Raw genomic sequence first — 106,521 nt, 5'->3', positions numbered from 1 at the left:
CTAGAGAGTACCTGAAATGTCTCATAACGAGGTAAAGTGCCAAACTTCTCAATCAAAAGTGCTGTACTTGAGTTCTGGTGGTTTTGGTGTTTGCTAAAGAAAATCAATGGTTTCCAATGCCCAATGATGTTCAAGCACCTTTCCTACTGCCATACTGGATGCATCCACTGTCAGGACATCCGTTCTTAGGTGGACCAGCAATACAGCATTAGCCAGGGCTTCCTTGGCATTCTCAAATGCTGCTGATAATTCTTCATCTTAAGTGGCATCCCCTTGCCTTGCCTGACACCAGGAATTAGAGGGGGTGCATGATGCGAGCCTCTGATAGTAGAAACCGGTGATAAAAGTTCACCATTCCAACGAACCCCTGGAGGCCTTTAACGTACTGAATTTAGCAAATGCCTGGATTGCCTAAACCTTTGCCAGTAGTGGTATTGCTCAGTGTTTGTCAACTCTATGGCCCAGAAAGTCCATGGTTGCTAACCTGAATTGACTCTTGACCAGGTTGATGGTCAGCCCAAACTCATTCAAAGGAGTGAAAAGCTCATCAGGGTCTCCATCCACCAGTGGCCTTGGGTACCATGTGGAGCAGAGAGACCCAGGAACTATCAAACTGTTGTACAATACCCATGTCCTCCATCCTTCCTAGCTCTTCTTTGGCCAGACGAAGTTTACCTGGAGGGAGCCTGTGAGCTCAGGCATGCAGCAGTGGCCCTTCAGTTGGTATTTGGTGCTTCACCCCATGTTTTGGCATCGCTGAGGTGAATTGCAGCATAAATTTTGTGGGGAATTCCACCACCAACCTGCCAAATCCGTTCTCTGAAAGAGTCCAAATGCAGGGATGGCAACTTGGCCTCACCTAGGGCGAAGGTCTGGAAAATGTTGGTATGAATGAGGCTTTGTCCCTCTAGATCAAACAGCAGGATATGTGCTCTGAGTAAATCAGCTCCCAGTAGCGGTTGTGCGACCGCGGCTAATGCAAACATCCATGTGAACTTAGTATTGCTGAACTGAAGCAGGATCCTACAGGTGTCAAATGTTTGGATCGTACTGCAGTTTGCGGCTTTGAATGATACCAAGGGTTTTCTATTACTTGTGTCATGCCCCGAAGTGGGAGCACGCTGATCCAGCCCCTGTATCCACCAAGAAATGCCGGCCAGAATGTTTATCATAGACATACAAAAGGCTATCTCGATGTGCCGCAGCCATTAGCAATGGCTGGCCCTGGCATTTCCCTGAAATGCACAGGGAGGTTGGCAACAGCAAGCTTCTGCGCACCATCATTAATGGTAGAAACACCAATGGGTGCTATCTTCGTCTTGTTGTTTGTCGGCTGACTGGCAGTCTGACAAAAGATTTGATCAACTCTGCTGCCAGTCTAATGTTGGAGTTGCACGGTCTTGCTGCTGTGAGCGGGATCTGGCGACTTGTCTTACAGATGTTATGCTTTCTTGCTTAGCCTGCCATAGAATGTCAGCACAGGCCATGACTCTCTGTGGGTCACTGAAATCCTCAATGGCCAGCAACATGTGGATATCTTCTGGCAACTGCTCCAAGAAAGCCTACTTGAACTTGAGGCAGGGCCTATGCCCTTCCTCTAGTGCTAGCATTTCATTCATGAGCACAGAAGAGGTCCTGTCTTCCAAGCATTGCAAATGAAGTAAACAGGCCGCTTGCTCACATCATGAGAGGCCAAAGGTATGGATGAGCAGACTCTTGAGCGCCATCTACTTGCCCTCCTCCAGAGATTGCTGCAGAAAATCAGAAACTCAGTATGCCATCTCTTGATCCACGGCACTGACGACATAGTAGTATCTGCTTCATCTGGAATTGGGCTTCTATTAGGTTAAACCATACAGGTGGTTATGAAGTCCAAAACATTGGCAGTTTCAGAACCACACCATGTATTGAAGACTTTATTTAAAATTTTATAACATGAATACAATAGAGAATTACATTTAAAGAAAAATTTAAAAAATTAAAATAGTATGATTACAATATTACATCAGAAAACTACACAAAATACCCCCCCCCGTTAATTGTAACACAATATTAGTAATCTAACTTAAAATTAGTCCAACCCTCCCCTCCCCCCCAAAATAAAGAGTGAAGAGTTAATAAAATTAACAATATTATATATGCCACACCATGTATTGAAGAAAAAATTCCATGTGGGGGTCCAAATATTGCTTGGACTGTCAGGGTCACCAATGTAGCAAAGTTTTCTATATTGAACTACTATAGGCATCAGTGTATGCATTGTCAAGTTGACATATACACTGGGAAGACAATGTACACACTGTGAAGTCTAGTGCAAGACTGACACCTCCAGGATTGCATGCTGGGCAATACAGCACTGCTTCTGTCACATGTACAGGAAGTGATGTCATCAGCCCAGATAAAAACTTGTGTTGGATGCAAGTCAATTTCCCACTTTTTCCACAGCATATCTGCTATTTTGGGAGCCGGTTCGTTTGCTGGTAAGTGGGTTGCCACAAGAGCACTTTATTCATAGTTTTTTTCTAAGTAATGAATAATGGGTCTTGCCATAAAAATCATCAGTGTCTCATGTTATACAGCATGTGCTTTTGCATTATTAAAATGAAATTTAATGAAGATTATATAAATTCTGTAAAATTCAAGGGTAACACAGAATCTTCCTTAAACTTCACCTTGAAAATTTTGTGTTCATAATGAATTTTACAGAATTTCTTTCCTTCTCCATCAATTCTTCTAACTTTTACAAGTTGTGCAGTTCATTCGTAAATATTACTTAGTGGCATTTTGTGGTTTATATTAAAAGTTTTTTTTAAATTAAATGTTCTATTGAATTATGAATTCTACTAAGAATATTACCAGAAAACTAAGACATTAAAATTTTGTTCGTAAAACAACAAATACCATAAAAATTAATTGACATGAGTAAAATCATACATCTGTGATACTAACTAAACAATTCCTAATGAGGAAATAATCATTTTCACTGAATCTAGTTCGGTTTTCTGCTTTTTAGCAAAACGAAATATTGAAATCCAGGTCATACCAATTACACACTTTTACTTTGGTGTTTTACACTTTAATGAACAATGTGTCATCAAACAAAGGAATTATTAAGACATGTTTACACATTGGTACTCTGTAACAAAGAAATATCAAGCTAAAGCTGCTAATACAATAAGTTTCCAATTATCCAAAATGCTTGGGAATTGACCTATATCGGTTATTCGGATAAATGAGAAATTTATTTAAGCGGACCAGTAGCATCAGTAGAACCCGTTTCTGTGGTTAAACAACAACAAATAACAACAGAAAATTTTTCAAGCATGAAATAATATTTAATTCTTACCCAAAAACGTGATCTCTGCTTACAAAATGCAGCAGCAAACACCAGAATTTCTGTGCAACAGCTTTTTTTCCCCAATGTTTCCTCCAGTGTCATCTGCCTCTCATTAATAATGGTTTTTGGCTTTGGAGTCCATCTTTGATTCTATACACTGACATAATTTCTTGTTCTGCTATGAATGGATGCTGCTTTAGTCCTTCAATAAGTTGAACACACATGTTCACATTTGTCTATAGGCACTTTTTCTGCAGTGTCAACTTTTAAGTCCTCTTCAGTGCTACCTTCAGACCTTTGTCATTGCAGCAATATCTTTGAACAGTATACGAGAGCTCCATCATAGCCCCACTTGAGCATTTTTTTCAACTTGTCTCAACTTTAAAAAAAATTTCAGATAATTTCAATAAATTGGTTTTTGCATCATCGGAAATTTACTGTATAGTCCAACTGTTCTTTCTTTGGCTTGGCTTCGCGGACGAAGATTTATGGAGGGGGTAAAAAGTCCACGTCAGCTGCAGGCTCGTTTGTGGCTGACAAGTCCGATGCGGGACAGGCAGACACGGTTGCAGCGGTTGCATGGGAAAATTGGTTGGTTGGGGTTGGGTGTTGGGTTTTTCCTCCTTTGCCTTTTGTCAGTGAGGTGGGCTCTGCGGTCTTCTTCAAAGGAGGTTGCTGCCTGCCAAACTGCGAGGCGCCAAGATGCACGGTTTGAGGCGATATCAGCCCACTGGCGGTGGTCAATGTGGCAGGCACCAAGAGATTTCTTTAGGCAGTCCTTGTACCTTTTCTTTGGTACAGTCCAACTGTACAGTCCAACTGTACATGAAAGACAAATGCAAAGACTATTAGAAAATAATATCAGTTGATCAAATTTCACTAAGCATCATTTTCAACATTTAAAGAATTTGCATAGATTCATTACCCATATTAATTTGTAACTTTTATTTTGTTTGAGGTTATTCTTGTACCTATGAATAAAACATAACCAGTGCATTTTAAATTGCTGTTGTCTTATGAATAAAGATACTACAAAGCCAAGGCAAACACCATAGATGACTGTGAAGCTTCACTACCCAATGAACTGAACATCTATGCCCGATTTGAGAAGGAAGTATCCCTGAAAAGGCTGAGGACCCTGTGATTTTCCGAGGACGACATCAGAACATCATTCAAGAGGGTGAACACTCGCAAGTCATCAGGCCCTGATGGCATACCTGGCAAGGAACCAAAAATCTGTGTCAACTAACTAGTTGGAGTGTTCATAGACATTTTTCACCTCTCATTGCTGCACTGCAGTCGGAACTTGTGTTGGGAAGAGTATTTGGTTTGGTGAGTTCACAGAAAGATGAGTCTGGACATAAGTGTTACAATCATATATAACTTTAATTAACACTCAGGAAACAAATAGGTGAAAATTAAACGATACTTGATCAGTATTTCACTTAAGTGATTATATAGACATTCACCTCTGACTTTGGTTGGACTCCAACAATGGTAAACCTATACTTGACCCACTCACACTCAACAAACAGGGACACCTGGTTCCCTATACCAATGGGTGGTGGCTCTCTGAGAGTACTGACCTATTGCAGTACTAACAGCTCAGCTTCAGTGCCGTGCGCACCTTACCTGCAACACTTCCAGCCATGACCACAAAAGCAACCTGGCTTGGAGTGATGTCTAGGGCTTGGACTACAAGGCAGAGAGAAAGAATGTGATGTGTGTTGGTGTTATAAACAGTGCTGATTTGTGGTTCTAGCCAATAATGACCTTAGGTGATTTAAATTAGCCAATGGCAAGGTGTGTACTAATGGGTGACTGGAGTCCAACCTTGATTAATAGGTGATATGACTTTCAAATAAGTTTCAGATTGGGGGGACACATGACCACCCACAATACGCATACTCCAGACAGGGAGGCCATGTTTCCTCCACACACAATAGAGGTTCTCACCTGTTTCAAAAGGCCATCAATAATTCCAATGTTGAAGAAAAGCAGAGTGAGCTGCCACAACAACTATGGCCCAGTAGCACTAACATCTACTGCAGTGGTTTTCAAACTTTTTCTTTCCACTCACATCCCACTTCAAGTAATCCCTATGCCATAGGTGTTCTGTGATTAGTAAGGGATTACTTGAGGTGGGATGTGAGTGGGGGGAAAAAGTGGGAAGAGGTTGAAAATGGCCGTGAACACTCTGCCTAGTTGATTGGCACAGACCCAATTGTTACTGAGATATTTTGCTTGATAAAAATTGTCATTGACCCATTTATTTGGAGTTATGAAAGTATGCACATAACAAGTCAATTAGGGATGATCAAAACAGTATTTTTCAAACATTTTCTTTCCATTCCCATACCACCTTAAGTAATCCCTTACTAATCAGAGAGCACCTATGGTGTAAGGATTACTTAAGGTGATATGGGAGTGGAAAGAAAAAGTTTGAAAACCACTGATCTACTGTGATGAAATGGTTTGAGAGGTTGGTCATGGCCAGAATTAACATGTACCATAGTAAAGGACTGGACTCACTGCAGTTTGCCTTCTGGGAGTCACAATAACTCCCAGCAGATGCAATATCTCACACTCTCTACTCAGCTCTGAATCACCTAAAAAAACAGCAACTCTTCATCAACTGCAGGTCAGCCTTCAACACCTCAGTGCTGGGCAATAAGCTTCAAATCCTGTACCTCTGCAACTTCCACTGCAACTGGATCCTTGACTTTCTCATTGAAGACCACAGTCAGTACGAATTAGAAATGTTTGCTCCTCACAGACGATCAATACAGGTGCATCTCAAGGATGCGTGCTGTAAAACAAGATCAAACTGGATTTATTAAGAAAAGACAAACAGCGGATAATGTCTGTAAGTATATTAATTTAATTCATGCAGTTCAAGGAAATAAGATACCAACAGTGGCTGTTCCTTCAGACACAGAAAAAGCCTTTGACAGGGTAGAATGGAATTATTTATTCAAAGTATTACAGAGGTTCAACCTACCAGAAAAATATATTAATTGGATAAAAGCATTATACAATGGACCATTGGCGAAGGTGACAGTAAATGGATATGGATATGTGTCGAACCAATTTAAATTAAGTAGGTCAATTAGGCAGGGATGTCCACTATCTCCCTCACTGTTCGCTTTACCAATAGAACCATTGGCAGAACTGATATGAACAGAAAATAAAATAAAAAGGATAAAAATAAAGGAGGAGTATAAAATCAGTTTATTTGGAGATGACATCATAGTATACTTAACAGAACCAGAAATATAAATAAAAGAACTACATAAGAAATTGAAGGAATATGGAGAAATAGTGGGGTACAAGATCAACACAAATAAAAGTGAAGTGATGCCAATGAATAATGCGGATTATACAGAGTTTAAAAAAGAATCACAATTTAAATGGCAAACACAAGCAATCCAATACCTAGGTATTAAATTAGATAATAATTTAAGACACCTATACAAATTAAAAGATCAGCCATTAATGAAGAAATTACAGGAAGACTTGGAACATTGGGAAGAATTGCCACTAACATTGATAGGGAAGGTAAATTGCATTAAAATGAATGTCTTCCCAAGGATACAATACCTATTTCAATTGTTACCAATTCCCTTAACAGAGAAATTCTTCAATTAACTAAAGAGAATAATAAGGAAATTCTTACGGAAAGGGGGGGGGGAGGGAACCGAGGATAGCGTTAGATAAATTAACAGAGTGGTACAAACAAGGTGGTTTGCAGTTACCAAACTTTAAAAATTATTATAGAGCAGCCCAGTTAAGGTATCTATCAGATTTTTATCAAACAAGGGGAAAACCAGATTGGATCAAGATAGAGCTAGATAAAATAGGGGAGAAGGTACCAGAACATTTACTTTATAAGTTGGATGAAAAACTGGTGCAATATAGAAGTTCATCAGAACTGCACCATTCACTCAACATATGGAAGAAGATTCATGTAGAAAGGAAAATAAAACAAATTACCAATTACCAAAATTATTATTGATGCAAAATCAACTAATCCCTTTCACAATAAATATCCTTTCCTTTAGAAAATGGGAGAGAAAAGGAATTAAAAGAATCAAAAATTGTTTTTTTTGGGAAATATATTAACATTTGAACAAATGGAATAACTCATGGTACAATGTTTGCATACTATCAACTGAAAACCTACTTAAAGGACAAATTGGGAAGCAGACTGAGATTACCAGAAGGAAGCAGCTTTGATTACAGAAACAATTATAATAAAAAGATTTATAACAAACATGTACATCAAGCTGCAAGAGAAGGAAAATTATGAAATAAGCTATAAACCCAAACAAAAGTGGGAAAAAGATTTAAACAAAGATAAAAAATGAAATATGGGAAAAGTTATGCTCTGGAACTATGAAGAATATAATAAATACGAGGTTACACATGATACAATACAATTGGTTACATAGGTTATATTTCACGCCCCAAAAGTTAAATAAATGGGATCCAACATTATCAGATAGATGTTTTTTGCTGTAAGAAGGAAATGGGAATAACAGTACATGCAATTTGGGCATGTGAGAAAGTGAAAAAGTTTTGGGAAGATCTAAATCAGGTATTAATTAAAATCACAAAAAGCAACATACCAAAAAATCCAGAGATCTTTCTTCTAAGAATTAGGCCTCAAACTGGACGAAGCGCAAAAAAGATTTATTATGATAGCCTTAGTTGTAGCAAAAAAATGTATAATGTCAACTTGGAAATCAGAAAAGAGCCTGAGAGTACAGCAATGGTACATGGAAATGAATAAATGTATTCCATTGGAAAAAATAACATACAATTTAAAAAATAAAGTCACATTATTTGAACAAATTTGGAATCATACATGGAACACAACAGGGAGGGCTTGCCTCGGACCTCCACCCCCTAAAATAATAAGACAAAATGAATTAATCCAGTGTGTAAAAGTAGATGACACAATTTTTTTGTTTATTTTCATTGTGTGATGACATTGTTTAATGGTTTTATTGTATTGTTTATGTTGAACATTTAATTGGTTTGGAGGGGAGTGGGAAGGGGGGAGGGAAGGTAGGGGGAAAAAAGTGAGAAAATGCCACTGTATATTTAAGAGGGGAATGTTTGTATGTATTTTGATTGATACGGTTCACAGTGTGAAAAATTAAAAAAAAATTTTAAAAAAAGGATGCGTGCTTAGGCACACTGCTCTACTCACTCTATACCTGTGATTGTGTGGCTAGGCACAATTACAATGTTATCTACAAATCTGCCAATGACACCATGGTTCTTGGCAGAATTACAGATGGCAATGAGGAAGCGTACAGGAGGGAAATATATCAACTAGTTGAGTGGTGTCACACCAACAATCTTGCACTCGGTGTTAGCAAACCAAGAGATGATGGTGGACTTCAGGAGGAAATCAGGAGTACACCAACCAGACCTCATTGAAGGGTGAGCAGTGGAGAGGGTCAAGAACTTCAAATATTTGGTGTCAAGATCTCTGACGATCTGTCTTGGAGCCTCCATGTCGATGCAATCACAAAGAAGGCTTGCCAGCTGTAAAATTTTGTGAGGAATTTGAGGAGATTTAGTATGTCATCAAAGACTTGAAAATTTCTGGCTGTTTGCATCACTGTCTAGTATGGAAGTGCCAACGCTCAGGACAAGAAAAACTCCCAAGGGTTGTTAGCTTGGCTTGCGGCATCATGGGCACCAGGCTTCACTCCATTGAGGACATCTACAAGAGGTGGCATCTTAAGAAAGCAGCCTCTATCCTCACAGACCCCCCTCTACCCAGGACATGCCTCTTCACTCTGCTACCATCAGGAAGAAGGTACAGGAGCCTGAAGATGAAGACTCAGTGACACAAGGACACCTTCTTCCCTGCTGCCACCAGATTCCTGAATGAACAATGAGCCACAGACACTGCCTACATTTTTTTTGTACTATTTTTATTTATTTTGTAAGGTGGTTTATATAAATGTTTGCACTGTGACGCTGGTATAAAACAACACAATTCTTGATCTGTTCATGACAATAAATTCTGATTCTGAATAACAACATATTACACATTGATATAGATACCTGGACCAAATATTTCTAATCTCTGAGTATTTTACATTGTGATTGAATGTGAGTCAAGGTCCGTGAACTAATCTCCCTCAAATATAACTATTTCCTACATCTATTATTTGAGAATGACACACCCCTTAATATTTGAATCAATATTTGAACATGTTTATTACTCACATTGCACACATGGCAATATTTCTTTGATGTCTGATAATCACAAGGTATTACAGAACAAAAAAAAATTCAAAGAACTGGTTTTACCGTTGTAGCTGGGGGATGCGTCTCAGCACAACTTTGATGAATTGTGTTTTTTTTATACATAATAAAAATTAAATTATCTCTTTTTATTTATTTCAGCATTTACTCTCTAGTTCTCAGTCTAATCTAAAAAGAATTCATCTGGACCAACTCAGTGTAATTACTGTGTCACACACACTAATTATATTTGTACAACGATTTCTTTTTCCTTCATTGCTCAAATTACATGTTGTTTTACTTTACACAAAAGGATACTGTCTGATTAAAATTTAAAAATTTTTGAATAAAGTACATGTTGGTTGATATCTAAAAGACATATGCTTGAAAATTAAATCACAAATGATAAAAGTAGAAAGTGTTAAACACTCTATGAAGTAATACAGTAAAACCTTCAGGGCAGAGGATAATAGAGTATCATAGTTTTCCATGTTTGGTGATGTGATTAATCTTTAATTGCTAAAATTCATCAAATTTCTCTGTAGGTCAGAGGTCATGTTATTCAATGTTAACATCATGCATTATAATCAAAATGAGTCTGATGTTATTTTCATGCAAGAAGCATTCGGAACAAGGTAGATGAATTAGCTGTGGAAATTGAGATAAACAAATAGGATTTGATTGGGATTACAGAAACATGGCTGCAGGGTGGGCAAGCCTGGGAACTTAACATTCCCGGGGTATACGATATTTAGGAGGTATCGGCAAGAAAGAAAAGGGGGTGGGGTAGTATTGATGGTGAGAGAAGGGACCGACACGATTGACAATTAACTCAGAAGATGCGGAATCTATATGGGTAGAACTGAGGAATAGCAAGGGGAGGAAAACGTTAGTTATAGGCCTCCAAATAGTAGTGTAGAGGTGAGGGAAGGCATTAAAAGAGAAATTAGAAAAGCGTGTAATAAGGGAACAGCTGTCATCATGGGAGACTTTAATTTGCATATAGATTGGACTAATCAAATTGGTAAAAATACAGAGGAGGAGGAATTCCTTGAATGTTTACGGGACGGTTATCTAGACCAATATGTCGAGGAACCAACTCGGGAGCAGGCCATTTTAGATTGGGTATTATGCAATGATAAGGGGCTAATCAGCAATCTTGTTGTGCGAGGCCTTTTGGGTAGGAGCGATCACAATATGATCGAATTCTCACTCGACATGGAGAGTGATGAAATTAAAACCGAGACTAAGGTCCTGAATTTAAATAAAGGGAATTATGATGGTATGAGATGGGAGTTGAGTAAGATTGATTGGGTGGTGTTTATGGGGGAGTTGACTGTGGATAGACAATGGAAAGCATTCACAGATCTAATGGAGAAATTGCAAAAATCGTTTATAATGGTTTGGCATATAAATAAACCAAAAAAGGTGACTCAACCGTGGATAACAAGGGAAATTAGAGACAGCATTGGGTCCAAAGAGAGAGCATATCAATTGGCCAAAAAAAGTACCGCAACCGAAGACTGGGAGCAGTTCAAGATACAGCAAAGGAGGACAAAGGGATTAATCAAGAGAGCAAAAATAAATTACAAAAGTAAGCTTGCGGCAAATATAAAAACCGACTGCAAAAGCTTTTATAAATATGTCAAGAGGAAAAGATTGGTGAAATCCAGAGTAGGTCCTTTGCAGTCGGAATCAGGGGAATATATAAAGGGGAATAAGGAAATGGCAGACCAATTAAATTCTTACTTTAGTTCTGTTTTTACAAGAGAGGATACAAATAACCTCCCAAGGATGTTGGGAAACATAGAGACTAATGCAAGGGAGGAACTGAAAGAAATCAGTATCTCTAAGGACATGGTCTTGGGGAAATTGATGGGATTGAAGGCAGATAAATCCCAAGGGCCTGATAATCTCCATCCTAGGGTACTCAAGGAAGTGGCCATTCAGATAGCAGATGCTTTAAGAATTATTTTCCAGAACTCGATAGACTCAGGATCAGTACCCATGGATTGGAGGGTAGCTAATGTTACCCCACTATTTAAAAAGGGGGGGTAGAGAAAAAGCGGGGAATTATCGGCCGGTGAGCCTTACATCAGTAGTGGGCAAAATGATGGAATCCATTATTAAGGATGTAATAGCGGAGCATATGACTAGCAGAGAAGAGATCAGACGGAGTCAACATGGATTTACAAAAGGTAAATCGTGCTTGACAAATCTATTGGAATTCTTTGAGATGGTGACAGGTAAAATAGATGGGGGAGAGCCAATGGATGTGGGGTACCTGGACTTCCAAAAGGCCTTCGATAAGGTCCTGCATAAACGACTGGCTTACAAAATCAAGGCTCATGGGATTGGGGGAAAAGTATTGATGTGGATTGAGAACTGGCTGGCAGGTAGAAGACAGAGAGTTGGGATAAATGGCTCGTTTTCTGAGTGGCAGGCGGTGACCAGTGGGGTACCACAGGGATCTGTACTGGGACCCCAGCTGTTTACAATTTACATTAATGATCTGGATGAGGGGATTGGATGTAATATCTCCAAATTTGCAGATGACACTAAGCTAGGAGGGGTTGTGTGCATGGAAGAGGGGGTCAGGAAGCTCCAGTGTGATTTGGATAAATTGAGAGACTGGGCAGATACATGGCAAATGCACTACAATGTGGATAAATGTGAGGTTATCCACTTTGGTAATACAAACCGGAGGGCAGATTACTATTTGAATGGCAATAGATTAAGAGATGGGGAAGTGCAGAGAGACCTAGGGGTACTTGTACATCAGTCTCTGAAGGCGAGCATACAGGTACAGCAGGCGGTTAAAAAGGCAAATGGTAGGTTGGCCTTCATATCAAGAGGGTTTTGAGTATAGGAACAAGGATACCTTACTGCAGCTGTACAGAGCCTTGGTGAGACCACACCTGCAGTATTGTGTGCAGTTTTGGTCACCTTATCTAAGGAAGGATGTTCTTGCAATGGAGGGAGTGCAGAGGCAATTCACCAGGCTGATACCTGGAATGGCAGGAATGACTTATGAGGAAAGATTGCGCAAATTGGGATTGTACTCCTTGGAGTTTAGAAGATTGAGAGGGGATCTCATAGAGACATATAAGATTCTGGCAGGACTGGACAGAATGGATGCAGATGGGATGTTTCCAATGATGGGAAAATCCAGAACCCGGGGCCATGGTTTGAGGATAATAGGCAAACCATTTAGGACCGAGATGAGGAGGAATTTCTTTACCCAGAGGGTGGTGAATCTGTGGAATTCATTGCCACAGAGGGCAGTAGAGGGAGGTTCATTAAATATATTTAAGAGGGAATTAGATATATTTCTTCAGTATAAGGGTATTAAAGGTTACGGAGAGAAGGCGGAGACGGGGTACTGAACTTTAAGATTAGCCATGATCTCGTTGAATGGCGGAGCAGGCTCGAAGGGTCGAATTACCTACTCCTGCTCCTATGTTTCTATGTTTCTATGTAGGGGAAAAAAATTCTGGAAACTATTATACTTGTATTCTCAAATCATTTCAAAGAGATGATTGCCACTGGGTCTGCAATTACAACACTTCCTAACAACAATTCCATAGTAATTGCATTTACATGTACATCGAATCCACGCTGCTGAAGATCCAACTGCGCTGGGTGGGTCACGTCTCCAAAATGGAGGACCATCGACTTCCCAAGATCCTGTTATATGGCGAGCTCTCCACTGGCCACTGAGACAGAGGTGCACCAAAGAAGACGTACAAGGACTGTTTAAAGAAATCTCTTGGTACCTGCCACATTGACCACCGCCAGTTGGCTGATATCGCCTCCAACCATGCCTCTTGGCGCCTCACAGTTTGGCGGGCAGCAACCTCCTTTGAAGAAGACCGCAGAGCCCACCTCACTGACAAAAGACAAAGGAGGAAAAACCCAACACCCAACGCCAACCAACCAATTTTCCCTTGCAACCGTGCCTGCCTGTCCCGCATCGGACTTGTCAGTCACCAACGAGCCTGCAGCAGACGTGGACAAACCCCTCCATAAATCTTCGTCCGCGAAGCCAAGCCAAAGAAAAAAAGAAAGAAAAAGAACATTTACTACTTACAATTGTTGACTACAAATCTGTTCAAAGGTTATTGCAAATGATCTTTAGTCTGATAGACTAAATACTGTATCTACAAATTTTGGCACATGGTAAAATGCCAATTTGTACTGAATAAATGATGCAAGATTATACTTAAATGTGAGTTTGTCATTTCAGACTTTAGAAAAGTGAGAAACTGAGAGGTAAAGTATCAGGATTTTGAAGATGGTAAAAAAAATTCTAATTTAAATTACATTAAATTTATTTGCATTGCTTTATTACTGCTGAAAACAGGTGTACAATGCAACAATACATGTTTTTGTGTAAAAACGTACAATGAAAATTCAGCGACAAATCTTAGGAAATAGAAAGTACCCCAACTCATAATAACTCATCAGATTCCCCTTCCTGTTTGTTCATTACACCATATCTCCTTTCATTTTCACTTCAAATATAATTATCTGTGTAGCTCTGATAAGGAACTACCATAAATGATTCACAAAACTTTGTGAAACACATCCCCTTTGGAGGGAGTGTGCCAGAAAACACACAGCCCACACCCAGCCATCTCAAAGAAAACCTGCTTGTTGTCATAAGCAGAGTTCAAGTTGTGTGAACTTGCAACCGGAAGAGAGTATCACATTTCTGCAAACTAAATTCTATTTTCTCTTTTGTCTATATTTCACTGTAATATTTACCATGACAATCTGCAGGAAATTCACCCTAATCCCACTACACCCCTCCTCAAACCCTTCTCTTCATGTGGGAAGTTTTGTCCTCCAGATTATTTCAGCTATGGAGGATGTAGAAGACCTTCCGCTGGTGGGAAAAGAGATGGCAAGCTTTATGGCTGATGCACCACACTTTATCTGGCTTTCTACATCATAAACTCAGATACTAATTGAAAGAGACATTTTCACAAATGGTATCTTTGCATGCTGGAGCTAAAAGTTCCAGTTTACTGACGGAGGAGATTGTATCAATGACCTGCTTTGTGAGATTCAGTTGCTGATCTGCTGGCCCAAGAGACCTTTGATAATCTACTCGTGAGTTCTGTGTGTACAGGGGAGCCTTCAGAGGGTTTCACATAATGTTGTAGAGCAGTATTTCTCAACCTGTGATACACAGACCAATTGTGGTCCTTGGATATTTTGTAGGTGTTACATACTGACACTACAAACACAAATATTACTGAGGTGATAAACAAATAACACATATAACAAAGCTGTAAATTTGATGATAAACAAAACAGTAATTCTCAAAATGTTCCCACCAAAACAAAAGTCACATTGGTGGTCTGATTGGGGTGAAGACAAATATTACTGATATAAAAGCAACAATTATATAATGAACTGAACAGTCTGTTTATTTTTTTTGTGGTGTATTGTGATATGATTATGACTAATGTGTAAAATAAGCCAATGTATGACCATTTATTAGCTCAAATTAACATGCTCTCATATGCTTGGAAGTAGACATTGTTGGGAGAGTGGGAAGAATTTTTAACTTTTGACTAATTACCATGTCTTACTGTTACAAGATCAAACCAGCAACCACAAAGAATCCATGTCACACAGGGGTAAAGATGAACAATTACTTTATTAACAAAACAAATCACCTTCAAACTTTAATTCAAAATCCTCCTTTTATAACAATGCCCACTGGTTACTTTGCAAATTTCTATAACAGTGTAAAACTAATAAATTCCCCAGTCTAAATATAACATATGTAATTAAAGTCTAAGTTATATTTCCAACCAGCCCACAGAAAAACTTAGACACAAAACACACAAGACTCACAAAACTTCGATCTCAACCGAAGCAAAGATCATAAACAAAATTCAGTTTGTTTGGTAAACTGAAGCCAAAAGATCTTTGAGAGAGAGAGCACAAAATTCAAAGTTGTCTTGTGTTGCTTGCAGAGAGAGGAACCACTGGCTTGGTCCAGATCCTTCTGGCTACCTTCGGAATGTTCATCCCTTTTAAAATGCCCAACATTCTAAACTGCCTCCCAGACAATGGCATTGCTTGGGCCTCCTTCCACTTCACAGCCACACCCAGTGGTGGTTTGTCTTCCAAGTCCAGAAATTTCTAGATCATCTTCTGCACATGCCCAGTCCGTCTCCCACTCTCTCAGCAGTCCACATTCACCTTGGCTCTCTAAGGCAAACTGTCACTTTTTAACATAAAACCACACAACACATAGGCCAATACACAACATAGAACTCTGTAACACTTACCAATTTACCTATCTCTGGAGACAAACTTTTGACAGATATCTTCTACAATAGCTATATTCTCCTTTTACTTGATCTATCTGTCTCCATCTCAGGAGAAAAACTCTTGACAGACATCTTCTACAACAGCAGCTGCACTATTTTCCTATTTACCAAGGAGCTGACTGTGAACTTTAAGAGGGGAAAACCTGATGTGTACAATCCACACATCATTGGGGGAATCAGAGGTGGAGAGACTGAGCAAATTTAAATTCCTGGGAGTCACTATCTCAGAGGTTCTTTCCTCGACCCAAAACAAGAATGTAATTGTGAAAAAAGCACATCAGCTCTTCTACTTTCTTAGGAGTTTGTGGAGGTTTGGTGTGACTTCAAAAATTTTGGCAAACTTCTACAGATGTGTAGTAGAAAGTGTGTTCACTGGCTCCATCATGGCCTGGTATGGAGGCACCAATACTTCTGAGTGGAAAACCCTGCAAAAATAGGAGACACCATCTAGAAACTCTGTATGGAATGATGCCGTCAGAGAGCAGCACCAATCATAAAGAATCTACACCACTCAGGATATGCTCTGTTAGAACGCTACAACACAGAAAACAAGCTGTTCACCCCTTCTAGTCTGTGCTGACCATCATCTCCCTCATCCCACTGGCCTGCTCCCATACCATAACCCTCCAGTCTTCTCACATTCATGTACTTACCCAATTTACTCTTAAAATGCACAATGGAGCCTGCATTCACCACATCAGATGGCAGCTCATTCCACACTCCTACCACACACTGAGTGAAAAACTTCCCCCTAGTGTTCCCTCTAAACCTCTACCACTTCATTTTAAAACTATGTCCTCTCATATTTATCTCCCCAATACAGTACAAGTGGAAAAAGCCTATTTGCATTCATTCTGTCTAAACCTCTCATAATCTTGAAAACCCCGATCAAATTTCCCCTCATTCTTCTTCAGTCCAAGGAATGAAGTCCTAACCTGTCCAATATTTCCCTGTAACTCAACCCCTGAAGACCCAGCAACATTCTATTAAATCTTCTCTGCACTCTTTCAAACTTATTGATATCCTTCCTATAGTTTGGTGCCCAGAACTGTAAACAATATTCAAAATTTGGCCTTACCAATGTCTTAAACAGCTTCAACATAACATCCCAACTCCTATACTCAATACTTTGATTTAGAAAGGCTAAGATGCCAAAAGCTTTCTTTACAACCCTGTCCACATGCAACACCACCTTCAGGAAACAATATATCTACACTCCTAGATCCCTTTGCTCCTCTGCACTCCTAAGGTACCTTATCATTTACTGTATATCCCTTACCTTGGTTTGCCCTTCCAAAATGCATTACCTCACACTTGTTCTGCATTAAACTCCATCTGCCACTTTCTGGCCCATTCTCCTAGCTGGTCCTGATCCCTCTGCAAGCTTTGATAACTTTCCTCGCTGTCAACAATGCCTCCTATCTTTGTATCATCAACAAACTTGCTGATTCGATTCACAACATTGTCATCCAGATCATTGATGAATACAACAAACAACAATGCTCACAATATGGATCCCTGAGGCACACCACTGGTCACAGGCCTCCAATCCAAGAAGTAATCATCCACTGCCACCCTCTGTCTTATCCTATGCAGCCAATTTTGAATCCAGTTTACCACCTCTCCTTGAATACCTAGTGCCACAACTTTCTGAACTAACCTCCCATGTAGGACCTTATCAAAGGCTTTACAAAAATTCATATAGACAAACATCCACAGCCTTTCCTTCATCCACCTTCCTAGTAACCTCCAAAAAAAACTCCACTAGATTTGTTAAACATGACCTAACCTGCCTATAGCCGCACTGATTATCCTTAATCAGCCATGACTGTCCAAATACCTATATGTCCTGTATCTCAGAATTCCTACTCCTTTTTTAAGCAACAGGACAACTTGAGCTACCCTTCAATCCAGTGGCCCCTCACCTGTGGCTAAGGGCAGCCAGGGCCCCTGAAATTTCTAGTCTCCCTCAAGATCCGAGGGAATATCATATCTGACCCAGGTGATTTATCTACCTTTATTCACCGTCAGGCAGCAAGAACCTCTTTCTTCTTAATCTATCTCCTTTAAAGATATTGTTTGTTTACGTTTCTTTCTTTGTTACAATTTTCTCTTTTGTAAACCTATCTTTTAAGTACTTTTTTTTTGTACTACTGCTATGTAGATATTCTGCCTGGCCCACAGGAAAAAGAATCTCAGGGTTGTATGAGATGTCATGCATGTACTCTGACAATAAATCTGAACTTTGAACATGGCATGAAACTGTATAGTGAAACTCTGATAAGACCTTCAGGTGAACAAATTATACAGGCATTGGATCTGAGGTCTGTATCTGAGAATGACATGTGAGCTGCCTTCAGGAGAGTGAATTTGAGGAAAGCATCCGGTGTGGATGGAGTACACAGTGGAGTATTAAAACTCTGTGCTGACCAACTTACCAATGTATTCACAGGTATCTTCAATATCTCACTCCGGCAAAGCATAGTACCCACCTGTTTCAAACAGGCAGAAATCAGACCGGTGCCCAAGAAGAGTGTGGTAATCTGCCTAAATGATTATCGGCCAGTAGCACTGACATCAACAGTAATTAAGTGTTTTGAAAGGCTGGCGTTGAAGCATATCAGCCTCTGTCTGAGCAGGAACATGGATCCATTCCAATTCACCTATCGTAGTAGCAGATCTACAGTGGATGCCATCTCACTAACCCTACATAAAACCCTGGAACACTTGGACAGCAAAGTGGCATACATCAGGAGGCTCTTTATCAACTACAATTTGGGATTTAACCATCATCCCCTCAAATCTTATCAGCAAACTCCAAGACCTAGGTCTCAACATACCACTGTCTAATTGGATCCTTGGTTTCCTCACCTCCAGACCACAATCAGTGAGATTTGGTAAGAACATTGCTCCACAATCTCCATCATTGTGGGAGCACCACAGGGATACATTCTTATCCCCTTACTCTACTCACTTTACACCTATGACTATGTGGCTTGGTACACCATCTACAAATTTGGTGATGAATGATACCATCGTAGTGGATTGTATAAAAAGAAGTGGAAGATTAGGAGGAAGATTGAAAACCTGGCTGATCAACATCACATAATAACCTCACACTCAATGTCACAAAAAACAAGGAGCTGATTGTGGACTTCAGGAAGGGAAAAGCAGATATGTACGATCCAGTGATCATTGGTGGATCAGAGGTGGAGAGGGTGAGCAAATTTAAGTTTTTGGGAGTCACTATCTTGGAGAAATTTTCCTGGATCTAACTCACTAAAGACTTCATGAAGAAAGCACATCAGTGCCTCAACTTCCTCAGGAGTTTGCAGAGGTTTGGCATGACATCAGAAACCCTGGCAAATTTCTACAGATGTGTGGTGGAAAGTGTCATGACCAGCTGGATCATGGTCTGGTATGGGAACATCAATACCCGAGTGTAAAGCCCTGCAAAAGATAGTGGACATAGCCTAGGACATCACAGGCAAAACCCTTCCTTCAATTGAGAACATCTATAGGGAACACTGTCATCAGAGAGCAGCAGCAATCATCAAGGATCTACACCTCCCAGCACACACTCTGTTCTTGCTGCCACCATCAGGAAAGAGGTATAGATGCTACAAGACTCGCAGGTTCAGGAATAGCTGCTACCCCTCCACCATCAGATTCCTTTGTCAATTGGAGACTCATTTAAGGACTCTTACTTGTACACTTTATTGATTTTTTAAAAATTCTTTCTGTATTGCACAGTCAATTTGTTTACATTCATTATTTGTCTACGTGTACTCCATGTACAGTCTTTTTGCACTACCAATAAGTGGTAACTCTGCCCCTCCAGGATGAAGAAGAATCTGAGTTGTATGTGATGCTGTGTATCTATAAATCTGGATCTTACCACAACTGCTTTAATTTCATTTTTTTTTAAAATGTTTCACTCCAATAACATTTTCAGTGTCTTTAAAGAGAACAGGAAAGTGAACCCCAATGTGCATTTAAAAGGAAGTGGAATGTCAAAGGTGATGATTATTTTGACTTGCGTGCAATTGCAAAGAATAGTTTAGATTCATATTTATTGTCATATTTATTGTAAGTGTCAGACATCCCATACAACCCTGAGATTCTTTTTCCTGCGGGAAAGCCAGAATTACCACTTATTGGTAGTGCAAAAAAAGTGCACAATGTTCACATGTAAACAAACTGACTGCAATAGAGAAAAAAAAATCAATAAAGTACAAAAATAAGAGTACTTGAATGAGTCCCTGATTGAATTTGTTATTGAGGAGTCTGATAGTGGATGGGTAGCAGCTTTTCCTGAACCTGATGGTACAAGCCATGTGGCACCTATACCTCTTTCCTGATGATGGCAGCGAGAACAGAGCCTGTGCTGGGTGGTGTGGATCCTTGATGAGTGATTGCTGCTGCTCTCCAACAGCAGCATTCCCCATAGGTGTTCTCGATGGTGGGAAGGGGTTTGAAGTCAAGAGTCCTTCCCACTCTGCAGCATTTGCAAACATTGCCATCTGCCCAGCCCTGTGCCCAGTCTTCCTACTGTAAATGAAACACAGAAGTCTGCAGATACAATGAATGAAGTAAAAACAATGCAGCAGGTCAAATATAAAGATACATAACCAACATTTTGGGCTTGAGCCCTTCATCAAAAGACACTGTTTGATCTGCTGAGTTTCTCCATGTCGTGTTGAAAAGAGCATCAAGTTCAGTGGCTTCACAGAAAGATAAATCTGGACACAAGTGTTATCATCACATGTAACTTTTATTAACACACAGGAAACGAACAGGGGAGAACGTTAAATGTTACTCGATCACTATTTCACTTAAGCAATGATATAGACATTCACCTCGGACTTCGGTTGGACTTTGACAATGGTAAACCTATACTTAACCCACTCACACACAACAGGGACACCCAGTTCCCTATACCAATGGGTGGTGGCTCTCTGTGAGTTTTGACCTATTGCACTATGAACAGCTCAGCTTCAATGCAGTGCACACTCCTGGTTTGGAGCGATGTCTGGGGCTTGGTCTACGAGGCAGAGAGAAATAAAGTGCTGTGTTGGTGCTATTGAACAGTTATGATCTGTGCTTCTTGCCAATAATGACCTGAGGTGATGTAAATTAGTCAACAGCAAGATGCATACTAATGGATGGCTGGAGCCCAACCCTGGTTGAGCAGTGATGTGACTTCCAAATAAGTTTCAGACAGGGAGAATAGTCACTACCCGTAATATGCACATCCCAAACAAGGAGGGAGGCCCTGTTTCCTCCACACACAGCACTCTCGCATTGTGTTTTTTGTCTCTCCACATGGGCTTGATTGCAAAGGCCCTTGATCGCACGTCCCAGCATGGACAGGATGCATGCATCTGTGCGGCGGTGTCTGCAAATGGGAGGTGGCAGAACTAACTATTGATGTTGATGCCGCCAGTTCCAGCAGGAAAATCTGGGAAGGCGCAGTCCTTTCCTAAAGATAGTGAAAACACACGGTAAAGCAGGGCATATGCAGAAAGATGCCCAGTGAATGTGTGAAACGAGCGTATTGCTTGCAAGCAAAGGCCCCGACTGGCTGAAGAGACGTACCTGGGTGTGGCCACGGGCCAGCACGGACGTAGTGGGCTGAACGGCCGCCTCCTCGCCTCGAGGCCCCCCCCCCCACGCGTGAAGGTGTGACGACACGAAACTTGGTCGATGAGTGGGGGAAGGTCGCGCCACGTCCCCGCAGGACCCGATCTAACTCCTGTCGGCGCGCGGGATGGGGGGGAGCCGGGAGGCTCTCGTGCCGGGGACGAGGGGGAGCCAGGAGGCGCTCGTGCCAGACTCAGACCGAGAGAGGGAAGGGCGCGTGCGCGCGGGGCCGTGGAGGCAGAAGCGCTCGTGCCAGGAAGTGCGGCCAAGGCGCGAGGAGGACGTGCCGTAACGGGTATCGGCAGACGGGCAGCCAGCGAGCGAGCGGCCGGCCGGCCGACCGACCGGGGAGGGGGTGGGCCAGCAGCATGAAGCTGTTCGGGTCGCTTCTGAGGAACCCCATCCCCAAACAGATCGAGTACTACTCGCGCTTCTCCCCTTCCCCTCTGTCGATCAAGCAGTTCCTGGATTTCGGTGAGTGGCCGAGCGCCCCTCGCCTCCGGGGTCGGGTGTCGGCCCGCGATGGGGAGGCGAGGCCGACAGCGGCCTTTTCACAGGTGCAGGGATGGCACTGGCGGGGAAAGAGGGTCGGCTCCCGGGGGGGACGGGGGACGGGGGACGACGACGTTGTGGGGCGGCAGCCTTTGGAAGGAGTCCGCCGGGGTGAGATGGTGAGAAATCATCCTTCACACCGCCGACTGCATCCGAGTTAATCGCGGGTCAAATCACGCGGTGTGAAATGACGAGGAGGTGCCACCCGGCCTCTGATACACGGAGGGAGCAAGTGTCAGAGCCCGGCAGAGTTAACTCGCCAGTCGCCTTAGGCGGCGTGAAAGTCGGAGAATTACCTGAAAATTATGGTGCAGTGTGAAAGGGTCAGATTGCCCTGCAACTTTTCCCGTTTCCTAGCAGGGTTGGCAGTGAGGAAGGGCTGAGTGAAACTATTCGTCGGGCAAAGTTTGATAGCGTGGATCTCGCTCAAAATAAAATGCAGTGGAATCTAGTTTAACCAGTCATTTAAAACTCGTTTATTGTGAGACTTGGTTGTGGACCTATTTGGTGCCAAGGCAGGTCATTAAGGGTTAGAAATGTATTGGGTGTGTTGTAAACTTTGAAACAATGGAGCCGAGTTCACAGGTTCATATTCTTATAATGGTGCCTCGTCCTGGCACTTCACATTTCAACTCTGTGCGAGACTGCAAGACAACATATTGAGCTCACTCTTGCAACTTCCCATGGTTATATTCATTGGGAGTTGTCCAGTTGCCTTTTTGGCAACAGTAAAGGGGTTGGAATCTCAAAAGGCCTTGGATTGCAAATCAGCGGTTGAACCTGATGGTGGCCAAGAGCAAGTTGGAATTGGACATGAAGGTGAATTGTTTGTGGCTAAGACCAAAGATCAGGCATTTTATTCTTACCTCAGCCCCTAACTGTTGATAAAAACAATCCTGGAAAAACTCAGCAGGTCAAACAGTGTAGATTGTACCTCTTTAATCCAGCAACGTTGGAACCTGGCCATTGCCAGACCACAAAAATGCCAGAAAACAGAAATAGATCCTAAGGGGACCACCTACGTAAACATATCAAAGGTACAACAAAGCTTAAAACAGGAAATAATAATGTGGAATAGTACGGTTTCGTAGCGGTTAATGTTATGCCTTTACAGCGCCAGCGATTGGGGCTGGGTTTCAAGTCACGTGTTGTTTGTAAGGAGTTTGTACGAACAGCGGTAAATTCAAATGTGCCAGACCAGAGAGTACTGAATAAGTGAGGGGCAACCTGTACTTTGTAATAAGTGAGGGGCAACCTGTACTTTGTAATAAGTGAGGGGCAACCTGTACTTTGTAATAAGTGAGGGGCAACCTGTACTTTGTAATAAGTGAGGGGCAACCTGTACTTTGTAATAAGTGAGGGGCAACCTGTACTTTGTAATAAGTGAGGGGCAACCTGTACTTTGTAATAAGTGAGGGGAAACCTGTACTTTGTAAGCCCGTCAAGGGCTTACCTTGATGAAGGGCTCAAGCCTGAAACGTTGGTTATGTACCTTTCGAAATGTGGCTTACTCTCAGGGTTAAGATAACAATTATCAGAGAAGCTTGGCTGATGCAACATATTATACAACCTCACGTTGAGTAGTAAAATAACCTATTGTAATTTTTCTATGGTAATTTAAGTTTCTTTTTAATTTTTTTATCATTTCATGATTATTTTCTGAAATTCTTTTAGATTTTCAAACTTAATCTTTCTCCAGTTCCTTAAAGTAATCTTTCAGTCCACAGTGACTTTTAGTTGTTCAAGGCATTGGTGAGGCCAAGTTTGGAATATTGGGTGCAGTTCTGGTCTCCAATTTATACGAAGGGTGCAGAGAAGATTTACTAAAATGTTGCCTGGATTGCAATATCTAGAATATGGAGAAAGATTGAGTAGACTGGGCCTTTATTCATTGGAGCGTAGAAGGTTTTTTTTTTCAAATTTTTTTATTTTTCACACTATGAACCATATCAATCAAAATACTTGCAAACATTTCCCTCTTAAATATACACAGTGGCATTTTCTCCCCTTTTTTGTTCAACCCCAACCTTCCCTCCCTCCTTCCCACCCCCCTCCAAATCCATTAAACGTTCAACATAAACAATACAATAAAATCATTAAAACAATGTCACCACACAATGAAAATAATCAAAAATATTGTGTCATCTACACATTGCATCAGGTCATTTTGTCTTCTTATCATTTTAGGGGGTGGAGGTCCGAGGCAAGCCTCTCTGTTGTGTTCCATGTACGGTTCCTAAATTTGTTCAAATAATGTGACTTTATTTTTTAAATTATATGTTATTTTTTCCAATGGAATACATTTATTCATTTCCATGTACCATTGCTGTACTCTCAGGCTCTCTTCTGATTTCCAAGTTGACATTATACATTTTTTTGCTACAGCTAAGGCTATCATAATAAATCTTTTTTTGCACTTCATCCAGTTTGAGGCCTAATTCTTTACTTCTTATATTACTTAGAAGAAAGATCTCTGGATTTTTTGGTATGTTGCTTTTTGTGATTTTAATTCATACTTGATTTTGATCTTCCCAAAACTTTTCCACTTTCTCACATGCCCAAATTGCATGTACTGTTGTTCCCATTTCCTTCTTACAGCGAAAACATCTATCTGATACTGTTGGATCCCATTTATTTAACTTTTGGGGCGAGATATATAACCTGTGTAACCAATTATATTGTATCATGCGTAACCTCGTGTTTATTATATTCTTCATAGTTCCAGAGCATAACTTATCCCATATTTCATTTTTTATCTTTATGTTTAAATCTTTTTCCCACTTTTGTTTGGGTTTACAACTTATTTCATCATTCTCTTTCTCTTGCAGCTTGATGTACATGTTTGTTATAAATCTTTTTATTATCATTGTGTCTGTAATCACATGTTCAAAGCTGCTTCCTTCTGGTAATCTCAGTTTGCTTCCCAATTTGTCCTGTAAGTAGGTTTTCAGTTGGTGGTATGCAAACATTGTACCATGTTTGTATTTCATTTGTTCAAATGTTAATAAATTATTTCCCAAAAAACAATTTTAGATTCTTTTAATTCCTTTTCTCTGCCATTCTCTAAAGGAAAGGATATTTATTGGTGGTATGCAAACATTGTACCATGTTTGTATTTCATTTGTTCAAATGTTAATAAATTATTTCCCAAAAAACAATTTTTGATTCTTTTAATTCCTTTTCTCTCCCATTTTCTAAAGGAAAGGATATTTATTGTGAAAGGGATTAGTTGATTTTGCATCAATAATAATTTTGGTAATTGGTAATTTGTTTTATTTTCCTTTCTACATGAATCTTCTTCCATATGTTGAGTGAATGGTGCAGTTCTGATGAACTTCTATCTTCTTTGGCTTGGCTTCGCGGACGAAGATTTATGGAGGGGGTAAAAAGTCCACGTCAGCTGCAGGCTCGTTTGTGGCTGACAAGTCCGATGCGGGACAGGCAGACACGGTTGCAGGGGAAAATTGGTTGGTTGGGGTTGGGTGTTGGGTTTTTCCTCCTTTGCCTTTTGTCAGTGAGGTGGGCTCTGCGGTCTTCTTCAAAGGAGGTTGCTGCCTGCCAAACTGTGAGGCGCCAAGATGCACGGTTTGAGGCGTTATCAGCCCACTGGCGGTGGTCAATGTGGCAGGCACCAAGAGATTTCTTTAGGCAGTCCTTGTACCTTTTCTTTGGTGCACCTCTATCACGGTGGCCAGTGGAGAGCTCGCCATATAACATGATCTTGGGAAGGCGATGGTCCTCCATTCTGGAGACGTGACCCATCCAGCGCAGCTGGATCTTCAGCAGCGTGGACTCAATGCTGTCAACCTCTGCCATCTCGAGTACTTCGACGTTAGGGATGAAAGCGCTCCAATGGATGTTGAGGATGGAGCGGAGACAACGCTGGTGGAAGCGTTCTAGGAGCCGTAGGTGGTGCCGGTAGAGGACCCATGATTCGGAGCCGAACAGGAGTGTTCTATATTGCACCAGTTTTTCATCCAACTTATAAAGTATATGTTCTGGTACCTTCTCCCCTATTTTATCTAGCTCTATCTTGGTCCAATCTGGTTTTTCCCTTGTTTGATAAAAATCTGATAGATACCTTAATTGTGCTGCTCTATAATAATTTTTAAAGTTTGGTAGCTGCAAACCACCTTGTTTGTACCATTCTGTTTATTTATCAAGCACTATCCTCAGTTTCCCCCCTTTCCATAAGAATTTCCTTATTCTCTCTAGTTAATTGAAGAATTTCACTGTTAAGGGAATTGGTAACAATTGAAATAGGTATTGTATCCTTGGGAAGACATTCATTTTAATGCAATTTACCCTCCCTATCAATGTTAGTGGCAATTCTTCCCAATGTTCTAAGTCATCCTGTTCTTCTTTGGCTTTCTTTCTTTGACTTGGCTTCGTGGACGAAGATTTATGGAGGGGTAATGTCCATGTCAGCTGCAGGCTCGTTTGTGGCTGACAAGTCCGATGCGGGACAGGCAGACACAGTTGCAGCGGTTGCAAGGGAAAATTGGTTGGTTGGGTGTTGGGTGTAATTTCTTCATTAATGACTGATAATTGAATTTGTATAAGTGGCCTAAATTATTATCTAATCTAATACCTAGGTATCGGATTGTTTGTGTTTGTCATTTAAATGGTGATTCTTTTTTAAACTCTGTGTAATCCGCATTATTCATTGGCATTGCTTCACTTTTATTTGCGTTGATCTTGTACCCCGATATTTCTCCATATTCCTTCAATTTCTTAAGTAGTTCTTTTATTTATATTTCTAGTTCTATTGTATACTATGATGTCATCTGCAAATAAACTGATTTTATATTCCTTCTCCTTTATTTTTATCCCTTTTATTTTATTTTCTGTTCTTATCAATTCTGCCAATGGTTCTATTGCTAAAGCGAACAGTGAGGGAGATAGTGGACATCCCTGCCTAGTTGACCTACTTAATTTAAATTGGTTTGATACATATCCATTTACTGTCACCTTCGCCAATGGTCCCTTATATAATGTTTTTATCCAATTAATATTTTTTTTGTAGGTTGAACCTCTGTAATACTGTGAATAAATAATTCCATTCTACCCTGTCAAAGGCTTTTTTTTGCATCTAAAGCAACAGCAACTGTTGGTATCTTATTTCCTTGTACTGCATGGATTAAATTAATGAATTTACAGACATTGTCCGTTGTTCGTCTTTTCTTAATAAATCCAGTTTGATCTTGTTTTACTATTTTTTGTACACAGTCAGCTAATCTGTTTGCTAATAGTTTTGATTTTATCTTATCATCTGAATTAAGTAGAGATATTGATCTATATGATGCTGGTTTTAGTGGATCTTTCCCTGTCTTTGGTATTACTGTAATTATTGCTCTTTTACATGAATCTGGCAAGTTTTGTGTTTCTTCTATCTAGTTCATTACTTCCAGGAAAGGAGGAATTAATAACTCTTTAAATGTTTTATAGAATTCTATTTGGAGTCCATCCTCTCCAAGCGTCTTATTGTTCAGCAGCTTTTTTTAATATATCCTGTATTTCCTCTATTTCAAATGGTTTTATCAATTTGTTTTGCTCCTCCTTGCAATTTCGGCAGTGCAATTTTAGCTAAAAACTCATCTATTTTGTCTTCTTTTCCTTTGTTCTCAGTTCGGTATAATTGTTTATAGAATTCCTTGAAGTTTTCATTGATCTCTGTTGGGTTATGTGTAATTTGTTTGTCCTTTTTCCTTGATGCCAATACAGTTCTTTTAGCTTGTTCTGTTTTAAGTTGCCAGCCTAATATTTTGTGTGTTTTTTCTCCTAGCTTTATTTTCATTATGTTCTTCTCTACCTTATATGTTTGTAATGTTTCGTATTTCATTTTTTTGTCTGCCAATTCTCTTCCTTTTGTTGTATCTTTCCTTATTGCTGGTTCTTTTTCTGTACTTGCTATTTCCCTTTCCAACTGTTCTATTTCTTGATTGTAGTCCTTTTTCATCTGAGTTACATAACTTATTATCTGCCCTCTAATAAAGGCTTTCATTGCATCCCATAATATAAATTTGTCTTTCACTGATTCTGTATTTATTTCAAAGTTCATTTTAATTTGGTGTTCAATAAATTTTATAAATTCCTGTCTTTTATGTAGCATGGAGTTTAATCTCCATCTATGTGTTCTTGGTGGGATGTCCTCCAGTTCTATTGCTTATAACAGGGGTGAATGATTAGATAGCAATCTAGCTTTATATTCCGTTTTCGTAACTCTCCCTTGGATATGGGCAGACAACAGGAACAAGTCAATCCTTTGAGTATGTTTTATGTGTACTCGAATAATATGAGTATTCCTTCTCCTTTGGGTGTTGCCTCCTCCATATATCCAAAAGTTGCATTTCCTGCACTGATTTAACCATAGATTTGGCCACTTTATTCTTTTTGCTAGTGTTTTGTCCAGTTTTATCTACCTTTGGGTCCAAATTAAGGTTAAAATCGCCTCCTATCAATATATTCCCCTGCGTATCTACAATCTTCAAGAAAAATCTTGCATAAACTTTTGATCCTCTTCATTAGGTGCATATATATTCACCAAATTCCAGAATTGTGAATATATCTGACACTTTATCATTACAAACCTCCCTGCTGGATCTATTATTTCCTCCTCTATTTTGATTGGTACATTTTTATTGATTAATATAGGTACATTTTTATTGATTAATATAGCTACATCTCTGGCTTTTGAATTATATGATGCTGCTGTTACATGCCCTTCCCAGACTCTCCTTAACTTATTATGCTCCTCTTCAGTTAGATGTGTTTCCTGCACGAATGCTATATCTATTTTTTCTTTTTTCAGTAAATTTGATAGCCTCTTCCATTAATATTTATTGTCATATAGTTCAACATGGCCATCTCATACTCTGTTTACACCTCATTTCCGCTTCCTCACCATCACCTTTCCCCTTTTCCCCTTTTTCATCTCTCTGTTTTCCCTTTTTGAACTCAATGTATGAAACACTTCTAAAACATAAAATACTTCAACAACTCCCACATCTAAAATTCCCTTAACCCCAAGTGTCACCCCCCCCTTCTGAGTTGTCCCTTGTCCCTTGCCGGGCAACCACAACTCCCCTCTCCATTCGGATTGCGAACCCGCTCGCAAGCGTCAACTGATTTCACAGTGACAGTTAATTTCTCCCACCCAACCCCCTCCAGAAAATACTTTTATTTTCACATTTAACAAAGCTCTCCCTCCTTTTCTTTTTTTATCTCCCTCTCCCTTACTTCCCTTTTCTTTTCCTTCTTTAGTTCTTACTTACACATTATTTTTACATCTTTATATGTAGTTTGTCGTCATTCTTCATTTTTGTTACATCTCTTCATCTCTCTTTCTATCCTGCAGGCATTCTGCAAATTCTCGTGCTTTCTCCGGACCCGAGAACAGTCTGTTCCCTCGGATAACTATTTTAAGCACAGCTGGATGTCTTAACATAAGTTTATAGCCTTTTTTCCATAAGATCGATTTTGCTGTGTTAAACTCCTTCCTCTTCTTTAGGAGTTCAAAACTTATGTCTGGGTAAAAAAAATATTTTTTGACCCTTGTATTCCAATGGTTTTTTGTTTTCTTTAAGTTTATTCCTTGCCTTCTCCAATATATTTTTTCTTGTCGTGTATCTCATAAATTCTTCTAAAACAGATCTTGGTTTTTGTTGTGACTGTGGTTTTGGGGCTAGTGTTCTGTGTGCCCTTTCTATTTCCATTCCTTCCTGTATTTCTGGCATTCCCAGGACTTTTGGGATCCATTCTTTTATAAATTCCTTCATACCTGTGCCTTCTTCATCTTCCTTTAGGCCCACGATCTTTATATTGTTTCGCCTACATCTTCTGAGCTAACAACTCTTGTGACTCCTTAACTTTTTTGTCTCTCTTCCAATTTTCTTCTTAAGTCATTCACTTCCATTTCTACAGCCATTTCTCGTTCTTTCACATTTTCTAATCTTTTTCTTCTGTACTTTTCATTTCACTAAATTCTAATGTCAACCATTTTAATGCTTTCATTTGTTCTTGAAATTTTTAAAAATCTATATACTGTCCATCTATTTTACCTTCTATTCTACTGTGCAGAGCTTGGTCTTCTTCTTTTTCTGTGTCTGGACCTGTGTTTGTTTGTGTCTTCTACTTCCTTGTTTCTGTGTCTCTTTTGACTTTTTTGTTGAGCTGCTTACCTCAGTTTGTTGGGTGTTTTTTTGCATAGCTTCTTGTTGTTGGTCCTCTGCTTCTGGGGTAGTTATCTGTTGGGCTTCCTGTTGCTGTTTTTCTTTCTTATCACTCCCTTTCCCATTGCTTTCCTCTTCTTCCAGCTGAAAGCCCTGCTGTCAGGCATCTATCAGCTGGTCACGCTGTGTAAGTTCACTCCACAGCTGGGCCCCCCTCCCATCGGTGTTTTCCTTTTCCTTGGTGTGCACATTGCGCACTTTTGTTTGGCTCAGAGAGCCATTTTTGCAGTCCCGCGGTCGGGAGGTCACAACCCTGCAGGGTTGCCACTAACCTCAGGGAGTGGGCTCCTCTCTCCACAGCGGCTCCCTGCCTCTTCATGCAGCTAAGGCCTTCTCCTTTCTCTTCCGGCGTCTTTCATTTTTTTTTCCCATTGTTTTTGCTTTTTCCTTCTTGGGTGCCATTTTCTTTCTTTTCTCCACACCTTTATCTTTGTTGTGTTTTGTGCTTCTTGAGCATTGTGTTTTCTTCATTTTATTTCTTCTTTTCTGGAGAGGGCTGGATTCTTCTACCGGCCACTACTCCATCACGTGTAGAAGGTTGAGGGGGGATTTGATAGAGGTAAATAAAATTATGAAGGGAATAGCTAGAGTAGATGTGAATAGGCTCTTCCCCTTGAGGGTAGGAGAGATTGGAACAAGGGGTCCTAAATTAAGGTTTAGGAGGAAAAACTTTAGAAGTAATATAAGAGGAAGCTTCTTCACTCAGAGAGTGGTGGCTGAATGGAATGACCTTCCAGAAGAGGTGGCTGCATCAGGGTCAATTCTGTCATTTAAGAGGAGGTTGGATGAATACATGGATGTGAGGGGGTTGGAGGGTTAGGGGCAGGAAGCAGGTATGTAGGACAAGTGGAGTTTCACTTAAATCGGTGCAAACTTGAGGGACCGAGATGGCCTGTTTCTGTACTGGAATAGTTTTATGGTTATACGGTTAAGATAAAAGGTTTAAAGAGCATTTTTCTCCTTTGAAAAAGGTGGAGGAGTACAGGTTTACAAAAGGTAGCAGACAGTACAGTGCAAGCATCAGTGCAGCGATTAAAATCAGATGAGGGAAAGAAGCAAGGATTGGACTAACACAAGGAACTTACAGGGCTGAAAGAAGTAGGAGATGTAAAGGCTGGTGGATTGAGTTGGTGGTGAGTTAGAGTAAGACTTTGGTGCTTCCTGGAAACAGGGATAAGAATTTTTTTAAAATGATGTATGTTTCGAATGGGGCCAGGAAGCACAGAGACTGAAACTTGGTGATACATCAAGGCCTCATAGGTGGGGAGGATAATTCTTACTTTTGTTTTCTGGTCTCCTGCTAGTCTGAACGGTGGATGCCTAAGATTAATACACAGTAGAATTTCATCCGTAGCTCCCTGACAATGTGAATAGGGTGGTAAAGAAGGCAGTTCTTCAGTTGGGGCATTTAGGATAAAAGTTGGAACATCAGTTTGAAGCTGCGTAAAGCTTCATTCAGGCCACATTTGACGTATTTGCAGTTCTCTTTTTTTTAACTTTATTTATTTGTTCAAAATACAGATAATAAGTAACATATATAACAATAAACAAGGCACAAATGTTATATTTTATATATATTTTTTAAAGAAAGAAAAAAAAAGAAACCCCCTCTTTCAGCCAACTCTCCTAAGGAGAGCCATAAAGAAAAAAATAAAGAAAAGTAAAGCATACATATTAAAATCTAGACAATATAAATCAAAATGTAAATATTCTGAATATAACAACCACCTATTAATTTAAAAAAAACTATAGTTATCTGCGAAACATATGTAATTTTTTCCATTATTAAACAATATTTCATCTCATTATGCCAAAAGTCTCAAATTTAATAATTTCAGGTAAAATCATATCTCTACCGAACACATGTTTTACCAAAGATCGAACTGATAAAAATACGCTTACGCTTAATCGGATTGTTTAAACCCCAAACATTAAAAGTAGCAAACTACAACTTTGACATATCCACTAATATTACTAAAAACTAATAATATCAATATATAAAGACTCAGATCAACGTAAATAGACCCTCCAATAGGAGAAAAAGAAACCACAAATTAAAGTCTAAATAAAAATAAAAAAAAGATAAAAAGAAAAAAAAAACCAAAAAAAACTACCAAAAGGTAGTAATCCCTAAACAAAAGTTGGGTGTGGATCACCCATCAGTGGCTGATGACTAATAGAACATAGAACAAATTTCTCCCTCTCCAGCCAAACAAAGAATAACAACAAGATATCATAATGACATAAAAAGAAAATAAAAATAAAAAAGTTCTTCTATTCATCCAAGAAATTCCAGACTCGGCGACCCCATTTCAAGGAAACGGATTCTTTCCATTCCCATTTCTCTCATTTCTGCCGTTTCTTCCATTTCCAGAACAACCAGATTTTTCTTTAGGAGACAATAGTGGGCTATGTCTTTGTCCTCTTACATCTGGCAATGAGTCAACATATTTGCAGTTCTCATCGCCACTTTATAGGAAACGTTGGGAGCAGGGTTAAGGCTGAGATGGTAGTTGGGTGTTGGGAAGAAAATTAGTAAAGATTAGCATAGAGATTAGCATGACGCTGGCCGGGGTTTGAAGAGTTTGTGTCTGTGAAGAGTTTGTATGTTTTCCCCGTGCCCCTATGGGTTTCCTCCTTGTACTCTGGTTTCCTCCCGCTGTTCATATTTTACCAGGGATGTAGGCCAATTGGGTGGATGGGCTGGAAGGGCCTGTTACTGTGGTGGATGTCTAAATTGTGGAGCAGATGTTCTTGCCAATCTTCACTGATTGTGGTCTGGAGGTGAGGAAATCCAGGATCCAATTACACAGTGGGATGTTGAATCCCATGTCTTGGAGATTGCTGATGAGTTTTGAGGGGAAGATGAGGGTGTTAAAAGCTGAACTGTTGTCGATAAAGAGCATCCTGATGCATGCATCTTTGCTGTCCAGGTGTTCCAGGGCATTGTGTATCTCCAGTGAGATGGCATCTGCTATAGATCTGTGGCTACGATAGGTGATCTGGAATGGATCCATGTCACCACTCAGACAGGAGCTGATCTGTTTCATCACCAACTTTTCAAAACTGTTGATGTTAGTGCAACTGGTCAATAGTCATTACAACACTTTTCTTGATAGATGCCTGTTTGAAACAAGTGGACATCATGCCCTGCTGGACAGAGATATTGAAGATATCATGAATACCTTGGTAAATTGGTCAGCACAGATACTTAATACTCGGCCAGGTACTCCATCCAGGCTGGATCCTTTCCTCGGATTCACTCTCCTGAAGGCAGCACGCACGTCATCCTCCGATATGGACAGGATGGGATCATCAGGGGATGTACGGGTGCAGAGGAGTGGTTCCTCGCTGTTACTGTTGTCAAATTGGGTATAGATGTTTCTCTGAGAGTGAAGCTTTGCTGTCCGCTATTTCACTGGATTTGGTTTTAGAGCAGGTTATGGAATTTAGCCCCTGCCACAGCTGTTGGGTGTCCCTTGTTGTTTTCATTTTCATCTGGAACCTCCACTTCACCCGGGAGATAGCTTTCTGCAGGTCATACCTGCTCCAGTGTGATGGGGGTCCTTCATGACATTTACTGCCCCCTTGAGGCAGTATATCACAATGATGCTGGCAAGGGACAGGAGGTCAATGCCTGTGATGGACTTAATTGGCTTGCAACCATCTACAGCATTTTGCGATCCTGGTTACTTGAGGTTCCAAACCAGGCTGGGATGTAACCAGTCTGTATGATTCCCATAGTGTGCCTGTAAATGTTTGATAGAGTATTCAACGACACGCTGGTTCTTCTTAGTCTCCATAGAAAATAAAGGTGCTGGTGTGTCTTCACCACAGAGCACTAGCTCCAGGAGAGGTCCTCCTGCATGTGGGCTCCCAGGAACCTGAAGGAAACAACCTCCCCCCGTCATCCCATCAAAATGACAGGCACATGATCCAATAGAACACAACAAGTTTCTTGTTGACATTGGGAGCAAAATTATTGTTCTGGCACTGCAAAACCAGTTTCTCAATTTCCATCCTCTATTCTGACTCATTGCCTCCTGTTGTTTAGCCAACAATAGTGGTGTCATCAATGAATTTATAGATGGTATTGGGGCTATGCAGTCATGAGCAGGGTACCAAGCATGTGGACTGGAGGTACCACGTGTTGATGGTCAGGGAGGAGGAGGTGAGAATGCCAATTTGCACAGATTGGGGTCTGCCTCTGACAAAACAGGGAGCTATGGATGCACCTCAGATTCCACTGTATATCATTGTTCCTAAGGGTTCTGCCATTGAAAACGTACACCAATATATCTGTCCATGACCACATGAACTGGAAAACCGAGGCCACTTGCACATTGGAGAATACCTTACATGCCTCCTTGGCAGTCTCCAACTAGATGGCATTGTCATCAACTTGCCTAATCTCCATTAAACCCCCTCCCCTGAGTTTCACTCTTTCCCTATCACTCTATCTCCTTTCCTTCAGCTCTCGACCCTTCCTTCTCCTATCAGAGAGGTACCTTTGACCCATTCCCCGATCAGTTCTACCCTCCCACCCACATCTTACTCTGAACTCTTACCTGCTAGCATGTGCTCCTCCTCCCCTGCCCCTTCCTTCCTCCCTCTCCTCCTCTTCCCCATCTCTCCACAGTGTTATTCAGACACCTGCCTGCTCTTGCCTATTCCTGATGAAGGGCCCAGGGCCGAAACCTGGGTTACTGTGACAGATTATATAGATATGTTTTTGGGAGATAAATTGGGGAAGGTTTGTTGGAGCAGGTCACATACAAACACTTTAAAACAGAGCTTATTTAAAATACTGGAGCTCTGCCCCGTGGTAGACGTATTGGCTCCAGAGCTTTTGCAAGAGTGAAGTGCTCAAAAGACTTCACTAATGGATTGCTGTTTGCAAAAGGCAACAGAAGAAATATCATGTCGGAGCCGTTGCTGTCTGGAAGAGAGGGTTGTGTGGTTTTGCAAGCAGAGAGGGTCAAACAGGCTTTCTCTCAGAGAGAGAGAAAGATGTATAGTGTTACAGCTAGCAGATGGCAGCTGGGACTGGAACATGTCAAGCTGGCAAGCTTTTGGAAAGCCCAGTTGTAAGACAGCCTGGTCAAAGCCCTTGTGGTTCATGCAAGAGGAGAGGACTGGCTGTCTAATGTTTCACTTGGAATAAGAGAAACAGAAAGGAACTCGGTGGTGACATGGGAGTGGCTGATTAAAAACAAACCTCTCTCTGAAAACCGACAAAAACCTTCCTGAGGTAACCATTTACCTTTCAAACACCAAAGCCTGGTGAACTTTATAAATGTTAAATTCTGTGCACAGTATAAGAATTGCCTGCAACCAGTGAACTTGGAGGAATGAGAATTGAGATTGCACTGAATCAAAGAACTTTTCTGAGCTTATACAGGCATTAAATACACGTGCACTTAGAATTAGAAGTGGGTTAAGTTAGGTTAAGTCAATAGTGATAAGTTAAAGTTTGATTTTATTTTTATGTTTAAAGATAATTAAAAGTAACTTTTGTTTAAGTAACCATTTGTCATGGTAAATATCTATTGCTGCTGGGTTTATGGGCTCATAACATTACCCTTTAGTTCCTACACATGCTGTGTGACCTGCTGAGTTCCTCTGGCACGTTTGGGTTTTGCATTTATTAAATTCACTTTACTTAGTATAATCTATTAATTTCTTTTTTTTTTAAATTTTTTATTTTTCACACCATAAATCACATTAGCCATGATACACACTTTTTCCTTTTCACACATATACAGTGACATTTTCTTCCCCCCCCCTCCTCCCGACCCACCCCCCCCACCCCCCCCCCCCATCCATTTAAGGTATACAATCTAGGATATATTAAACCAGTCAGACAATGTTGTCACTCAACAAAAATACACCAGAAATTCTACTGAGTCCATTCTTTTCTTTCCTTCTCCTTCCATCAACTTAGGTATTGATTGTCCCCGGTAGGTTTTCGCTATTGTATTTAATGTAAGGCTCCCATATTTGTTCGAATATTTCAATATTATTTCTTAAACTATATGTTATTTTTTCTAATGGAATACATTTATTCATTTCTATATACCATTGTTGTATTTTCAAATTATCTTCCAATTTCCAGGTTGACATAATACATTTTTTTGCTACGGCTAGAGCTATCTTAACAAATCTTTTTTGTGCATCCTCCAAATCAATTCCAAATTCTTTGTTTTTTATGTTACTTAGGAGAAAGATCTCTGGATTCTTTGGTATATTGTTTTCTGTTATTTTATTTAATATCTGATTGAGATCTTCCCAAAATTTTTCTACTTTCTCACATGTCCAGATTGCATGAATTGTTGTTCCCATTTCTTTTTTACATCGAAAACATCTATCAGATACTGTTGGGTCCCATTTATTTAACTTTTGCGGTGTAATGTATAGCCTGTGTATCCAGTTATATTGTATCATACGTAGCCTCGTATTTATTGTATTTCTCATCGTTCCAGAACATAATTTCTCCCATGTTTCCTTTTTTATCTTTATATTTAAATCTTGTTCCCATTTTTGTTTAGTTTTACCATTTGTTTCCTCATTCTCCTTTTCTTGCAGTTTAATATACATATTTGTTATAAATCTTTTGATTATCATTTAATCTGTAATCATATTCAAGGTTACTTGCCTCTGGCAAACTCAAGCTGCTTCCTAATTTATCCTTCAAGTAGGATCTCAATTGGTAATATGCCAGCGCTGTATCTTGAGTTATATTGTACTTATCTTTCATTTGTTCAAAGGATAAGAATCTATTTCCTGAAAAACAATTTTCTATTCTTTTAATCCCTTTTTTTTCCCATTCTCTAAAGGAAAGGTTATCTATTGTAAAAGGGAGTAACTTGTTTTGCGTCAATATTAGTTTTGGTAATTGATAATTTGTTTTATTTCTTTCTATATGAATCTTCTTCCAAATATTGAGGAGATGATGTAATACTGGAGAACTTCTATGTTGTACCAATTTTTCATCCCATTTATATAATATGTGTTCAGGTATCTTTTCCCCTATTTTATCTAATTCCAATCTCGTCCAGTCTGGTTTTTCCCTTGTTTTATAATCTGTTAATTTCCTGTTGCTGATTCCCTCAACTCAATTCTCCCATATTCTCTCAATTTGAACCTTAGTTTTTACGTTGCACAGAGGAATCTTAAGCTACTTTTCCCATTTTGAAAGGATTCAATTCTTGTTCCCTGCTACGTTGACCCAGCTTTAACTCACATTATTTTTGAAGTCCGGTTGTGTCTATTTATCTATCATTCTTTGCTTCAGCTTGTCTGATGTTGTGGCCATTACTTCTTTCTTCTTCTTTGGCTTGGCTTCGCAGACGAAGATTTATAGAGGGGTATGTCCACGTCTGCTGCAGGCTCGTTGGTGACTGATAAGTCCGATGCGGGACAGGCAGGCACGGTTGCAAGGGAAAATTGGTTGGTTGGGGTTGGGTGTTGGGTTTTTCCTCCTTTGTCTTTTGTCAGTGAGGTGGGCTCTGCAGTCTTCTTCAAAGGAGGTTGCTGCCCGCCGAACTGTGAGGCGCCAAGATGCACGGTTGGAGGCGATATCAGCCCACTGGCAGTGGTCAATGTGGCAGGCACCAAGAGATTTATTTAAGCAGTCCTTGTACCTCTTCTTTGGTGCACCCCTGTCTCGGTGGCCAGTGGAGAGCTCGCCATATAACATGATCTTGGGAAGGCGATGGTTCTCCATTCTGGAGACGTGACCCACCCAGCGCAGTTGGGTCTTCAGCAGCATGGATTCGATGCTTGCGGACTCTGCCAGCTGAAGTACTTCGATGTTGGTGATGAAGTCATTCCAATGAATGTTGAGGATGGAGCGGAGACAACGTTGATGGAAGCGTTCTAGGAGCCGTAGGTGATGCCAGTAGAGGACCCATGATTCGGAGCCGAACAGGAGCATGGGTATGACAACGGCTCTGCACACGCTGATCTTTGTGTGTTTCTTCAGGTGGTTTTTTTTTTCCAGACTCTTTTGTGTAGTCTTCCAAAGGCGCTATTTGCCTTGGCGAGTCTGTTGTCTATCTCTTTGTCGATCCTTGCATCAGATGAAATGGTGCAGCCGAGGTAGGTAAACTGGTTGACCGTTTTGAGTTCTGTGTGCCCGATGGAGATGTGGGTGGGGGGCTGGTAGTCATGGTGGGGAGCTGGCTGATGGAGGACCTCAGTTTTTTTCAGGCTGACTTCCAGGCCAAACATTTTGGCAGTTTCCGCAAAACAGGATGTCATGCGCTGGAGAGCTGGCTCTAAATGGTCAACTAAAGCGGCATCATCTGTAAAGAGTAGTTCACGGACAAGTTGCTCAATGAAGACGCTGTTTACATCCGGTACCGCACGGATGGCAGTCTCTTCAATCTGAGGTGCCTGCAAGCTCACACCAAGACATAAGGGCCATTACTAAGCAATGGCTAAAGGATGGATGTCATTGGGAACTGAACGTTCAAGGATACATGGTGGATAGGAAGGAATAGGCAGAGAGATGCCATGGCTCTGCTGGTGACAATCATTGGAAAGAAGGGACATACAATCAGAAGAGATAGAATCCTTAAGGAATGGTAAAGGTAAAAGGGCACCAATAGCAGTTATATTACAGGACTCCAATAGCAGTCGGGATATGGATTACAAAATGCAGCCAGAAATAGAGAAGGCATGTCAGAAGGACAACGTTACGATAATGATGGAGGATTTTAACATAAAAGTAGATTGGGAAAGCCAGGTCAGTACGGGATCTCAGGAGAGAGAGTTTGTGGAATGTCTACAGGATGGCTTTGGAGCAACTTGTTGATGACCCCCGGGGGATCGTCTGTTTTGGGTTAGGTGCTGTGTAATGAACCAGAGATGATTTGAGATCTTAAGGTAAAGGAACCCTCAGGAGGCAGTGCTTGCAATATGATTAAGTTCACTCTGAAATTTGAAAAGGGGAGGCTTTCAGTGGAGTAAAGGAAATTACAGCCGAATGAGAGACAAACTGGCCAAAGTCAATTGGGGAAAAACCACACTAATAGGGACGACAGCAGATCAGCAATGGCTGGAGTTTATGCACAAAATGAGGAAAGTGCAGGACAGATATATAACAAAAAGAAAGAAAATTGTGAATGGGAACATGAAACACTTGTGGCTGATGAGGGAAGTTTAAGCCAAAGTTAAAGCAAAAGAGAAGACGTACGAGGAAGAAAAAAGAAATGGGAAGATAGAGGACTAGAAAACTTTCAAAAACTTGGAGAAGACAATTGAGAAGGTGATTAGGAAGGAAAAGATGAATTATAAAAGGACATTAGCAAGTAATATCAAAAAGGATACTGAAAGCTTTTTTAAATCTATAAAGAGTAAAAGAGCAACCAAAATAGACAAAGGAACAATAGAAAATTGCACTGGAGAAATTGTAATGGGAGGCAAAAAGATGGCAGAGGAAGACAGCAGTCAAGTTAACGAGTGAGAAGGTACTTGGGAAGTTTAATGGTCTAAGGGTAGATAGGTCTTCCAGACCAGATGGAATGTATCCTCGGGTTAGGAAGGAGATAGCAGTAGAGATTATGGAGGGATTGGTAATGATCTTCTAGGAATCAATAGAGACTGGCATGGTTCTGGTGGACTGGAGGATTGTGAATGACATTCTCCTGTCTGACGGTGGTGGTTAGGAAGCTGTTGGAGTTGATTGTCAAGGGTGAGATAATGGAATACCTGGAGGTGCATAAAAGGGTAGACCTAAGTCAGCATGGTTTCCTTAAAGTAAAATCATGCCTGACAAACCTATGCAATTTTTTTGAAGAGATTATGAGTGGAATAGACAGGGGAGATGCAGTGGATATTTTGTATTTGGACTCTCAAAAGGCCTTTGACAAGATGCTACACATGAGGCTGCTAAACAAGATGAGAGCCCGTGGAATTACAGGAAGGATAGTAGCCAGAGCATTGGTGGTCGGCAGGAAACAGTGAGTAGGAATTAAAGGATCCCATTCTGGTTGGCTACCAGTTACTAGAGGCGTTCTGCAGAGGTTGGTGTTGGGGCTGTTTTTTTTTATGTTGCATATCAATGATTTGGATTATGGAATAAATGGCTTTGTGTCTAAATTTGTAGATGATACCAAAATAGGTGGTAGGGGAGGTGGTGCTGAGGATACAGAGAGGTTGCAGAGAGACTTGGATAGATGAGGAGAACAGACAAAGAGATGGCAGATGAAACACAATGTTGGAAAGTGGATGGTCATGCACTTTGGTGGAAGAAATAGATGGGTAGGCTCTTAATTAGATGGAGCGAAAATTCAAAATTCTGAGATGCAAGGGGACTTGGGATTCTGTGTGTAAGATACCCTAAAGGTTAACCTCCAGGTTGAATTGGTGGCAAAGAAGGTGAATGAAATGTTGGCATATATTTCTAGAGGGATAGCATATAAGAGCAAGCATGTAATATGGAGTCTCAATAAAAAAACACTTGAGAGTACTGTGTACAGTTTTGGGCACTGTATTTGAGAGGGTTCAGAGAAGATTTACTAGAAAGATATCAAGAATGATATCAAGAGGAATGATTGTTGACTCTAGGACTGTACTTTTTGTAGTACTATTGAAGAATGAGGGGAGACCTTATGGAGGCATTTCAAATGCTGAAAGGCCTGGACAGAGTAGATGTGGCAAGGATGTTTCCCATGACAATAGGGCATAACTTCAGAACAAAAGGCATCAATTTAAATCGGATGTGAAAAAATGTCTTTTATCAAAGGTTTGTGAGTGTGGAACTTGTTGCCATAGGTGGCTGTGGAAGCGAGGTTGTTGGGTGTATTTAAGACTGAGATTGACAGGTATTTGATTAGGCAGGGCATCATGGTTTACGGGGAGTGAGGGTGAGAGGATTGATGGTTCAGCTCATGATTAGAATGGCAGAGCAGATTTGATGGGCTAAAGGACCCACTTCTGCTCCTATATTTTGTGATCTTTAAGATTCTCTGGGTTGTCAGTGTGTTTCATCATTCAAAAAGAGCCCTCACTTTTTTTTAAAGATCCAAAGTATTTTGAGTAATAGAATGCTTCAGTACTCTCGCACTGGAAAGTCATACCAGGCTACATTATTGTAAATTTGAATTCTCTAATATAAGTATTTTCATGATATAGCTTTATAAGGCATTCATTTTCAGTTATCTGTTCTTGTGCTTTTTTGGGATGTAAGCCTATTTTGGGATGGAGATTGATTCAGTGTGTCATACTAAATAATACACTTTGAGATTTTCTTCACTATAATTCTGTGGAAGTATGCCAGTGATCCAGTTTGTATATCACAAACTACAAAGTATTTCATACCCTGAAATGGACTGCAAATTGGTTGATATTCACATTTGATTAAGTTCTGCAAAACTTTATTTCATATGTATTTAGCATAACATTCTTTTTTTACATTTGCTTTGAAACCTTACAGGATACTTATTTAAAAGGTTTTACTAAAATTAAATAAAGAAATTTATGATGTAGCAGATTAGCTGAAAGCTACCAGCCTGATTACAGTCCATTTTATTTTAAAGGCACAAAAATTGTAGCCTTGTGAATACACATGCCAAACATGTGTGTCTATGTAAATGGAGTTTGAAATTAATTCTCTAATTCTGGGTCGGTGTTTTCATTTCTTGCCTTTTGAATTATGAAGATGGCGAGTTCAAGCCATGTTCCAGAGACTCAACCAGCTCTTTGCAATCATTGCTGTTCATGGAACCTTGTTTACAAATTAGCTGCAGCAAATCCAATGTTAATGACATCTCAGAATTATTTAATTGATTGTAAGAAATTTTGAACCATCATGAATGATCTTCTGAAGCTTCTACCAACAAATAAAACAGGAAATACAAAGGAGAGGAAATGTGACAAAAATAATGGTGTGAATTGTGGAAAAAAAGATGCTGCAAAACTAAAGATGTGTTAATAGAATAAGTAAGGAAACAGAAGATGATCCAGAGAAGAAAAATGGGACATTATTTAAAGTTGTTGACCTCAATGAGATTCTTGAAGGAATGAAAAGAGATAATTCTTTGATCTTGCATTAAGCAGCTGAAGAGAGTAAGAATGGACTGGAGAATTAGGAGCAGGTTACATTTTAATTATGTGCATTTAATTGGAAGTCATGGAATTTCTGAGTGGAGCTGTTTAATATCCAATGTGTGAAGATGATGTTATGACCAGAGTCCAAGCTTAAAGCAGCAAGGGAATTAGAGGAGTTGTAGATGTATACAGTAACAAACTGAGAACATGAAGATAAAAGGGTTGGAGCAGGAAATACACGTTCTGAGGTGCAGGAATTGGCTGAAAAGAAATGGAAATGGCAGAGACATAGACAAGGTACTGGCAGATGTACAGTGTTGGTGAATGCAAGGGCATCCACTTTGGAATGAAAAATGAAAGATCAGATTATAATTTAAATGGTGTAAGATTGGAGCATGCTGTCACGCAGAGGTAATTGGGTGTGCTTATGAATGAATAGCACTGGAAATTAGAAGAATGAATGGGGATCTTAATGAAATGTAAAAGTATGAAAGGGATAGACACGATAGAGCAGTAAAATTGTTTTTTGAACTCAAACTGTGGCTGCACAGTTGGTGTAGCAACTAGCACAGTGCTTTACAGCACCAGTGATCGGGTCCAGGGTTCGAATCCCATGCTGTTTGTAAGGAGTTTGTACATTCTCCTCGTGTCTATTTGGCTCTGGTTTCCTCCCACTGGGTTGGAGGTTAATTGAGTGTAAATTGGACGGCATAGGCTCGTGGGCCGAAATGGCCTGTTACCGAGCAGTATGCCTAAATTTAAAAAAAACTAGGGAACATAACCTCAAGATTTGGCAAAGTAGATTTGGGTGAGGATTAATTGTTTTTCCCAGAAAGTAATGAATCTGGGTAATTCTATGTCCAAGAAAGCAGTAGTGGGAAATGGAGCCATGGTAAATTTAAAGGGATTGTGACAAACCGTGCTCCTTCAAGTTTAAAGGTATTCCCTTGGTTAGTTGAACCATAGCTCGAGTGAATTGAAATCATAGTGCAGTTCATTTGGTAGGTCAAATGTTGAACAATAAGACATGATCTTAAAAACAAAAGTCAGATAGTGGATAAGTGGGGTGGTACAATTAGCGTAGCAGTTAGCATAATGCTATTACAATGCCAGTGACACAGGTTCAAACCCTGTGTTGCCTGTATGTTCGCCCCCATGACCTGTGTGAGTTTTCTCTGGATGCTTCTGTGCCCACCCACTATCCAAGAATGTGCATGGTTAGTTGATTAATTGGGTGGCGTGGATTACATGTGCCAGAATTGGCTTCTACAGAATTCAGAATTTATTTGAGGTTTACTGCATTGTGTTTCGTATGAGGCCATGAAGATCCATCTGAGTGGCGAGGTTTGTTAACCTCAAGCTATTTAATAATACATTTTACTTCTCTACCTTCTGTTCTCCTCATCTGCCATAATTCGGCTGTCCATTGCAGACTTGTGTTCTTACAAGTTACTCATCTTTGGATCGCCCACAAACTTGGATGCAGTATATACTGTGCAGTCCAAATTTTAAACAGTTGAAGCTCTTGATTATATCCTTGAGGCATTCCATTTGTTACAAATTGATGAGCAGAAAATTATTTGTTTATTTGTATTCTGTTTCAGTCAGTAAACCAATCCTCCCTCCATGTCTACATTTATCTTCAATACCTCAAACACTTATTTTGTTTGGTGAACTTTTATGTAGCTCTATCTGTATCTTTAACCTTTTTTGAAATTACAAGTTCACTGCTTGAACTGAACAGTACAGAATAGGAACAGGTTCTTTGGTCCTTCTGTCTTTACTGAACTAGATGCTTAAGTTAAACTAAAAGTGCTTGCTAATCATGGCTATCCCTGCATTTTCTGCACATTCGTATGTCTATCTGAACGCTTCTTAAATGGGACCACTGAATCCGTTTCTACCACTACTCCTTGTAATCTGTTCCAGGCACCCACTACACTGCGTGGAAAAAAAAAACTGACACCACACATCTTGGCAGAAGTCCAAGAGTACATTTATTTTTTGAAAAACTTCCTGATTTTTAAGCTTGAGCCTTTTCTATGTAGCTCAGTTGCCTGATGGATAAATCTGGAGTCATCTCAACTAATTTTCATGAATTAATAGACAAAGGAAGATGTTCATGTACTTAACAATTTTCTGCTGGGCAGATTTTTTTTTAATTAACAAATTTCACTATTTTAACCTTTGGATCAATATGCCGAAACATTTGGCTATATAGTAATAAAATATTAACTGATGTGCAGTACACAATCATGATAGCAGGTCACACAGCATCCATGGAAAGCAAAAGACATTCAAATTTCAGTCTTGAGCCCTTCAGATGTGCCAAAAATCAGGCAGATGGCTGAATAAGAATGATGGGGGAGGGGTATGGAAGGGGGAGGAGCATATGCTAGCAGGTGATACATGGAAATAGGTGGGAGTAAAAGAAGAGGAAAGAGCTAAGAGGTGTCAGGAAGAGGGCTGAGAAAGATGGGTGGCCCAATAGGAAAAGGAAGTCAGATGGGAAAGGTGAGGACATGGAGAAAATTAACAGAAATTTGAGAGTTCAATATTGAGGCCATCTGGTTGGAGACAACTGAGACGGAATACAAGGTGTTGTTCCTCCAATTTGCATGTGACCTCAACCTGGCAGTACTCGAGGCCAGTGACAGTGGGGTGTGGAATTGAAGTGATCGGCCACTTGATAGTCTTACTTTTGCAGTGGACAGAAAGACCACTATGTAATCATGAAACTACCTTCTACCCTCCACCCGTGTCCACCTCTTACCCGTTAGCCTTCCCCTCCCCCTCTTCATGCAAAAATTTGCCTGATTTTGTACACTTCTGACAAAGGGCCCAACATGTTGACTGGCTTTTGCTTCCTATGGGTGCTATGTGATCTATGGAATTTCTCCAGCTCTTTTATGAACTTGCTTTTTCCCTTAAATTAACATTTCCATTTGGTTCATAATAAAGACAAGGATAATACAACTAACAATTTATAATGTAATTGATGTATATATTTTAGTTGAAAACTGGCTTTGGAGGTGTTCTTTGATAGCTGTTGTTCAGGTTTTGGTGCTCTTCCTGATGTCAAAAACTTGTGTGATTACGTCAGCCTTTCCAGAAGCTTGAGCACAGAAATGCAGAATGACAGTAGAGTACTCCATAGTTGGTTCTACCATCTTTTGGATGAACTAATAAAAAAAAATGAAGCTCCATCTCCCCTAGTTGGTGTCTGTAAGGTTCCATTTTGAAGATGAGGAGAGTCATTATTTCTGGTGTCCCAGTTGAAATTGCGACACAAAGAAAACCTGTTCAGAACCACTTGCCCTTAATAGGAGCTTCACTTGCACAAATTGTCCCTTCAATGCAACTGCGATAACATGTTAGAGTTGATTGAATGGTTGCAAAATAGTTTGAAATGATGTGAAGTTCAAGTTTATTATTATATGACTGTACATAAGCATTTCTCTGGACCACATGCACAATACACAGCACCAAATAATCACATTCAGGTTGAATACCGCTTATCTGAAATGCTTGGAACCAGGTTTTTTTGATTTTGGAAGTTTATTTATATGGCACATTTAAAACAACTTGCGTTGACAAAGTGTGGTACAGATCATAAATTACATCTTAGCTTAACAGATAGTTAAAGTGCAGTATAAGACGGGTACTCAAGGTTTAGAATTGTACATACAACATGGTAACAATCAACCTTAAAACACTTGTGAGTTAAAATACAACTTCAGCCTGGATTTGAAAGTGTTCAAGGAAGGGGCTGATTTGATGGAGGGAGGAATGTTGTTCCACAGTTTGGGGGTTGCAATAGCGAAGGTGCGATCTTCCCTTAGTTTGTGATTTGAGCACGGAACAACCAAGTGCCCTAAATTGACCGAACTGAGGAGTCTTGAGTTGGGCATGAGGAGATTGGTGATGTAGGAGGGGGCCAGCTATTTATGGCTTTGTAAACAAATTGAGAAATTTAAAATCTATTCTGAGCTATACTGGCAGCCAGTGAAGGGAGGCCAGAAAAGGAGTGATATGGTCCCTTCTCTAGGCTCCTGAAAGGAATCTTACTGCAGCATTCTACAAAACTTTCTGACAGGATAATGATGACTGACTAATTCTTTAGAGTAATCTAAATGGGAGAAATTTAGGACGTGGACAACTTTCTTGAGGTCTTTCAGTGGTGGGAATGATTTGATTTTGGCAATAATGTGGAGCTGAAAAAAGCTAGCTTTTACAACTGCATTGATTGGTCAAACTTGAAGGTGGAATCGAATATCACACCAAGGGATTTGATGTGTGGCTTAATGAGGATGAATAAATTACTGAGGGTATTGGAGATAATTTTGGTGGAGTTGGGGGGGGGGGGACAAATAGGATGATCTCAGATTTGCCTTTGTTTAGCTGAAAGAAGTTTTGAGCCATCCAGCACTTTTATGTCCTCCAGACAGTCGTGGATTCTAGTTATCTTTGATTGTCATAGGGCTTTGGTGGAGATAGAGTTGAGTATCATCAGCCAGGCAGTGGAAGGAGATGCTGTGTTTTTGAATGATATGGCCAAGGGGAAACAAATAAGGAGAAAGGATGGGGCCCAGAATAGACCCTTGTGGGATCCTGCAGGAAAGGGGAGGTTGAAAATTTATCCATGTTGACTGAGAAAGTCCTAACACTAAGATAAGATTTAAACCAGTTCAGGGCTGTGCCATCAGCACCAACCCTCTGCCAGAGGCAGTCTATTAAAATAGCGTGATCTATTTAGTGCGCTGCACTAAGGTCCAGGAATTAGAATAGCGGATCTCCCTGAGTCAGTGGCGAGGAGCAACTCATTGTATACTCTTAGTAAGGCCGTGTCTGTGCCTTATAACCTGACTGGAATTTTTAGGATATATTGTTTTGATGTAGGTACAGCAACAATTAGTTAAAAACAACTTTTTCGAGGTCCTTTGACAGGAATGGAAGTTTAGAAACAAGTTTGCAATTTTTGGGTGTGATGGGGTCTAGTTTGGCTTTTATCAGGAGGACTACAGCATGCTTGAAACAAATTGGAACTGTCCCGGTGACTAAGGAACTGTTAATAATAGAGAGGATACTAGTAGCAGCTCTATCGAAACATCCCTCAGGAGGGGAGTAGGGATAATGTTGAGGGTGCAGGTTGTTGGCTTTATGGCGAACACAATCTTTCTAAGGGTGGGTAGTGTGGTTGGGCTGAAACAGTCTGTAGAGCTCGTCGAAAGAACCAAAGACTTGTTGATCCAAACCAAGGCTTTTATTAGCAAAAGACCGGAGCTCTTCACAGGTGGCCGACCAGTCCGGAATGATCCGACCTGGCTAGGGACACAACCCTTTAAGGCCCAGACAATAGGTGTGGCTTAGCTCTCAGCCAATCGCTGTAAGCACAGTCTAGATACAGTAACTATATACACTATGTACATTGGTGATAGATCTGTACTATCACACAGTCCAAGTTGGAATAACAAGTTAAAAGATACAACTAGATGCATGAATTCGCTTACCAGAAGCTTGATTGGACAACACATGTGGATATTGAAATCACAGATGTGGTAGAGTTAGATTGCAGGTGGAGGGAGGAATGTTGGTTCTGATGTTCTCGACTTTGTTAATGAAGAATTTTAAAAATTCTTTGCATTTGGTAAGGGATGCAGCAGAGTTAGTATTATGTGCAGGACCAATAATTTAGTTAATGATATTGAGCAAGACCTTGGGATTTTGTGAATTGTTGGAAATTAGGTTGGAAAAATATTTTGTTTTTTCAGTCTTAACTGTTTCTTGGTATGTAGGCAGGTTGTTTTTCAGAATTTCGAGGGAAATTTGTAGTTTGTCTTGCTTCCACATAAGTTCGGCTATCCTGCACTCCCTTCTCAGGGCTTTGGTGGTATTATTGAGCCAAGATACAGCTTGGGTTTTTTTCCTCCTTGAGTGGGGCTACAGCATTCAGGATAGAAGAACAGGAGGAATGAAGTTGGGACAAAAGTTCCTCCATGGGGAGAATGGTAGTACTTGGGCTGCTATAAGGCCCTCTGAGAACTTATTTGTGGTCTTCGAGTAGCATATAGGAAGACTAGATTTGTTTGGGGAGCGAGGTTGAGCTAGGTCCAAAGTAACTGCTGCACGGTCTGACATACAGGTATCAATTAATACCGGGTTGTTAATTGATCTAATCAGACAACAGGACTAAGTCAAGAGTATGTCCTAGATTATGAGTGGGTCCTGTTGGAAGCAGTTCCAAGTTAAAAGATACAACTAGATGCATGAATTCGCTTACCAGAAGCTTGATTGGACAACACATGTGGATATTGAAATCACAGAAAATCAGAATTCAATTGAAGTTGGGCATGGTGCTTGAAAGGAAGTCTGTGAACTGAGTGATTTAAAAACCTTATGTCTTTTGGTGGGCGATATATAAGAACAATTAAAAGGGGGTTAACTATGCCCACTTTAATTAGTTGGACCGAAGTAGGAGAAATAACCAGAATTCAATAATCAGCATTTGTATTGCTTTTTGAACATAACAGCTAAACCCTCACCCCATCCAGAGGGTCAAGGCGTACTGAGAAAGTCACAGTTTTTCAGGAAAAGCTCATGCAATGGAGCAATTTTGCCATTGTTTAACCAGGTTTCTGTCAATAGTAGGAAGTCCAAACCTTGAGTGGTGAAGAATACATTAAGGATAAAAGTCTTGTTTGATAAGGATTTGGCATTGACCAGAGCCATTTTAGTTGGGATGATCTTGTGATCCAAAGATGGACCCAATTTTAGACAGTGGAGATTTTGGAAGAGTACCTCACTGAACTTCGCCAATGGTCCAGTAGGGAGCTGGCGGGGTGGTGATTTGGTGTCAGTGTTTGTTGTTGGGTTTATCAGTTGGATAAAGGTGTACCTGGTCTTGAGGGAACATTGAGAGATGAAGCAGTGAGATTGGCCAAGTCCCTGATTGTCATCCCGGATAGAAAAATAGGTAAATCTTTTTAGCATAACTGAGATGCCTGCACGTTTTCTCCATTTCCTAGCTTGTCTCCAGCATTGAGGTATAGAGTAACGTGGTAATGAGTGATCGGGTTCAGTCTGGTCTGAGGCAAATAAACAGTCTGGTCTCATTGGGTGGTGAATGGTCAGGAATAGTGGGTCCAGTGGAACAGTGGAACTAAGCGGCACAGTAGCATCAGCAGAATACCTTTATCAGCATTAAACAGCAACAACAAACAATGGCAGGCTTTTTGAGCACTGATATGATGCCACAAGTCAAAAATTCACATGAAATTATGTTTATTACTTGCCAAAAAAACTTAATCTCTGCTTACAAAAGAAGATCTCCTCCCTGATCACCTCCCCACCACCGCCGCCCGTCCTGACACCTCCCACCACCACTGTGGGAGCCTGATGCAACTTCTTTGATATGGTCGGTATTGCACCAGATGTTGAGAATTGAGTCGCTGAATCCAGTTGCACCTGATGCTGAAAACTTGGACCCAGCTCTGTTTGGTATCTCCCCGGCCAGAAGCAAAGATCTTGTTTTTTTTTACTGTTATTGTAATCACTTGTTAATTTAATTTACAAAATTGTTACTTGGCGATTAGGGTGTTGTCTTTATACATCAGAGCTCCATTGTTACCAACAGGGCATTAGAGCTCCACGTGGGCAAGTCAGGTATTGAATTTTTTCCCCACTTGTTGCATCATGTCGGCACTAAAAAGTTTTTGTTTTTGAGATCCAATAAGGAATATTCAACTTGTACAGGCATAAAGATGTAATTTAAAATGTATATATTTAAATATTTTGGGATGATTTACTCAGTTGTAGGATACTGTTCAAAAATTTCACAGCCAGAGGGGAGGAGCTATTTCCCAGCCCTTCAGACCTGATTGTAATGCTCCTGTATCTCCTTTCTGATGGTAGTGGGTCTAAGATACTGTGTGCTGGATGGAAAGGGTCCTTAACAATTCTTTGGGCCCTTTGAATGATGATCTATAGGCTAAATTTTATTTCCTTTTGCTTGAATGGTACCATCCAGTCATCAATCCCATTAGCTGTCATTCATTGGTGAGACATTTCCATTCTGAAACCAGTCTTTACAGCTTTCAAGTTGACACTTTGTGACATCAGAATCATGTTGCTAATGGCATTTATTGATTGGTTTACTCAATATGAATGTGAGTTTTCAATAGTTTTCACATTTTCTTGTCTGAAGGGGTTATTAATATTTCTAATGAAATCTACTCTACTTTCTGGCCCATGCTATTCTTGTACATTCCCATTATTTGCCAAGCTTCATTGTTCAGATTTTTCTCAGCAATCAATTTTAATCATCAGAGCAGAATCATCTTTTCTAGGTGAATTATCTGAGTCCCTCCAAGCATTTTTGGCTTAGATAAGCTTTTATTTTTTCTCGTGTGCAGAATATCACTATATATCAGTCACTCCTCCTCAAACGTTCCCATTTTTTTTAAAGCTTTATGCTCAACATCAGCATGAAAACCAGGTCAAATGAGACTGTTTTCACTGGAGGATAGCAACTTGTAGATTGCGAATACCATGCTGGAACCTAACTAAGAAAAATCTTTTTAGCATTAATACAACTCTCATCCCTATCGGTTTTGGATGTTACCTTTTTTGGAATTGCAAATTTGTTTTTAATCACTACATTGACTTTGTTGTTATACCTCCAGCAAAATTTAGATTCAACAGTAGGAATTGGAATTTACATTGGGTGTTGCACCCCCCAAATCCATTACTTTCAAAATTAAAAACATACCTTGAATACAGGTTAATTAGGTGTAAATGGGCAGCACAGACTCATGGGCCAAAATGGCTGAATGGCTGAGTTTAAAAATCTAAAATAAAATTATGAAATATTGAAAAATAAAGAAATTCTGTATATGTGTTATTGCTTCTGGGACAATTGCTTTAAGTCGAAAATAAGTCAAGTAGCTATGATTTGAGAAAAGTCACTACATTTATTTGTTATTCTGATATATATAAAGAAAGGAAATAATTTATTGGAAGATGATTTCACTCAGCATTTATTAGAACCCAAACTGCATAGAATCATAAATTGCTGGATAATAAATTTTGATGAGTAAAGCCAAAGTAACCCCCCCCCCAAAAAAAAAACCTGCTGGATATGATTATTAGTTTACTGGTAACTCTGTATGAGTAGCTGTAAACAAATTTCCAGTGAAGCATTGACCTTCAGTGTGATGTGGAATTTGTCATCTGATCATACTGCAAATGTCAACTTACCCTTAAGGAATATGTGCTGTACTCCTGGCTTCTTGTGCAACAGTAGATTTAATTAGAATTACATTTCGATTAGTCTTGTGTTTCTAATGTCTCTTTCAAGAGCAGGAATTTTGTTGTTCATTATCATGATTGAATTGTTTATTGTCACATGTACTGAGATACAGTGAAAAATGTTTGAGAATCAGGTTTTATTATCATGAACGTGTCATGCAGCTTGTTGTTTGCGGCAGCAATATTGTGCAGAACAAGATGCAACAATTACTAGAAATTACAATTATGTAAATACAAGATTTAAAAAATAAATAACTAACACAAAAAAAGAGAAAGAGTGAGGTAGTGTCCAAAGGTTCATTGGCTGTTTAGAAATCTGGTGGAGGGGAAGAAGCTGTTTTTGTAATGTTGAGTGTGTGTCTTCAGGCTCCTGTACCTCCTTCCTGGTGTTAGTAATGAGAAAAGGACATGGTCTGGGTGATGAGGGTCCATGATAATGAAGCAGCTTTCTTGACACACCTCCTCTTAAAGATGTCCTGAATGAAGTGCCCATGATGACGCTGTAGCCTGATCCTATGCATTGGCGCTTCTATACCAAACCGTTTTGCAACCAGTCAGAATGCTCTCCATGGTAGACCTGTAGAAATTTCCAAGAGTCTTTGGTAATGTATCAAATCTCCTCAAACTTCTAATGAAATATAGCCATTGGTATTCCTGCTTCATGATTAGATCAACATGATGGTCTCAGGATAGGTCTTCAAAGATGTTGACACTGAGGAACTTGACTTTTTTTTATCCTCAGTTGTGACTGGTATGTGTTCCCCTGGCTTTCTCTTTCTGAAGTTCACAATCAATTCCTTTGATTTAATGATACTGAGTGCAAGTTGGTTGTTCCGATACTACTCAGTTAGCTGATCTATCTCACTCCTGTATGCTTCCTCATTGCCGTCTGTGATTCTGCTGACAACCATAATGGAGTGTGGATTGTGGAAGGTCATGTGACTGCTCTGCCTGGAACCTAATAGGAAATTGTATCACCTGCCTCTCAAGGTTGGACTCTGCCCACCCATTAGTGTACACCTGACCAATGGCCTTTTTAATTACCTAGTGATTACCTGGGCTGGACCCTCCTCCTTGCTGTATTATAAAGTCTACCACATGGAGTAGCTCTTTCTCTTCTGCTCTTTGGTCCTGAGACAAACTCTGCTCCATTCCAGGTCATGAACTGTGGACAACACTGGAGGAGTCGTTGGTCATTTGTGGTCTTCAAAGAGATTGGGTTGTTGTACATTGGTGTTGTAGATAGCATTGGAGACAGGTCAGGATGCAGTGGATTGCCAGCAGTGTTCTGTATGTGTCTCATTGTGCCCTCTTAGCGCTCCACGATGCATTGCTGAGAATTGCTTTTCTGCCCATTGAACCAGTGAATGTTTATTCCGCACAGTCTGCCAAATCCAGGCTTCACATGCTAGGTAGATAAGCCCTGAGTGATGTGGGTCCACAGCAGTTCTTACGGTTTGTTCGCAAGCCTCCCTACCCATTGTTGGGCATCCTCATCCACCTTTGCAGCCATTGGGAGGTCTCCTCTTCCACCTGATCCGCTGTTGGGATGATCGCATAGTGGTGTAGTAATGACACAATCCCCTCACTTGTTTTCGCAGACATGCCAAACAGCTCAACCACTTTCACCTGAGCTGTCTCTGCAGGCTCCTCCACATCAGGTGGCAGGGCAAAGTCCCTGACATGGAAATCCTGGAACGTGCTGGGCTCTGCAGCATCTACACCCTCCACAAAGCTCAAGCCAAGTGGGCTGGAAATGTGGTCAGAATGCTAGACAGCCGATTGCCTAAGCAGCTGCTGTACGGAGAACTGTGTCAGGGCAAGTGCTCAGTTGGGGGGCAGAAGAAACATTACAAAGACTGCCTCAAAGCGTCCTTCAAAGGCCTGGGTGTCGACATCAACACGTGGGAGATGCTTGCCATCGACTGTCCAGCTTGGCACAGCAAGATTACCACAGGAGCCCATGCAGCTGAAGTCAGGCGCATCATCGAGGCGCAACAAAAGCATGCTGTGCGCAAGGCCTGAGCAGCATCCACTGCCTCAACAGCTCCCACCCACTTGTGTCCCACATATGGGCGAGCCTTCAGGGCCCGGATTGGCCTCACCAGTCACCTCCGGACCCACAGCCATCTCCCATTTGACTTTGAAGCCATGGTCATCTTCGACCTCGAAGGATGAACAACAACAAGATAGCATTGGAGCCGTGCCCATGTTAGTCAAGAATGGTGGGTAGTGTATTATACTCCTTGGTTGTTAGAAGTCTGTACATGGTTGCTGGTATTGGTAGTATTAAGTCTGATGTGACTGGGTGGAACTGTGCTTGTATGTTTATACAGAGTTGCTAATAATGGTGGTGGTCGGTCCGATGTGACTGATCATATTGTGTTTTGTGATTGAGAGTACTATTGTGTGTTATCCCTCTTGCGATTCTCTTGCGTGTGTTTTAGTAAAGATAATTTCTGTCTTCAGCCTGCGTCCAGACTTGTTGCTCTTTAAACCTACAGAACTTGTTTTCTTTCCCACACAACATGTGGTGTCATCAGCAAATTTGTAGGTGGCATTTGAATTGTGCCTAGTCACACTTTCATGGGAGAGAGGGTACAGCAGTGGGCATCTGTGTTAATTGTCCCTGAAGAGGAGGTGACAGATCTGCACTGACTGTGATCTTCCGATGAGGAAGGCAATAATCCAGTTACAGAGGGAAGTAATAAGGCCCAGGTTTTGAAGCTTAAGTACTGAGGGATTGATGGTGTTGAAAGAGGAGGTATAATCGATGAACAGCAGTCAGACATGGGTATTGCTGTGGTCCAGGTGATCCAGGGCTAGTGAAGAGCCAGTCAAATTATATCTGCTGTGGAACAATTGTGACGATAGGCACGTTGCAGTGGGTCTGGGTCGGGGTGGCCAAATCGTGGCTCTTTGACTTGCAATGTACAGGCACAGAAATATGTTGACTGAAACAGGAATCATGTATACTGGTGCTCACAATGGTAGCGTCAGATTTATTGTCAGAGTACATACATGACATCAATACAACCCTGAGATTCCTTGTTCCTGCAGACCAGGCAGAATTACCACTAATTGGTAGTGCAAAAAATAAATTGTCCAATGCGTAAGCATGTAAACAAATAAATGTCAACAGATAATGAATGTAAACAAACTAACTGCAATACAGAGAGAACAAAGAAAATTAATAAAGTGCACAAGTAAGAGTTCTTAAATGAGTGCCTGATTGAGTTTGTTATCGAAGAGTCTGATGGTGGAGGAGTAGCAGCTGTTCTTGAACCAAATAGTGTGAGTCTTGATGCATCTATACTTCTTTCCTGATGGCAACAGCGAGAACAGAGTGTGTACTGGGTAGTGTGTGTCTTTGATGATTGCTGCTGCCCTGTGATAGCAACATTCCCTGTAGATGTACTCAATAATGGGGAGGGTTTTGCCTGTGATGTCCTGGGCTGTGTCCACTACCTTTTGGAGGGCTTTACGCTCAAGGGTATGTTCCTGTACCAGACCATATTGCAGCCAGTCAGCACACTTTCCACCACACCTCTGTAGAAACTTGCCAGGGTTTCTGGTGTCATGCCAAACCTCCACAAACTCCTGAGGAAGTAGAGTGCTGACGTGCTTTCTTCACGATGCCATTGGTGTGTTGGTTCCAGAAAAGATCCTCTGAGATTGCGACTCCCAAGAACCTAAATTTGCTCACCCTCTCCACCTCTGATTCTCCAATGATCACTGCTTTCCTTTCCTGAAGTCAACAATCAGCTCCTCAGTTTTGGTGACATTGAGTGCAAGGTTGTTGTTGGTGCACCATTCAGTCAAGTTTTCAATCTCCCTCCTGTATGCTGACTTATCCCCTTCCTTTATACAACCCACTACCGTGATATTGTTGGCAAATTTGTAGATGGTGTTATTGAAGTACCAAGTTACACAATCATGTGTGTGAAGTGAGTAGAGTAGGGCACTAAGAGCACAGCCCTGTGTTGCTCCGGTGCTGATGGAGATTGTGGAGAAGTTCTTGCCAGTCTTCACTGATCGTGGTCTGGAGGTGAGGAAATCCATGATCCAATTAACTCCCAGGACTTGGAGTTTGCTGATCAGTTTTGAGGAGATGATGGTGTTAAAAGCTGGACTGTATGCATCTTTGCTGTCCAGGTGTTCCAGGATTTTGTGTAGAACCAGTGAGACGGCATTTGCTGTAGACCTGTTTCTACGATAGACAAACTGGAATGGATCCACTTCACCGCTCGGACAGGAGCTGATCTGCTTCATCACCAGCCTTTCAAAATATTTCATCACTATTGATGTTAGTGCTACTGGTTGACAGTTGTTAAGGCCTGTTTGAAACAGGTGGATACCATGCCCTGCTGGAGGAAGATATTGAAGATATTCGTGCATAGCTTGGTAAGTTGATCAGCACAGATCTTTAATACTCAGCCAGGTACTCCATCTGGGCTGTATGCTTTCCTCGGATTCACTCTCCTGAAGGCAGCGTGCACGTCATCTTCCGATACAAACAGGATGGGATCATCAGGGGACCTGGAGGTGCAGAGGGGTGGTTCTTCACTGTTACTGTCGTCAAATTGGCCATAGACGTCGTTGAGCTCCTCTGGGAGAGAAGATTTGCTGTCTGCTTTGGTTTTGAAACAAGTTGTGGAATTTGGACCCTACCACAGCTGTCGGGTGTTCCTTGTTGTTTCTATTTTCATCCGAAATCTCCACTTCACCCAGGAGATAGGTTTCGGCAGTCATTCCTGTTCCTTCTGTACTTATTTGGATCTCCAGACTTAAATGTCTGTGATCTGGCTCTCAGCAGGTTCTGGATTTCATTGTTCATATATGGCTTCTGGTTGGGGAAAACCTTGAATGATTTGGTTGGGGAGACACTCATCCACAGCTGTTTTGATAAAGTGTGACACCCTCCGTGTACTCGTTCAGATTCTCAGCAGAGTCCTTGAACACCACCCAATCTGCTGACTCGAGGAAGTCCTGTAACCATTCTTCGGCCTCCTGCGACCACTTTCTAGCTGTCCTGACCTCTGAAGCCTCTCTCTTGTATGAAGGCAGAAGGAGCACAACCAGGTGATCAGACTTGCCAAAGTGCGGTCTCAGAAAAGAACGGTTGGTCTTCCTTATCTTGGTGTAGCAGCGATCAAGTGTGCTGGGATCTCTGGTACAGCAGGTAACATGTTGGTGGTAGTCAGGCAGGGTTTTATTGATGCAGGGCTGGTTAACGTCGCTGACTAAGATTTGTCATGCTTCGGGCTGGGGCGTCTCTTGTTTACTGACCACATCATGCAGCTCTGTGAATGCCTGCTTGTAATCAGCATCAGGGGGGGTGGGGGGGATGTAAACTCTGGTGAGAATCACAGATGCAAACTCTTGGGGTAGATAGAAGGATCTGCACTTAATTGAGATTTGCTCTAAGGCAGTAGAGCAGGGGGTCGACATAATTCGAATGTCCATGCACCACCCAGTATTAACACACTGCCTCCTCTCCTTTTTCCAGAATCTGAGTTCCGATCCAGTCCATGGAAGGTGAAACCATTTTGTTGGATAACAGTATCTGGTGTGTTCTCTGTTAGCCAGGTCTCAGTGCAGGAAACAACTGAGATTTGTCTTAATTGCCCTCAGGTCGTCGATTTTTATTCTCCAATGACTGGACATGTGCCGGTAATATGGATAGAAGGGGAGGTCTCAGACCTCTGCGCTTCAGCCTTGTTTGAATCCCGCCTGTCCCTTTAAGACCTCTGCCTTGCAGTCGCTCTGTTTCTGGAGCAGTTGTTACCTGGGAGATTTGAAGATTGTGTTTATTTGTTGATAATTTGTTGATTGTGTTGAGCACTGTTCACTCATTTAAAAAAAACACCTGTAGCTGATTGTAAGGAATGCAGCTGGTAGGGTGAATATTTTAAGGGTTTTGTTATGCGTATTTTAAAGGTTTTTCTGCCGGGTTGTTTATAAAGCCTGCAGAAAGTTGTCATTGGTCGCCAGCACCATTAGTGCATATGGCTTGTGATTGATTGCCAACTGTCCACAATTGGGGTGTTGGGGCGAGAGTTTGCAGTTAGGGTGGATTCTTGCCTGGGCCCCAGCCACCTGCATGTCCAAGCTCTTGGCATGCCAACTGCTTTCCCATCTGAGCTCCTGACTGCAGACTCTCGCCTAAGCCCAGGTCGTCCATCCACTGGAGTTCCCAATGCCCTGCTTCCAGTGCTCGTCAAGGCCCATCCAGCTTTCGACACCTAGACCACAATCTTTTGGCTAGGCCTTGGCTGCCCGCCCATTTGAGATCATGATACCTCAAATGCAGACTTGCCACTCAATCCCAGCCACCCGCCAGTATGAGCTTCCATCATGAATGCGGACTTAGCATCCGATTACGGCCACTCACCTGCCCATCTGAGCTCCCAAGGCCCTGAGCGACACAGGTACTAACACAGTCAAAAGTAGTGTGCGCGTAATAGTTGAACCCCTTAATTTTACCCCAAAAATTGCTCCACAAAATTTAACTGCATGTGTTTATACAGTATATCTGATTGGATTAGAAGCATTAGGAAAAAATAATGTTTAGAATGGATGTAAGGAGAGGATCTGCTGGGAGCAGCTCTTAAAAAGTCACTGTGCACCATATTTTTTTGTGAATTATCATTTTCATTGCAGTTAAGGGCTTTGTAGGAGCTGCTGAGTACGTGCTGCACGACCAATAAAAAGGACACTGCAAAAACCTGTGTCGACAGTTTTATTTAATTTTACAGCATACTTCCATACCACACTCCGTGCCTTACTGATACATTACAGATCAGCAGGTGACCTTGACCCTACTTTCTCTCCTTTTGAACCCGCACATATGTCGTATTGGCAAGAGGGTCAGGTTTGGTGGGTTCACAGAGAGACAAGTCTGAAGACCAGCTTTACAATCACATGTAACTTTAATTAACACATGGGATACAAATGGGAGAACACTTTTCTTTTCTTTGGCTTGGCTTCGCGGACGAAGATTTATGGAGGGGGTAAATGTCCACGTCAGCTGCAGGCACGTTTGTGGCTGACAAGTCCGATGCGGGACAGGCAGACACGGTTGCAGGGGAAAATTGGTTGGTTGGGGTTGGGTGTTGGGTTTTTCCTCCTTTGCCTTTTGTCAGTGAGGTGGACTCTGCGGTCTTCTTCAAAGGAGGTTGCTGCCCGCCAAACTGAGGTGCAAAATGCACGGTTTGAGGCGATATCAGCCCACTGGCGGTGGTCAATGTGGCAGGCACCAAGAGATTTCTTTAGGCAGTCCTTGTACCTTTTCTTTGGTGCACCTCTGTCACGGTGGCCAGTGGAGAGCTCGCCATATAACACGATCTTGGGAAGGCGATGGTCCTCCATTCTGGAGACGTGACCCACCCAGCGCAGCTGGATCTTCAGCAGCGTGGACTCGATGCTGTCGACCTCTGCCATCTCGAGTACTTCGACGTTAGGGATGAAAGCGCTCCAATGAATGTTGAGGATGGAGCGGAGACAACGCTGGTGGAAGCGTTCTAGGAGCCGTAGGTGATGCCGGTAGAGGACCCATGATTCGGAGCCGAACAGGAGTGTGGGTATGACAACGGCTCTGTATACGCTTATCTTTGTGAGGTTTTTCAGTTGGTTGTTTTTCCAGACTCTTTTGTGTAGTCTTCCAAAGGCGCTATTTGCCTTGGCGAGTCTGTTGTCTATCTCGTTGTCGATCCTTGCATCTGATGAAATGGTGCAGCCGAGATAGGTAAACTGGTTGACCGTTTTGAGTTTTGTGTGCCCGATGGAGATGTGGGGGGGCTGGTAGTCATGGTGGGGAGCTGGCTGATGGAGGACCTCAGTTTTCTTCAGGCTGACTTCCAGGCCAAACATTTTGGCAGTTTCCGCAAAACAGGACGTCAAGCGCTGAAGAGCTGGCTCTGAATGGGCAACTAAAGCGGCATCGTCTGCAAAGAGTAGTTCACGGACAAGTTTCTCTTGTGTCTTGGTGTGAGCTTGCAGGCGCCTCAGATTGAAGAGACTGCCATCCGTGCGGTACCGGATGTAAACAGCGTCTTCATTGTTGAGGTCTTTCATGGCTTGGTTCAGCATCATGCTGAAGAAGATTGAAAAGAGGGTTGGTGCGAGAACACAGCCTTGCTTCACGCCATTGTTAATGGAGAAGGGTTCAGAGAGCTCATTGCTGTATCTGACCCGACCTTGTTGGTTTTCGTGCAGTTGGATAATCATGTTGAGAAACATTGGGGGGCATCTGATGCACTCTAGTATTTGCCAAAGCCCTTTCCTGCTCATGGTGTTGAAGGCTTTGGTGAGGTCAACAAAGGTGATGTGGAGTTCTTTGTTTTGTTCTCTGCACTTTTCTTGGAGCTGTCTGAGGGCAAAGACCATGTCAGTAGTTCCTCTGTTTGCGCGAAAGCCGCACTGTGATTCTGGGAGAATATTCTCGGCGACACTAGGTATTATTCTATTTAGGAGAATCCTAGCGAAGATTTTGCCTGCAATGGAGTGTAGCGTGATTCCCCTGTAGTTTGAGCAGTCTGATTTCTCGCCTTTGTTTTTGTACAGGGTGATGATGGTGGCATCACGAAGGTCCTGAGGCAGTTTTCCTTGGTCCCCACAAAGCTTGAAAAACTCATGCAGTTTGACATGCAGAGTTTTGCCGCCAGCCTTCCAGACCTCTGGGGGGATTCCATCCATACCTGCTGCTTTGCCACTTTTCAGTTGTTCGATTGCCTTATATGTTTCATCCTGGGTGAGGACCTCATCCAGCTCTAGCCTTAGGGGCTGTTGAGGGAGCTGGTGCAGGGCGGAATCTTGGACTGAGCGGTTGGCACTGAAAAGAGATTGGAAGTGTTCTGACCATCGGTTGAGGATGGAGATCTTGTCGCTGAGGAGGACTTTGCCGTCTGAGCTGCGCAGCGGGCTTTGGACTTGGGGTGTGGCTCTCTGCAAATATTGATCTATTGCAATAATATGACTTAGCTTCAGTGTAGCGGACACCTTACCCGCAACATTTCCAGCGATGTCCTCAGTAGCGACCTGACATGGAGTAATATCTGGGGTTTGGACCATGAGGCAGAGAGAAGTAGTGTGCTGTGCGTTGGTGTTATATACAGTGCTAATCTGTGCTTCTAACCAATAATCGCCCTAGGCAATTTAAATTAGCCATTGGTAAGGTATGCACTAATGGGTGGCTGGAGTCTATCCTTGATTGACAGGTGATATGACTTCCGAATAAATTTCAGACAGAGAGGACACATTCTAAACAGGCAGGGAGGCCATGTTTCCTCCACACACAACAGTGCGTGTTCACTACCATGCTGTTTCTTCTTCCCATTCCAGCTTGTGCATTACATTTCCCAAAAGTGTCACCACTGATGCATCACCAGCAGTGACTGGCTCTACTCATAAGTATGCAGCCATTATGTATTCAAATATTTTTTTACATGTATGTCAAATGTAGATACTGCAGTAATTGCGTGCTTGTGAGAAAGGAGTTAAATTTTGAATGTAATTACAGAGCATTGAAATTCAATTTCAATGCTCTAAAATCGGTCCTTAAAATCGAACTGTGTTTAATTAATTTCAAGAGGTGTGTTTGCTCAGATGCTAAAATTCTCATCTAATTGACATTGTGTAAGTCATCGCCTTCAAAACCAGTTGACTGATATCATGGATCAATCTAAGAATTTGAGGATTGAGTGTTTTTCCTTTTTAATGAGCAGTTCAGTCTGCCTCGGGCTTTATACAGTTTAAAATGACATCTTCAAAGCTAATTATATAATTTAGATTTAAGTAAATTATTGTTGATAGATGAATATATCCTTCATGCTGAAAATGCTCATACATTTTTTCTGCTCTGATATTTATAATAATCCAAAATGAATTGTTCTAAATCCAGAATGATAGAATACTATGCTAATTTATTTGACTAAATGGATTTCTATTTTAATTATGACATAACTTTCTGAATGAAAGTTTAAAATAAATATATTTTGTACATAATGTATCTCATGTTTAAAAGGAAAAGTGTGAATAAATTATTTCAGTATACTGTATGCAGCCAACATCTGAGATGCAAAGTGTTCTAATTGTTTTTGCTCTCATTAGGTCGTAACAATGCATGTGAAAAAACTTCATTCATGTTCTTGCGAAAGGAATTACCAGTTCGATTGGCAAATACAATGAGGGAAGTTAATTTACTGCCTGATAACCTGTTGAGCAGGCCCTCTGTGCAGCTTGTCCAGACATGGTAAGTAACCATATTTGTAAAACAGGAAACAGTGGTATTATTTGAAATGCCAAGTAGAATAATATGTTTAAAATTAAGATGCATTTAAAATGTGTTGGTACAGTGTTTAAATTTGCAAGCAATTGAGTGCACTTCCTTGATTAATATATACAGATGATGGCTTCATTTTCTGACAAGTCACAAATGCAGCCTTAAATAGTATTGAACATACTCCCCCCTCCAACCCCTTCTGACTCGATAATGGAAGGATGGTCACTGAAGAACGAGCTGAAGATTGTTGGCTAATCTGCAGTGTTGAGCAACTCCTGCAGTGATTCAAGGGGCATTTGTTGACCTTCAGCACCATAACCAACTTTTCAGAGGTTGGTTTCAGGCCAGAAGACATTTGATATATATTTATTGGGTGATGTATTGAGGATAAATTTAGACTTTACATAAGTTCAAAAATAACAAACAATAAAGACACAAGGCAAATGAAAGTTATTGGAGAAATGACAGCAAGAATAAGGACTAACAAAGATGCATTCTGAAAGGCATGGAGACCTAAAAAAGAGATGAAAAATATAAATTGAGAGTAAGTTTGAGAGAAACATAAAAACAGGGAAAGATCGAGTTCATAGCCTTCTGCAAGGGGAAGGAGAACAGCCAGAAGTCGTGGTCCATGTGGGGACCAATGACTTAGTTAGAAGTGGGGATGAGATCCTAAAACAGGATTATGTGGAATTAGGTAGGAAGTTAAAAAACAGGACCTCCAAGGTAGTAATCTCTGGATTGCTGCTGGTGCCACGCGTTAGTGAGGGTAGAAATAGGAGGATGTGGAGGATGAATGGGTGGCTAAAGAGATGGTGCAGGGGGCAAGGGATAAGATTTCTGGATCATTGGGATCTCTTCTGGGGAAGGTCGGACCTGTACAAAAGGGACGGACTCCACTTGAACTGGAGGGGGACCAATGTGCTGGCAAACAGATTTGCTAGAGCTGTGGGGGAAGGTTTAAACTACTTTGGCAGGGAGATGGGGAACAAAGTGTGAGTGCAGTGTCAAGGGAGCATGGCCATCTAGATAGGAATAATAACGATAACAAAGGTAGGATGAAGATTAGGGTAAAAGGTAGAAAAGAGAATATAGGTGAGGGTCATTCTCTGAAATGCATACATTTTAATGCAAGAAGCATAGTGAACAAGGTAGATGAGCTTAGAGCATGGACAGATACTTGGGGTCATGATATTGTGGCAATTAGTGAGACCTGGCTACAGGAGGGGCAGGACTGGCAACTTAATATTCTAGGATACATTTGTTTTAGATGTGATAGAGCAGGAGGTAAAAAAGGGGGAGGAGTTGCTCTGCTTGTTAAGGAGGGCATTACTGCCGTGAGGTGGCAGGATGGTCTGGAGGGATCGTCCAGTGAGGCTGTTTGGGTGAAATTGAGGGGTGAAGGAGGCATGAGGGTGCTAATAGGGGTGTATTACAGACCACCAAATGGGCCAAGAAAATTAGAGGAACAAATTTGTAGGGAGATAACGTATATGTGTGAAAATCATAAGGTAGTGATCATGGGAGATTTTAATTTCCCTCACATTGATTGGGATACCCATACGGTTAGAGGGCTGGATGGGCTAGAGTTCGTTAAATGTGTTCAAGATTGTTTTCTAAATCAATTAGTAAAAGAACCGACTCGGGACGGTGTAATACTAGATCTCCTGTTAGGGAATGAGCTAGGTCAGGTATCGGACATTAATGTTAGAGAACAAATTGGGTCTAGTGATCATAACTCTGTTAGTTTTTGGGTAGTTTTAGGGAAGAGCAAGGAGGGGCCTAAAGTTGAGGTTCTGGATTGGAGAAGAGCAAATTTTGAAGGAATAAGAAGGGATTTGGGGAGTATTGAGTGGGACAGGATATTTTCAGGTAAGGATGTAAATGAAAAATGGAGGATATTCAAAAAAGAAATTTTGCGGGTACAGTGTAGATATGTCCCAGTGAGGATCAAAGTAAAGGCTGGAAGTTATAGGGAGGCTTGGTTTTCGAGGAATATTGGAAATTTGGTTAGGAGAAAAAGGGAGATGTACAAGAGGTATAAAGAGCAAGGAGCTGAGAGTTTGAAGGAGGACTACAAGGAGTGTAGAAGGAATCTTAATAATGAAATTAGAAAGGCCAAAAAAAGGCACAAAGAGGCTTTGGCAGACAGAGTAAAAATAAATCCAAAGGGTTTCTATAGGTACATTAAAAGTAAAAGATTAGTGAGGGATAAAATTGGACCCCTTGTAGATAGCGAGGGTAGGCTGAGTGAGAAGTCAGAGGAAATGGGGGAAATTTTGAATGATTTCTTTGCCTCGGTATTCACTAAGGAAAAAAATATTGAACCAGTTGAAGTAAAGAAAAATAGTGGGGAGGTCATGAAGCATATAAGGATAACCGAGGAGGTAGTGATGGCTGTGTTGAAAAAGATAAAGGTGGATAAATCTCCGGGACCGGACAAAATATTCCCAAGGACACTCAGGGAGGCTTGTGGACAGATAGTGGGGCCATTAACAGAGATATTTAGGATGTCACTGGTCACGGGGGTAGTGCCAAAGGATTGGAGGGTGGCGCATGTGGTTCCGCTGTTTAAGGAAGGGTCCAAATGGAAACCTGGGAATTATAGGCCCGTGAGTCTGACGTCTGTGGTTCGTAAGTTGATGGAAAGTGTTCTGAGGGATGGTATTTACAAATATTTGGAGGTACAGGGATTGATAGGGAGTAATCAGCATGGTTTTGTCAGGGGTAGATCATGCTTGACAAACCTGATTGAGTTTTTCGAGGGGGTTACAAAAAAGGTTGATGAAGGGAAAGCTGTGGATGTTTTCTATTTAGACTTTAGTAAAGCTTTTGACAAAGTTCCCCACAGGAAGTTAGGAAAAAAGGTGGAGGCATTAGGTATAAATAAGGAGGTGGTGAAATGGATTCAGCAGTGGTTGGATGGAAGGTGTCAGAGAGTAGTGGTAGAAAATTGTTTGTCCAATTGGAGGCCGGTGACTAGTGGAGTTCCTCAGGGATTGGTCCTGGGTCCACTATTGTTTGTTATATATATTAACGATCTGGAAGTAGGGGTGGAGAATTGGATAAGCAAGTTTGCGGATGATACAAAGATTGGTGGTTTTGTGGACAGTGAGGAAGATTACTGTAGATTAAAAGGTGATTTAGGAAGGCTGGAGGTGTGGGCTGAGAAATGGCTGATGGAATTTAATACAGATAAATGTGAGGTGTTACATTTTGGAAAGGCAAATCTAAATAGGTCATATGCATTAAATGGTAGGCTATTGAGATGTGCAGAGCAACAGAGGGATTTAGGAGTGATGGTAAATAGTACCCTCAAGTCTGATACTCAGGTAGATGGTGTGGTGAAGAAGGCATTTGGAATGTTGGCCTTCATAAATCGGAGTATTGAATTCAAGAGTAGGGAGGTTATGATGAAATTGTACAAGGCATTGGTGAGGCCAAATTTGGAGTACTGTGTACAGTTTTGGTCACCAAATTATAGGAAAGATATAAACAAAATAGAGAGAGTACAGAGAAGGTTCACCAGAATGTTGACAGGATTTCAAGGTTTGAGTTACAGGGAAAGGTTGTGCAGACTAGGGCTTTTTTCTCTGGAGCGTAGAAGATTGAGGGGGGACTTGATAGAGGTGTTTAAGATTTTAAAAGGGACAGACAGAATAAATGTGGATAGGCTTTTTCAATTAAGAGTGGGGGAGATCCAAACTAGAGGGCATGGTTTAGGATTGAAGGGGGAAAATTATAAAGGGAACATGAGGGGAAATTTCTTTATGCAAAGGATGGTAGGGATGTGGAATGAGCTTCCGGCAGACGTGGTTGAGGTGGGATCATTGGTTACATTTAAGGAAAGACTCGATCGTTACATGGAGAGGAGAGGACTGGAGGGGTATGGACCGGGTGCTGGTCAGTGGGACTAGGAGGGTGGGAATTTGTTACGGCATGGACTAGTAGGGCCGAACTGGCCTGTTCTGTGCTGTAAGTGGTTATATGGTTATATGGTCTATGCAAATATATAAAATGGAAAAGAGAAATTTGTGTAAATATTTGTTGTTGGTGATGAGTCTAGGAAATTAGTAATGGGAAGATATGAAATGCAAGAGAACAAATATTTGGCATACATGGTGAAAGTCATGCAGAAATTCACCAGATAGAATATTATTTTGGAAACAAGAGGCTGTCCACTTTTGGAGGAAAATATAAAAACAATATATTAATTAAATGAAAAAAAAAATCAAGAATACTGCAGTACAGTACCATAAATGAAGTTTGCTTGCTGATGCAGTAAGTAGTTAGAAAGATGAGTGGAATGTCGGACCATAAAAATGGAGTCTAAATGTTGGGAAAAGGTACTTGAATTGTACCAGCATTGGTGAGGCCACATATTCATTTAGTGTTGGTCTCCTATATTAATTTGTATTAATAGAGGTTCAGAGCAAGTTCATTGGGTTAACTCTTAGGATGAAAGTTTGAGTAGATTGGACTTGCATTCTAGTGAATGAGAGGAGTAAAATTATTCTAAAATGTGTGATTCTGAAAAGGATTTAGGAGCAATATTGGTCAAAATTGTGATCTGATAACATGATGTCAGCTATAGATTGGAACAATACAATTTCATGCACCAATTATACATTACACTGCAAAAATTACATGGTTTAAAATCTGAAATTCCAGACTCATGTTTTGGGTATGGTATAGAGGTTGGAACATTTATACATTAAACCTGGGTATGCGTGGAAGTAAGATCCTTTTGTATGACTTGGCAGAAATTGTGACAAAAATTATAGAAGTAGATTTTCCATTGGAACCGTAACTGTATTTATTGAACAATCTTATGGTTATTGGCACAACATTATCAAAATATCAAATACAGTTTGTGAGGATTGCACTAACAGTAGCCAGGAGATGTGTCGCAGTTACATGGAAGTCCAACCCACCCCCCCCCCCCCCCCCCTACTTAATACTTGCTGGATTTTGGAAATGCAAAGCAGCACTCCCTGGCAAAGATAACTTTTAGTCTTCAAAAGAAATATGGCAACCTTATTTGAATCATACTGGCTTAAGGATATAATTAACTTCCCTGAAAAGTTTTAAATAATATAGTTAGGTTAATAGCGTTGAATTTCTGAAGATCAAGATATGGACTAATTAATGAAGGCATGCTCAAACACCCATTCTTTTTGGACAGTTTTTAAAATAGCAGTTGAGAGGGGGATGAGATTTGGGCAATCTTATGAGACTCTAATTTTAAAATACTATTTATATGATGTATGTCTTCTTCTTTGGCTTGGCTTCGCGGACGAAGATTTATGGAGGGGGTAAATACATACATATGATGTATGTAATAATGTTCTATATGAGTATTGGAAGAATTAAAATAAAATATTCAAAAAATATGATTCTGAAGTTATGCTGAAGAAAAATATTTTACTTAATGGAGAATAACAGTGTGTATTTTTGGGACAGATTAAGTATTTCTTGGATTCGTGACATTTTGGCATTCTCTACCTTGGAGAGATGTGGAACTGAATCATTGAAAATATTCAAAGCGAAGTGTAGTGTAGATTGTGGAGGGCCATGTGAACACTCTGCTGAGAATCTGGTGGGAATGTGGATTGTAGAAGGTCACATGACATCTCCACCTGGAATTTGGTGGGAATGTGGATTTTAGAGGGTCACATAACCTCTGCCTGAAATCTAGTTTGAAGTTGCATCACCTGCCAATTAAGGTTGTACTCTGCCCATCCATTAGTGTACACCTAACCAATGGCCCCTTTTATCACCTAATGATTACTTGGGCCAGACCCTCCACCTTAGGGTGGCACGGTTAGCACAGTGGTTAGCACAACGTCTTTACAGTGCCAACCATCGGGACCGGGGTTCAAATCCCATGCTGTCTGTAATGAGTTTGTATGTTCACCCGTGTCTGTGTGGGTTTTATCTGCAGACTCCTCTCACTTTTCAAAACGTACTGGGGTTGTAGGTTAATGGGGTGTAAATTGGGCGGCACAGAATTGTGAGCCAAAATGGCCAATTACCATGCTGAATGTCTAAATTTGAAATTTAAATTTACTATAAAGTCCACCACATGAAGTAGCTCTTTCTCTTCTCTTCAGTCCTGAGACAAACCCTGATCCTCTCCAGGTTGTGAACTGTAGACAATGCTGGAGGAGTCATTGAGGTGAGCACGACACGGGGATCAGGGCTGTTAGATAGCATTGGAGCCATGTCCGCATTAGACAAGAAACAGCGGGTAGCACATTTTAATCCTTGGTTGTTATAAGTCTGTACACAGTTGCTAGTATCAGTAGTGTTAAGTCTGATGTGACTGGGTTTTAATGTGTTTGTATAAGTGTAAGCACTTGCTAGTATCGGTAGTGTTAAGTCCGATTATGACTGATTATAATGTGTTGTGTGATTGAGAGTATTAGTGTGCATTATCCCTGTTGCGATCCTCTTGAGTGTATTTTAATAAAGATTATTCCTGTGTCCAGTGTTGTTGCTTTGAACCGACTGAACTTGTTTCCTTTTCCACACAACATTAAGATGCAAATATTTTGAGTCTAGGATTATGGGATCGGGTAGGAGAGTGAAGTTAATTCCGAGATCAAATCAGCCTCACTTCTACAGATCCAAATGCTATTCTGTTCTCATGTTCACAAATCTCTAAATGTGGTTAGGATAGGTGAAGAAAACATGCATAGCCAAGAATTTCCTTCATAATGGAGTACAAAACAAAATTTATGCCAATTTAAAAGAAAAATAGGTTAGATCTAAAGTATTTGACACGAGTTTTATGATTTCAGTACTTTGGTTCGATAGAATAACTGGAGAAGTTAGGGGTGTTAAGAGGATATTTGATGTGTTTAAATTGTTTTTACAGTGTTACAGAGTATTGGCCTATGTGTTGTATGGTTTTGTGTTGGAAAGTGGCAGTTTGCCTTAGAGAGCCAAGGTGAAGGTGGACTGCTGAGAGAGTGGGAGATAGACTGGGCATGTGTAGAAGATGATCTACAAATTTCTGGACTTGGAAGACAAACCACCACTGGGTGTGGCTATGAAGTGGAAGGAGGCCCAAGTAGAGTTACTGTCTGGGAGGCAGTTTAGAAAGTTGGGAATTTTAAAAAGGATGAACATTCCAAAGGCAGCCAGAAAGATCCGGATCAAGCCATTGTTCCTCTCCCTGCAAGCAACTCAAGAAGACAACTTTGAATTTTGTGCTCTCTCTCTCTCTCTCTCTCTCTCTCTCTCTCTCAAAGATCTTTTGGCTTCAGTTTACCAAACAAACTAAATTTTGTTTATGATCTTTGGTTTGGTTGTGATCGAAGTTTTGTGAGTCTTGTGTGTTTTGTATCTAAGTTTTTTCTGTGAGCTGGTTGGAAATATAACTTAGACTTTAATTACTTGTGTTATATTTAGGCTGGGGAATTTATTCATTTTACACTGTTATAGAAATTTGCATTGTAACCAGTGGACATTGTTATAAAAGGGGTGATTTTGAATTAAAGTTTGAAGGTGAATTTTTGTGTATAAAGTAATTGTTCATCTTTACCCCTGTGTGATATGGCTTCTTTGTGGTTGTTGGTTTGATCTTGTAACAACAGTATGATGGAATATTTGGGAATGTTTCTGGGAGATAAATTGGAAAAGATAGAGTAGGTTACATACATACACACACTTTAAAACAGATCTTAGTTGAAATACTGAAGAATTCATATTCAGTGACTTTATAGAAACTGCGAGGAATGCTATGCACATGTCACAAGTAGGTGCTAATTGAAATGATGTCATGAAATGAATAGACTATTGTCTTGGAAGAACAGGCAGAACCAGGTTGTCTGTTTTGGACCTTTTTGCAAGGCTTTTGACCTCTCTGCCAAGTGCTTACTCAGAGGTCATTGAGAAGTTCTTGTTTACTTAAAACAACAGATTGACCAAAAGATGAACTGCTGTTGTTTGCTGGAGAAGGGGGGGTTTTGCAAGTGAGAGAGAGAAGGACATGCTGCCTGGGAGTTTGAGTCTCAGAGAGCGAGAGAGCGAGAGAGAGCGAGAGAGAAGGGAGTCTTGGATTGTGTGTGACACAGAAAGCTGTTGCAAGCCAGGAGAAGTTTGTTGGAACTGAAACAGAAGCTCCAGAGTGGTGGATGGCTGGAAATGCTATCCGTCTGATGTTTCTCTTAGAATAAGAGGAACTGAAAGGAATTCTGTGATAGCCTGAAAAAAAAGAGGTTATTGTTTGGAGAACCCTAATGGGGTAAGTTTCATCAGCAAGACATTGAGGTGACTAATGGTGGTACCTCAGTTGTGGAAATCTTGGAACCACACACCCCTCTCTGCAAACCTACAAGAACCTTCCTGAGCGATAACCATTTAACTTTCGAGCACCAAAGACTGGTGAACTTTATACATGTTCAATTCTGTGCACAGTATAAGAATTGTCTACAACCAGTGAACTTGGAAGAATGAGAAGTGAGATTGAACTGTGATCCAAAGAACTTTTCTTAAATTTACACACACATTACATGTACATGTGCACTTAGAATTAGAAGGGGGTTAAATTAGGTTAGTTAAGTTACTAGTGATAAGTTAAAGTTTGATTCCATTTTCATGTTTAAAAATAATTAAAAACAACTTTTGTTTAAGTATGTGAATATCTTGTGGTGAATATCTATTGTTGCTGGGTTTTGGGGTCCTTTGGGCTCGCAACACCAGCGAGAGAAGTGTTGGAAACTAAAGGACAACAAGCTGTTTATTTTCAGATGAACAGAGTAAAAGTAACCATCAAACTAGAATTGATAAATAATAGAAATAGAAAAAAATAGTGCTTTATGGCAAAAACAAGCAAATGCAATTAATTTGGCATTTCAAAACAATCATTGATGGCTTAAGTCACAACTGCCGTGTTGTTTCATTCTGTGAGTTTTGAGATTTCCTGCTGGGCCAGGATAAACCAGTAGGTAGATAATTCCCACACCAAAGCAAAACTCTAATTTTGTAGGTTCTGTGTTATCATGCTTTCCTTGTATAACTGAATAGTTTCAGTCTCATTGCTTTTCATTTTCCTTCATTAAGACATTAAGTTTGTGCTTTGTACTCATTCTTCAGAACTTTTTCACCTTCCATTGCAATATGTTGTGTCCCCATCTTTTTTGCTTTTGATCTTATACATGTTGTGATCTTGAGTTATTTTAGTAGAGGTCCTGGAGTTTCATTTCGCTTCTCAGTGCATTCTGTTGGTATTATCTACTGTGTCATATGCATGTAACTGTTATTGATGGTGATTTCTACTTTTTCTTCTGTTTGTATGCGGTCTGTAAAAGTTGTTTCTGCTTGCTTGGTCTCATGCTTTTATTTGAAAATGTATTCAAACAAATCAAACACATGGGCAGAGGAGGGTTTTGAGGAGATATAATTAAACCCTAAGATGTATTCCACCCAATACTCTCAGCACTTTTATTTTGCAGAGGAACTCGTGGGTAAAATTATTTTTGATGGTTTATAACATAACAAAAGTATTTCTTACAAGGGTTAGCTCAAAGGTCATTTTGTGTTTCATGGAAAAAATGAATAACAACATACCTTCTTCAATAAAAGGTAGCAGAAGGAAACATTCATTCACTACCGTCACAAAAAAGACAATGCAAAATGAGGATGCGAGAAATATGGAGCAAAACTTTTCAGCCTCCACGCTTATTTGCTGGAATTTTCAAAGCAAGGGATGCTCTGAAAACATAAATTTTTGAATTTATAAAGGTAATTCTATGCTGTGTCCAAATGCTTCCAAACCTTGAAAAACTTTTTGTGTCGCTTGACAACTATACAACAAAGCTTAGTAGCAAAGGCCTTTCCTTGCAGAAAAAATGTTTAATCTGTTCAGTTTCCATGTCCCCAATGCACCTTGGGGCTCTCCTTATTAGAGATTTCAGTCCGTGACCCCCCCCACCTTCTTAAATATGCTGTGATCCCCATGGGCAGATGTGGAGGGTGTGTAGCCCCTGTTGAGAATCCAAAAGGATTTTATTGGCATGCTTAAAAACAAAAGGGTAAAAAAACAAGAGGAAGAAATAGGTGCCCTTAAGGATCAGTGTGGACATCTCTGTGTAGAGCCAAAGGAGATGGGGAAGATCATAAATAAATGTTTTGTGAATGTGTTTACTGTGGAGCAGGTCAAGCAGGAGGGGAGGGAGGTCACTAAAGATAGCTAAAGCCGCACCTGACCTGTCTTGAAGAGGTATTGGCTATCTTCGATTGGATCAAATTGGGTAAATCTCTGGGTCCAGACTAGATGCATCTTCGTACATTTTGAGAGGCAGGTTGGGAATTGTTGTTTCCTTGGCAAACATTTTTAGTTCACCGATGGAAGTGCTGAAGAATGGCAAATATGATGCTGTTATTTAAAACTGGCTGTAGGGATAATCTGGGAAATAACAGACCTATTAGTCTGACATCAATGTTAGGGAAACTGTGGGAGCAGATTCACAGAGATAGAATCTGTCAATACTTAGATGGCCTGGTTAAAATTAGGAGATTCAGCATGGATTTGTGCATGGGAAATCATGTCTCATAAACTTGATATAATTTTTTGAAAGTGGCACAGATGGTGAATGAGGGAAAGGCGGTAGATCAGTGGTTTGAAACTTTTTCCACTCACATACACTTTAAGTAACCCCTATGCCATAACTGCTCTGTGATTAGTAAGGGATGTGAGTGGGAAGGGAAGGTTGAGAATCACTGCTCTAGACCCAATTGTTACTGAAATATTTTGCTTGAAAAATTGTCCTTGGCCCATTTCCTTTGGAGTTCTGAAACCGTGCACATAATGAGCCAATGCGGTACGATTAAAACAGTGGTTTTCAAACTTTTTCTTTCCACCCACATCCCACCTTAAGCAATCCCTTACTAATCACAGAGCACCGATGGCATAGGGAATATTTAAAGAGGTATGCTCCATAAATCTTTGTCTGCAAAGCCAAGCCAAAGAAGAATGTGAGTGGAAAGAAAAAGGTTGAGAACCACTGTGATAGATGATATTTGCATGGATTTTAGTAAAGTGTTCAACAAGGGGCCACATGGTTGGTATGGAAGGTAAAGGGACACAGGATAAGAGGGAATTACCTAATTGGGTTAAAAAAAATAGGCTAAATGAATGAATCAGAGATTGGTTGTGGAGGCATTTTTTCCAGAATGGAAGTCCATGACCAGTGGAGTGCTTCAATATCTGGTACTAGGACTCTTGCTTTTTGTTTTGGATTATTTGGTATTGAAGATGGTGAAGACAGTTGCCAAAGATTGGGCAGAGTCTTGATCGATTGGGCACATGGGCAGAGGAATGTTTGATGAAATATAATACATGCAAATGTGAGGTGTTGCATTTTGGGAGACCTAACATGAGTACGACCTCTACAATTAATGTTAGGGACCTGAGGAGTTTTGGGAAGCAAAGAGATCAAGGAGTTTAGGTACATATTATCTTGAAACTGACATCATAGATGGGTTAGTCAAAAAAGGCTTTCAGCACTTTGGCCTTCATCGATCATGTAGAAGTTGGGAGGTTACATTGCATTTGTATAAAACATGGCTCAGGCCCTATTTAGAGTATTGTGTTCAGTTTTTGTCACCATGTTGTAGGAATCATAATGTCAAGCCAGAGAGGGTGCAGCGGTTGATGAGGATTTTACCAGGACTTGCCTACAAATTTGACTTAGACTTAAGAACGGATCTCGTTCATAATTGGGGATTGCCTGTACCAAAGTTCTGAGACCTGCTACTGATCACTTTCACTATACTGTGAATTATCTCTTGATTTCTTAACTCTGATCTCTCTTTTTGAACATGGTGCATGATTTGACTTTTTTTTTTGTGTGCACCTGTTCTCTTCTCGTTTCAAGGCTAGTCTATCACATTTTGCTTCATTCACATTTTGTTCCACGATCCTTCTCCCAAGCTATCACAACATTTATTCTGCTGAAGCTTATTTTGCTCTTGAATTGCTCTTTTAGGCTCTCTAATTGGTGGATTAACATGACGGCGCTGCTGTCATGGCAATGCTGCCGCTGGTACAGACCCGTGGAGAGACACAGTGCCCCCACGGGTTCCATCTGCCCAGTCTGACAGTCGACAGCTCCATACAGGCTTTAAGTGGCCTGTAAGTGGAGCCAACAGTGGTTAAAAACACGGCAACTGCGGGGTCTGGACCCAAGATGGAAGTGCATATGATAAGCAGCAGCCACAAAGGGTTGCAGACTCCAGGAAAGCAGAAGTCTGGCTCAGTTCACCAGAAATTGGTGAGACCACCCCCGTTTGAGAAGAAGCAGAGATGACGCATGAGCCGGTGACCACAGCAGTAAACCAGTGAAGGGTTCTGCGATTGAAGAAGCACACAGGTGGTGGACTGTTGGAGACTTGAGGAAAAGAACCCACACAGGCTGTGAGCTGTTGGGGACTGCAGACAAGGGATTCACACCAGGCGGCAGATTCGAGACTGGCTGAAGAGGCACCAGGTCTCGAAACTGAGATGCGAGAGGGTGCCGAGGTTGCTGAACATGTCCAAGGTGTGGACCTGGAGCTCAGGCTGCTCATGGTTTGGACTGGAGTCTGTGTGGTTGCAAAAGCTGCAAAAGCACTGGAGGTAAATCCATGGACACTCTGGGACTCTTTTGCTTTTCTTTCTCTGACTGTAAGAGGTGCTTCAGGCAATTTCTAACGGTGAATCTGTTTGCCTTGCGGTAGACTAAAGGAAATTTTGTGTCATATTGCACTGTTTTTATTACGTGACACTAAATTAAATCTTAAATCTTAATTATTCTTCAACGGATCAACTGCGGCATTGTCTTCATTTTTAAATTCCAAATATTCGCTCATATGGTCTGGAATGGGAAAAGCAGTACCCCTGAGCATAAATCCCTCCAAAAGGTAGTAGACATAGCCCAAGATATCACAGGCAAAACCCTCCCCCCATTGAGTACATCTACAGGGAATGCTGCTGTTGGAGAGCAACAGCAAACATCAAAGACCCACACAACCCAGCACACGCTCTGTTCTTGTTCCTGCCATCAGGAAAGAGGTATCGGTGCCACAAGACTCGCACCACCACAGGTTCAGGAACAGCTGCTCCCTCTCCACCATCAGACTCTTCAACAACAAACTCAATCAGAGACTCATTTAAGGACTCTTACTTGTGCATTTTATGATTTTCTTTTTGTTCTGGCTGTGTCCAGTTTATTTTTTTGCCCTACCAATTAGTGGTAATTCTGCTGTGCCCCAAGATAAAAGGGTTCTCAGGGTTGTATATGATGCCATGTATGTACTCTGACAACAAAGCTTAAATCTTCTTTTGCATACCTTCCAGCCCAGCATAACCTGAATTATGCTGATCAATCTTGTCTCATCTACTGAAAGGAATCTTGACCCCTTGCACTCCTCTTGTTGATGAAATATTTCTATTTACACATCAAGTCCATGTCATTGAGTTACTTGTAATGACATTTGGGATTTCAATTTAACTTGGCTACAGACCTTTTATTCAGCCTTTAATACCAATAACCTGCTCTACCCATGTATCCATGTATTAGGGTCTCATCACTGAAGCACAGTATGGCCAATATCTCCATGTCATGTTTTCTATTTACTTGAAACATTGTGTCTCAAGCTGTTTGCTTATTTTTAAAAAATCTCTGTTAACTTTGAATATCCTACCCAAGCTTCAGCACAGAATATTTAAATTTTAGATGTGTAGCACAGTAACAGCCCATTTCGGCGTGTGACATTCAGTTACACCCAGTTAACCTACAATCCCCAGTATGGTTCGAACAGTGGGATGAAACCAGAACTCCCAGGAAAAACCCACAAGATATAGGAAGAATGTGCAAACTCTTTACAAACAATGGGGGATTCATACCCTGTTCCGATCGCTGGCGCTATAACAGTGTTGTGCTAGCCGCTACACTAACCTTTCTGACTTCTTCCTTTTTGTCATTTGCCTTCACTCAGCAACATTTTGATTTCAACATGGTTGTCTCACATTACATTGTAGCTTACATGCAGAAAGAGTGGAAATCTTTAAAAGGTGTTTTTTTTTTCAGATTAGTCAAATCTGTACAAATATCAATTTATCCAAATCAATGTTAGTTTGAATAATTTCTGCTTGGTTAAATAAAATAGACCATATTTTTTTTACTTCTGTTGACTAAAATTTATTTTTTACATTTTCAGGTATATGCAGAGTTTTTTAGAACTACTAGAGTTTCAAAGCAAAGGTCACGAAGATGCTCAAGTATTAGATGAGTAAGAATCGCCATTTCTTTTCTGAGTACACTTGGATGTGATCATTGATATTTTAAGATGCATACTGTCTTTGTATGATTGGTATGTGATTCAAAGAAAATGGTTGGAAAATCACTGGCAAATATTCTGTATGAAAGTTTTCAGTGCATTTTTAAAGTATTTTAACTTGGATTTGCTTTCAATTGGTGTACTTCCATCCAGATTTTTACAATGATTTTATCACATTTTAGCTCTCACTGAACAAATATGTTTTCATTTGCGTAGTTTTCTCGAATCTCTGATTAAAATCCGAAATCGACATAATGACGTTGTACCAACCATGGCTCAGGGAGTTATTGAATATAAGGAGAAGTTTGGCTTTGATCCATTTATAAGTACTAATATTCAGTACTTTCTAGACCGCTTCTACACAAACCGTATCTCGTTTAGGATGCTTATCAACCAACACAGTAAGTACTTTCTATTACTTGTCAGAGCAAATGACTTTATAGTAAAGGTTGTTCTTATCTTAAGCCATTACCTTCAACATGGTGATCAGATGAGAATTGTCACGAGAAACTATGGAGCCCTTTAAGGATGGGGGAAAAAAATTCTTATTTAAAAAAAAATCAGTAATTTTCTTGCTTTTGAATTTCAGCACATTTTAGACATTTAGCTGAGCATGGAAAATAATTAATTTAGCATTTAGGGCTGGAAACCTGACCACAAAGTTATATATTGGGTCGGGGATGTCTCCGATTGAATTCACAGCATTCTGGAGGGGGAGTGTGAGCAGCCAGATGTCATGGTCCACATGGGGACCACTGACATAAATAGGAATAGTCAGAAGGAAATCACAGAATGCTGTGGACACCATGCTTGAAGTAAAAACACAAAATGCTGGAGAAGCTTAGCAGGTCAAACATGTCCTTTATGTAGCAAAGGCAAAGATACATAACCAACTTTTTGGGCTTGAGTCCTTCATCAAAGTATGAGAAAATGCTCCAATCAAAAGAGTAGGAGGAGGGAGGCGGTAGCAAGGCACGAGATGATAGGTGGGAACAGATGCGGCAGAGATGGAGAAATTGAGAGAAGGGGATGGAATCCTTGCAGGGCACAGGGTGTGAGGAAGTGTAGTTCAGGTAGTTGTGGGAGTTGGAGGATTTGTAGTATATGTCAGTGGAAAGCTTGTCTCCCGAGATGGAGACAGAGATCCAGGAAGGGAAGAGAATTTTGCCGGAGGTGGGCCAGGTGAGTTTGAGATCGGGGTGGAAGTTGGACGCCAAGTCGATGAAAATGACAAGCTCATCATGGGTGCATGAGGTAGCCCCGATGTAGTTGTCTGTATGCCAGAGGAAGGGTTGGGGGGGGCGGGGGGGTCTTGCCTGTATAGCCTTGCTGCATGGATTGCTCCACAAAGCCTATAAAGAGGCAGGCTTGGATGGAACCAAGGTATGGCTACTCCTTTGATTTGGAGGAAGTGGGATGAGTTGAAGGAGGTTATTTAGAGTGAGTAGTAGTTCTGCTAGGCGAAGGAGGTGGTGGTAGAGGGGACTGGTCAGGTCTTTGGGGTCTTTGGCCCAGGAAGAAGTGGAGTGCTTTCAGACCTTCTACTTCCTACCCAAGATACACAAACCCAACCAACTGGTTAGACCCTTTGTTTCTGCCTGCTCTTGCCCCACTGAACTAGTTTCACCCTACCATGACTCTATCCTTTCTCCCCGGTCCAGTCTCTCTCCACCCAAGTCTGTGACACCTCACATGCCCTGCATCTCCTCAATGACAGATTCCCTGAACTGGACAACTTCATCTTCACAATGGATGTCCAATCCCTTTATATCTCTATTCCCCCTCCCCACACACCCACACCCACACACGCGCAGAAGGTCTTGAAAGCACTACAAAACCTCCAACTCCCACAACTACTTGGACTACACTTCCTCACACCCTGCCCCCTCCATGGATTCCATCGCCTCCAAAGATGAGGTCAGAAATATCTGTCGTCTTCCAAAAATGTGGCTTCCCCTCCACCACTATCAACTCAGCTCTCACCCATATCTCCTCCACTTCCTACTCATCTGCCCTTCCCCCCCTTTCCATCAGATGCAACAAACATAGAATTTCCCTCATCCTCCCCTACACCCCGCATCCAACATTTCACCTGCCACAATTTCTGGCATTTACTATAGGATCTCACCACCAGACACACTTTCCCTCTCCTCCCTCTCGGTTTTCCGCAGGGACTGCTCCCTCCACGATTCCCTCATGCACTCATCCCTGTACCCGCAGGAAGTGCAACACCTCTTTCCTCACCACGGTCTGGCCTTTCATGTGAAGCAACACTTCACTTGTACATCCAGAGGACTTCTGTACTGCATCTGGTGAACCCTTTGTGCCATTCGCTACATTGGATAGACCGGTCGCAGACTGGGAGATCACTTCACTCAGCACCTTTGTTCCATTTGCAACCACAGCAACCTCCCAATTCCCAACCATTTCAAATCCCGCACTCACATGTCTGTTCAAAGTCTTATGTACTGTCCCACCCTGACCATCCACAAATTGGAGGAACACCTTATTTTCTGTCTGGGCACCCTCAGCCACATGGCATGAACATTGACTATACTGCTTTCCATTAAACCTGCTTGCCTTTTCTTTCCCCTTTCCATTTCCTGTCCTTCCACCCATACAGCCCTAACATCCCCCCTCCCCCTTATTGCTGCTGTCCCCTCCCTCCTTCCTCCACCTATCACTTCCTGCCTTGCTCCCCCCCCCCACCCACTCTTTTGTTCAGATGCTTGCCAGCATTTTCTCATACTTTGATGAAGGGTTCAAGCCTGAAATGTTGTTTATATATCTTTGCCTTTGCTACATAAAGGACATTGTCTGACCTGCTGAGCTTCTCCAGCATTTTGTGTTTTTACTAGATACATGTAGTGCTGAAGTCCTGAAGAGGGAATATAGGGAGTTAGGAAAGTAGTTAAAAAGCGGGACTTCAAGGGCGGTAATCTTGGGATTGCTGCCTGTGCCAGGCGCCAGAGAGGTTGAATAGGAAGTTGTGGCAGATTAATGTATGGCTGAAGAGTTGGTGTGGGGGGGTTTCAGATTTCTGCATCATTGAGATCTCTTCTGGGGAAGGTCTGGCCTGTTTTTTTTTTAAAAAAAAAAGGACAGGCTGCACTTGAACTAGAAAGGGACCAATATCCTGGTGGCTAGGTTTGCTTGAGCTGTTGGGGAGGGTTTAAGTTAGTTTGCCGGAGGGTGGGAACCAGAATGTGAGTGCAGAGAATAGGGCAGAAACCCAAAAGCATGATTCTGTGTTCTGACTTTGTGAGGAAGGACAGGCAGGGGACAAAGCACAAATGTAGCCAGTTAGAGGGTTTGAAATGTGTCTATTTCAATGCTAGAAGTATTAGGAATAAAGGAGATGAACATAAAGCATGGATCAGTATGTAGATCTACGATGTTGTGGCTGTTACAGAATCTTGGTTAGAGGAAAGGCAGGATTGGCTGATGCAGGTACCAGGGTTTAGAGTTTTAAAAGGAATAGGGTGCAAGAGAGTAGGGAAGGGGAGTAGCATTAATGGTCGGGGATAATATCACAGCTGGAGGAAGGGAGGAGGCTGTAGAGAGAGTCTCCACTGAGTCAGTGTGGGTGGAAATCAGAAATAGGAAGGAAGCTATCACTGCTGGGAGTAGTCTATAGGCCCCCAAATAGCCATCGTGACACCAAGAGGAGCAGCTAAGCAGGCAGATTTTTGAATGCTACTGGAAATACAGAGTTGTTGTTATGGGTGATTTCAACTTCCCTAATATTGACTGTCACCTCATAAACTGCAAGAGGGATAGATGGGGCTGAATTTTTCAGGTGTGTCCAAGAAAGATTCTTGATGCAGTATGTGGACCAGCTGACGAGAAAGGAGACCAGATTGGATCTGGTTCTGGGTAATGAACCTGGTCAGGTGGTGGACTTCTCAGTGGGAGAACATTTTGGTGAGAGCGACCACAATTCCGAGTTTTGCATTAGCTCTGGAAAAGGATGAAAGCAGTCAAAATGGGAAAGTGCTTGATTTGGGAAGGATTAATTCCAATGGAATGAGGCAGGAACGAGCGAGAATAAATTGGAAACAGATGCTCAAGGGAGAAAGCACAGAACTAATGTGGAGGAAGTTTTGGGATCACGTGCTAGGTTCAGGTTAGGTTTGTCCCATTCAGACAAGGAAAAGATAGTAGGAAAAGGGAACCATTGTTGACAATACAGGTGAGGCAGCTAGTCAAGAGGAAGAAGGAAGCATATATTAGATACAGGAAGCAGGAAACAGGAAGGGCTCCTGAGAAATATATGGTAGCCAGGAAGGAGCTTAAGTAAGGACTTGGAAGAGCTCAAGGGGGGCATGAGAAGTCTTTGCCATGAAGGATTAAGGAGAACCCCAAGGTGTTCTATGCATGTGTGAAGAACAGAAGGATGATGAGAATGAAGGAGGGCCGCTAAAGGATAAAGAGGAGGTTGGGGAGGTCCTAAATTAATACTTTGCTTCAGTATTCACAAGAGAAAAAGTCCTGGATCAGGGTGAGTTTGGAATAGAACAGGCTTATGTGCTGGACAGTGTTGCTATTAAGGAAGAGGAAGTGTTGGATCTTCTTAAAAACATTGATAAGTCCCCAGGGCCAGATGTGATAAACCCCAGGTTGCTGTGGAAAGTGAGGGAAGAGATAGCTGAGGCAGTAGCTATGATCTTTGACTACAGGGGAGGTGCCAGAGGTTTGGAGAATGGCAAATGTAGTCCCCTTGTTTTAAAAAGGTAATAGAGAGAGTGCTTGGAATTATAAACCAGTGAGTCTTAGTGGTGTGCAAACTATTGGAGAGAATTCTTAAGGATAGGATCTATGAGTATTTGGAGAAGTACAGTCTATTCAAGGATAGTCCGCATGGCTTTGTGAAGGGAAGGTCATGGTTCATGAGCCTAATTGAGTTTTTGAGAAGTTTACAAAAGAAATTGATGAGGATAAGGCAATAGTTGTGATTTTTAGTAAGGCATTTGACAAGGTTCCCCATGAGAGACTTGATCAGAAAGTCATGGGGCATGGGATCCATGGAACCTTGGCTGTATTGATAAAAAAATGGCTTGGAGGTAAAAAGCAGAGAATATTAGTGAAAGGAAAGTATTCTTCCTGGAGGTCAGTGACAAGTGGAGTACCGCAAGGATCTGTTCTGGGACCCCTGCTCTTTGATTTTTATAAATGACCTGGATGAAGAGGCGGAAGGATGGGTCAGTATGTTTGCAGATGATACGAAGGTTGGAGGAGTTGTGGATGCAGCTGAAGATTGTCAAAGGTTACAAGAGGATATAGACAAGATGCAGAGATGGGTGGAAAGGAGGCAGATGGAGTTCAATCTTGTGAGGTGATGCATTTTGGAAGGACAAACCAAAAGGCTCAGTACAGGGTTAATGGTTGGTTACTTAAGAGTGTGAATGAACAGAGGAACCTTGGGGACCAAATCCCTGCATCCCTCACCTCAAGGTTGCTGTACAGGTTGACAGGATAGTTAAGAAGGCCTATGGGATGCTGGGCTTTATTAATAGGGGGATTGAATTCAAGAGTCGTGTTACAACTCTACAAATCTCTGGTGAGACCACACTTTGTATTGTGTCCAGTTCTGGTCACCTCATTACAGGAAGGATATAGAAGCTATGGAGAGGGGGCATTTGCAGGCATTGCCCCTCCCAAATGAGGTATTGTGACCACCCACACCTGCTTTCAGCCAAATTTCCACCCCTCTCCCCCATGAGGTATCGTGACCCGCAGTCTAATGTCAGTTGAATCTAGCGTCACTAGTCTCCAGACAATATAAGCAGCACATTTTCTACGTCAGAGGGAAAGTGGCAGTGCTGTCGCACAGAGGAGGTTCATGGTAGGCAGCACCTCCCCCAGCTGAGTGAGTTTTTGGATTGTGGCCCTACCCCACCTCACAAAAGACTTGTCCTGGCGCTGACCCTGGTTATAGGATAGGGAGGGTTTAGTACATTTTTTAGGAATATATGGGTCGGCACAACATTGAAGGCTGAAGGGCCTGTACTGTGCTGCAGTGTTCTATGTTCTATATTGAAACTTTGAATTGCATTGAGGATCTCACTGCCTCAAAATGAATAATGATTAAGAATTTGTTTGAATGTTATTATCTTGGATCTCCTGAATCTGGATAAGTCTGAGTAAGTCCTCAGCATCAACTGAGGAATGAAAGAACTGATGTTCTTTCAATTCAAAGTTGAGCTACAAAGAAACTGCACCTCTTGAAATTTGTGTGTCTGGAATAAAGGACAGTACAGTACTGAAACAAGCCCTTTTAGCTACATTATCTGTGCTGGACATGATGCCTAAATTAAAATAAAACTCTGCTGCTTTCATCTGATCTATATTTCTCTTCCCCCCCCCCCCCCCCACCACAAATGTTCGTGTCTATCTTGAAGCTTCTTGGTTGCTACCATCGTATCTGCCTCCACTACTACTCCTGACAGCTTGTTCCAGGCACCCACCATTCTGAGTGTTTATTTAAGTCTTGTGCATCATCTTTAAACTCTACCATCCCCCTCAACTTTAATGCATACATCCTCTGGAATTTGACAATTTTACCCTGGAAAAAAGATTATGGCTCAATGCCTCTCATAATTTTAGAAATTTCAAGCCAGTCTTCCTTCAGACTCTGAAGCTGCACAGAAAACAATACAGGTTTGTCCAACCTCGCCCCATAGCTCAAACCCTCTAATCCACACATGTCAAACTCAGGCCCTCAGGTCAAATTTGGTCCGTGATATAATTCTATTTGGCCCGCAAGATCATATCAAATATGTATTAGAGCTGGCCCGCTGGCCGCCGCGCCAGTATAGCGCATGCACAGCTAATACTACGAATCCCAGAATGCTTTGCAAATACGTTGGCGCCGGCCCGTCAGCCCGCTAATCGCCCCCACCTCCTCTCTTTACTTTCATTAGCATCTGCGACCTGTCGCCGAACTCGCATGTAATAAACCCCTTACGAAAAATGGCCAAACGAAAGACAGAAAACAGGACCTTTCAAGACAGGTGGGAGGCAAACTCTGACCCCAGAGTTTGATGAACTTGCATCTAAGAAGAGATGCCAAGTATCTGGTTTAGACCCAGGTGCATCAGAGTAAATCACAGTGTAACAAGCTAAGCTTGGATTAATATTTTCTTTGGTTAACTTTGGACTGTTCATAGTTGAAAGATTGGATTTTTATTGAAGCAAGTTGGTTTTTTTTTGACTCGTTGGTTTGTGAAAAAAAAACATTTAAAAAGAGCTTAAAGGCTGTAGAGAAATATTATTTATTGAATATTTTTCTCATTTGTTAATGCTTCTTCTGGAAAGAGCTTAACCAAAACTATTATTAAACATTTATTTTAATAAGTAAAAGTTTAACATTACATATGTTGAAAGAAGAGAAAACAGGCAGATGTTGTTGAAAATTTTCAATAAATATTTAGTTTGGCCCACGACTTAGTCCAAGTTTTTAATTTTGGCCCTCTGTGAGTTTGAGTTTGACACCCCTGCTCGAATCCATGCAGCATCCTAATAAATCTCTTCTGTACCCTGTAACTAGCAACTGCACTCCCACTGTTATGATACCAGAATTAGACACAATATTCTAAGTGTAGCTGAATTAAAGGTTTGGATTGCTGCAACTTTTTACTCTTACATGTGATATAGTGTAGCTGTTTTTCCACACTATACAAGTCCAGTCAAGGCAAGAACATCATGCACCTTCTCCACTACTCCATGACCACTTTCAAGGAGCTATAAATCCCCAGATTCTTTTACGGAGCCATGCCTTTCATTGTGTTGCCATTATCTGTATTCTTTCTCATGCATTTGACCTGCTTATCCAGATGAAACTCAATCTGCCATTTCTCTGCTCAAATCTGTAGCTGATCTATATCCTTTTGTAATCTTCGCTAGTCTTTTTCACTGTCCATTGCTCCACCAATCTTTGTGTCATCTGCAAACATACTTATCACCCACCTACTTTTTCATTCAAATCATTGATAATCAAGTATCATAAATAACAGGAGCCCAAATACCGATCCCTGCCTGTGGTCCCTTCAACCAGTAATAACACCCTTCAACCACTATCTTTTGTCTTCTATGGACCATGTAATTCTGGGTCCAAGCTCTCAATTCATGGTGGATTTCATGCATCGGTACCTTCTGGATCAGCCTACCATGAGGGACTTTACAAAAGTTCACAGACAACATCCACTCCTGTTTTTATTCCTTCCTCAAAAGTCTAAACATGAGATATGATTTTTTTTTTTAGTAATTTCAAACTTAAAAAAACATTATGCTAACATTACAATGGCTTGATTAATAAAAACATTCAACATGTGTTATATGTGGTGTAATCGGCACTAATCACTTTTATCTGCAAAATGATTAAAGTGCTTGTAACCTCACGGATGTTTCCTTGTGTGTATTCTTGACAGCTCTCCTTTTTGGAGGTAACACAAATCCAGCACATCCTAAACACATTGGAAGTATTGATCCAAATTGCAATGTTGCAGATGTTGTTAAAGGTGAGAAAGCTTAAAAGAAGGAAAATGTCTCTTGTACTTGATAACAAAAATCTGTCAAATACTGAAGAATATAATAAGCACTTGAGGAGAAAAGCAACAGTAGATTACAAAGCCTATCGAGCCTGTTCTACCATTATAGAGACTAATATGCTTTTGGTTTGCTCCACTTTGAGCCTGATGCTCATCATCCTTGATTTCTCTTCCATCAAAAAATCTCTCTCTCTCAGCCTGGAATTGATTAAATGACTCGTCCTTCCATAAGTCTCTGTGATGGAGAGTCCCAAATATTCAAAACCTTCTGAAAGGTTCTCCTCATTTTGGTCTTGAATGACCACCACCTTGTTTGTAAAACATACCCTCAATTTCCCCCACAAAGAAAACATTTTCGCTGTGTGTTTTGGAAATCCTCAAAATCTTGTATGTTTCGAAAAGATCACCTGATCTTCATAGTGTAAAGACTTGACCTGCTGAATCATTCCACATGTTTATATCTGTTTCTCTCTAGATAATTAAATATATATCAATAGAAAAATGTGTATACACAGTGTGTGTATAACATATAAATAGATGTGTTATATGCAGATTCATCTTCAGTTAAGCTGTTTTTCCAACACAGTCAATAATCTCTCATTTAAACAAGTCAACATCCACCCATCATATTTGTGCCCATGCCCTTCATCGACAGAAAACTCTTTGTAAATTCATTATATCCGTTTTCCCCCCAAAACTGGAAATTTGGTAAAATACTTGGACCCTTCATGTTAGTCATTGATACTGATTGTAAATGCTTGACACTGTAGCACTGATCTGTGATCATTTTATGGCAGCATGTCAATCTGAAAATGGTCCATTTATCCCAAATCTCTGTTATCTTTTATTTAGTCAATCTGTGCCAATATAATTTGGTGTTGGGACTTAGTTGAATGTATAATAATGGCAAACATAATGCAAATGCTACAAATAGGATCACTTTACCTTTCTAATTAAAAGAAATGTGAGACTGCAAAATCTCACCACTATCTACGAGATCCCCGAGTTGTGCTGAGCTCGATTCATTACCACTTGTACTTAAACTCGCAAGGAGTCACTTAAAATCACCATATGTATGATAGATAATGAAAGATTGGAAGAAAATGTATCTGAGTGGGTTTTGGGTGCACTGTTACATTGGAACTTATTTGACCTTTTCCACTCGAACTGAGAACTTGCACCACAGTAGTATTATGAAACAACATTTTCTGTTGGATGAAGCAAATACCTTTGGCTGGTATTTCACTCAAACCTTTTAAAGTCTGTGTTTTAATGTATAATTTTCATTTTCTTTGTGTAGATGCATATGAAATTGCAAAGATGCTATGTGAACAATATTACTGTGGGTCTCCAGATATGGAAGTCAATGAATTTAACGGTAAATTGAATCTTCCAGAATTTTTAAATTGGAATTAATCTGTAAAGAAGCAATTGTGATAACCAAGTGTTACAATACTAATCATTTACTCAATGGCAAAAAATTAGGATTGGTTCTGTATCAAAGCGCCATTACTGTGGTCTGTCAAACATTAATTCTTTGTTGCCAAATTGAACTGGGTTAAGAGCATCACCCACAGTTGCTTGCTTGCACTCAACTGATTCAGATGTGGAAGGCTTATCAAGTGGATTCTCTGCATCTCGAGAGGCATTCATGAGGCATATTAAAACCCTTGTGCAGATGCTCCCGACAGCTTTTACCAAGAGCTCACAGTTGCTAAGAAATAATTTAAAATATTAGAAAAAAGTGTGAGTTAATTGACAGAGTGAAATGGGGATGCATCATTGAGTCGAGCAATACGACTGAGGTGGATGCAGAAGATTTTGTATGAAAGGAAGAACATCAAGACATCAAGTATGATACCAACCTTGAAAATAATTTGGTTGAGCTTAAGACTGCAGAGAGAGCGGGAATATGTAGAGAGAATATGGGGGTAGTTGCTGCTGGGAATTAGAGACGATGGATCCATTTGGAGGAAATTTCTGTGGATCCAGTACAGCACTTTGGATGAGTAATTTGACAAATAATAGTGTAATGGTCAAGGCAAGTTGTATTGCAAGGTCATGTAATTTTGGAACAATGTCATTTTAAAAGGGAAATGTAAAACAATGACAATATCTGACCACCAAACACAAAATAGATGCTCAGAATTCATTGTTTTGACCATGTAGAATAGACTGGGTGAATATTTAGCTCAATCTTTATCAAACTTGTGTCATTCTTTTGGTAACTTTTTCACTGGTTTTTAAAATGGCTTTCAAAATTGCTCCAGGCTCTTCCCAAAGATTGACTTAATGACTTGAACAGTTATCCTTCCATAACAAATCAAATAATACCAGAGTTTTTTTAATGAAAGGGTGTGTGTGTGTGTGTGTGTGTGTGTTAATTCTGTTTCTCCCTCCATATTTGCTGCCTGACCTCCTGAATATTTCCAGCATTAACAATGTATTTTTTAATCATGTTTTATTCATTAGTTTAATCAGAATATGCTATTTATTGAACTGAAGAGACTGGTTTAAGTATAAATAGTAATAAATTATATTTATTGTATGGGTGTTAACAATCGTGCAAAAGAACCATCATAACTAATTGATTTATGAATATTTTTCAGCAAAAACACCTGCAAAGCCTGTCCAAGTGGTTTATGTACCCTCGCATCTTTTCCACATGTTGTTCGAGTTGTTTAAAGTAAGTTCACCGTTCATGTTTAACTATTGCTGAAGAATACAATTTTGTGCTTGTGTTTCTTGAAACCTGATTAAAGTCTGGATCATTTTACACCTCTGTTTATACTACTCATTTTTATCATTGGGAAACTTTGGTATTTTATTCTGTGTAATAATAAATACATTTAGTTAGTAGCTGAAATTCCAGTGATGATACTTTGAGGATGTTACTACTTAAGGCTTTGCAGTTAAAGCACACAAACGATATCCTTGACTCTGTGTGTGAATTGGTGCAAGTGTACCAGTTATTCTACAAAACAATATCGAAAGATGATCTTCCAAGCATAAAATGAAATTTCACACACTTTGTCATTGGAATTAATATTGATCTTTGTTTACTCTGCCTCGCTCAGCCAGATATTACACTGATGTCAGTTTTTATTTTTATATGCATTTATTTCTATTTGTCTTCAGTTACCAGATCAGTTAAACTACTTTAACTGATGTTAACTCATTTAGTGAATCCTTCTATTTTCTCTCCTCATTGGTTGCAAACTTTTAAGGAAGCTTCTACAAGTTGTTTTCACCTTCTCATTGACAACAGTCACTCATGCACACAGATTCCAATTGTCTTGTATTCCAGACGAAACTAGTCTGATAGCAAAATACTCCATACTTTTGTTCTGTTGGTTTTTTCTTCCACATGCTTTCAAAGGTTTGTAAGGGTACTAAGGAAAAGTCCAACAAGAGAAAGATAAATAAGAAATGCCATCATGAGATATACTGTAGGAGCAGGATAAACCATGAATTTGCCATGCTTTTGCATTTTAAGATTATTTGTCATATATCCTTGGAGTATTTCTCAACAACTGTATTGGATTATTCAAGCAAAGACTTGTTAATCAGGTACAGACTTGTTCTTCTAATTTATTGGGAAAGTCCCTGAATCTCTGTCTTTTAGTCCTTGTATTGAAAGGTTGGCCTATAGTATAAATTGGATGCCACAGTTTATTCATACAGGCTAATTAGATATTTATTATTTAGAGCTTGTGGTGAAATAGCCAATACTTTCCAGCATTTTAGCAATCTTCTTGCTCTTTTTTAAAATCCGATACAAACACTATTTTTCTTAAAACAAGTCTCTAAAATAGATCAGCTGTGCCCAAAAGAACATTTCTGTGGGAAATTGATTAAAAGCAAGCCCTGAAGTCTTTACCTTGCTCATGATGTGGATAAGGCTTTCAGCTCCAAGCATTAATTTATTCCTAACTTTAATGATGTGGAACTTTTATATACAACAGAATTCTATGAGAGCAACAGTTGAGCTTCATGATGGAAGAAAGGAAGGTTACCCGCCTGTTAAAACGTTGGTTACATTGGGAAAGGAAGATTTATCCATAAAGGTAAGTACAGCTTTGTGATCAAATATTTTGTTCCACATTCAATCATGAAATGTATATATCTATGGAAATAGTGTTGGTAGACTGTTAATTTGGAACAGTTTTGAAGGACAACATAAATGGCTTGATTTGTCTGTGTTTTGTCACAGTAAAGGGCTTTGGCAAATACTAGAGCGCATCGGATGTCCCCCAAAGTTCCTCAACATGATTATCCAACTGCACGAAAACCAACAAGGTCGGGTCAGATACAGCAATGAGCTCTCTGAACCCTTCTCCATTAACAATGGCGTGAAGCAAGGCTGTGTTCTCGCACCAACCCACTTTTCAATCTTCTTCAGCATAATGCTGAACCAAGCCATGAAAGACCCCAACAATGAAGACGCTGTTTACATCCGGTACCGCACGGATGGCAGTCTCTTCAATCTGAGGCGCCTGCAAGCTCACACCAAGACACAAGAGAAACTTGTCCGTGAACTACTCTTTGCAGACGATGCCGCTTTAGTTGCCCATTCAGAGCCAGCTCTTCAGCGCTTGACGTCCTGCTTTGCGGAAACTGCCAAAATGTTTGGCCTGGAAGTCAGCCTGAAGAAAACTGAGGTCCTCCATCAGCCAGCTCCCCACCATGACTACCAGCCCCCCCACATCTCCATCGGGCACACAAAACTCAAAACGGTCAACCAGTTTACCTATCTCGGCTGCACCATTTCATCAGATGCAAGGATCGACAATGAGATAGACAACAGACTCGCCAAGGCAAATAGCGCCTTTGGAAGACTACACAAAAGAGTCTGGAAAAACAACCAACTGAAAAACCTCACAAAGATAAGCGTATACAGAGCCGGTGTCATACCCACACTCCTATTCGGCTCCGAATCATGGGTCCTCTACCGGCACCACCTACGGCTCCTAGAACGCTTCCACCAGCGTTGTCTCCGCTCCATCCTCAACATCCATTGGAGCGCTTTCATCCCTAACGTCGAAGTACTCGAGATGGCAGAGGTCGACAGCATCGAGTCCACGGTGCTGAAGATCCAGCTGCGCTGGATGGGTCACGTCTCCAGAATGGAGGACCATCGCCTTCCCAAGATCGTGTTATATGGCGAGCTCTCCACTGGCCACCGTGACAGAGGTGCACCAAAGAAAAGGTACAAGGACTGCCTAAAGAAATCTCTTGGTGCCTGCCACATTGACCACCGCCAGTGGGCTGATAACGCCTCAAACCATGCATCTTGGCGCCTCACAGTTTGGCGGGCAGCAACCTCCTTTGAAGAAGACCGCAGAGCCCACCTCACTGACAAAAGGCAAAGGAGGAAAAACCCAACACCCAACCCCAACCAACCAATTTTCCCCTGCAACCGCTGCAACCGTGTCTGCCTGTCCCGCTTCGGACTTGTCAGCCACAAACGAGCCTGCAGCTGACGTGGACTTTTTACCCCCTCCATAAATCTTCGTCCGCGAAGCCAAGCCAAAGAAAGAATGGTGAACTGTGTGTCTTAATAATTCTGAATCTTGAACATTCCAAGTTCAAATCAGACTTTCTACAAAGATGTCCTGGGATTGTGAGATCTGTGGGATTCAGGGATGCTTAGGGAAATGGGCATTAAAGCAAATTGGTGTTTATGTGAGAGTTGGAAAGTGTTACCTTGATTCATTAAGGTATTATACAGTGGAAAAAGAGGTAGTCACGACCTTCAATTAGCTGCACATTTTTTAGGCTCTGTAAGAAAACCTTTCCCCAGACAACTTTCTGTCAGTTAATGATCTATAATGAAATAAAGATTATATAGCATCGTGAATGTGAATTAATTTTCTTCAACATTTTACATAAAGTGCATGTTCATTTATTACTATAGTGTTTCCTTCTGTGTTTTGAATTTTTCATTGGTATTTGTAAATTAATCATTTCAAAATATGTAATTTCACTGGTGTAGAAATCCACGATTGACTCATGAGCTTTAAAAATTACAGAGACACTGTACTGTAGTTGCATTTGCAATGAATCACTTTTCACATCGCGGGTGAGCGGTGACCTTACTTGGACCTCCCGAGTCTTTCACACCACAATCCAAACTCTCTGTAATTTAGAGGAGGGTCCAGCCCCCCAATGATAATGTCATTATGCACTCACAGGAAGTCCTGCTGGAAGTCCCTCTCCCCTCTCTCTCCATCATGTGCGTGTATGTGTGTGTATTTATTTACATACACACAGCAATTAACAAAGAGCAGAATTAACTGATTTATTGAAGGCAAATTAAGATTTGACACGCTTAAATGCCAAAATGACGACACGATGACGCAGCACGCAAGCACTGACGTCACGATGCTTTCCCTGCCCGGCCATTTGCCAATTCAGACCGCAGGAAGAGGGTGGCCTGGGGAAATAACCTGGGTATGTGGTCCAAGTAATTTTCCAGGGCCAACATTTTCACACTCCCAGAATCCCCATTTTGCACAGCAGTGTGAAAAAGCCAGATAAAAGTGCCTTGGAATTTGGATGCCAAAGTTTCTGATGCAGTGATGAATACCATAAGTGCAGCAAGAGATTTTGCAATCTATTTTACTGACCTTTCTGATGTTATTTGTTGAGTGCTTCCAAGACTTTCAATATTTTTCATTTCCCAATGGTTTCCCATGGTACACGTGAAGTTTGATAGTTCCCTTGTTAGGAACGGCAAATTAATTCCATTGAATGAGGCATAATTCTTTTATTTGAATAGAGTGGAATTGCTTTGAGGGATAGGGTAAATCTTGGGTTGCTGTTATTCGGTAATTGAGAAATTATTAATTGCTTTAAAATACATACAATTAAATTACTTATTTTTTTAATTTCAAAAGTTATTGCATTATTTCTATTAGGTTTTGAACATAAAAGTCTGGGCATAATGAAATGTCAAAAAGACTCTTTAAAGTTGTTTCATGGGCCAGCATTTCTTCTGCCATTGTTTTGAGTGAATTCCCCCGACATTCGTAGAAAATCTACCACATAGGGTTCAATGCATGCTGGCATTGTAGAGGAGAGCTTGTGGCAACAAATACTGATTCACAATTGTGTGCTCTTAATCAAATCTTAAATTTTGAGTTCATTTCAAAACCCAACTTTATCTTGGAAAAACTAGTTTTACTATTGCATTTTGTAGAAAGAGAAAAAACAGTTAATATTTCAAGTCAAGGACTCTTTTTCAGAACTGGAAAGGGAGAGGTTGCCTGATGTCCTGAATATTTTCTGGGGGTTTTATTTGCTCTCAAATTTCCATCATCTGCATCTTCTTAGATGAAGTATAATAGTCCAAGAGAATGTAAACAAGAAAGCTGAAGGTGCTGGGGTCTAATGCAGGACACAAAAGTGCTGAGTTTCTCCGGCACTTTTCTGAGCTGTATACAGATTGGATTTTATTCATCTTTCAGTATATTTTTTTGACTTTCATAAAGGAGCCACTGTTAGTTTAATGTTACAATGCCTGGATTTGAATTTGCTGCTGTGTGCAAGGAGTTTGTACATTTTTTCCCATGTCTGCACAGGTTTCCTCCAGGTGGTCTAGTTTTTTTTCCCCATATTTCAAAGCTGTACAAGGTTTGTAGGTTAATTGGTCACATGAGTCTATTGGCATGGGCTTGTGGGCCGGAATGGCCTGTTATCATGGGTTTGTGGGCCGGAATGGCCTGTTATCATGGGTTTGTGGGCCGGAATGGCCTGTTATCATGGGTTTGTGGGCCGGAATGGCCTGTTATCATGGGCTTGTGGGCCAGAATGGCCTGTTTTCATGGGCTTGTGGGCCGGAATGACCTGTTATCATGGGCTTGTGGGCCAGAATGGCCTGTTATCAGGCTGTATCTCTACATTAAAAATTAAAATACCAATGTAGCTTATGGGGGAGAAAGTCAAGTTGAATTAAATTGAACATTAATTCTCTTCCTATTTTTACAGATATCTGATAAGGGGGGTGGTGTTCCTCTGCGGAAGATTGACCGTCTGTTTAATTATATGTATTCAACAGCACCCAGTCCCAGCTTGGAGCCATCACGGGCTGCTCCTCTGGTAGGTGCTCTGGCTGCAAGGGACTCTATGATTGATTATTATGCACTGGGTCGAGTGTAATACACAAAAATGACCTGCCGACTTTTTCCAGCGCATTTCTGCCAATTGAAATTTGTTTTTTTTATGTTTCTTTTCACATTAATGCATTCAGACTAAATTCCAATAAGTCCATCTTTTCTAATATTGGACCTTGTACTTACTGTAATTAATTATAATACATTTAAATGTGTTAAATGACTCAGACCAATGCTTGGAAGTCTGGAATACTGCATAGGCTCCTCTGTCTTTGCTGACTGCTCTTTATTTTTGTGGTCCAAGAGACTAATCCAGGATATTATCTAATTTGACCTCTTACCTGAACTCTTAATCTTTGTTGCTTAAATGATTATTGGAGGATTTAATTGTCCTATTTTGTTCTTTCTTCAGACTGGAATATTTTTGTGAATTCATTCACAAAAGATCGGTGTCATTGGCAAGGCAGCATTTATTTCCCATTGCTCATTGCCCTCGAGTGTCTATGTAACAGCTAAAAGTCTGGGTTTGCAGTCTCCATTGTGCATTGTGTTTTCATGTGGACCATCAATCAATATCTTTGGTTTACAATAACACATTTTTCGTAAGCACAACACATTTGATGTGAAACAAGCTGTTTGTGTCTGCCATGATCATCAATTTAAAGAAATCTCTCTCTATTTTTCAAGATTTCAAAACACTGGAAAACAACCCTCTTTACATCAGTTTGCCTATTGCAACAGTGCATTTTACTGACAAAATCTTTTGATTTATCTGTCATGAACTAATTTGATAACTGTTTGCATCAGAAGTCTTTGTCTACCTCAGATGTGATTTATTGACTGATCGATTCCATTAGCCTCCCCCCCCCCCACCAAACCCCCATTTTTCCTTTCCTCTAGCTCTCTCTCTCTCCTTACCCAAATATACAGTTTATTCAATTGTTAATTGATATCTTTGCCCATCTTTACATCACAGTCATAAAAATTGTATTCCATTCACTAATGGTCTATAGACTCCACACTATTTCTGTCGCAGTTTCTCTGTCCAGTTTCCATGTTTATTATGTAAAGTTATTTTCCATATCACTAGTTGTAGTGTGTAAATCAGTTCATGAGCCCTTTTTTTGAAGCAAGAACATCTATCAGTTTCCAAAGAATTAATAATCATGAACAATCCAGGACAGCAGTCCACAGTCCCATTTAACCTAAAGGCTTAACCATTTAAAATTAAATTAATTGGTTATTTGTTACATTGGTAGTTGAACCATTTTTAATCATATAACTGTTTACGGCATGGAAACAGGCCATGTCGGCCCTTCAAGTCCACGCCGGTTCACTTGAACAACTCCACTAGCTTCCCCCTCCTGCTCTCCGCCCATAACCCTCCAACCCCCTCACCTCTATGTACACAACCAGCCTTCTCTTAAATGACAGAAGGAACCCTGCCGCAACTATCTCTTTTGGAAGATCATTCCATTCTGCCACCACTCTCGGAGTGAAAAAGCATTGTTTCATATTCCACCTAAAGTTTTGCCCCTTTACCCTTAACTTATGCCATCTTGTTCCAACCTCCCCTGCCCTCAGGGGAAAGAGTCTATTTATGTCTACTCTATCATATTAGTAATCATTTCAGACCTTGTGATATGTGAAGATTATTTCAACATTATTTTCATAAAAAACAGCAATGAATGGTGTTTGGAAATGTTTTTACTCCTCTTGTGAGGAAAAACCTGTATTTTGTAATGGTTTTTGCTTAAGAAAATGGTGGCATGGCTGAAGCTGCTGTAACAGCAGCACTGCTGCTGCAGTGGACCTGGAGAGAGCAGAGTGTGGACAAATACTCTTTTCCCCCCCCCCACTGCCGGGTTCTACTACCCAGCCCTACTGCCAATGGCTCTCTACAGGCTTTAGACAGTTGTTTTACTTAAAACCTTGCTTGTGTTGGGCAGCGGCCACGAGTGGTTGCGGACTCCAGGAGAGTAGTGTACTGGCGCAGGGAACCAGTAACAGGGAGAACTCCACCACCGCCCCACACTGCTACCCCCCCCCCCCCCCCCCCAACCCCGGCCTGGATGCTGAGGGCAAGGAGGACATCCATAGGTGCCTGAATTCTGAAGGCTTCCTCATCATGTCGATGGTTTGAACTGAACAGGAGTCTGTGTGGCTGGAGAGTTGTGGGAGTGCTGGAGGGACTCAGAGGGACTCTTTCGCTGACTGTAAGGGGTGCCGGGCAATGCAAATGGCGATTCTTTGTCTGCCTTATGGCAGATTTAAGCCAATTTTGGTGTAATGTTGCATTTCTGTTTTATTACATAACAATAAATGGTGTCTGATCTGAACATAAAATGGACAACATCAGAAATCAATAAAGGGTGCTTTCTTATTTTCCTTATATGATGGGGCATTCTAGCTTAGAACAATGTACCAATTTAAATGTCGATACTGATCAGACCATAGATAAATATTGTTTGAATTAAAATTTAGGAAATCCTCAAACAAACATCTACTCAGTAATTAATGACATTTTAGATAAAGGGCCCATCATTTTTTATTTTGTTCTTTCAGTGTGAGCTACATCTACTTTAGGTTAGCTAACATTAATTAAGAAAATTGTGCTCTTCCATTGTGACAAGCATGATGTTCATTTAAAATTCCCCCTCTTAAAGATTTGGCTGCACAGGAAGAAGCAGTTTCTACAACGGTCCTGCCTGTTCTTGATTTTTGTCTGAGAACCATTATAACGTGGTCTTGTTGATTTTCTACAGGCTGGATTTGGATATGGCTTACCAATCTCGCGTCTGTATGCAAGGTATTTTCAAGGGGACCTCAAACTGTATTCCATGGAAGGCCTGGGCACAGATGCAGTTATTTATCTGAAGGTATTTTCCAACATCAGTGAAAGAGATTTCAAGTGAGGCAATAAAATCTCTGCTCGGAATGCTTGTAGATTTAAAGCACAAATTTTATTGAATACACAGGTGATTCAATTCCAAAACGAAACCGAACCAAGAAAGTCGATCTGGTTAGGGGAATCAAGCTTGACAGCCTTGTGCCCCTCTCTATGGTCATTAAGATGTTGGACTGTGGGTTGAAAAAACATGGAGAACCACTGATAAATGCAGAGAGGTTGTCACCACTAGTAGGTAGGACTAGAATGAGGCAATGAGTGTCAAAATTCAGTGGATAAGATTTAAAATAAAGTTAAGGATGAACAGCTACTCCTGGAGAATAGTGGATCTGTGGAATTTGCTATTCAAGGAAATAGTGGAGGCTACCTCATTGAATGTATTTAAGACATAAATAGATGTTTCCATGGTAGGAGAATGAAGGGTTATGGAGAACAGGATGATAATTAGAGACGAGTCCACAATAGGATCAGCCATGACAGAGTAGTTTCGATGGGCCAATGTCCTAGTCATGCTTCTATTTGCTATGTTGTATGAAATGGATAATGGTGATTATTTTAATTGTATCTTTTTGGGAAATCCTAATTAAAACTGTGTCTGGGTTTTCAAAGACACACATCTTGCCTGAGACAACTACCAAAGTCGTGCATTTATATTCATGGGCTTGAAAGGAAGACCTATCATTTGGCATTGAATGTTGAAAGGAAGCCAGTTTAAAATAATCGCAAGCTAACTTTTGGAAAAGTGAAAAAATTGTACATTTATTTTGCAGCCTTTACACAGGGCAGATCTTTCAAAGTACATCATAGCTGATCAAGAATGATTCAATTATAATCACAATTATAATTTGGGGAAATACAGAAGCAGTTTTGCTTGGACAAGTCAGGATAAGGAACAGTAAGGCACATGAATGGGAACACTTCTTAAAGTAACGATAATGGAAATATGAAACGGTTAACATGAGGTAGAAATCAAGACCAGGGGTTCTCAACCTTTTTATTTCCACTTTAAGTAATCTCTGCATCAGTGTTCTGTGATTAGTCAGGGATTGCTTAAGGTGGGATGTGAGTGGAAAGAAAAAGGTTGAGAACCACTGTTCTATACCCACCCTCCCTCCCACATTGAGCTCCCACAGTACCCATTTTTACTCCTGCCCACAGTGTGCTTTATAAAACTTGCATTTTGCAATGTTAAAGTTTTGTTTTTTTAATTTTTTTTGTTTTTTTCCCTAGGCTCTGTCAAGTGAATCTTTTGAACGACTTCCTGTTTTCAACAAATCAGCTTGGCGACATTACCAAACCTCTCCAGAAGCAGATGATTGGAGCAATCCCAGCAGTGAACCTAGAGATGCTTCTAAGTACAAGGCCAACCAACCGGCTAACTGGTCTTCTGATTTTGGGGTATTATAGAAACCCAAGTTTTGCGTGTTTTACCTTCACTCCGTAAACGGGACAGTTAGTAGTGGTCCCTCTAGTTACTGCTGAATTCTCTTTCTGGAACTCTTGCACACTCAGTCAGTAGAAAAATGAGTATTTCAAATGCAGTTTTGCACTTCAGACTGTATTAGTCTTTTAGGAGAAATAATAATTGTGAATATTCTTTTTGTCTGTATCGTTCTGTGGTAAGCATATCTTTTTGAGACCTGCTCTGGATGAGTTAGTTTTTTTCAAAGTTTCTTTTTATTGTTTCATAATAATACATATAAATGTAATATATACTTTTCTTTGCTGTAAGGCAAACAGAGTTGCCATGAACATTGCTTGGCGCCCCTAACGATAAGAGAAAGAGAAGCAAAAGAGAGTTCCTTCAGAGCCACTGTGTCCGTGGATTCGCCTCCAGCGCTTCTGCAGCCGCACAGACTCCTGCTCAAATTATTAGCAGCTCCAGGTCCAAACTTCCAATAAGATTAAGAAGCCTTTAGCACCTGAAGCCATCAACACTATCTCAAATCCAAGTTTTGATATCTGGTTCTCATGAGCCTTTCTGTAGCAGCCCACAACCTGCACAGGTCCTTTGACTGCAAGTCACCAGCAACCCGCAGCCTATGTGGGCTCCTTCAGCCGCTAAGCCACATGGTTGTCCACTGCCATAATCACATTCCCATGCTTCACCTTCTCAATAGGTGGTGTTCTCATAATTTCTGGTGCCTTGCACCATTCTACTGCTCCGCTGAAGCCTGCAACCCCCCCGCGATATGCTGTCCAGCACCAGGCGCTTCACCTTGGGCACAGTCCTGTGTGGTTGCAGGATTGAAGGAAAAACACTTTGCTCCTTTAACAGCCCATTTTAAAGCCTGTATGGAGTCATCGGCTTCATATTTGAGCAGTAGTATACTATGGGGCAGCGCTTTATCTTCACTCCCTGCTCTCCCAAATCTGCAGTAGTATTAATGTTACAGCTCTGGCAGCGCTGCCAGTTTTTGTAAAACTTGAGAAAAAGCTACACAATAATATATTGCCAAATAAAACTTTTTAAAATTGTCAATATTATTTCTGTAAAGTAGCATAGAGTGAGCGAAGGTATGGAGCTAATTTGATCTGTTAACCATAGAAAATGTAATTGAAATTCCTATGAGCTCTTCACCTGCCTCACTTTTTTTGTCAATTAAGAATATTGATTTTTTTAAAACTCTGTTAAAACCCCAAAATTTTAATGTATGATATTTTTGTTACTAGAAATTACTGGCTGTATTGTATGATCAATATATTTGGCGATTACCACCATATTTCCTGATTAAGAGTTGCAAAACATTGAGCACTGTGAGACTGGATTGTCTTTGTCTTTCAACTTTGAGAAAATTCTAGTCACCCAGGCAAGACCATTGTGGAGGAAGCCTTTCTGCTGAGAGCTATAAGAAAGGATTAAACTGACCAGTGGTGATGTGCAGCATTATAGAATGAAAATGGTAGATAATTTTGAATCCAAAATAACATTTTGACTTCTGCAGGGCAAGTTGTTTGTATGATCTAGGACATTGTTGTTGATCACGTGTAAAAATTGAAATTGTACTTTTTCTGATACAATTTTCTTTGCGTAAAAAGGAACTGAGATGAGCATTCAGTTTGTGAAAAATTCTGACACTTGATTTGCTGCTTGTTATCTGTCTCACTTTATTTCCCGTCTCTTCAAAAAGCAAAATTCAGTTGTGTACAAGAGTTGGTTGTCTTAAAGCTGCTAGATTCTAGCTTCTGCCAAAGTTACTTTTTACCCCAAGATGCATTTTCTAAAAGATCAAAACAGTTCTTTTTGAAAATGAGGGTTTGGTTAATCTGAAGAAATGCTGTACAGGTATTTTGACTTTCATGCTGGAGCTCAACATGGATTATGGGCTAGATTGTCAACTGTATGCTCATGAGTGCTTTATATGTGTGTGTATAAATGTATGTTATTCACAAGGAAAAAAAGAACTAATATTTACATAATGTAGGTATTAAATCTATTTTGCAGTTAAGATATTTATTTTTCACTGTAATCTATGTTTAAGTACTTTTTGTCGACTGCATTTGTCAGAATAGCCAAACAAAATTCTATTTCCACATTCCTGTGTTCTTTTATAATTCACAGTAAATTATCTTTGCACTTTTTAAGAATAAGTAAGTTATTAAAAATAAATGGAATAATCCTATAGTTGGTATTTGTCTCAATTTGTGATTGTAATATGCTGCGGTAACATTTTGGTTGGCCCTGAACATTCTCTTGAAACAGCTTTGCCAAGTGTTAAGATAGCAAAGCTGGCACCAAGACTAAACCTACCTATTTTGCAAAAGAATTACCCAAAGCCTTCAGATTTCCAAAGAAAATAATGCATTTCTTTCTCTTCCCTTTATCTTATAAAGATAATGATAACACTAAGTTTAAGTTATGAGACTAGCAATCAGGAGGACTGGGTGATGTTCAGAAGTCTTGAGTTGAAATCGCACTGTGGCACCTCGAGAATTTAAATTCAATAACGGTATTCTGGGTTGGAAACAGCTAGTATCATGAATAGTAATTATGGAATTTTTGGATTATATAAATACATCTGGTTCAGAAGGAGTGCAGAATATTTGCCTTTATTGCCTATGACAAAGAATACGAGTGCAGGAAAATAATAATGAGGCACATAGGCCATTCAAATATACATGGGACCCTGGTTTGTACACAATGAATGATGCATGAATAAGGACATCTTGGGAGGGCAGTTGGTATCCATTGTATCCCGATTTAGTTCATCCGTAAAATTAATAATAATGATAATAAATGCTGAAACAGTTGACAGCTTCTGAATTTGGTCAACAAGTACAGTTGGAAGTCTAATTGTATCAGTACTAAGAGTGTGCTTGTATGTAAATGGTTGTATCCGTTTTTGGGGTTTTATAGAATTATGGGTGGATTAAAAAGTACCATTCACAAGGTTTGAGGTCTTAATGTTAAAATGAAAACTGAATTTGATTTTCCTCAGTTCTGATAAAAGTGGCTTTGGTTTGCTTATTTCACAATTCCTTAAATATGCTGTTGAATAAATATTTTTGTTACCCTGCCACTTTCTATATCACATACTGAGGACTTTGAATCTATCATTTAGCTTAATTGCATCAACATAGTTCATGGCTATTTGGTGAAAAGGATGTACCCCAAAGGAAAAGAGGGATTTTATGGTTGGCTTAGTGCAAAGTATCTGATGGCCAAAGTTGCGGGGATGAAATGCATGGAACTGAAACTATTTTATTGAAATTTCAACTCCTGATTGACCAGTTTGATTTAGTTTGAGGCTCCAGACAGATGAAAGCAAAACAGTAATAAGGCAATCGATTACTTCATTCACAACTCTCCTGGAGGAAGCTATTGAACTTGCTGATATTCTTTAAGATGGCATTCATAATAAATTCCATTTAAGATGGGAATCCTGTGACTTGTAAGGACCTTGCAAATGAAAATATGTTTAGGCTTTGTACATCTTCCATTTCATGATCATACACACATTCTTGAAACTCGACAAGGCATTTAGGTGGTTGGCATTCAGGAGTTAGGAACAGTAAATGTTCAGTGTGTTCTGTTTATGATGTGTGTTACTGTTGCTGACCTTGGTGAGATTAAGAATGTTGAAAGACTTTATAAATTTGTTTCATGCATAAGAACTTGCAAATGTGTTATCACAAAGCATTAAAATTGATTAAAATTGCAACTTGAGTACACAGTATAAGTGGAAGACATTAAACTGAAATGCCAGGTGCTTTGGATGCATCAATATTTTACCCAATCTAAATTTCAGGATGGTATGTAACTGAAAAACAGACTTTTTTTGCAGAACAAAGGTTTTCTCCACAATATTTTGCTGTATGTAGAGGAAGTGCTTTCTTTTACAGTTTTTAATGATTTGGTAGAAATGTTCATTGTTGTCAATTCACTCTGATTTGCACATGCACAGCCACATACACCCCCCCCCCCCCCCCACACACACCCATCCGCCCACACACACACACACACACACACCCACCCACCCACCCACACACACACACACACCCACCCACCCACCCACACACACACACACACACACACACATGTATTAGGGAAGTTAAATTTCACACAACCCATTCTGTTGATATCATCATTGCTCAATTTCTGTGAAAATGAACACCTTTAGGTAAATTGATTTGTGGCTTAGGCAAGATTCATTCAGGAAAAAATATTAAAGTATTACTCTGGCCTAATAATAGATAGGAATAACTGTGTAGGCGTGACAACTGGAGCCAAGCCGCTCCCATTTTCTTTAAGCTCCTTTGACTCATCAGTCAATTGCATTTGATTTCTGAGCGATTGCCTCTGCTATTAAGCATTAAGAAATATATTTAAAATGCTCCATACAGTATTGGACAAGATTATTGTGATCTCACAAAATTTAATTAGCAAGCAGCTGGAATTCTTACTGCAAGAATTTTCTTACATTGAAGTTCCATATTTCCTCTATTAAACAGAATTATATTTACATTTGGTAAATTAGTGGTCAGAATATGTAAAAGATGAGGATGAAACAATAAAGAAATATATTCTGTACAAAGCAAATGTATTCAATTTGGTGTATCAGGAATAAAAAAAGTTTTTTTGTCAATGCAATAATGCATATTCTGTGCTACCTACAGACATGATCATTTTGACAAAGCTTTACCATGTTCTTAAGATTGGGTAGAATGACAATTTGCACATTTGTGTGTTTGTGATGATGAAGAAGTTGTAGATTTTTTTTATTGTTCGGGATTATTCAGATTTGAAAATAAATGATATGAGGTCTTGGTGTGGATCAATAAATGATTGTTTTCCATATATGACACATTTTGTGTTCATTTTATGATTTTATAAATAATTTAATATTCAAGTCAATATTTCACATTGACTTGAATATTTCATGTTTTTTTTTCAAAATTATTTTCACCCATGTTTTTCTACAATTGTTAATATCCAAGAGGAAATTGGAGATGTTTATAGATCAGTTAACGTACAAAATGCCCAGATTATTGTACTATTCAGACCATTTGCTTTCTTCAGTAAAACATTGCCTTGTGTAAATGTTTACTAATATTAATCTTTCCATGAGCAGTGATGAACTGAATTTGACTCTGCAATGCCAGTTTAATTTTTTTAATTAAAAGTACCAAGACCACTGATTTGGTTTGCATATGTCCATTTTTAAGTATCTAAATGACAATGCTGGGCAAAATGCACAGCATGTAGTTGTATTTGGAGGCACTGACTGTTGCCATTCTGTGCAGTCAATTTGCTGCAGTATTTAATGAGACTCTTAATGAACTGCAAGATTAGTGGTAATTTTGGAGTTCAATTAATGCAAGAAAACAATATTAGTTCCATGAAGTGAGGTAAATGATGGGATCTCTGGGTATACTCTGGCTGGTGCTGAATAGGAATTGCCATTATCCTTGATTTGTATTAAACAGTACATTAATGATCATGACTGGATCTAACATGATGGGAAGAGATTTAATAAATAAGGAAGAGGTTAAGACCACTTAAATTGCTGGGCGTAGAAGGATATGGATCTAATGACAAGCAAATGAGAATGTTAATTTAGACATACAGCATGGTAACAGGTCCTTCATGTCCATGAGGCCATACTGACCAAATGCTAAATGAATCAATTAACAAATTCTTTTGGAGGGTGAGAGGAAACCCACACACATGGGGAGAACATATAAACTTACAGACAGCGTCGAATTCCAATCCAGTTTGCTGGTGCCGCAAAAGCATTGCGCTAACCATGCGCGGTTAAATGGGCAAAATCTTTCTCGTGGGCAGGCCGGAGGGCCTATTTTTCTGCTGTATGACCCCTGACTCTTGGAGGAAGGGTTTGCAGACCAGACCAAGTTATCAGAGGCAGGAGAGAAGGGTGTTTCTGGCAATCCAGTTACAAGTCTTAAGACACAATTCTATCCAATAAATGGCTTTGAGGAGAGCAAAGTCTTGAAAAGCTTGAAATGTCCAAGTGCTCGACATCTTGATTGGCAGAGCAGTGCCTGTCGATGCAAAGTTCAAAATGAGTCTTGTCTTTTTTTTTCTTTTGTCCTGACTCAAACCAGTTTCTATCCCAATCATAGCTGTGTCATGGAGTTCCAGGTCTTAGCTGTGATTCTCCAATGTTAATTTCAATGAGAATTACACATTTTTGGATTACAAGGTAGACAGAGAAAAGTTGTTTTGCATTTTTAACGTGTGTTTTTATTTATAGTTTATTCTAGTTTTAATTGTCTCAAAATACCAAATACTTTTAATCCTCAAAAAACCCTTGCATCTTTTGAAACTGGTAAATCTGGATTGGGGGCTTTGGCTGCAATCAAAGCTTACAGAGATGTTTGGGTGTGGTATTTCTGTGCCCCCAAAATCATTTACACTATAAAGCTGATGAATTTGTCATCACAAAGAATTAAAATAGCCTTGTAAGATGTTCCATTAAATTAATATTGCTATATTGAAACAGGGAAAAAATGTCGATTTTTCTGGAATTAAGCAAGGCACTAAATCCAATCCTAGTTCATTTACCCTTTCATGGGATCCATGGAACCTTGGCTGTGTGGATTTTTAAAAAATGGGCTTGCATATAAAAAGCAGAGAGTAATAGTGGAAGGAAAGTACTCTGCCTGGAGGTCAGTGACGAATGGAGTTCTGCAGGGATCTGTTCTGGGACCCCCCTGCTCTTTGTGATCTTTATAAAGGATGTATAGCAAGAGGATTTGAGTACAGAGATCCTGCTCCAGCTGTACAGGGCCTTGGTGAGTCCACACCAGGAGTAGTGCATGCAGTTTTGGTCTTATCGGAGGAAGGAGATCCTCGCCATGGAGGGAGTGCAGAGGTTTACTCGACTGATCCAGGGATGGAAGGACTTGCATATGAAGAAAGGTTGGATAGAGTAGGCTTGTATTCTCTGGAATTTAGAAGATTTAGAGGGGGGGGGGGGGGAATCTTATAGAACCATATAAAATTCTTAAGGGTTTAGACAGATTAGATGCAGGAAGGTTGTTTCCAATGCCGAGAAAAACCAGAACCAGGGGTGACAGTAGCCACTTTCAGGTCGCCAAAATACCCTGATGTAAAGCCACCTATTATACCCCTATGTCGGGAGGCCACCTTAAAGCGCAGGAGGCGCCTGCGAGGTGCTTTGTAACCCTCCTCAGGAGGGATAATTGCTGGAACACTTGGGTCCCCCCCCCCCCCCCTCCCGGCACCTGAATGCAGTTGCCTGAAAGCAGCTGCTGAGGGGATGACAATCAGCTGGTGAGCGCCTGACAGCCCCCCTCCCCGCTGCCCCAGCCACCCGGTGTGGGCTGTGAGCGCTGGGGCAGCTGGAGCCCCCGCCCCAGCACTGACATCCCGAAGGGACAGGAGCCAGAGTGCGCTCCGAGGTGCCTCCCGTGAAGCTGTCCCTTTCATTTTAGCGCTGCCACCTGAACGGCAATTCCACAGGTCTGAATCCGCTTTTTAAGACTGAGATGAGGAAAAATTTCTTCTCTCAGAGGGTGGTGGATCTGTGGAATTCTTTGCCACAGGAAGTAGTTGAGGCCGGTTGTCAATATTTAAGATAGAAGGCAGGAACCGGATACTGATCAGCCATGATCATATTGAATGGTGGTGTAGGCTTGAAGGACCAAATGGCTTACTCCTGCCCTATTTTCTGTGTTTCTATATGAAGAATTGGATGGATGGGTCAGTAAGTTTGGAGATGTGGATGGTGCTGAAGGTTACAAGAGAATATAGACAGGATGGGGGGAAAATGGCAAATGGTGTTTAATTTGGAGAAGTGTGAGGTGATGCATTTTGGAAGGACAAATTAGAAGGATGAGTACAGGATTAATGGTTGGTTACTTAAGGGTGTGGATGAACAGAGAGTCCTTGGGGTCCAAATCTGTACATCCCTCAAAGTTGTTTCACTGGTTGATAGGATAACTAAGAAGGCCTATGGGATGCTGGGCTCATTAATAGAGGGACTGAGTTAGAGTCAAGAGGTCATGTTGCAACTCAACAAATCTCTGGTGAGACCACACTTGAAATATTGTGTTCAGTTCTGGTCACCTCATTATAGGAAGGGTAACGGAGATGGTGCAGAGGAGATTTACCAGGATGCTGCCTGGATTGGAAAACAAGTTTTCTGAGGCAAGGTTAGCAGAGCTGGGGCTTTTTTTCCTTTGGAGCTTAGAAGAATGAGAAATTTGATAGACGTCTACAAGATTGAGAGGCAGATAGGGTTGATAGCCAGCACCTGTTTCCCAGGGCAGGAATAGCAGAAGACATATGCACAGTTGTAAGCCTCGGGACACATCAGGGCTGTTTTTTTTTTACACAGAGTTGTGGGTGCCTGGAATGCCTTGCCTTGGATGGTGGTGGAATAGAGGGTTATGGGATAGGGTGGGTTTAGAACTTTTTAGGATATATGGGTCGGCACAACATCAGGGGCCAAAGGGCCTGTACTGTGCTGTAGTGTTATCTACTCAGAAACATATGAGGGATAAATTGGAACATTCATTGGGTGAGGTGGACCAGCAGCAGCAGGAATTATACGCCACCTGCTGTAGTGTCATGCCTCAATATATCCCTGAAATGATGTTTACAATCAAAGCAGGAGATTAACCCCTCTTCACTGGAGTCATGCCAATACTTTACCTACAAGTCAAGTCCCACCCTGGTTAAACTGCATGCACTTGAGCTCAATAACAAAAAAAACCAGCATGACGTGGACAGTGCTAACCTCAACCAGGAGATTAGACTGAAGACTTGTTGGTTGTGACTGAATATGGACAATTCGTAGCTATCAGAGAAAGGGACACCAAGAATACTCCATCAACTATCTCTGTGGTGGTGGGGCCAAGCAATTTGAGTGGAAAAGATAAGACACAAAACCATCTTCAACCAGAAGGACTGAGTGGATGTGACATCTTGATTTCTTCCTGAGTTCCCCATCTTCACAAATTTTGAGCCATATTGATAGCCCCCATGCTCTCAGTAAACAGAGAGAACCTGATACAACCAAAGCTGTGGGATCAATAATTCAAGTACTTGAGTCTTGTGCTCCATAACTAACTGCACCTCAAGGCCATCTGTTCAACAGGGTCACAACATGTG

The 106,521-nt window shown here is 40.7% G+C and overlaps 1 protein-coding gene and 1 long non-coding RNA gene across 6 annotated transcripts; one reads left to right on the top strand and one right to left on the bottom strand.

The window, feature by feature from the left end:
• Positions 1–2,927: 2,927 nt before the first annotated feature.
• On the bottom strand, positions 2,928–22,065 carry LOC138738957 (uncharacterized). Its single transcript, XR_011341901.1, has 3 exons — positions 21,553–22,065; positions 6,028–6,146; positions 2,928–4,156 (listed from the first exon to the last, which is right to left on the bottom strand). It is a non-coding gene; the product is annotated as an uncharacterized lncRNA (long non-coding RNA).
• LOC138738955 (pyruvate dehydrogenase (acetyl-transferring) kinase isozyme 3, mitochondrial) lies at positions 21,750–102,224 on the top strand. Of its 5 annotated transcripts, XM_069890187.1 has the most exons (13): positions 21,998–22,071; positions 53,342–53,965; positions 61,851–61,992; positions 76,231–76,302; positions 76,567–76,751; positions 84,780–84,869; positions 86,200–86,277; positions 87,509–87,585; positions 88,865–88,966; positions 92,889–92,999; positions 95,779–95,892; positions 97,152–97,319; positions 97,654–102,224. In XM_069890187.1, exons 2-13 carry the CDS (start codon positions 53,704–53,706, stop codon positions 97,690–97,692), a joined length of 1,440 nt encoding a protein of 479 aa, XP_069746288.1. In that variant the 5' UTR covers positions 21,998–22,071; positions 53,342–53,703; the 3' UTR covers positions 97,693–102,224. The 5 variants fall into 5 exon arrangements, with proteins under 5 accessions (XP_069746289.1, XP_069746291.1, XP_069746288.1 ...); XM_069890188.1 differs by lacking the exon at positions 53,342–53,965 and having other exon boundaries at positions 21,750–22,071; XM_069890190.1 differs by lacking the exon at positions 97,654–102,224 and having other exon boundaries at positions 21,995–22,071; positions 92,959–92,999; positions 97,152–97,239.
• The last annotated feature ends 4,297 nt before the right edge of the window (positions 102,225–106,521 follow it).

This window comes from Narcine bancroftii, chromosome 7 (assembly GCF_036971445.1).
Source record: "Narcine bancroftii isolate sNarBan1 chromosome 7, sNarBan1.hap1, whole genome shotgun sequence".
Classification (NCBI taxonomy): Eukaryota; Metazoa; Chordata; class Chondrichthyes; order Torpediniformes; family Narcinidae; genus Narcine; species Narcine bancroftii.
This window is presented reverse-complemented; position numbering and strand designations above follow the sequence as displayed.

What these genes read in the sequence shown, in the direction of transcription:
- LOC138738955 (XM_069890187.1), top strand. Translation starts at nt 53,704, where the DNA reads ATGCAGCTGAAGTCAGGCGCATCATCGAGGCGCAACAAAAGCATGCTG. An exon ending in GATGCTCAAGTATTAGATGA is followed by an intron (nt 76,303 to 76,566) that starts GTAAGAATCGCC and finishes TCATTTGCGTAG; the next exon opens with TTTTCTCGAATCTCTGATTA. An exon ending in TGTTGTTCGAGTTGTTTAAA is followed by an intron (nt 87,586 to 88,864) that starts GTAAGTTCACCG and finishes TATATACAACAG; the next exon opens with AATTCTATGAGAGCAACAGT.